Below are 137,832 nucleotides of genomic sequence, written 5' to 3' on the forward strand. Positions count from 1 at the left end.
CCCCCACCCACAGGGGAGAGCGAGTCCCCTCTGCCATCTGCAGCACCCGCTACCTGACCCGTGAGGCCCGTTAAAGGAGAGTGTGGCCCCGCTCAAAAGTCTGGGCAAAGTCCATGAGGTGTGAGAAAGCTTACGCCTCCTCCCTTTCTTCCATGGCCTCTCCACTTGTCACGGTGTTTTTATTTGCTATTTAATGTCATTCTATGTAAAAAAAATTAAATTATTAGCACGCATTTTACGTTCATCTTGATAATGTTCGATGCCCATCGGAGTCGTAGGCGGAATCTCTGAGATCACGCAGCCTGTGTTTTGTGGCTGGTGCGCCTCTTGGAGTTCGCTGTCACGTGGGGAGTACAGATGTGCCACGAAACTAACCCAGCTGTTTCCACGCCTGCTCTGCCCAAGTTCCCATCCAGCAAACTGATGGGAGACGTACCGGAAGAGGGGCTGTGCCCCCCCCACACTTTCCTTCCACATCATTTCCAACATGAGTGGTTGGCCAATAGGGACGTAGCACCAGAAAGAAAGAACGAGATGGGCTCTTGGTCGCTGGTCACACCCCTCCCCTTCCCAAAAGGCCTGGGAACGAGGCCCACCTCACCTGCCCGCCTCCTGCCAGACTCCGGGCACCTACTCTGTTCTCCAGCCTCCAGAACCGCCCACCTTAAATAAACCAGGCCTTTCCTGGCTTCTGCCCCGCAGGCCCTTCCTCCCTACCCATCTTGAAGCTTCACGGGCTCCTCCTCCTGGCAGCCTCGCTGGCCCCTCTCCGCCCCACAGCTGGGTTACACATGCCCTGCCCCTGTGCCCCAGAGCCCCCTGGATTTGCATGTGGTCTCTTGTAGCTGGGGCTGATGCAAGGTCTCGTGTACCGCTGTGGCCTTGGCACCTAGTGCCAGTCCTGGAACCCTGTCCATGTTCTACACAGGAAAGTGGGTTGCTGGAGGGGGTATTAGATAGATAAAGGATGGGTGAGCAGGTGAATGGACACATGGATGGGCGGGTGGGGAGATGAGCAGGTGAGTGAATGAGTAAGTGGATGATGGGTAGATGGGTGGGCCGGTGGATTGAAGGGGAGAGTTGGTGGATTGGTGGATGGGTGACAGGTGAAAAGATGTACATACGGATGGATGGATGGATGGACGGGTGGGTGGATGGATAGATGGACAGATGAGTGGGTGGGCTGGTGGGCATGACCTGGCCTACAGTCCTCTCCAAGTGGAACCCCAGGTCCCAGCCCTCTTGGTTTCATCTTGGCAGGCCTTACATGAGCCAAATGCTTTCAGTCTGTGTTTTGGAGACAAACCAGCACTGTTCTCTCCAGCAAACAAGACAAGGTTGGGACCTCACACTTGAAAGAGGTGGCTGGAAAGTGGGGCTGGGAAACAGGGCCTGCTGGGGAGTGGAAGCAGGGAGAGCGTTACCCATCGCTGGGCAGACACAGCAGGCCAGGACCCCTGGTCAGCCACACCAGGTCCCTTCTACCTGTCCCTTCACCTGGTGACTCAGTCAGGGGTCAACGTCCAGAGCCAGGGAGACTCTGCTGGCCAAGATCTGGGCCATACACTGTCCAGGGAGGTTGTGCCCAGTGTCTAGGGGGCAGAGACCACACAGCTGTGGGGGTTCTCCCTCAGCAAGAGTCACACACGGGCCCTGCTGGTCTCGGGGCAGAGCCCACTGCTCAGGCATGGGGTCTGCTGGGAGGCCGTCTGCCCTGTGTGGCCGCAGGATGCCACGTCTGATCTCCTCACCTTGGGGCGTCCTGGTGGTCAGGGCAGGACCCACCCTCTTCCTGAAGAGCCCCCCACAGCCCCTGGGTTGAGGATCTTGACACACTCACTTGTTTGATCACCAATCGAGTAGTCATCACGCCGTGGGCCCTGAGTGCCAGGCGGCCGTGCCGTGGGGACGAGCCCTGGGCACGAGTGGAGATGGCAGAGGATGGCATCCAATCTGTTGGCAGTAATCTCAGCTAGCACCCCGAGTATGTGGCAGAACCACACAGACCCCGCAGGCAGTGCAGAGGAAGAGCCCACAGTCCCAGGTCCCCTGAATCCTCTTCGGGAGGGGTGGGAGTGGCACCCGGCAGAGGTGGGTGGGGGCAGGCAGGAGCCATGTGCACTTGGAATGTCTGCTGACAGTTTTCTGATGTGCTCTGTGCTGCTTTACAAGAGACTGAAAGCTCGTCGATTATACACAAAAGGTTCTCACAATTTCAGGGGGCGGCTGCTAAAAACCTCCGGCTGCTGCCTCCGCAGAGGAGCCCAGGGGAGAGGCTCCGTCACCCCCTGTCCCCAGGTGTGCGACACCAGGGGAGAACTCAGGCTGAGCAACAAAAGCCAACTGAACGCGTAAAGGACACAGTTAACCCAGCTGTCCCTCCCTCCCCAGCCTCCTAGCCCTTCCCCTCCCGAGGGCCCTTGGCACGCATGCAGGTGGGAGGAGGATGTGGCCTGGCGGCCCCTCCACCAGGAAATTCAAACTGCCCCTAGACCACCCCCTTCCAGGAAACACGCTGCTTGGGACCCCCGGGCCTGTCAGAGGCAACCTGAGGCTCAGACACTGTAGGTCCCAGTCCCGGGAAGGAGCCGAGGGCAGGGCTGCCCTGGGGAGGACGCCCCGGCCTTGGTCTGGACGCTCGGACCAGGCCCAGCCGCAGCCCCGCGGAGGGCGGGGGGCCGAGCGGGGCTTGTGAACAAAGACCAGGTAAGGACATCAATCAGCCGCGGGATCGCATTTCCTGCTCTGAAAGGTCCTGTAAAACACGGGAGAAAATTGACCTGTCAGGGGGATAGATGGCCAGTGATGGTGGCTGCAGCCGGGGCCAGGCTCCCCTCCGCCTGCGGGGTCCCACCTGTGACGGCTGCCCCCACCCTCCCTGGGGGGGGTACCCGCGGCCTGGGCAGCCCCAGAGCAGAGGCCAGGCTGGGGGGGCGGGGTGCATCCACCAGGCTGCCTGGGTGGGGGGTCCGGCTCCTCACCGCCCACCCCACATACACCCCCTGACAGACGAGGCCCAGCTGCCTGAGCCGTCAGGCTATAAAACGGATGGAGACCAGAGATGGTGTCAGCAGACAGCTAGAGTACCTTTTAAAAAATGTAATCTCTTTTTATTTCGCCTCCCCCAGCCCCCTCCTCCCTCCACAGCGTAACCTCGCGGTCACCCCTCTCCCTTCCTGCGGCGCGGGCTGGCAGTGACCTTGCTGCCTGGACCTTGGCGCGGGGCGGCTGGAGGCCTCAAGGACGCCCTCTTCACCTTGGGGAGCTCTGTGCTGGGAAGAGCCAGCACGTGGGGGTGGGGGGAGCAGAGCCCCCTTGGCAGGCTCTGGCCTGTGGCCAGGCTCCAAGGACCCCACCACCTGCAAGGCCCACAGCCCTCGGCTGATGTGGGACCTGGGCCCCTGTGGCTGCCAGCTCAAGAGAAAGGGCTGGAGGGAGGCCATCTGCGTCTGCTTCTGGGGACCGCGTGGGGTCCCTCCTCCCACGGCCCCACCCCGCAGAACTGTCTCAGCACCACTTCTACAGCTCCTGGGGACTCCAGCGCTCGCCACCCCTGGGCCACTCATGTGGCCTGAGGGCCACCAGCTTGAGTTGTGTGCGGGGCGGCTAGCTGTTCTTTGAGGGGGAAAGCCGGGAGAAGTTAGGGAGGGGCCTTGCCCTGGGTCACCCTGAAGACTCCCGCAGGATGAGGGAGAGGACAGCAGGAGAACCACACAGGACAAGGGACCGAAAAAGGTGCAAACGTCCCCATCCTCGATGAGCAGAGGGTCCGAGTGGGCAGAGGCCTGCGAGGTTCTCTGGAAGGTGCCTGGGTGTGGGGGCAGGGCTGGGGGCACAGAGACCTGAAGGTTGGGGAGCAGGGCAGGGCGCAGGGGACGGGCACACCTGAGCCAAGTGGCCGCACAGACCGACAGTCAGGGGCCAGGCCTCCCGTGGGGACTGTCACCAAGGGAGCAGACCTCTGGCCAGTTCTTCCCTCTGTCCTCGCAGAGGACAGACTGCGCTGGAGGATGCGCTTCAGGGGCAGCGTGGGAAAGGGAGGCAGAGGTGAGGAGACACCTGGGACAGAGAGACGGGAGGACGAGGGCCGGGCAGAGCAGAGGGCAGAGGGGGCTGCCTCTCTGGGTTTTTGTCTGTATTGTGCCAGTCCTGGGGGGAGCTGTCTTGTGCCCTAGGGCCACCCCACCCCCACTGCTCAGCCTGAGTCTCCATCCATCCACCTGTCCACCACTGGCTGGTTTTATATTCTCTGGCCAGCGACCTGGCCCAGTGACCCTGGACACTGCCCAGAGACACTCTGCCTGATGGCCCCTCGGGCCCCAGCCCCAGTCGCTCCTCCCCCTCTTCCTTGTCTCCATCTGAAATCCGCCGTGTTCAGTGCTGGGTCCCGGGCGGCCCAGGCCCAGGCTTATGTAGGACAGGCCTCGGCTCCCCAGGGGCGGCAGACGAGGAAAAGCAGGTTACAGCCAGTGAGCCTCAGGGCCTTCATGTTCTTAGGAAGGTCAGGAACCACGGGCGGGCCTGGTCGGGCACTGTTGGGCCTCCAGGACCCGCGCCCATCCGGGGAGCTGAAAGGCGGTGGCTGATTGAGGAATTTCCGGCATCATGTAGGGTCCTGGGTCCGGGCCCTGGGCCTGCGAAGGCTGCGTGGAGAGCATACGGGGTACCCCTGCTAGGCCCCAGCGTTGGCGGTGCGGTTGCTTTTAATACATTTTATTTTTCCATTTCTTCAAAAAAGTACATTTCCTAACTCTAATGAGACAAAGAGAAAAGTCACGGAGCAGGGGGTTAGGTGCCCACATCTGGACTGGCATCTGTGGGGACACCCACTGAGGGGGGTCACGGAGCAGTGAATCATCTGGAATAAAATTTCGGGCAGCAGTGCATAGGCGGCCTTGGGTCTGGGGACCCCCAGGTCCAGAAGGGTCCATCGCCCCCTGATTGGTCCTGTTCCATGGACGCAGCCCAGGGTCCCTCTTCAGTATCTCTTAGGGCTGAGAGCTGGAGCCCCCTCCCCTGGACTCTACCGCCAGGGGTCCCCCCTACTGCCCCCTGCCTGCTCACACCTGACCCTGGGCCCCAGAGGAGCCGGACAGGCCCGCAGATCCCTCTTCCTAAACACACCTCTCTCTCCCACAAAATAATTTAATGCAACTTAATGGCTTGAAGTTGATGTAGAAATTACAGGCACGTGGGGGTGGGGTGGGCTGGGAACCCCCACCACCGGTAAGAAACCCTTTTGAAAATATAATTGAGTTAATGGAGCCGTAACTGTGTGTCATTTTGGGGGGTAATTGGCCTGCTTTTTGTCACTCTGTCCATTTACATGCTCCTGTTTTCTTTTAGCTATTGATTTTTTCTTTATAAAGTGGGCCACTTTACTGCAATTTTTAAAGCCCCAGCGATGAATAAAAACCTCATCTTCCCACTCATTAAGACACAGGAATTAACTGAGCTCAGGGCCTCACCAGTCAATCTGGGGAAGAATCCTGGGCTGCTGTGTTTTGGTTGAGGCCCAGGGGCTGCCTACTAGTGGCAGGGGTTCAAAGCACCAAGAGGGCCTTGAGTCCGTTTCCAGAAGGCGGGTCCTGGACAAGGGGCCCTTTTGGAGGGGTTCCGGAAGAAGCTGAGGACTGAAGGAGTCTCCTGAGCTGTGATCTCGAGATGCCCCTCCCCTCCAGGTCTTCCTGCCCTGCGGAAGGGGCCTCGGACCCCTCCCTCGCCCTCCACCTGCCCCCTTATGGCTGCAATTCAAAGGCCCCACCCACCTGCCTGACTGCGGACCAAGGTCACATGTGCTGATCAAGGTCGCACATCCTTTAGAATATATTTTTTGATTATAAAACCCATACACACACAAAATAAATGAATCCAGTCGCACAAAGGGATGCAAAGCAAGAGCGGAGCATCTCCCGGAGCCCCTGTCTCCAGAGGCGACGTCTGTGAACGGCTCCTCGCCACCTGCAACTTTGTCGTTTGCTTGATCTTGCTCACCTCCTCGGACACGCTGGCGCTTGCAGACCCACCGGTCACCTGCCATGGCCTCGTAGCACTCCGTTGCTTGTCTGTATCACGGTGTGTCCCGGTTTGAGGGGGCTCGGGATCTCCAGACATGGGATTGTCAAGGCTAACGGCAGGACAGCCCTGGGGACCCCGGGGCCATTGGTCAGGATGGTCGGCTTCCGTGAATTCCGCCGACCGCGACTGTTTGACATTTAGGTTGTTGTGACTTTCTCAACTCAACAAATGTTGCTGCAAAGGACATCTCTGGTCACACATCTTAGTGCCCTTACGCGCGTGTGTCCGGAAGATAAACCTCCCAGAAGAGAAACTGCCGGGTGAAAGGCGTGCATATTGCAAATGCCGATTGCTGTTGCCAAACTGCTCCGCCAAAGTGTGCCAGCCTACACCCCCACCAAGTGTGAGAGCTTCCGCCTCCCCGCGTCCTTGGCAAAACCGGAGATGGTCAAGTCATTTTGGCCTCTGTCATCTGAGAGGTGACCAATAGTGGCTTTTTATTTTAATCAGCTTTAATGTATGACTTAGATACAATAAAAGTGCCCATTTTTAGCATACAGTTGGGTAAGTTTTGACAAATGGGTACAGTTGTGTAACCAGCATCACGGTTGAGATGCAGAACATTCTAAGTAGCTCGGGGAAGTTCCTTCAGGCCCTCGGTCAGTCCCCTTCTCCTGCCTGATCTCAGTCCCCGGCCACCGCGAACTGCTTTCTGCCTCTGCAGAATACTTTCACCGTTTCTAGAATTTCACATAAATGGACCGTGCAGAACAAACATGCTCAGCAAACGGCTTTGAGACTCATCCAGGCCACTGTCATGTGTGTCCTCCTCACGGCCACGTGGTGTCCACAGCCCGGGTGCCCCATCCACACCATTCCCCTGTGCTTGGACTCCCGGGCCGGGCCAGCTTGGGGTTCTTAATGAACAAGGCTGTATGTGAGCTTGTGTCTCATCTCCTGGGCAAACACCTGCGGGTGGAATGGCCGGGTCACAGAGCAGGTGGAAGACAACGACCTTTCCCAAATCTGCTGCCTGCGTCCCCCCCGGGGCCGTCCTGTTTTCCGTTCCCTCCTGGAGTGAGAGGCCCAGCTCCTCCGCATCCTCGCAGCTTCTGATCCCGATGCCTGCGTCAGGCAGTCACCCAGGGGGGTGCGGCGGCATCTCCTTGCGCCTGTAACTTGCATTTGCCTGGTCAGTCCGCTGTCTTTGACATTTGTTAATGACGATGTTGTTATTGTGGAGAAATTTCAAACATTTTGTGTAATGGATTTCCCTTTCTGTTTGTGGTTTGGGGGTTTCATCACAGTTTCCTTTTATACCCCAGTCGTGATGGCTTCAGTGCCCAGAAATTGTCCCCTCAAGCTGACCCCACTTGTTTTTAGAGGTTTTCAAAGTGATGGAACCCACACCGGGGCTCGCAAAAGCCCCATCTCCCTCCTCTCCGGCCGCATGGCCAGTCTCCAGGGGCGTACTGGAAAGCGGTGTGGAGACCCTCATCCCTGCCGCCCGGGGCCGCCACCACCCGGGCCGAGGGTCCTGCCTGGCCGCCGCCCGGGCTGCAGCCCTCAGGGCCTCAGAGCAGCCGCTGGCTGGGCAGCTCTTCCTATCCGTTCCCTCCTCTGACCACAGGGCTCAGCCCCAGGCTGACGGGCCCAGAAGCGAGAAAGTAAGCTGCACGCACCCACAGGATCGACCCAGCGTGGGCGCCTGGGGCCCAGAGAGACGGAGCTGGATGTGGGGAGGGGCCCGGCGGGACATGCAGTGAGGTCCAGAGGGCGTCAGCCCGGACCAGTGTTCCAAAATGACCGTTCCACTGGGCACGAGGAGCCCCAACTCCATCCCCCACTTCCCAGCACACAGCTGCCTCTCCTAGCACCCCTTGCGGCTCCGTGCCTAGTTATGAACAAAGGATGATGAGCAGGAGAGGCTGGAACAGGGACAATGAGGGACGCAACCCCGCACCACCCTCCCGCCACCTGGACCCCTGGGTGAGACAGAGCCCACCTCAGGCTGCAGCCCGAGCGCTGTCTGGGCTACGCCCTTGGGCCCGTCAGCAGTCTGGGCTCCGAGGGCCTGCCCCTCCTCCCTGCAGGGGCCCGGCTCCCAGGCTCCCAAAGGAGGAGCCCTCCCCTTCACTCCCACGAGTCTCTTTGCTTCTCTGAGCCTTTCCCTCAAGCTCGGGTCAGCGGCTCCTGACACAGTTTCCAGAGCCACTCGCTGCAGTGGGTTGAGTGGTGTGTCCACCCAGAGCCTCAGAAGGTGACCTTACTTGGAGTAAGGGCCTTTGCAGATGTGATTGAGATAAGGGTCCCAAGAGGAGGGCACCCCACCCTAAAACAGTGTCGGGCAAACTTACAGGAAGAGGACAGGACACATGTCCTGCAGGGAGAGGCCAAGTGGAGATGGAGCCAGGGACTGGAGAGATGTGGCCACAAGCCAAGGGTGGCTGGAGCCCCAGGACCAGGGAGCGAGGCCAGGCAGGGACTCCTCTTGGGGACCCCAGAGGGAACCAGCCCTGCTGACACCTGGACTTTGGACTCCAGCCTCCAGACTGGGACAGAATAAGTGTCCGAGTTTGCGGTCCTTTGTTCGACGCTAGCACAGTCGCCCAGGGCCTCTCTCCACATCCCCCAAAGCAGGTCCCCAGGTAAGAGCCCATGGTCCCTGAGAGGTGACCCTGGACACAGACCTGAGACTGGGAGGCGGGGAAGCTGGATGCCGGCATGCTACCAGGTGTGGGCCCAGAGGGCCTCCACTCACCAGCCCTGAGCCTCAGAAATATTCCCCACCTTAGAAAGCTAAAAACTAAAAATGATGCAAATCTCATTTACAAACCAAAATTAGACTCACGGATGTAGAAGACAAACTATGATTACCAAAGGGGAAAGGGCAGGGGAGGGATAAACTAGGATCAGGGATTAACAGACACAATCACTATATATAAAACAGATAAATAACAAGGACCTACTACGTAGAACAGGGAACTATATTCAATTTCTTGTAGCAACACATAATGGAAAGGAATATGAAAAAATGTGTACGTATATATATACAACAGAATCACTCTGCTGCACGCCTGAAACTGACACTGTAAATCAACTGCACTTCGATAAAAAACAAAACGAAACAAAGAAATGTCCCTGGGATACCCATGGTTGGGGACAACAGCGGCACCTGTGTGCAGGGTGTCCTGCCCAGGGCAGAGACGTGCACTCAGAAGGATACACGTGGCCGGCGGAGCTCTGCCGTGGCCGCCCGTGGACGTGGGCCGACAGGCATCAGCAGCCCCTGCATCCCCAGGAACCCAGCAACTGCTCTGAGCCCCCAGGGTGCCCCGCCCCCCAGGATGCTGGGCTGGAGCCCCCAGTGGGCAGATGAAGGTGCGCAGGGGGACCCCAGGAGAGCCAGGGCACTCGAAAGGCCTCTTGGAAATAATCTGATATTCGATGCTTCCAAAGGGCATCGAAGTGTCCACACAGGGCCAGCTCGGACCTGTCTGGTGGGGTTGGGTAACTGACGCTCCCAGGACCTTGCCAGGACCTCTCCTGATGGCTTGTCTCCTGTGGGGCCCCCCTTCAGGAGGCCCCAATTCCTGCCTCCATTTCTGCACTTTTGTTCTCATGCAGCCTCACAACCGGGCCCCCATGAGCATCCCCCCGCCACTACTCACTTCTCTCACATATCAGGTATGTCTCAATTTTCCCAGCCCTGGGCTTCTCATTTTGCACAAATACAGATGCTTTCCAGGTGGAGCCATTTCAACCCTAGGGGTCCCCAGCCCGGTTCTGGAAGGTCTTTCCTGGCCGCCTCCTTCTGGGGTCCTGCCTTCCCCAGCTTAAGGAAGTGCCCTTGCATCCAGCCACTGGTTCTCCCACCTGAGCAAGTGTCTGACCACTGGCCCCACCTGAATTTCTAACTAGCGTCCAGGAGCTGCTGGTCCAGGCACGGCCCTGAGAACCACATATGCCTGTGGGTGCAGCCCTGCTCATGACCCCTCTTCACCTCTGCTGGAGGAGAGGGTCTCCTCTGGGCACAAGGGAGGTGCTCCACCCAAAGTAAGCCCACTGGCCACTGGTCCAAAGTCCCAGGGCTGAGGGACTTGGCTCCCAGAGAGCCCCCCACCCCACAGCTGAGGCTGGTTCCACCTGTAAAGGGGCTTCACCACCGCTCCTGCTTCCTCATCCCACATCGGGAAGTGTGGGATTGCCCGGAGACACCCAGGGTGCGTTCACACCCACAGACAGCGTGACAAACACGCAGTGATACCCTCTCTGGTCCAGGCCTGGGAGATGCAGAGTGAGCCTCAGGTGGGAGTGAGCACTCGCATGGGGTCAGGTGGCACCGGGTTCTGGACACCCTGGGATGCCTAACACGGCTGAAGGCCAGAGGGAGGGCGGCGGACCAGCGTCAGCCCTGAGCCACTGGGAGGGGGTCGCTGCCACCCAGGATCACAGGGGCCTGGGGACTCTCCCAGGCTGGGAGGGAGAGCACCACCCTCAGCCCCTCCTGCTTCCTGGCTGTGGGTGGACGGCTGGGTCCCCTGAGCTCAGAAGGTTTTCTCTGCACACACTTCCCACCCCAACTCTGTGAGCCCTGGGGTCACATTGGGCAGCAGGGCCTTTTTGAGGCTGCAGCCCAGGGGTAGGTCTGCCTCTGCCCTTGGGGATCCGGCAGCTTGTTCAGCCCCTCTCCCCTCCGCAATCCTGGGCCAGGATTGGCCCAGAGACCTGGCGGTGTCACTCTGAGAGACAAGCATGGGATCAGAGGCCCAGAGAGCAGCGTGCCAGTGCCCGGAGCGCACAGCTGCGCCCCCAGGGTGGAGCAAGGGGCTCTCAAAGGAGCGGGTGCTCGGGAGGAGGGCAGAGCTGGCTTCCCACGCTCTGTGCCCTGGCCTGAGACCCACAGGCCACTTGCCAACTCCCAGGGCGGCCAGACAGCCTCCTGAATATCGGGCACTCCTGAGGGTTCGGCCCTGGACCTGTGTTTTCATTTGTTTCGTGTCGTAGGATACCAGCCACTGGGACACAGCCACCCCCGGCCCAGCCTGGAGCCGAGGCCTAGCAGGGAGCCGCAGGCCCAGGGGAGGGACAGCGCGGGCTGATGTGGGCACACGAGCAGAGCCCCAGGAAAATCCCACTCGGAAAAGCTTCCCTTAAGCGCTCAGGAAGCATTAGAAACTTTGCAACCGCTGATGAGCATTATTAGAATTAAACTGGAAACCCAATAGACACCTGCGATCCTGCTGCAGAAAGCAAATCTTCCCCTTAATTCGGTTCTCCAGAGTGGGGGGCGCCTGCACCCCCATCTCAGCACAGGTCCCGGCAAAGACGCAGGCGGAGAGGGTGCAGGAGCAGCCCTGTCTGAGGGCTGGGGGTCTGGGGGCTGAGAAGTGGAGCCCCAGTGCCGGTCGCCCACCCGCCCGCCCATCTGGGGCGGCCCTGTCACCAGCCTGGCTCCGCCCCCACCCAGGGGCTGTCCCAGAATGCTTCGCCTGAAGTGTGCCCTGAGCTTCTCTAGAAGGGAGGGAGGTACCACACCTCTCCCCCGCCCCCCATTCCGCCAAGTCCCCAAACTCAAAAAGCTTAACACCTGAGTTTAAAATCCTCATCTGCAGACACCAGCCCTGTTACTCATTCAGGGGTGAGGGGGCAGGTCTGGGTCCCACTCTGCCCCCTGTGCTCAGACGATCCCCTTCCTGAGCCTGGCCCTGGCCCAAGGGGCCCCCTTGCAGCCCCTCGCCCCTCACAGGGTGGACCCAGAGCTCTCAGCATTTCCCAAGGTAGCCGGTAGGGAGTATGGTTCCCCCCAAAGTGGGAGGGATAACCTGGCATCCAGGCTCTCTGCCCATGGCATGGTGCTAGGGGGTGGGCAAGACAGAGACCCCCAACCCAGCAGCGGGGCCGACCCAGCTTCGGCCATCCCCTCCCACCAGGAGTCCCCGGGCTTGGGTCCTGCTCCTGGGACGTGGAGTCTAGGGGTGCTGCCGGCGGGGTGAGGGCGGAGGGTGCTTAGTGGACCCGTCTGCAGGGTAGAGACAGTGATGTGCTGAGATAATGCTGAGGGGAAAGGGGGTGGCTTCCAGCCTAGAAGTCCCACCCTGGGCCCCCCAGGCCCTCTCCCTTCCTGTCCTGGGATGTCCCCCAGCAGCTGTTTTCTGGAACGACTGGAGGCTGTGGTCAGCAGGAGGCCAGCTGGGAGAGCCCTGGCGGGAGCGAGGCTGGGAGGCCCCGCCCCCTGCCTTGCGCCCACCTGGGGCCCCAGGAAGGCTGGGGTAGCCTGGCCAGCCCGGGAGCCGCAAAGGGCACAGAGAGTGCAGCGCTGGGTGAGCTGCCAGCAGGGCCGAGACAATGTGGTTTCAATCTGATTGTCCCAAAATATTGTTACAACACAAACCACGTGCCATCCACTCACCTGCAACTCATCAGCGGCAAAGCTACCGAGTAAATCGGTTCCACACCCGTGGGGCAGGGCCCGGGCCAAGGCCTCCGCCCCCGGGGCCTGCTTCCTGCTGGGTGGTGAGAACCGCCAGGACAAGTGGGGGACACCGCAGGGGCTCCTCCTCTCTCGGCGACCCCCTACCCGACGCTGGAGGGCAGAGCTGGAAGGACCAGCCCCTTGTGCCCAGAGGGTCGGCCAGGGGACTGGGGCCACACCACAGCTAAAGGCCACTCAGCCAAGATCACCCCAGGGTCCGAGGGCCCGGGGGTCCCCAGCGTCCTCTCTCTGCCCTGACCATCCCACCCTGAGACCGGGGCCTTGGGGACTTCACCCCTCTGGGAAATCTTTGCCTGGTATCTTCGATAACAACACAACCACACCTGAAGGCACCGAGGCATTTTGCTAAATATGACTTCAGCGACTCCACCAACACTCAGTGAGCTAAGCCTACCCCCTGTTCAGCTGACGAGGGGACTGAAGCTCACAGAGGACCCCGGATGTGCCAGGGCCCATCGCTGGCTTCTGGGGCTTCCACCCCCAGTTCTTCCTGAGGTCTGCAGGCTGCTGGCCAGTTGGACCGACTGGGGGAAGGGGCTGGGTCCTGAGCTCCAGGGCAGGGGACAAAGCAACGTCCAAGTGCAGGAGTGGCAGGCAGCTCTGACCCCACCCTGGTGCCCGGAATGTCCCCACCGTGGCCCTTGAGCTCAGCCCTGAGGGAGACTGGTGTGTCCCTGGCCAGGAAAGACGGCACAACAGACAGCCCCACAGATCCGCCCTCAGTGGGGTGTTTGTGGGGGCCGGGGGGCTGGCAAAGACCTTTTTTCCAAATGAAGTGACAGTCACAGGTTCCAGGTGGACGTTGTATTTTCTTGGGGGGTTACCACTCAACCCACTACACAGTGACACCCACAACCACCTTGAGAGCACAGTCTGTATTAGGTTGTATGCCACTAAGCGGTTTCCCATGTTAATTTTCACAGCATTCCCGGGATGCGGATGTCATCATCCTACTTTATGGATGAGAAAATGAGGCTCAGAGATGTTAAGCAGCCTCCTGGAAGCAGCACAGCTTCAAAACAGTGGAGCTGATTCTAACAAGGCTTGTGCTCTTCCTACAGGACTACATCGTGCTCTGCTAGAGGAGAGAGCTTGAAAAATGGCCACAAGGCCTCATTACAGCACGTGCCGAATAGGCACCAAAATGCTCGGCGAGGTGCAGCATGGAGGCCGGCGCCGGCACGTCCTGAGCCCCCCGGCATGTCAGCGCTCACTGCCCGCGGCCTCTCTCCGGGGCACCCAGGCCAAGGAGAGCCGGCCCTAGCCCACCTGTACCTGGCCCCCTGTCTCAGGGCTCCATCAGCTTATTCCCTCCCTCCTAACCGCTCTCAAGGCCCCCAGGGCAGGGGCTGAGCTCACAGCCCCTTAGGAAGAGGATCTGGCAACCGCCTGGAGGAGGGACAAGGTGGGGACAGAGGTGGAGAGCAGAGAGAGGCCCTCCTCCAGCCCCCCAGGCCTGCATAGTCATCAAGGGCTTGGGGGGGCTGTGCTTTGTGGGGTTCTCTCCAGTAGGGGGCACCCTCTGCCTTTCGGCCTCACCCTTGCCTTTCCTGAAGGGCTGTAGTGACCCTTTCTCGGCCCAGTGATGGACAGTTGGAGGTCGCCTGGGGAAGGCCAGGGGTGGGGCCAGTACAGGGCTGGGCACCCTGCCTCGTGGGGCTCTCCCAGCTGTGGTGTTCTCACGTGAAGAGGCGCCTGCAGTGCAGGGCTTGCAGTTGAGGGGTGAGCCCAGGGGAAGTGTAGGCAGGCGTGGGGCCGACTGGGGTCCTGCCGGGGTGTCCTGAGCCTTGCACACCGTTCCCAGGGTCGCGGGGACCCCGGGCTGCCTGGAGAGGCTGCTTCTGGGAGTCCAGGCCTGCTGAAGGGGGGGCAGGGGCTCTGGACTGGACTCAGGGCCGGGCCTCCCTGCTCGGGGACTGTCCTGGGGAGGGCCCCTTTCCAGGGCAGCCCGGCTGCAGCCAGACCCCCTTTGGGCCCTACGTTTCCAAGGGAGGTGGCGGCCACCCCCCAGGACGGTTGTGCCTGACTTCATCCACAGATGGTCCCCACAAACTTTTTAAAACGCATGATTTCTCTCAGCGTCTGTTGGAAGAAACAAAACCAATAGATCAAGCTTGCGATTTCACAGATCTTAATGCTTGGGATGAGATCAGGTGAAAAAGGAGCCGTGAAATTTCAGAATTTGGTTGCGTCAGTGGTGGTGCGGAGTCTGGGGACGGTCAGGCCTGGACTGACTCCGGTTTGGGAAGCACCCCCTTTCCCACGACTCAGGAGCCTGGGCGGCCCGGGCCCCTGACCGGCTGGAGGAGGCAGGGAGGTGCTGGGCTGGGTGTGAGCTCCCCCGCCCCACCCCTGCCCCCTAGGCCCAGCAAGGATGCTCCCAGATTGGCCTCTTCCTGCAGGTTTTTCCCATCAGGTCTGCCGGGAGCCCTGGCAGGCAGGCCAGCAGGCTGGGTGGTGACTCACGGCTGGCCAGAGCCCATTTGCCCTGCACCCTGCCTCGGGGTGAAGTGAGAAATCTGACCGGGCTCCAGCACAGATGGGAAACCCCACCCCAGGGCCTGCAGCAGGACAGGTGTGGTTCCGTCCCACGCCCACACAGGCCCCAGGCCAGGGTGTCTGAGCCCGGCTTGGCAATGTCTGTCTGCACTGGTACAGCAGCTGCCTCTCCCCAGGCCTGGAACCCAGGATCCAGGCAGTCCTCCCAGCGCACAGCTCAGGGCCTCTGCCCTGGGCGGGAAGCTCCTGCTTGGGTGGCAGGCCTGAGGGACCGGGGTTCCCACCCGACTCAGCCTCCGCTGAGCTGTGAGGCCTCAAGCAAGTTGCTTCGGCTCTCCGTGTCTGTCCCTGGATGGGTCACCTGCTCAGCGAGAGTTTGCAGGTGACCTCTAAGGCTCCTGAGACCCAGAGGCTGGCCCCCTGACCCTTCCCCATGGTCGCTCTCACCTGGAGCCCAGGGGCAGGTGTTCCAGCCCCCGGGGCCGGATCAGTGTGGGCAGTCACCTCCTCCCTGGTGGAGCGGCCTCGAGAGCCCAGTGCAGTGCCAGGCCCGGCACCACTGAGACCCTTCTTCAATGCTTCCACCCTCCACTGGTCACGGGCACCACACTGGCCCTGGGGAGACACGGGGAGGCCCAGCGGCACAAGAACACCCCGCCTCTCTGGAGGGGCTGAGGCTTCACGAAAGAGACGCTATTAGAGAGCAAGGAACAAAGTCCTGGTAGAGCAAAGAGCAAAGGCTCCCAGGCAGGGCCGTGAAGACAGGGCAGGCGTGACTAAGAAATAGGACGGGGGGCCCCTGGCAGGGGGTTGGGGCAGGGTGGCCAGCACCTGCTAGTGCCAAACCCCCCGCCTGCCTCCCTCTCCGGCTGGGGGCCCCCGATACAATCCTTTAGGCTGAGGGTGACCTCATCAGGACAGAGGTGAGACCTGGATGGGGGGTGGACTTAGAGTCTCCCACATCCCCAGCCTGTTGCTGCCAGAAGCCTGCGAGGCCCACCTGGCAGGTGCAGGTGGGGACCCAAATTTATAGCAAGTTCCCTAGGTTCCAGGCCCACCCAGCACCTCCAGAGAATGTGGGTTCTCATCTTGAGCCCGCTGACCGCTGATCCAGACACACAGGTGCTGCGGTGCTTGTGGCCTGAGGGCACCAAGCGGAGCCTGGCACTGCGGGTGAGGGGTGCCCGGGAAAGGACGTCGAGGGAGGAGGGGACACGGTCCCCACCAGGGGTTAGGCTGGGGGGGTGGGCAGTGTGGCCAGCCACAGCCACGGCCACAGTGTGCCTGGCAGAATCGGGGCCTGGAGCTCGTCAGGGGCTGTGATGTGAGCTCTGGGGGCCAGGGACCCCCCTCCCCTGCCCAAGGAAGGGTACAGAGAAGGCATTCTGAGCTGTCCCCACAGCCCTGCCTGGAACAACTCGACCTCAGGCCGAGCAAGGGCTGCAGAGAGTGAAGGAGCCAGGCCCGGAGGCTGGACTCCAAGCCCCATCCCATCCCCTCTCTCGTCCCCTGCCCTGGCCCTCCCTAGGTTTCATCTATACACATGAAAGCAAATTAAAGGAGGGCCTGTGGCCTCCACGCAGCCTAGGGGAGACCCAGGGGGCCTCTGCAGGTTGACTAGGGTCTCAAAGAGGGAGAAGGGAGGCCCCCAGGCTCTAACAGGCAGAAGCGGTGAAGCGACCTGGCTTCACCGTCTGCCCTAGGAAAACACAGAAGGGCCGGGCTGCCCAGGGCCACAGCCAGCCGACTGCACCCCTCCCACGGGGACGGGACCCTGGTCCTCAGTGGCACTTGCCACCTGTGTCAGAGGGGCCTGCCCAGAGCCGCGGAGAGCAGTGTGTATGCATGCCTGGCAAGCCGCGTACCCCTGGAACTGGCTTCCTCTCCTGCAGTTTGCGCTTTGCCAGCATGAGATGTGTGTGCAGGTGGCAGGAACACACTCAGGCCAGCGCAGGGCCTACAGCACGCCCTCCCTGGGCAGGGCCCCCTCCAGCTCCTCCTGGAGATAAGGTGCCCCGTGTGGTGCCGAGTCTGTGGACACCGACCTGTGGGAATGTCCCTGAGTCTGTGTCTGTGCAGCTGGAGGCCCGGAGCTGGACTTTGTCCACGTCACTCCCTTTAGGGCTGCTGCCTGCAGGGCAGGGCCCAGTTCCCCCTGCCCTGGCTGGGACCTTGGGCTCTGTGTTTAAATTCCTCAAACCTCAACTTCCTCATCTGGGAAATGGGGTCATTATTCCGTACCTTTCTCTCAGCATTACCGTGAGGGTCGGACGGGGCAGCCGCCTCCCAGGGCCCTGTGCACAGTGCAGGCTGAATCGACGTGAGCCGCTGTGCCCCTTCCCCGGAGCATTGCTCTTTTTTAGCCTAAGTTTCCTCATTTAAAAATGGGCTAATGGGAGGAGGGTGTAGCTCAGTGGTAGAGCCTGTGCTTAGCATGCACAAGGTCTTGGGTTCATTCCCTGGTAGTTAAACATTTTTTACTGTTTGAAAAAAAGAGAAAAACAAAACAAAACAAAACAAAACGGGTTAATAAGTCCCAATGGCCATGGGGACACAGTGTGTTAAGTGTTTGGGACGGGACTTCATGAGGAGCCTCCTGTGTCTCAGGTGCAAGGACACGTGCCCAGGGAGATGCACGCGCTCTTCCAGGTGCATCCGGGCAACAGGACCCCGGCCCGCCGAGAACACTGCAAACGCCAGCACGGTGGCCGTTTCGGCAGCGGGGACACAAGCCAGACCTGGGCTGTGCGCGGCTCCCGCGCGTCCTCTCTGGCCGCTCCCCGAGGGCCAGAGGGACAGTGGGATGGGGTCACGGGGAAGCACCGGGGGACTGGCCCCTCCAGGCCTCAGAAGACATCTTTTTTGAAAGTACATATAAATAAAATTTATTTGTGTATATTGCCTCTGTAGCCAACAGCTCTTTTTAAAACAACACACTCGCGTTTGCTTTCTCTCCCTTTATATACAATTGCTGAACCACTGGGGTGAGTTGCAGACGCCGTGACATCTCACCCCTAAACACTTCAGCGTCTCTAGTCCAGGAAGGGCCTTTCGCCATCCCCATGCCCGGGAAATGCAGCCGGCACGACCTCTCTGGTCCCACACGGCCCCCGTGCACAAGGCCCCAGTTCTCTCTGAAATGCTTTAGAGCCGGCCCCAAGCCTACTGGGGTCCGGGGCCTCCCCGGGGTCTTGAGCTGTGATTAGTCGTCACAGCTCTTTAACCTCCTTTCCTCTTGAACAGAGACCCCTCTTTTTGTCTAACATTGACCATTTCGAAGCATCCGGAGTGACTGTCGACGTGGACTTGCTTTCTTCTTCCCTGTGGCTTGACTCGGGTAAAGCATCACATAGGTGACACTGTGAACCACCTGGAGGAAGCTGAGGCCCAGAGCGACGCCACTGGCACGCCTGGCCCCTGTCTGCTGTCGTGGGGCCTCCAGTGAGTGCTGCCCGCCAGCCCCAAGCCTGGATGGCAGGGCTCCCGCTTGCAGCGGTGGCCTTCCGCTCACGGGTCTGCCGCTTTTGTGGACTTGGGGCTCCTTGAGGGGATACCTGCCTTTTGTTCCACCTCTGAGCTGGCCCGGGGGACAGCAGGGAGCAGAGAGGACCCCGGACGGCTGGCAGTAAGGGGTGGGGTGCCCAAGGAGCTCGTCAAGGGCCCCCCCAGGGTGCCCGACCCTCAGACCAAGGCGTGTGGGGCTCAGGCTAGGCAGCGTCATGGAGGGCTGGGGACACAGCAGTGCCAGGAAAAGAGCAGACTGGAATCCATACATCGTTTTCCTGGGAAGAGTCAAGAGAGGGGCAAAGGGCAGGGGCTGAGGCCCTGGGGCGCAGGGTCGGCCCCCAGTCTGGCTGGACCCTCCCGCATTCCTCTTTCCACAGCCCCTGGTGCCCAGAAGGGAGGTGGGAGGGGAACGGTGTCACCCGTTTCCTAAGATCTCCTCCTACAAGGGCAGAACCCGAGGGTGATGGGCCGGAAGAGGAGGGAGCCCCGTCAGCTCAGCGTGGGGGGTCGGAGGGCCTCTGGGGGCCTCCACGTCACTGTCTCTGTAGCGCTGTCTCTGGGTCCCTGACCGTCAGGCTGCTGTGCGGTTTGGATCCGTCAGGGCCCCACAGGCCTACCAAAGGGAGGCGAGGGGTCGCATTTGCTGAAGGACTGAGTGCAGAGGGGTGGGCAGGGCCAGGAGCCATCACCTTCCTGGGACGAAGGGCAGGAGAGAGGTGCTGTTGGAACCAGCAGGACACGTGAGCGCTGCGGCCCAGAGCCCGGGTGGAGGGGGCACTGCCCTCTCCCTGCCCCACCACCCTCTGCTCTCCAGCCTGTGCCCGGAAGCCAGAGGGCGAGGTGGCCACGTCACGTGTGCAGGCCACAGCACCAGCCCCCAGGTCAGAGCAGGGCACAGAAGGGACCCCAGCGCCTAGTGGGTCCAGCGCCAGCAAGCCACGCCCATTGATTGACTCAAATCGATAAACAGGCATAGAACACATTCCATTTTGATGAAAACATCACCAAACAGCAGATTCCGAGAGCCGAGGGCCTCGCCTGGGGCCGCTCACGCCCCTCTGAGGACCTGCCCCGATGGGAAGGGGAGAAGCCCGCATCTCCCGTTGTCCGCCCTGGGCCTCAGGCCTCCCCACCAGGCCAGCACTGCCCTTCTGAGAGTGCTGTAGCGTAGCAACGGCCATCCTGGGGCCGGGATGGGGCAGGTAAGGCCAAGGGGTGGAGAGGACTGCTAGGTCAGGAGCTGGGGAGGGGTCTGTGGGTTGTCGAGGGTCTCTGGCTGAGTATGGACCAAGGATGGACAAGGACTAGTGGAGAGAAAGGCTGGGTGAGAGAAGCGGAGGCTGGGGGGAGGGGAGGGACCTAGTGACACATAAGGGAGCAGGCGGAGAGGGGACCTCGAGCTGGAGACGAGACAGCAGGAGCAGCACTGGGTGACACCAGAGGTTGGTGGGGGGAGGGCGGCCACCGCAGATCTGGAGGGGGCCAGTCCCCACTCCTGCTGTGCAAATGCCCCACACCCCCATGGTTCTGGAGTATCCTTAGGACCCAGGGACCACTCAAGGCCAGGACACCATCACCCGCAGTGACCAGAACAGGACGCAGCCCCGGTGCGCAGAGGTCTCTAGCTGTGGCGGGGGGTGGGGGCGGAGGTAGGGGCGAGGACCCAGATCAGAGCCAAACTGCTCCCGGCCAGAGGGTCAGTGCAAAACTTGGAAAGCAGACAACAGGTCAGATGTGACCTTAGCCAGGGCCGGGACCCCACAGCTGGAGCACGTCTGGGCTCCAAAGGGCCACATTCGCCGCTTAAGGGTGTAAAGGAAGCATCGGACCAGTGAGTCCAGTACTGATCCAACGCGGGCCCCCAGGAAGGCTCCGCCGGACCGAAGCAGTCAGTGCAAAGGGGACAGGTGCTCCTGAAGGGGAGCCACCCCCTTTCCTAGAGACGTTCTCAAAGTGGAGTCCCCCTGCACCCCATGGCCCTGGCTGGCTCCAGGCCCCAAGGCTGTGTGGTGAGGCGTGAGCCCCTCGCCCTCCGCCCTCCAAAGCTGCCTGGCCCAGCTTGCCCAGCCCGGGAAGCTGGGTCAGCTGTCTGGCTCAGGGCCATGAGCTCGGTCTTAGGCCAGGGGAGGGACTGTCAGGGGACCTGCTGGGATGACGACTTTAATTAATCTGCAATATGTTGTGTCTTGGACAAAGGCAGGCTGCCCAGCCAGACAGCCCTGGTTCAAATCCTGCTGTGTGGCCTTGGGCAAGTTAGTGAACCTCTCTGTGCCTCTTATCTTTAACTTGCTGAGGCTGGCTTCCTTCTCTTCCTTTGCCTCTCCTCCCCACCATGTCCCTGTGGCCTTGGGACTAAGCAGTTCGGCAGTCCTCATAGGGTGCCCAGGGCTGCCCGCTCGGGTCCACACAAGCCCACCGAGCCCAAGGAGGGGTCGACACCTGCCAGGTGGGCGGAAAGGCCCCGCCCAACTGTGGCAGTCTGCCAAGAACCAATTCCACCAGGGTGAGTGGGACCTGCCCCCTACTCCTCTCACTGCCCCCTACCTTCACCACCCTTCCCCGCTTAATCGCATCCCAGCTGCTCCATCTTCCTTGTGGTCACATTTCACTAGCATGGAGAGGCTGGGGTGGTGGTGGGGTAGATGGGGGGTGGACAGCATCCCACGTCTCCCTACATGTCCCTGCCTTCATCAAGGAGGGGGTCTTTTGGGGGGGAGAGTATAGCTCAGCGGTAGGGTGAATGATAACCGTGCATGAGGTCCTAGGCTCAATCTCCAGTACCTACATCAATAAAATATATACATATGTAATATATACATACATTTAAAAATAAATAAATAAATCTAATTACCCCACACACACCAAAAAAAAAAAAAAAGGAGGGGTTCTTTCTTGTGTTCCTTGTGAGCTTGGTCCTTGCAGGGAGGAGGCCAGAAAGCCCTCTCACCCCTCCCCCAACCTGTCTGCTCCTGGATTTGGGTTTGCTCGGATCGCCGATTCACTAAAGAAAATTTCCAGGTAGAGCGAGGTCAGCTCTGCCACCAACAGGCTGCGTGGACCCTAAAAGGGCCAAGGAAGTCACCTTTGTGTCTAGCAAAACATCATCATTCATCTGTCATCCAGCACTCGTCCTGCCTGAAGAGCCCCCACCCCACCTGCCTCCTATCATTGACCCGTGTCTCCTGCACAGCAGTTGGACCGCCTGAGTCAGAACCATCTGGGGTACTCACCGGTCGGGCCCACTCCCAGCCACTGTCCAGCACGGGATCTCACCTGGGGCCCCGAGAAGGCCCGCAGTGCAGTAACGCGCTGTTGGGGACCCGGCCATCGGGCGCCGTGCCCTCACTGCTCCCGCGGATGCAGAGGCCTGAGCAGCGGCATGCTTTGCCTGAGTGCTGATCCCCCACCGAGCCCCAAAGGACAAGGCTCAGAGCGCCAGAATTATGGGAATGGGGGCTGTGCCGCTTTACAGCACAGGAGTCCGGGGAGCAGGGTCCCCAAGCACGAGGCAACTTCTCCCTTTGGGGGACCAGCGAGATCCTGGCCACTTGTCTCAAGAACAGCTCCAAAGGTGGGGAGGTGGCCCCGATCCCCCACCCCCACGGCCATCCTCTCCTGCCTCTCCTTTCAGGCTCCCAAGGACCCCTTCTCCCAACAGGTCTCCAAGTCTGCACTCAGGACTCCCCCTTCCCTCACCTCTACTGTGTAAGAGACCCCAGCTGGAAGCACCCAAGAGACTCCTGCACCCAGGCCACACAGCAAGAGACCCTGATGGGGGTGCAGGGATGGCTGAAGCACCCTCATCCCTACTGTCGCTGCTCCTAGCACTGGGGCTGCCGAAGTCCTAAACTGCACAGCAGACAGCATTCATGCTAATGGTCTTTAGGGGCCCTCCTTCACCCAGGCCCCCTCCTCCCAGCCAGGAAAATTATTAATTCCCATCCGCCAAGTTTACTTCTGGTAAAGTTTGCCATTAACTCGGCCAGCCAGGGGCCCAGAATAAAACGGGGAGGCAGGCAGAGGTCTGGGGCAGTCCTAGCGGGGGGTGTGGGGGGCATCAGGTGGAGACTCCATGATCCTTAGGCGTCTGGAGGGCCGGGGGGATTAGGAGGCGGTTCCCCAGCCCCCACCCACCCATGGCAGCAGGTGGCAGGAGGGGACAAGGCTGCCTCAGCCCCCGTCTTCCTGCCAGCTTTGGGTGTGTGATGCTAAACTCTGTGTGTATGTGTGAGTGCGCTGTGCACGGAGGAGACGGGCTGGGCTGGGAGCCCCGGCCCTGACAGTGTCCACAAGTGGCCGACAAAGCTGACGGTCTGGACTCTAGGTCAGAATGGCAGGAGCTGGTGGCCGAAGATCGCAGGACCAGCAGGGCCAGAGTGTGTTTCAGCTTTTCCCGATACTCCGCCCCACAGTCCCCAGCCCTGGTCCTTCCTGCACTGTCTTTCCCTCTTTTGTAGGAAGCCAGGCCCCTCCACCTTCAAGGCTGGATTCCAGTCTCCCGCAGGCGTTCCCCCCTCTCAAGAGTCCGCTCTGGGCTGTGGCTGGGCCTGGAATGTTGCCGTCACGATCCTGGCTTCTCCAAGTGGCCTGAGGGCTGTCTGTGGGTTGAGGAGGGGGAGAGGGGTGCAGAAGGAAACCAGGGAGACACACCCGCAGAGACTGTCTGGGCCCTCAGGCCTCGGCAGTGCACGCGGTGCCCTGCTTAAGCACACAGCGCTGGGACTGGACAGGTGGGCCCTCTCGAGGCTGCAGAAACAGACATCTGATACACACACACACAGACACACACACACAGACACACACACACACACACACACACACACACAGCTACACGGCCAGAAGGGGGACAGCGGTGTGGCAGGGCTCCCGACGCGAGGGAGACCCCAGAGGCAACAGGCAGGCTGTTTCTGGACTCCCTGCCCGTTTGCCCGCGGGATGGAGTTGGGTGGTGGGGGAAGCCACTATGCCCAAGGTCCCAGGGTCTCAGGAGACAGTCCTGCCCAGCAGGCTTCCCCAGCCCACTGTGCAGCAGCCAGGGACAGAAGGGCAAGGCCTCGGAGTGACTTTTCACCGCTTTTTAAAAGGCAGCCCAGAATGTCACCTCCTGCCAGCCTAAGGCCTTGGCCGCAACTCGTTTCCTCTGCGTTTCCTGCTACCCCAGGTCCAGTTTCATCTCCGCCACTCCCTGTCCCTCCCAGTGGAGGGGCTGCAGCCCTAACCCCTTCAATGACACCCTCTCCACCCCCTCTCAAACCCCAGAAGTACTTAGAAACATAAATTAAAATAAATCGCATTTTTAAATCGCAAAATAGGGGCCATTTTATAGTTTTTATTGCATAAGAGCCATTAATGAAGTGTAGTCCCCGCCACCTTAATTGCCTGGGGACTAAAGTTCAATTCCCGTGTCCATGCAGGCCGGGGACCTGGGCGTCACATCCACGCACCTGGCGCAACAACAAGGGTAAATAAATTTATGGGCAGGATGAGGGGCTTCGGGGAGGTTCTGGAGGCTGCGTGGTGGAGCCCCTGCCTCCTGGGTGAGGGGTCAGGGGTTCCTGGGGACTAATGGACATGGAGAGGCCTCTCCGCCTGCCCCTCCCGCCTTCCTGACCATGGAGGGAGAATGGGGAGACGCCAACCCAGGCTGGACAGTGTGAGGGCCCCTGGCTGCCCCACTACACTCACCCCCACCCCCCAGTGACACAGGAGCAGAACAGGACCAACTGGGTGAGGCCGACGCAGGGAGGCCCTGACCAGCTGTCCCGCCTGGCTTTCCCCCAGCCCCTCCTGGGCACGGCCACGGCCACTTTCCTGGGCTTCCTGCCCCACTGGGGGAGGGGCCAGGATGGCCAGGGTCCCCTCCTCTTTCCACGGCATGCAGCAGGAGTCCAAGGGGTTGAAGCTGGAGGATCATATGTGTAGTGAGCCATCGGTGTCCCCCACCCAAACCTCCCTGGCCAGACAGGTGGACCCGCAACTGCTGGCCGCTTTGAAGCCACTGATCAGCCCTATGGGTGGGGGAGCAGCATTAGGGAACAGGACTACATGCCCAACAGAGTGCAGAGGCCAGCAGGGGCCTGACTGCCCACGGAGAGGGGCCAGACTCCCTCTCCAGACCACTCATCCCATCCCCCAGGGCCCAGGCCCATTAATCTTTAACTGCCTCTGGTCTAGAGCTGACCCCAAAAGCAAACAGGGGTAGGATTCCAGGAGAAGAGACACCCCAGTGAGGGGTCGCCCGGAGGGGCTGGGAGCGGGGATGCAGCTGGGGTGGGGATGCAGTGGCGGTGCGGTAAAACGCTCCCTCTTGCCCCCACCCCTACCGATGCTGGAGGAGACCACTACTCCCCAGTTCAGAGAGCTGCGACCTTTCCCAGGGGCGATGGGGGCTGGGGCAAGGCCCCAACCGGAGGCAGATTTGGGAGCCAGACAGAGGTTTTGAAGGCCGAGGTGGGGGGGCTGGGGCCAGAGCAGGGGAGGTGGTCCTCTGCCTGAGGGCAGAGGCGTCCCTGGAGAAAGCAGGGGAGGGGGCGCTTCCTCCAGAAATCCGCTGGGCTATTGTTATGCTTTCCGAGACCAGGGAATTTTTCCAGGAGGTTGTGACAACCCAAAATAATAATAATAACGCCCCTCCCCCAGCAGCAGGAATTCTGGAAAAAGCAGCTGCTGCCGCTCTCGGGCCGAGAGAAAAACAAGGTCAGGCGCTGCGAAGATTCAATTTAAGGCGCGCACCCGCAGCCCGCCAGCCACGCACCGGAACGCATGTCGCCCTCCCGGCGCGGGGCGCGGGGTTCGCGGCCGCCCGGGCGCCACGTGGAGCGCCTGGCGGGAGGACCCGGCGCTCGGGCCGGAGATCGGCCCGGGGAAGTGCGGCCCGCACTCGGAGCTGCCTTCCGCGCCCTTCCCCCTCCACTGGGGACGGCTAAATCTGGCTTCAGCAAACCACTCACTAAATGGGGGAGGGGGAGAGGAGAGGAGGACGTCGCGGTCGGGAGAATAGAGCCCGACCTTAATCAGAAGTGACGGCAGAATGGGCCGCGGGCGCTGGCGGGCCGGGCCCGGGCAGGGCTACTCAGGCCCCATCCCCCCTCGGTCCTCCGCTGGCCGGGAGGGGCTGTCGACAGCCGGGCGCGGAGAGGACGGCCTCTGGGGCCGGCTGGCCCCGGACAGTTCTGCCCGTGACGCCCGCTCCCCACGGGCTGCGGCGGGTCCCGGCGTCAGCTCCTGCGGCCGCCCTGGGCGCGCCCTCGCCGTCCAGGCGGGCGCGGGGCAGCCCCAGCGGGAGCGCAGCTGTTTTGCACGAAGTGGCGCGATGAGCCTGCTCCGTTCTCGCTGTCCTGCCGAGGCCCTGCCAGGGCAGAGCGCGCCGGGCTTTCCGAGGGGCGCCTTCTCCATCCCACCCGCGCCGCCTGGGGAAGTTGTCCGGAGCCGAGGCGGGCAGAGGCTTCAGCTCCCACGGGCGCCCCGAAGGCCCCGAGCCCCCAGAGCCAGGCTGGGCATTTCAACTTTTCCAAGGACCCCGAGGACTGGGGGCTCCAGGCCTTCGCTTGGGAAACGGCTCCGCGTGCACACGGCTGGCGAGGCCTGCGGGCGCGGAGGGGGGCTGCCGGGCGGCCGGAGCCGGGAAGGTTGGGCCCGCTGCTCCGTGGAGTCCCCCCGCCCGCCAGAGGGGCTCTTCCCTGACCACCCCCTCCCGGAGTGAGTTCCAGTCTCTCCCGCATTGGTCAACAAATAATCCTCGGTATTTCCCAAACTGAGGAAGGAGCCTGGACGAAGCGCAAGGGCAGAGAGAGGAGGGGACAGGGCCGAACCCTTTGTGTTTTTTTACTTTAAAAATTATATATTTAATGTCACAATCGCTTTTCGTTAAGACCACAAACATCCAATTTGGCTTGGCGTAATAAAATCAGCTGGAGCTCCCTTAAACGGAGCCATTCCGGTGAATTAAGTTGTGAAATCTAATCTATTATATCCATAAAGGAGAATGCTTTCATTGTAAATTCAGGTTATAAAGAAACTATACCTGGGCCGCCAGCCTCCCTTTCCGATCTGCTACTTGAAGCCTTATCAAATTACTTCAAAATGTTGGGCTACCCTCTCGTATCTCATGGCAACAGAAATTAAATGTGGCAACATTTCTTTTAACAGTAAGGAAAGGTCAGAAACAACCGCCACCACAAGGAGGTATAATTAAAAAAGACCCCCCCCACCTCTCCCTGCGTTGGGAAGCGAGTTTACTATTTTCCCAATTAATTCGAATTTATAAAACAATCTAAACGGGCCAAGCCTTCCTTCATCTTCTCTCCCGCTCCAGCTGGTGTTGGGCGAAGCTACTGGGTGGACCGAACGGGCCTCAAGAAGGGTGCAGAGACCTCGGGGCTCCGCCGGAATCTGCACTGGAGGTCCTCACCGGCAGCCTGCGCACCTGAGCAGGAGAAGGAGTCCTCGCAAGTCAGGCTGGCTCTCGGCTCTGTTGCCTGGCCCGAAGGCCAGGACACCACTTGTCTCAGCAGTGGCCAGGCCAGACAAAGGAGTCGCCAGCGAGGGGTTAACCCCCCCTTCCCACATACGCCCTTCTCCATCCTCCCCACCACACCCTCGTAAGGCAGCCTGGAATGGGGAAAGCACCAGTGCACGAGTATTTATTTAGCAAACCCCATTGCAAACAGGGTAGGGGTATTTGCTGCCCTTCCTCGGACAGGGGTCTTGGGCCCCCGTCACTCGCTGTCCAGACCACCCCTTTACCCTAGGACATCTCCATCCATTTCTGAGAACTAACTGACCCCAGGGTTGGGCCGGGAGCCTCGGCGCTGGCCAGAAGTCGAGGCCCAGAGCATTCTGTTCCTCGTTCCCGAAGAGGAGTGCTAGGGGGCGGCAAGGAGGCGATCGGTGAGTCTCCAAATTCCCAGGTAAGGGCAGGACACAGCAATTGTCAGGCCCGCCAAGATTTACGAGGCGCCGGTGGAGTGTCGGCCAGGCCTCGCAGCGCACCCCATCTAACCTTTGATTTCCGTCTAATTATCTTTTTCCTGCCACTTTCAACTCAGTGTCCGGAGAAGTGAACAAAGGGAAGAGGACGGGGATGGGGCCGCCAACCAGTGGCAAGGGGTTGGTCCAGGGTCTACCCCCAGGATAGTGGGGGTCCCTCAACACCCCAGGCTCAAGCCCTGCGTGGGCCCCCAGGAAGGCGAAGGATGAAGGGTGACCAGGCTGGGGCTAGGACCACGGCGGGACTCGCTCTCCAGCTCGGCTGGGCCAGGATGGGCGCTGAGACACCCAAAAGGAGTTCCGGGCCCCGAGCCGTTGGCATCGCACCTCGGGTGTCACAGGAGAGAAGAATCCTTGTTAACGCCCTTGGGCCACGGAAGGAAGCAAAAACACTTTCCCCTAAACTGCAATTTAGGGCAGCAGGGAGGCAGAGGGAAGCTGGGCTTTTCTCCTCGCACGGAAAAAGGCGCGCCCAAACGGGTAGAAAGAGCGAGGTTTGCATTTTTCATGTTAAAAAAAAATTCCAAAATGGAAAATGATTTTAGTGGTCACCACCCATAAGTCAACTAAAAACAGGGGTAATTAGAGTGTGGGGAATTCGGGGGACCATAAATCTTCGGTGCCTTTTCCACTGGAATCGGGAGCCTTTTATGGCTTACTGAGTTTTATTTCGACAGAAGTGAGGTCCGGGGCTTTGGTGGATGCGGGTCGGTGTCGGAAGCGCCAGCCACTCTGGGGAGAGCGGGGACGCGCACAGCGAGGACACCGGGGGCCTCTCGTCTTGTCCCGGGAAGGTGGAAACCGAAACTACGAGCTTCACCCCGAGGAGAGGCCTTTCCCGCCCTCGGGGCCCCGCACTCCCCAGCCGGGTTAACAGGGCTCGGGACGAGCTGGGGAAGCTCTCAAGGGCTGGGCACTGGTACAGATCCCAGCTCGGCAGTGGACTCCTTTTCTTCCCAGCCCAAACTCCAGTGAGAATACTCCGTTGTGGGCGGGAGGTGAGGCAGTTTTACAGACAGCTCCATCTGAGCCCCTAGCCCATTCTGTCCCTTTCACTTTGTCCCTTTGTTCTAACTTGGGGGGTGGGGAGAAAAGGTCACAAATCACCCCCTCCTCTTTAACCATCAAATCCCTAATTTTGAGTCTTCCCCAAACGGCAGGGAACACATTTCACTCCATGGGGGATTTTTCCCCACCGGGTGGAGACCAGATTACCAAGTTCCTACCTATCTAGGTCTCTTCCTTTCCTGAAAGTCTCCTAATAAAAACATCCAAATCCAAACATCACCTAAAGCCCCATTAACCAGGTAAGAAAATGAGGAGAAAAAGATCGCGTATTTTCTCTTTAAAAGCGCACCCTTTCCTTCAACTCTCTCCAGCCTTCCCCTCTGTTGTAAAGACTGTCCCACCCTAACAACGGGGGCGAGGGGAACTACAGGTTCACATTCAGAAACCATTCTCGGAGGACTTCTTTTGTTTGAAGTGGGCATGGGGGAGGGGAAGGAGCCCGCCCCAGGCCGGCTGCCTGGCCTCCCCAATCCACCCCCAAAAAACAAAGCCCATGGGCCTCCCCTAAACGGCAGGTCCGGGGCTCGGGGAACCAACTACAGGACAAGGGGAGCTGCCCGCCCAGCGTGAGACCAAGGTCAGGTCTCCCCATCGCGAGTTTCCTCCGAACCTCCCTCAGAACTGACCGTTCCCGCTGCAAAATCCCCAGGTGGTTCCAGGGGGGAAAGGGCGGGAAAGACTGCCCAGAACAAAGCCCCATCGCCCCAGCTCTGAGGCCGAGGAAGGGCACATGGTCTCCTCGGCGAACTAAATGGAACCTGGAGAAAGGGGACAAACTTTTCCAAAGGGGTAAAAGGGGTGCGTTCCGAGCCCCGAGGTGGAGTAAAGGACGGTCCTCTGGCCGAGGCTGCAGACACAGCCTGGGGAAGCGTCCGCTCCGCGTTCAGCGGCCCTCCCTGAGCCCCGCGGGAAGACACGCTTGCAGCGAAAGGCTCTTACATACCAGCCGGGTTTTTATTAGTTCCCTATCCGGAATGCGCTCTGGGCGCGCGGGAAAAAAGGAAAACGCACGTACCTGGCGGAGCTCCGAGGGCGGCCTCGCGGGCCCGCCGCTGGCAAGGGGGCCCCCAGAAGCCACTCCCCGCCCGGCCGGTCGCCCCACGGCCGGTCCCTCCCTCCCCGGCGACGCACCCCGCCGAGCCAACTCTCCAGGAAGCGCGAGGAGCTTCCTGTCCCGGCGCCGCATTCGTCTTCCAGCGCCAGGGCCTGCTCCTCCTCCTTGGAGGATCCCCACGGCCCGGCAGACCCGGAGAGGAGCTGCGCGTCCCGCCGCTGGACTGCGGCTCCGCCTGCAGGTCCAGACCGGGGCCCGGGCGCGTCCTCCTCCTCACCGGCTCCGACCTTCCCATGTTCCCGGCCAAGCTGCGGAGACGGACGCGGAACCCTCGGGGAAGACGAGGAGGCGGAGGCGGCCGCGATCCGGGCAGAAGCCCGGGGGCGGGAGGGGTGCTGGGCGGAGGGGCGAGCGGGATCCCTGCGCCCCGCGGCCGCCGCCCTCCAGGGGCGCCCGGCCCCGCCCCCGCGGAAGGGCCCCGCCCCCGCCGCCCCGCCTCCGCCGGGCACTGAGTCCTCCCCCTCAAACACCCCCGCTCCCGCTCTCCCTGCCTTAAACCCCTCGCCTCTCCGCCCCCACCTCCAGCCCCGCTGTTCCTACCCCGCCCGCGCCCCTCGGCGCCCCCAGCCCCTCCCTTGCCGCTCCCCGCCTCTCCGCTCTCTTCCCCTCTTCCTCCACTCGCTCTCCTCCCACCCCAACTCCGTGCGCCCCCCGCCCCTTCCTGTGAGGGTCTCTCCCACCAGCTCTCTTACTCCCCCCTCCACCCCGTCCCGCCCCACCCCACCCCTTCCGCGCCTTCCCGCCTCCCCCTGCCAGCCGGCGCCCGCCCTCCGCCGCCGCTCCCTTTGTCTAGGCCACGGGCGCGAACCAATGGGATAGCGCGGAGGCGCGGGCGGTGCGCGTCTGGGCCAATTGGCGGGCGGGGCGGGCCGTGAGGGGAGGTGCCGCGGCACGGGGATCCTGCGCTGCAGAGCGGTGTCTGGTGGGCCTGCGCCCGTGCCCCACAAGCGTGTGGCTCCCCGCCCCAGCCGCCTGAGCTCTTCGAATCTGCCCTCCGCTGTCCAGAAAAGCTTTCCGGAGTGGGGAGGGGGTGGGGTGACACCGCGTGGCGACCTCGGGGGCCCAGGGGATTTGGTTAAGAACCGCCCGTCGCATCTCTCTGGGACTTGCAGAGAAATGCAGCACCGGAAGAGAAAGGAGGGTTCTCTGAGAGCCTCCCGGAGCCCCGGAGGGAGGTGCTTGCTGCTCAGGGGCGCCCCCCGCCCCTAGCTAGTTCCCATGGGATGGCGTTGGGGCCCAGGGGCCAGTCCGGGCGGCAGTGCTTGCCTGGTGGCTACCTCAGGAGCACCTCGAATGAGAAGTGGCCCCTAGACCCCCTGGGCTAGGTCAGACTGAAGAGGAAAAGCCGGCGCCGAGGGACTCAGATCGGGAGCTTCCGCAGCCAGCCAGGGTTGCACCGCCTGCTACTCTTTGCACCCTGCCCAGAGGCGGGGTTCTTCCTAGCTTACCTGCAGGAGGGGATCAAGGCGAGAGGCTCTGCCAGTGCCCTCACTTGAACCCTGTGGGGATGAGAAGGATTCTGACTCTTGTATTGCTTCCCTGCTGCCTCTTGGGAGAGGGGGGAGGTGATAAACCGCCTTGGGGACGCCAAATTGTTAGTTCCCATCTTTTCCTTAATGGAAACACAGAAAGCAGGCTGCCTTGCTTCTGGAGGAGAATTTGTGCCGACTCCAGTCCTGCACCTTCCTTGAAAGCAGCAGACAGGGTCTGTCTTATTCCATGAGAGGGGGAGCCACATCATGTGGTCAGCTGCAGTCCTCAAGGGAGGGTGGCTTCCAAACTTTCCTTGGTTTCTAAACCTCAGCTCAAAATTTAATCACAGGTAGAGTAGAAACCAGAGCGGAACAACCAGCGATGGTTCTTTTTGAAAGCATGGGGCGTAGAGACCTTCCAGGAAGGGGCTTCCCTGCAGGGTCCTGTCCGTCCAGGGGCTCGCTGATCCTACGTGAGTCGGGTGCCATGTCACAAACGTCCTGAGACCTTCCGGTTTGGCCTGAGGATTCTCGGTCCCCACATCACGAGAGCTGCTGCTACCAAAGTCACAATCCAATTTCCCATTGCTAAAGCCACTAGACAGTGACCTCCAAGGCTCCACCTTGGAGTTCCCCCCTCCAAGAGTGACAGGGATCCTGAGCCAGGCCCCCAGGGGCCAGTAGGAACCAGGAGGCAGCAGGCAGTCCCCACCGACAGGTCCTAGGAAATTCTGCTCTCGGGGACTAAGCACCTAAGGACTGAGAACTGAAGGGCTTTAGGTGCCTCGAAGAGAGAGAATCGAGATGGTGGTCCAGACACTCCTAACAGCCTACGTACCCATCTTCCATGCCTGGAAATAACAGAAAAATTGAAAAACCCACTATAACCAGGAGAACACGAAGGGCACCCTTGTGGGCCAGGAATCCTGGGGGTCAGGGGCTGTTGCTCTGGCTGGAGAAGAGCAACTGCTGGCAGGTGACGGTGGCGTAGAGGCAGCAGCCGAGGGGTCTGGGGAACCATCGGGGTGACCCACAGGGGTATCTGTGGTAAGCCCCACCCCTGGCTGTGCGAAGCAGCAGGCAGTGGACAGAAAAGGATCCTGTTGGTAACACCTAGCAGAACAGGGAGTCTCATGTCCCCAGAGTGGTCACTGAGGCCCCTGGCAGCCAGCTGGACCCTCCACACAGTCTGGAGACCACTGACTACTGACAAACAGGGACCCTTGCGTACGAAGAGGAAGCAGCACCAGGCACCACACAAGAAGGACTTCACCCGAGGCAGGGCCAAGATTGCACTTCCACCCCCTTCTCCCAAATTCCCTAGCAAGTAGGTGTGGCTGTGTGAGCTGAACGTCAGTGGGTGTGACTGGCACCTCTCCTGTGCCTGGACAAAGCATTTGGGCCTGGACGGTGACAACCCTAGTGACTCAGGAATCTGTGTGTTGAGGATGGCCAGTCACCATCCTGCAGCCAGGACCCTTGAACAACTACAGGAGTTGAGACCATAGTCAAACTGGAGCCCTTGCCGTGTGCTGTACAGAGAGAAGTCCGCTGCCCTGTTGTTGGGGCTGTTCCACCTGAAACAAAGGGTCTGGACGTTGGAGCAATTTAACTGAACTGTGCTTGGTTGAGTCACTGATTCCAGTTCTCTCCCCTGCAGTAGAATTTCACATCTCCCTCCTTGCCATGGCCTCCAGGTGGGACATACTTCTCCACCCTGACTTCGGGCTTGGCAGTGTGACTCCCTTGGGCCAGTGGGTTGTTGGCAGAAGTGAGGTGAGAAGAGGCTCAGCATACGCCCACTTGGTCGGCCTCATCCATGGGAAGACAGTGTTCCTGGAGGAGTGGGGAGCAGACCACATACTCATGGGAAGCCATCCGTCCAAGGAGGGTGAAGGAGCCCCGGAGCAGACCAGACGTGCCCCACATCCACTCTCAGAGCAGTGATGGTGAGCGTCAGTGATGTTTAAGCCATGGAACCTTGGAGTGGTTTGTTATGCAGCATTGCTGTGGCAACAGCTGACTAATACGCCCAGCCTAACTAAAACAGAAATGGATGCCCAGGGAGCTGGTGTGACCAAACCCTAAAATATGTGGTGTTAGCTTTAGTGGTTGGCTTGTGGATGGCAGGGAAACGGATATGGCCAGCTGGAAATAACAACACGCTTCCCTTGTTATGCCCCAGCTAAACGCTTGGAAAAACTAGGGAGGTGACAGGGAAGAGCCAGAATGTGAGTGAAAAAAAATGAAAGTAAGTTTGAAGAGGTACTTTCCAAAAGTCAACTGAAGAATGCACCAAAACACAGTCAGAGACCAGAAGTTATAACGTAGGAAGGAAAAATTAAGAAACATGGGACTTGGGGGCGGGGTCTGGCTCAGTGGCTGAGCGCATGGTCCTGGGTTCAATCCCTAGTACCTCTATTAAAAAAAAAAGGGAGGGGGGAAGGAACATGCAACATAAGCCCACAGTTTTTTGCATTCAGTTGTGAAAAGGAATTGCAAAGGACAGAGGCAGAGGAAAGGAGGCTTCAGGAGAGAATACAGGGGAACAGCCCTGGGCGGGAAAGGACACTTTAGCACACAGAGTTGAAAGGGATCAAAGAAAAGCTCCCAGTGGGGAAAAAAATGTTACCTCAAAAAAAAAAAAAGAAAGAAAGGGCTAAGCCTGCCATCAGACGTCAGCAGTGTTGGGTCCAGACAGCGGAGGGGCACCCTCACAGTTCACAGGGAACATGACGTGAACCTGTGATTCTCCACCGGGCCGAACAGCCATTCGCCTGGAAGGGAAAACAAACACTTTTGGGGGGGCGTGCCAAGTGTGAGGAGAGTTTCTTTCCAACGAATACCATCCAAAATAATTACTAGCTTATACACTGTAGCAAAATGGAAAACGCATCCAAGAGGAAGACGTGGGCTACAGGGAGCCAGCGAAACTATTTTTATCAGGGGACGCAGGCTGGAAAATACTCTCAGCAGTCTGGGAGGAAAATCTGGGTGATCTCATCCCGGGCCGAGGAGGGGAGAGGAGGGAAGTAAAACTGGAAAGTGGTGTGTCTCGTTCGTAGGGACGACCGAGGTATTTGCTTAACTCTGGATGTGGGTGGGGAAAGCTAGGTTCAGACGCGCAGGTTAGAAAAATATAAGTAACTGCTGGATAAATAGAAATAGGAAGTAAAACTTCCAAACCGCTAGAAGAAAAAATTTGCACAAGGACATCTTGACTCTTCTGACAAAAGCAGGAAGCAGGGGCGGGCGGCGGGCGGGGAGACCAGCAGGAAACAGGTAAAGGGACTCTGCAGTCAGACCCCAGGACTAGGTTTAAGTACGACGGTCATCGCCGTCAGTGCTGATGAGTTACAGTCTTGCATTAAAAGATAGAGGCACTTGGGATAGGCGAAAATTCAACATCCGGACAGGTGCCGCCAACGAGGCTGAGCCCCGACCGCGGCCGGTTCGGCCAGAGGTCCCTAAGCTGGGCCCGTGGATGGGATTGGGGTCTGGAAGCTGAGATGACACCGTGTCATCACGCCTGTCTTCTCTCTGGTCTCTCACTGCGATTTGGCATTTCCTTCGGCTATGCCCTCACTGGTATTTTCCAGTCACTCTGCAGTTATTGCAGGTATCCTGAAATACTGTTTCTGTTCATCAGGACTTCAAAATTTGGGTCCTTATTTAACATGTTAATGAGGAAGCACAAACACCGCGGTTTTTGTGATGCGGTCGTACACATGTGCAGAACACACACAGGTCGTATACAGAGTTCGGCCATCATACTGTCATGTCACTGGTCTCCTTCATGACACTGTGTATCTAAGGAACCGTACTCTAAGAAGGGGTCCGCAATTAACAGACGCACACTACTGTATATAAAGTAAACAACAAGGACCTCCTGTAGAGCACCGGGGACTATATTCAGTGTCTTATAATAACATGTCATGGAAAAGAATCTGAAAAGAAAAAATATCTATCTATCTATGTGTATGGCTGAATCACTTTGCTGTACACCTGAAACTAACATTGTAAGTCAACTACATTTCAATTAAAATTTTTTAAAAAGGGGTCTAGGTGCCAAGAGGTACCCAGGCCCATCGTGATGATTCTGCTGCTGAAGCCAGAGCCGAGCTGGGTGGCACGGGGCCAGTTCTGCACGGCACCTGCAGCGGGACGGGTGGGGCTGTAGGACAAGATCCTGAATTTTATTCTGGTCTTGCCCAGATCCTGTTGGATCCTGTTGGGTCTGGGCAGGAAGCCGGCAACTCCAGGCACCTCGCCCAGCCTGAGGGCAGAGCCGCCCCCTCCCCAGCATCCTGAGGCCCTGAGCAGGACCCTGGCTCTGGGAGGCACTGCTGGATCTCTGTGTCCGCCAGCGCTGCCCTGCAAAACGTCCGACTTCATTAGCGTTGATGCCAGTTTGAGGCAGAGTTTCTGCTACCTGCACACCCCCCCAGCAGTAAACCCCGCAGAGTTTCTGCTACCTGCACACCCCCCCAGCAGTAAACCCCGCAGAAACACAGAAAAGGGGCGGGGAGGGGACACCAGGCGAACCTTCTGTTTCTTGATCTGGGTGCTGGTTGCACAAGTGTGTTCGTTATTTGAGAATCTGTTGGGCTGCTCATTGAACGTAGCTGCATTTTTCTGTGTGTTTTGCGCTTCAGTACAGAGCTTGCTTTATTTATTTATTTAGTCGGGGGAGATAATTAGCTTTACTTGTTTATTTATTCTTGGAGGAGGTGCTGGGGATTGAACCCAGGACCTCATGTGTACTAAGCATGAGCTCTACCACTGAGCTATGCCCTCCCGCACTAGAGTTTTTAAACGTTGTATCAGTGGTGATGGTTGCACAACACTGTGAACGTTCGGAATGTCACTGCATCCTTTACTTAAAAATGGCTACAACCCAAATTTCCTATGTATATTTTACCACAACAAAAGGCAAGCAAAATTTGTAGGATGACAAAAAACATACTATATCAGACAAATGCTAACAAAAAAAGAGCAGATGTAGTAGTATTAATGAAAGACAAAAAGACTTCAAGGCAGAAAGCATTGAAAGAGACCCCCCCCAAAAAACACCCCACTCTTTCATTTGCAGCCATCACAGAGATACGCTGGGTGTGGAAGCTGTTTCTGTAACTTCGGTTGCAAAGACCAGACAACACATTGTGGGCAGCCCAGGCAGAATTTGTGTGTCTCAAGCAGGAGGATCGGAGTCCAGGATAGATCCAGCTGTCGGAGGAGCTCATCAGAGATAACAGAATCTGGCATCAGGTGGCCTCTGGCTTTTGTCCTCATGGTTGCAAGATGGCTGCTGTGCCTCCAGGTATGTCCTGCCTCAAGAAATGAAGGGGGAAGGGCCAAGGGGTAAATCCTAAGCCCTATCTGCACACAGCTGCTCCTTCGTTTTTAGGAAGAGAATTCCTCAGAGGTTTCTGTCTGCGTCTCCCTGGCCAGGACTAGGTCACATCACACCCTTTGTCTTCCAGGGAAACCAGGAATCTGGGGGTGACTTAAAGAGCCTGGGGGCTGCAATCATCTGGAAACACTTCAGCTCCCACGTCTGGTGGTTGATGCCTGTGGACCTCAGCTGGGCTCGTGGTGACTACCTGTGGTCTCTCCGCGTGGCCTGGGCTTCCTCACAGTGTGGCGGCCTCAGGCCATCAGATTCCCTGCGTCGCAGCTGGGGGCTCCAGAGGCTGCCATCCCGAGAGACGCGGAGAGAAGCAGCGAGGCTCTGCTGGATGAGCCGAGGCTGTGGCCAGAGGCAGCCCTGATTCGAAGGGGCGTCAGAGAACTGGTAAGCGTGTCTGTTGTTTTCTTTCACACCACCACATGTCCAACCGTCAGTCACTGCACAAGAGTGGAAATTCCAGGAGGTGAGAGTCTGACTGCTGGGCTGGTGTCCACGTGCAGGAGGATCCTCAGGAGAGTTCATTCAAAATATGTTTAAAATTTGGTCTGTGAATCTGGGGTGAGGGCCAGAAAGCTCACACAGTGCGCTCCTTCTGTGCTTCTGATGTGGGTTCCCAGAGGAGCGACGCTTTCCAGCGCGGGCATGGTCGGCATGGCCACGTCAGCCCTCAGGCGGTGCTGGGCGGACGAGTGACCGAGGGGAGGACCCCCGAGCCTGGCGAGGTGGGGCGGGTTGCTGAGCGGGTGTGAAGAGCACAGAGCAGCCCTGGGGGTCCGTGGCGGGGGCACACGGAGGCGGGGACAGAGGGGCGTTGGTCCCTGGCTACAGGCCTTGCCTGTGAGCTGCGGGCTGGCTTTCTGTGCCCAGCTTTAGCCCAGTGCCTGCTCACAGCACTTTCTCAAGTAGCACGAGTGGACTGGAGTGGTGGCCTGTGGCCTGGGGGAGGGGGAGGACTTCAGAAGACATTTCTCTGCTGACCCTGGAGATCTTGTGCGTCTCAGTCTGAACGAGAATCAGAATCAACTTGGGAACTTGCTGATACACAGAGTCCAGACCATGGAAGACTCCAGTTTAGAGGCTCTGGAGGACAGGGGATCTGGCCTTTTTTCCTAAATATTTTAAATTTTGTTTAAGAGTATGCAAATGTATGGAATAAATACAGCAACATACATTTAGCAATTATACAAAATCACGTTATATATCATATTAAATTACATAGAAACGTTTTATATACAAACCAAAAAAAACAGAATGTTTTTGTTAAGCTTTTTATTTCAAAATAATTCTAGACTCATACGTAGTTGTCAGAAATAACAGAGAGGGCTAACGCACCCTTCACCCAGTTTCCTCCCATGGTTAACATCTTGCAAAATCACACTACAATATCACAACCAGGATTTTGGCATCGATACAGTCAAGATCCAGAACATTCCATCACCACAAGGATGCCCGCAGTTGCCTTTTTATGGCAACTCCCCCTGCCCGCTCCCCCCACCTTAGCCCCCTGCCCCCACCATCCTCTCCTCTGTTTCTGCAGTTTTGTCCTTTTCACGGATCCTATATAAATGGGCCCTACAGCATGTGACCTTTGGGACCGGCTTCTTTCACTGAGCACAATTTCCTGGAGGTTCATCGTGCTCACGGCAGCTCTTCCTCTTCCTCTTTGGTGTGGACGGATTCGTTTGTTCAACCATCAATCATCAATCAACCCCTGGAAGGTCATTTGGGTTGTTCCCCATCTTTAGCCTTACAAATAAAGCTGCTCAGCTGCAGGATTCTGTGTGTGAACCTGTCTTTATACATATTTTGTTTTCAAATTGAAGCACAGTCAGTTCACAGTGTTGTGCCAATTTCTGGTGCACAGCACTGTGCTTCGGTCATGCAGGAACACACATACGTTTGTCTGCATACTCTTTTTCACCGTAAGTTACTACAAGATGAACCGAAGTCTTTATTTCTCTGGGATAAAGGCCGAGGAAGTACAACTGCAGGGCTTGAGGTAGTTGCATGTTTAGTTTTTAAAGAAGCAGCCAGACCGTTTTCCAGGAGGGCTGAACGCATCACTTTCCTACTACCAGTAACGCACGTGTGACACGGTTTCCCCACAGCCTCACCAGCATTTACTTTTGTGGCTGTTTTTCATTTTAGTCATCCTGATAGGTGGGCTCCCACGTCTCCCTGGGGTTTTAATTTGCATCCCTGATGGACCCAACATGGATCTCCTCCTCCTGTGCGCAGCCCCGGCCGTCTGTGTGGCCTCTTCACGGGACGCCTGCTCATGTCTTCTACTCATTTTCTAATTTAATTGTTTGCTTTTTTTTTTTTTTTTTTTACTGTTGAGCTCTAAGAATTCTTTGCATAGTTTAGATCCTAGTCCTTGGTTGGATCTGCGGCCGACAGACCTCTCCCCCCCTTACCCTGTCTGCTGCTTATCTTTTCATCCTGTGAGCGGGGTGGGTTTGCGGTTTGTTTTCTTTAACTTTTTGCTTCTGAATAATTTCCAAGGTACAGACATTGTTAGAATAGGACAAAGAGCTCCTGGGTTCTGCTCGCCCAGATTCCCTAAGTAGTAACATGTTACTATGTTTTCTGATGCTACTTTTTGTTTTTAATTTTTGGAGCCATTTGAGAGCAAGTTACAGACAGAGTGCCCGTTATCCGTAAACCCTGGCCTGTGTATTTCCTGAAAGAAGCACCCATGTAACGATCAAAATCAGGATGTTGGTGTAGGGAGGCGATACCCTTCACTCACAGACCCAGCAGAGTTTCTCACAGATTGCCCCAACAATGCCTTGTCCAGGTCCAGAAGCCAATCCGGGATCACATAGTGGACTGTTGTCATGTTTCCTTAGTCTACTTAGTTTTGGAATCCAAGTCTTTCTTTGTGGCTTTCTTGCTTAGGCTCAAGAAAGCTTTCGTTCCATGCTTTGGTCTGATGGTCGCAGTCAGCACCTCAGAATTCAGGGAGGAAGGCAGAGCCAGCAAAACCTGTGTGGCAGGTGGGGAAACTGAGGCTGGAAAGTGGAGGGCTCCCTCAAGATGGTACAGCTAGCCAACAGTGGGGTTTCCAGGTCCCAAGACCACGTAGACCCTGAACTGGGACCCTGAATGTCACTGTCCACTAAGAAGGCAGTCCAGGTGGTAGGAAGACAAGAAGATCACTTTTGAAAAATCTAGTTTCAAGTGTGATCCAAAAAAAAAAAAAGTTTAAGATTGGTCTTTCTTTATATTTCATGACCATGATGTTTTGGAAGTGAGTTTGAACGACATCCCTTGGGTTGGGCTGGTTTCTAGATCCCGCGTCTGCACTTTTGGCAGGACCGTTTCAGAAGTGATGCTGTGCGCTTCTCCATGCGAGCTGCCTGGAGGTGCACGGCGTCTGCTTTCCCGTGCTGGTGGTAGCGATGTTCACCCCACAGGTAAGGTCACTTCTGCCAGGTGTCTCCACTGTAAAGCTGATTAACGAGCGCCTGGACCCACTGGTGAGTGAGGGATAATAGTGAGCGCTCGGCACGGAGGCATGTGGAGTCTGAGGAAATCTCCTGTTTCCCATCAGCCTTTCACCGGCAGTTTGAGCCTCTGTCGTTGATTCTCCCTAAATCAATTATTAACGTGCTGATTGGCAAATGGAAGTTTGCTAATTCCATTATTCCTTCCGCATTTAAGAGCCATCTTTCTCTCCCATTTATGGATTCATCCATTTATTTATATCATGACTTATTTATATCATAAAGAAAGATAACAGTCCATTACCATCTTTATTCTGTTGCAGAAGTTGCTCTGGATTTGGGCGGTGGGAGCCCCTTCACGCTGCTTCCTGCCGTTTGACACCCCCCCCCCCCCCCCCCCCCCCCCGTCAGTCTCTGCGTGCTTCCTCACCTCCTGCCGACCTGAGGCATTCCATTTGGAGCATTCCTGCTCCAGCCCTGGAATCAGCCATTTCTCCAAAAGCTCTCTTCCTCCCAGTGGAGAATGGAATTTAGATACCAAGATCTGGGCACTAGGTGTGCTCATTGCTGCAGTCACTTTGTTGTTTCTGGGCCCTTTTGGCAGACAGAGCTAAGAAACACACACACACACCTACATCTATTTCTAGATTAAAAAACATGAGTTCACAGGGGTGGGTGTAGCTCAAGTGGTAGAGCACATGCTTAGCATGCACAAGGTCCTGGGTTCAATCCCCAGTACCTCGTCTATAAATGAATAAATAAACTTAATAAAATATCAAAAAAAAAAAGAAATTAAAAAAAAATGAGTTCACTCCAATACCGCAATTGCAGCTCAGCTCCACAGAACTGATTCAAGGCTTCGTCCTTTCCATATTGGACACTCTCTTCCTCAAAGGTGAGAAGCCTGACCTCTGATCTTCAAGACACCAGCTGCTTGACTGCCCTGCCCAACCACATGCCTGACTAGCCTGTTTCCTTGGCCCCAAATAAAAGGAGTGGAGAAGAAAAAAGAAGACAAGAGCAAAGCAGAAGGGAGTGCATTGCTTTTTGACACCTGCTGTAACAAATTACTGCAAACTGGGTGGTTTAGGACCACAGGAATCTAGTCTCTCCCAGTCTGGAGGCCAGAAGTCCAGAATCGAGACATCAGCAGAGATGGTCCCTTCTGGAGGCTGCGAAGGAGAGGCTATTTCATGCCTTTTCCGGCCCTGGTGGCTGCTGACGCCCTTGGCCCCTCGGCTTGTGGCCGCCTCACTCCGGTCTCTGCTCCATCACCACGGGGCTTCTCCCCTCTGTGTGTCTGTCTGCAAAATTTCTTCTTCCCGTAAGGACACCAGTCATTGGATTAGGGCCCTGGTTTATAACGCTAACTTCCTGCTCTGGTTCAGTTGCCAGCGTAACCACAGGCGGGTTAATTAATCTTAACTCGATCACATCTGCAAAGTCTCTATTTCCAAACAAGTTCCTGTTCACAGGTGTGGGGCGTTAGGACCCGGACAAGGCAGCCCACAGCAGGGTGGAAGCTGCGTTTGTGACAAGCCCAGGGGCTCACTGCTGCACGGTCTCCCAGGACCCCTGGGCTTGGTGTCCCAAGTCAGTGGGAGGAGGCCCCGAAACCAGGGGACAGAGGGGGCGGCCTCGGGGCAGGGCTGTGTGAGGAGCAAGGGGACCACGGGCAGCGGCCACCCCGAGCGCTGGAGACAAGTGGGGTGGGCTGTGGGCACGGCGGGCAGGGCGTGGAGCCCCTTCCAGGACAACGTCCATCACTCTATCTATAGCTGAGGGTCAGTGCTGACTTGGGGACCCTCCACACCACAGCAGCCTTGAGCCCCAAACCCCAGGCGGGAAGCTCTGTCTTGGTTCTTCCAGCCTCAGCTTGCAGAGGCCTGAGGTCCGGGGTCTGGACAGGCTGGCACAGGCCAGAGAGGTTCTTCCTGGACTAGGGGAATGGTGGGCACCGTGCTGGCCCAGGGGACTGGCAGGTTCCCTCACACCTGGCTCTGCCCCCAGATGTGACAGCTGAGCATCGTGGGCCAAGAGCCAGACCCTCCCCAGCTCAGATCCCCACCTATACATGAGGACTGGACCTCAGGTCCCCCACTTGGATGGCTGACGTGTCCCCCTCCCTTTGCCATTCAGGCTCTGTCATGCCATCAGGGCCATGCTGAAGCCCATCCCGAGGTGTCCCTAAAACCCTAGAACTTACAAGACAGCCCAGCCCGATGAGCGCATTCTCCGAGCGGAAAGATGGCGGTTGCTCAGGCCTGTTAGGGGCCGCATATCTGGAGGTCAGGCAGGAGTGTTCCCCAAAGGGCCAGCCCCTGGCGAGAGTGTGGGTTCCGGAACTTGCTCTCACATGCGGGCTGGGCAGTGAATATGTCCAGGTGTTAGCAGCCTCTGGAGTTCAGGAAGGAGGTCAGATGACACTGAGGCACTGGGCGGGGCTTGGAGGCTCTCCCCAGAGAGATGGGGAAACGGAGGCCCAGAGAGCGAGAGCGATCACTGCCAGTAGGGGCACTGGGACCAGCCCCAGGCCCCGCCCCCTGCACGGTTGTCCGGGCCGGACTGGGAAGGGCTGGGGCTCTCCTCTCCTCACCCCTGGTGCTTCGAGACGCCTGCCCTCTGTGCTCACGGGTTCATTTGTTTGATGACTTCATCATAACTTGAAAGACCCTAGTTTGTAACACTAACTTCCTGTTCCAGTTCAGTTGCCAATGTAACCACAGGCAGGTTAATTGCATGTCCGTCCATCATCCTGCCTGGGGAGGTGGCAAGCGGGAGCGCCCGTCCCCACCACATGGCCCTGAGCTCTCGCGTGGGCCCCAGGCTTGGCGGTTCAGCTGGGTCCGATCCCTGGCCACGTCCACACACCAGAGACCCACAGCTCATACCCCCACCCCCACCCCCATGCTCAGAGACCCCCGGGCTCCAAACCTTCCTAGGAAATGGCCAGGTACCCTCCATGCTTGCTGGAGAGACTGAGAATTGGGACCACCTTCTGAGAGTCATTTAGCGATATTTGTCCCCAAAACCTGAGTGCTCTTAACTAGCGAATCTGCTTCCAGAGATTTTCCCACCGGGAGCCCCGAAGAGGACAGGACATTCACGGCCCCTAAGGCTGGACTGGGGCTGAGTGCCCGGCGGGGAGGGCAGGTTAACAGTGCGTGGGTGACGGCCCGCGGGGTGCTCCGATTCGTGAGCACAGGCCACTCTCCCTGCACACGCGCCGACGCCATCACGGGGGGACGGCCGAGTGCCGGGAGTATCCATTCACTTTATCATCTCTTCTGCCTTTTGAATTTTTTCTTAAAGTATCATATTATTTTCCCAGGACTTCCACTACAAACTTTCACAAACTTGGTGACTTTAAGCAACAGGAATTCATCTCCTCCCAGCGCTGGAGGCCGGAAGGCTGAGATCAAGGTGTCGGCCAGAAAATGCTCCCCCTGAAGTCCTCAGGGGAAGAATCTTTCCTGCCTCTTCCAGCTCCTGGTGGCCCAGGCACCCCTTGGCTTGTGGTCACATCACCCCAACTCTGCCTTCTCCTCACGTGGCCTCCCTGCATGTCTGGGTCTCAAATCTCCTTCTGCCTTTCTCTCATTAGAAGGATGATAACTGTCATGGGATTTGGAACCTAACCTAAGCCCAGGATGACCTCATGTGGTAATAGGATGCAAATGAGAACCAGAAGGGACCGACCAGGGGACTGGAGAATGTGGGTGCATAGCCACGGGAGGGGGACTGGCCCTTGGCACCCGGGCACCTGAACACCAGATACGTGGGCACCTGGGTGCCCTGGCTGCCCTTCCAGGGCCCCTTTCCTCCGGCCCAGGCCACCCTGGCTGGCCCGCAGGTCACATGAGGAGGTCACACAGCCTCGGGGCCAGAGGGTGCCTCGTTTGGGATCAGGCAGCCCCCGGGTCTGTCTGCCACACGGAGTGGGGGCCGGGTAACCTCTGCTTCTCGCCTGCAGGTGGGCAGAGGCCCTTTTCCACGAGGGCCCTGGTGGCTGCCCGCGAGGTGGAGTCAGTCCTGTGTCAGACTTTGCCCAAGACAGCCTGGGGAGGAACGAGCAGACAGCCTGTCCAGCCCTATGGGACCCCCAGCTCTGCCGGTGGCTGGCCCGTGGACCTGCCGCCTGACCTACAAAGGTGTGGAGCCTGAGGGGGCTGGGAGAGAGGGGCAACCCAGGGTCCCAGCCCTGACCCAGCTTCAGGCACAAAGCTCTGTCAGTGGGCTGGGGGCGATGGATCAAAGTGTGCTGGGGTGGGTGGAGAGGCCAGGGCTGTAGGCCCAGGGACAGCTCTCCACCCCCAGGCTGAGCAGGCAGCCTCAGGTAGGGTAAGATCCAAGGGTCTGAGCTCAGCCCTCCTCTTGGTTGACTCAGGGGATGATGCTGGCCTGGCGGGACCTCCCTTCTCCAGGCTTCCAGGACCCACTCTGGCCTGGCGGCTCTCCTGCCTCTCCGGTCCCCCCCGCACCCTTGCACTGACCTCATCCACGCCTCTGCTTTCTGTTCCAGTGACGCCTGGACTCCGGGGTCCAGGTCTGCAAGCCGGCAGGTGGCTCTTACGTGCCCCAGACTGACCCAGCTGCCTGACAAGCCCCACTATGCTGAGCAGACAGATACCCCGGCCCCTGAGCCTCCCTGGAGCCCGCTGGTACTTGGCGCCTCATCTCAGTAAAGGGCCCCCCCCATCGCCGCAGGCTGAGGCCCAAGACTGCTGTCATCCTTGACTCTGCTCCTCCCACCCACAGCAAATCCCCGCGGCTCTGAGCTTCAAAATTCATCCAAAGTCCAGCTCTGGCCCTCCCCCTGCTCTGTGCCTTCCCTGGGCCGAGCACCACATCTCTTCCCTCCTGCCCCCAGCTGCAGGCCCACTGGCCTCCTTTCCTTTCCAGAAGCTCCGGGGCCTTTGCACCGGTCAGCCCCTCAGCCTGAAATGCTCCTGTGCCCCCAGCCCAAACCTGCACGACCTACTCCCTCATCTCCTCCTTCGCTTTGCTCAGATGTCATCTTGGCCGCCCCGTCTACAATTGCAACATCCCTCCAGCCGCCCTTCGAGCATGCTCTATAATTGACCTATTTGTGTCATCCCTGCTCTGTCTGCCCATCCTGTCCCCCCGCCGTGTAAGCTCCAGTGTCCAGTTCCCTGTGTGCACATGCGAGGCCCTCGTGGGGTCCTGGATGACTACGTGGTGTCTGAACAAGAGTGTGGGCCGTGAGGACTCTAGAGGGGCAGGTGGGACTGACCTTGAGAACTGCCCCAACTCTCAGAGCTTCCCCCCTGTCCTGGGGGAGGCAGCCACTGGCCTGAGGTTGGGCCCCTGCCTGGGAGCTGCAGCTGGGTCTCAGGCCCGGGGCCCACCTGCTGGCCTGGGAACTCTGTCCTGCTGAGACTGCTGGCTGGGTGGCTCTGTTCAGGGCAGGAGAGGGAGGAAGCCAGCTGAATGGACACTCTCGGTCCTGGGAGTCCACGAGAAACCCTCCAGCCAGCCCTGCAGCCTCATCCCGGGGGCCTCTCTGCCCCAGCCAGTGGGTGGGCTCACCGAGGAGAGAGCAAAAGATTCCGGCTGAGTGGCACAAAAATAAGCAAACAGCCCAACGGAACAGGAGAGAGGGTCCGGAACGAGACCCCTCCCTCGAACCAACTGGTTTGCAACAGAAGCCACCACAGTGCAGGGGAAGTTGTGGGCCCGGCATCCACGGTGCCGCGTCGGTTGCATGTTGATGGGGGAAAATGACCCTCAGTTCCTATACCACACCACGGACAAAAACTAATTAAAAATGGGTCAGAGCCCACGACGGGAAAAGTGAAACCAAAAAAAGCTTCTAGAGTTAAACAGAAGAGAATCTCAAGGTATTGTCAAGATGCCGTCTGGAGAGTAAGACGGGAAGCCATGCTCACTCCCTACACCAGCGTGTCCTGATGGAGAGGGACTTAGCCAACCAAAGCCTTGTGTCCAGAAGAGATAAAGAACTCTACACATCTATCCAAAAAGAGACAAATCAATGTTTCCAATGGGCATGTATGTAGGTGAAAAATTGGTCAGCCTCACTAGTCATCAGGGAAATAAACACTTAAACCTCAATGAGATACCACTTCACTGCCACCGGAAAGGCTCACGGTGAAAAGTCTGACAGTGTTCAGCGCTGGGGAGTTTGTGGAAGCAACGGGCTCTCACACGCTACGTTCCTGACCAACACAGGGAGTAATGAGAATGGGCACGTGGGCAGCCCTCGTCCACAGACGCTTGCCCCCAGGCTTCTCCCAGTCACCTGGGGCCACCCGGCCATCCACCTTGCTCCTTTAATCCCCTCCTGGAGAGAGTCTTCCCTGTTATCGTCGGGGGACGCGCGGCCTCAGACAGGTTTGGGCTTGGGTCTGTCTGAGCCTGGGGCCCTGCTGTCTCCTGACACCAAAGAGATATTTGCCTGTCTAGGGGTGGGTGGCCCTGCAGGTCCTGCTGAGCACGCGCAGGTGCAGGTAGACCAAGAGCAGTTTGCTGGAAGTGAAGGGTCTCCTCCCAGATCATCAGAGGGCTCGGGGCCTGTGGACGCTGCGTGGCCCCGTAGAAACTGGAATAGGAGGGGCTTTGGGAGCATCCCAGCAGGAACGGGGTCCACTCCACATCAGGCCTGTGGAGCCAACCTCCTCTCTACACAGTGGAGGGCAGGATTGGCTGGGGCCTGATGCAGCCTCCTTCCTTGAGCCATGAAGGATGGATGGAGCAGACAAGGCCTTTCTCAGCCTTACCCTCATCTGGGTCCTCTCAGCCGGGGCCACTTTCTCATCTTCTCCAAAGGCTGCAGCCATTTAAATTGGAAACAAATTGGGTTTCACAACGCTGTCTTGAACCCTGGGATTTGACACCGATTTTCAACCCTTGTCTGCATGCCCCCTGGACCCCAGGCACAGAGCTGAGGAAAGACTGTGCATCCAACACCCACTCAAGGGTTAACAGAAGCCAAAAAGCAGCCACTCTTGTTCTGAAGCGCCCCCAGCCCCAGGCACTGATCCCTGGTCCCGTGGTCACCACGGGAGTGTGGGTGCGGACAAAGCTGTGTTCATCCAGCCCTGGGTTTGATGATAGTAGCACAAGGACCCCATTCTCTGCTGTCCCCAGCTGCATCCCCTCCCCCAGTGAGCCTGACATCCCCGGAGGGCCCCCGAGGGTGCAGGCTCAGCTGCTGGGGCTCCGGGAAATTCACAAGGGGCCTGCACTGGGGAGCCCGTTCTGCCTGAATGGTACAGACAGCTGCAAGCCGGCTCATCACGTCTTCAGTGGGAAGCTGCCTGCATTTTTACAACTGATTTTTGAACCTAAAAGTGGAGGTTCACATCCAGCCTATTAAACGTAATCTCTTTGGTTGGAGTCCAATGTGACCTTCTGGAATCTGGCTTCCAGATTCTTGCCATATATCAGCAGTTCTTCCCAGCTGCAGAGATTGTGACCTGCCTTGCTGTGTCTTTATCCCTGTGACTCAGAGAAACAGGCTGGGCCGGCAGAGCCTGGAGAGGGGTTTCCAGGGAGAATGGGGCCCTGGTGGCATCCCTCTGTGGGTACAGCAGCCCAAAGCACCCAACTGTGGTCACAGGGCCCACGTTTTTCTGGTCTCCAACCAAGGGTAAGGGGCTTGTGGAAGTTAGGACACAAGTCTGCCACGTGAGTTTTGGGGATATTAGGGACCAGAAACCAGCCAATCCATGTCCTGGTTTTGCAGAAGAACCTGGGGTCCAGGTCCATAGCCCTTGGGTGAGAACACAGGCAAGTTGCTCACTTTCTCGATTTCAGTTTGCCCATCTCTAAAATGGGCATGACCATCATGACATTTCTGTTCCAGTCTGTTAAGGACACCATCTGGCACCCAGATGCGTATCATCTAGGCCAGAGAGGTACACTAATGGAGTTGCTCAAAGTCTTGCCCTCTGGATCCCAGTCTGGGCCCCCAGTCAGGACTCTGTCCATCCCCTGGCGCTGCCCCTCACCAGATTCAGTCACAGCCCTGTGCGGCCGGCCAGGGCTGCCAGGCTGGTTGGTGAGGGTGTGTTGTCTCCTGCAAGCACTGGCCCTTCTTTCTCCCAGCCGCCCCACTGGAGCGCCTTCACCCCTTCTCTCTCTGAGAATCATCCCCACTTGTTCAAAGGTTGGTCCTTGGTGCCGCCGCTGGGTATCCCAGCGGGACAGTGCATCTTACCAAAGCCTGGAGATCTCAGGCAGCACAAGGCAGGGTGGCGAGGTGGCGCCTGGGGCCCGGCCCTCCGCCAGGCCAGCAGGCAGGGCAGGGAGGGCCAGTGGAGTAATTTTTGGAGAAGAAGGTGGAGGAAGGAGGGGGAGCGAGCGCTTCACGGGGCCATGAGGCTACCCGAAGTCCCTGGCGTGACCTTCCCAGCCGCGGGGACAAAGGCCGACAGGGCGGGCGGCGCCTTTAAGGACTTGGCGCGGCGGGGTCGGTGCCAGGAGGCGCCGGGCGCGCCCCGGGGGAGCCGCGCCGCAGGCGGAGGAGAGCGGGCGCTGCCGGCCAGAGGCCCCTGGCGCGCCCTGCGTGGTCACTTGCCCCCGTTTCCCACTTGCTCCGGGTGGGGGCTGGGCGGCCGGGGTCCTCCCCTCTTCCCCCGACGCTGGCTCCGCTTGGTGGGGGCGGAGAGCTCCGCGCTGGATGCGCGGGAGGCTGGGGGGAGCCCTGGAGGTGGGTAGCGCAGGGAAGGCCGGGGGGCGCGTCGGAACCCCTGTCCGGGGCCCGGGGCCTTCGGAGCAGGAGAGAGTGAGGTCCTGGGCTCCCCGCTCCGCCCGGCCGCCCCGGGCTCGTGGAAAGGAACGGAGATGCCGCCCGAACCCCGGCGGAGAGTCGGCGGGCGCGGGGGGTGCGGGCCGGGGCGAGGGTCGCGGTCCCTCCCCCCGGTCCGCGGGCCCGGAGCCCGAACTCGGGAGGAAGCGTGGGCGCGGGGCTCCAGAGCGCAGCAGCTCCCGGCGACCACTCTGCCTCCCGTCCCCAGCCCCTCCCCGAGGGCGCGGAGAGCCGGCGTGGGGGGAGAGAGATTAGATTTCGCTCCCCTCTCATCAATTTTCTGTTTAATGTCACCGGGCCCCATTGTGGGAGAGGGAAGCACGTCACCCAGGCCATAAATTTGCGATTATGGCGCCTCCGGCCGCCTCCCCGTTCTAGGGACCGGGCGGACTCGGGCGAGCAGGTCGGACACCGGCCGCCCGGACCGGAGCCGGAGCCGCCTTGGAGCCGCCGAGCGGTAGGTGCTTCGCGCCGTTTCTCCCGATGCGGGTCCGGGGCGCCCGGCTCCGCCCGGCCGCCGCCCGCCCTGCGGCGCAGTTTCCAAAGGGCTTTTGTTTCTGGCTGGGATGTAGGGACTTTGATTTTTCCCCACCCGCCCCGGGGGGCCTTTTGCATCGGAAATTACTGCTATTAAAAAATACAAATGCAAAGCAAACAAAATCAATTCCGGCAGAAAGAAAAACCCCCACTTGCGTCTGCCCTTCCACCCACCAGAGCAGATAGCAACCGGCCGGTTTGGGGGTTTGCTTATTAAAACGGACCTGGACCCAGAGCCTGCCAGAGACCCAGCCCTGGTGGAATGTGCTCGCAAAGGCCCCGCTCGCAGTGCCGCGGGAGCAGGCCGCAGCAGTGGAGGGCCTGGCAAAAATGACCCAGGACAGGCTTCTCTGGCCATCCTGGCTTGGGCTGTTGGAAGAGAGTTCTCTGGGGAGTCTCCCTTTGGGACACTTTCCTGTCCCCCCTCCACATTACCTCCTGTATGGGGTATTGGTGCGTCATGAATTGAGGTGGACCATGTATTTGTGCAGGTCAGAAGAAAACAGACCTATTGAATGATTTTTAATTAAATGAATCAGTTGTCCTGTTAACAAAGGAGGCGGAGGCCATGCTCAGGCCAGGCGGGACGGGGTCGTGTAGCGGAGCCCACCAGCCCCACTGCCTGCCTCTGAAGCCTGGGAGGAAAGAGCTTTGCTGCAGGCCTGGGGCTGTTCTGTGGGAATTTTGATGGGAATAATTTATTTCTGGTCTATATATGCCGCAAGTAACCAAGCCAAGGACTCAACACCCATTTGGCCCCAGCCCAATCCAGCCCGCCCCCAGAAATAAGAGAGGAGGACAAGGTGCTTGTCACCTTCCCAGCCCTGGGCAGTCTGGGGAGGGAGTCCTCAGCCTCAGGGAAAAGACCCAGGGCTACAGGACAGGCTGCGGGTGTGGTTCCAGGGGCAGGTGGTTAGTGCGGTGGTGCTGGGGATGAGAGCTGGGCCAGGGTGGGAGTAGGGAGCTTGGCCCAACAACTTCACGGTAGGAAGGGAACAGGAGGGTGGGTGTGTGGCTGGGCCTGGGTTTTGTGTGTCAGTAGCAAATCCCAGCGGACAGCCCCTTACCCTCGGGAGCCCTCTGCTGGGCCAGCTGCCGGAGGGGGAGCCGGGCAGTGGCTGGGGCTTTTCCAAGTCTGGGAAGGTGAAGAAACAGCAGGGAGGCTGGTGTCAAGGTTCCTGCCCACTCATGGGCAGGGGCGGCAAGGGGCAGTGCCGCTCCCGCTGCCTGAGCTCAGAAACTGGTTTTCCGAGGAACTTTGCTGGACAGATGTGGTGGGGCTGGGGGCAGATGAGCTGTCCCCTGCAGACTCGGGGTTGGCGGTCCCAGTCCCTGTCCTTTCGTTTCTACTCCTGGCCTGGCTGGCCTGCTCCGGCTCTGCCTGGGCCAGCTGGATTTTATCAGAGACCCTGACACCCTCAGCCCTCTCCCCTCTCCCAGGGCCCTCCCACCAGTGCGAGACCAGGCCCCGGGAAGTCCAGCCCTGGAGGCCCGTCCAGACGGACCCTGACAGTGACATGTGTAAACACACCCAAACATACAGCCTTAACCTAGCAGAGCAGCGCAGGCAGCAACTGCTTACTTGGCATTTCCCTTGGCTGGGCAGGGCCGCAAGGCTGGGTCTGGAGGGAGGCAGGTGTCCTTCCAGGGAGGGTGTGCAGCCAGGCTCTGGTTAGGGGGTGTTCCTAGAAGCACTGAGTAACCTGCCCCTCGTTAGGCCCTGCCAGAGCTTTTGTCCCCACGAGGGGCAGTTCCAGCCGCTAAGCCACCCACCCCGATCTCCACAGGCCAGCTCGGGGCACCAGTCATCAGTGGGGCCCTTCATTATGGCAAGAAGATGGAGGGCCCATTTTGAAACACCTAAGTGAATTCTTGCCCCTGGTTTCAGCTTTAGAGGGTGAGTTCAGATCCCCAGAGGACCTGCTTCCCTCTCTGTCCCACAGCCACCCTGAAGGGCCAGTCTTGGGGTGGGGGACAGCCTGGCACTGCTGATTCCTTTAGAGGCTCCTTGGGTCCCCTGCCTTCCTCCAGCCTAGATGACAAAGTGACCAGGAGGCTGGAGGGGCAGGACAGAGGGGAGTGGGGAGGCTCTCCTCTCCTCAGGCCCTCCTCCCCCAACCCTGAGGGGTCCCAGGCGTCCCCCCAACCCATCTCCCATTTAATAGTAATAACAATCACATGGTCATTAATAAAAGGTCAGGGAGGAGGCTGGCAATACGATGCTCCTTCCAGTTTGTGAAAATCATTTCAACTTAACCCAGGCGGGCCTCCTGTTTGATAACCTCACACAGCCAGCACCCTGAATTATTCTTTCCGTGTGAACACACCAGCTTATATTTAGCCACAAATTACAACTCTTGTGTTTAACAGCACCTCTTCTGGGCCGAGGGGGCTGAGCAGCCTCCTGACCTGGTTGGACAAACCAGCAACAGAATTAAGCACCCCTCAAGAGGGAGGGGGCCCGGGAAAGCTGTTGATCTGACTTCAAAGTCTGGCTCCCCTGCTGCTCTCCTTGCCTTTTAAAACTTCCAGCCACATCCCCAAGTCTGTCTTGGAGCCTGTCGGTGGCCCACAGAGACCAGCTGTGTCTCTCTGACCTTCCAGGGGGCTCCCACTGAGCAGGGCTCGGGCCTCAGCACACGGGCCCTTGACTCAGGCCTGAGCTGGGGCCTTTAAGAAGGGATTCAGCCCAGTGCACAGGGCTGGGAGATGCTGGAGGAAAGCCTCCTTCGGGAGGTGTGACTGGAGGGGCCTCCCGGCCTGGCCTGGCTCCTGATAACTCTTCACCCTCTGTCGGCTGCTCCCCCGCCCCTGGGCCTCAGAGCAGCCCCCGCCCCTGCCGCCCAGCCCGCTGGGCCCCTGCTGCCCGGCCCGCTGGGCCCCTGCAGGCCTGCTAGATAGTGAAGGGGCTGCAGCTGGACCGCTCGCTTTGTTGTCAGTGGGGTGGCCCTGCTCCCTTGGCCTTCCTCTCCCCTCCAAAATCAGCCTGCCCCAACAAAGCTTAAGTCCCCCCGAAACAAGGCAACGAAAGAAGGCCACCCCTAGTCTAGGCACAGATTCCCGTGCAGCACCTTGGGGAGGATCCTCAGGATCCCGGTGGGGGGCTTCGCAACCCCACTCAGCCAAAGCCAAGGGCACCTGGGAAGGCAGGGGTGCAGCTGCTCTGGTCACCTAGTGAGTGGCAGCCAGGGTGGAAGGCAGGGGCTTCTGGGTCCTGGGAGGGGAGCTGGTGCACTCTGACCTTCCCCTGCCCCTCCAGCGCACCAGCCAAAGGCCCAGCTGCAAAGAACCACCTCCTACATCTGCTGGCAGAAGACTTCCTTCAGGGGGATGGAGTGGGGGCCCACCTGGCTTCCTGGAGGCTCTGGAGGCTGAAGTGGTACTGAGGCTGAGCTCTAGCCAGGAAACTTCTGGGAATGCATCTGATTTTTTTTAACCCCACTTACTTGAGAGGAAGGCTGCAAACCCCTAATCCCATCCCTGTCCTTGAGAACTGAGCAGGCCATGTAACCAGCCAGATTCTGGGTGGGGTGAGGTGACACTACCCTCCAGTTGAGGGAGGGTAGGGGGTGCTGTGAACCGCTTCAGCCCCGACTGGGGCCCTAGTTCATCCCGCTCCCCCCACTGTATGAGGGGCAAGTGTAAGCCTTGATTCCAGCCCGTCTCCAGCCGGGCCTGCCTGCACTCTCGCCCAGCGAGAGCTGGCCCCCTGTGCCTCTGATGGGAAGAATTAAGAGTCAATTTTTGTCAAGAAATTGTTTCTAATTTGCCCTTTGACTAATGGCCCAGGGAACAATGGACAGACACCCGTCACAATTACCCACCGCAGGTCTGCTGCTCCCTCACCCAGGCAGGCATTTATTTGGAGCAGCGACTAATTCACAATTTTATGTAACTCCCCTAACACCTCCACCCCCTTGCGCAAAAAATGATGATTTATTTCATGGTTTCACACAGCGGGACGGTGGTCCTCCGGGAGTGAGGAGCCCTGGAGCCCTCTCAGGGGAGCAGTGCGTGGCACGAGTGCGGGGAGGGGCCCTAGGGCTGGGGAAAGGCTCGGGGTGACAGGCCCCTAGGCCATGTGAGGGAAGGCAGGTTCCTCCAGAGTACTGGTGCCAGTGTGTGCTGTGACGTGCTGGGGTATGATGTGGAAGCTTGTGCATGTATGTCTCATGTGCGTGTGGGAGTGTGACATGCTTTCTGATGCTCCAGTGTGTGCCTGGGTGATGTGTTTGTATGCATGTGCCTGTGTGGTGTGTGAGCACGTGAATGTGTGCGTGTAAATGTGTGCACACACGAGACTGCACATGAGTTTGGTATGTGTGCAGGAGCAGAGTGTGGGGGTGTGATGTGCCAGCCCAGAGTGGTACCTGCCTGGCCTGTGCTCCTGCTGCAGAGGAAGTGACCAGCGTTCCAGGACGCCCCTGGGTATTGTTCCAGGCTGGGGCAGGGCATGTGGTCTGGCCAGGCTGTGGGGGCCTCGCCTGACAGAGAGCCCACCCATTTGTGAAACTGTGGGCGACTGCAGAGACCTGGACACCCCAGCTCAACTCTGACCTCACATTTCTACCCCTCCCCTCTGTCCTCTGCCTGGTTCTCCCTCTCTCCCCAGTGGAAGGCCAGCCTGCAGATCTTGACACCATGTTCCTCTCGAATTAAAAACATTTGTTAGCTCTGGACAGCAGGGAGAGTAAAACAGGAAACCGGGAAGGTTTCCTCGGAGCTGATAGCGCGCCCAGCCAAACATGCCCAGGCCGGGGGAGCCTGGGGAGGCCGCGTCTTCCGAGGGGAACACGGGAGCTGCTGAGGGCCAGGCGCCTGCGCTGGGCAGCTGCCAGCCCCTGCCGCATCCAGCAGGCCCGTCTGCAGCTATTTGCCGTAACAACTGTTTTGAAACAGTATTGGGGGGGGCACTAGATTTGTTTTAAGTGATGCCGGGGGTAGAAGGAGGAGGGAAGCCAGGCGGTCAGGGAGCTGCCCACAGACCTCCCCAGGCAGGCTGTGTCTCTCTCTCTCTCTGGATGCGACAGGAGGGGCATGGGGGGACAGCACTGGGGGTTCTGAAAGCTGGTTTTCACCCCCTGAATGAGGACTGCAGTGATGGCAAGCTGTAAGGGTCTGAACCGGCCTTGGGAGGGTAGAGAGGCCCCGAACCCCGGGCTGTCCCCTGTGCTCCTACCTTGCTGGCAGCCTGCTGGTCTCGGACTGTGGCCCGGGGGCACCCCATCAGACAGGGTCCAGGACCTTTGGAAAATACTCTGCCCGCGGGGATGGGGGCAGGTTTTGGGGGCTCGGAGGGGCTTCCCAGACGGTGCCCCCAGCTCACACACTCTAAAGAAGAGTAGGGGCTTGGGGGCCTGGCGTCCCCACCCCTCCCCCAAAGGGCGGTCGGGGTCTGGAGCCCCTTCCCGACTCAAGGGCCTGCGGGGCCGCAGCGGCGCGCGTTCAGGGAGCTCGGAGCAATTCCTGGGACACTGCGGGCTGCCGAGGTGTTCTTTCTCTTGGACGGAGAATTTTTCTCGTATACATTTTTTTCCTCAAAAAACTTTTTATTTCAAATGGATCTTTAAAACATAAGCATAAAAAAAGTTTCTGGAGTCGAAAACAAGCTTATCGCAGGCAGGCAGTAAGGGGGAACTCCGCTTCCAAAGCAGAATGGGAAACGTGCCGTGGCGAAGGTTGCTCCTCTGGAGGCCGGGACTCCTAGGGCTGCGGGAAGCTGGCGGCGCCTCTGGGCGCGCAGACGGCACCCTCGCACGCCAAGGCCAGCGGAGCCTGGGAGGCGGTAGGAGCCCGGCGTGCTCGGGGATGGCACAGGCAGGCGCTCCCGGCCCTAGCTCTGGCCCCGCCTGGCTCTGCCCAGGGTCCTGGAGCCGAGGCCGCCCCCGCTCCCCCACCCCTCCGAGGGCGCGATTTCTCCGGAGCCGGGCCGGGCTCTGGTTGGCTTCCCTCGGTGTGCGTGAGAAGCGGGAGGTTTCCGCACGCACCCGCGAGGGCAGGACGCGGAGGAACCCCGCGCCCCCAACACGCTGGGGCCGAAGCTGTGACTTCATTCTCCTGAAGCCACGGCCCAAGCCCGGTGGTCCGCGCCAGAAACCCCCGCCCCGGCGGCCGCGCCCAGCCTGCGCCGGCCCCCCCGGGTCCGCACCCGAGACCTAATTCAATCGCTCTCGGCCTAATGAATAGCCGTGCGCTAATCGGATCTTCGGGCGCTTTATGGATTTATGCGTGCCGCCTCTCCTCCCGCGGCCGCCGCACGCCGCCTGGGGTCGCTTCCGAAAGCCTCGGCCTCGGGACTGACCAGAGGCTCCAGCCTTTGGGGGCGGGCATCCTCGCCATCCAATAGGGGCGTTGCGGGAGCCGGGACCTGGGGCCGCGCGCCCCGTCCTAGGCCCCCGGCCGGGGCTTGCGGAACCGGGCGCTTACCTGTCAGCCCCGGGCTCTCCCGAGCTGCCCCGCCAGCCGCGCCGCCCGAGGCGGGCTCCCAATCCCGGAGCTCCGCCCGCGGCCCGAGCCCCCACCCCAGGTCAGAGATGCCCGCAGGGGAAGGCCGGCCAGGGCCGTGCGCCTGCTTCCCCTTTCTCTTCGGATTCCTTTGATCCACGGGCTCTCGGCGGCACCTCGGCTCCGGGGCTGCCGGGGTCGGCCCGCGGGGGTCCTGGAAACCGTCCCTAGCTTATCTCCTTTCATCAAGCGGCCTCGGGCCGCCTTGAAACCGCGGAACCAGTAATTGCTTTTTTCAGGAGGCACTGTGCGGACTGGACAACAGCCAATCAGCGCCTTGTTTACACTCGGTGATTGACAGCCTGCTGGCGGAGTGCCAGCCAATCCCGGCGGCCCCGCGGGAGCGGGCGGGGGGGCGGGGAAAGGAAGGTGACAACAGAAGGCCTCTGGCTTAACCCATTCGTGTCCCCACCGGAATGAGCCGGCGAAGAATTTCTAACGTGTGCGGATGTGTTGATTGGCATCTAGTTTTTAAATACCGTTTTTTTTGTCCCCCAGAAGTGGAGGCAGCGTTCACCTGGAGATCGAGGAGTAAAAATAATGTATCCATCGCCACTAAGACATCACCTTGACTCCCGAGAATAAATAGTATTTTGTTGGGAAACCAAATTCTAACAAATATTTATTTGGAGAATATTTTAAAAAGTAGTTTGCATTTGGTTATCATGAAGGTATTTGTTCAGAGGCTGTCTTTAATTTGGGCGAGGATTTAGCGGAAATACAAGAGAGCAACATTGAAAAACACTGTGCACGATTTTCACACTGTGCCTATCAAGGTGAATATATTTTAAAAATCTGGTTGCAGATGAAGAAAGGACAATCTTTGTCTTGGCCATAAATCTTCTATTTTCATTTTGATCGTTGCTCCATTGCAAAACGTAGCCAAGGGAGATAAAACTGACGGTCCGCAGATACACGGCCAGAGACACAGGACCCTCCCTTCAGGGTCTGACCCCTGGGGTAGGGGAGGAGAAGACCAGGCGGGCGACTCTGGAGCCAGTGCCTGAGTTCGATGAGAGTGGGCGGAGGCCTCGGAGTGGAGGACGGGCCGGGCAACCCGAGGAGGCCTCGGTGCTTGGAGCTCTGGCCTACCTGTGCCGGGTTCAGCCACCTGCCAGACAGATCCCAAGTATTTAAAAAGCATCTGCTTCAGCGGGTGTTGCTGCTTCTTCTCCTGGCCTCTGTGCACCAGACGCCAAACGTTAGACCTGCTGGATTAAATTTAAAAAAAAAAAAGCAAACGCCTTCCCCTCCGCGTGGACATGCGTTCCCACTCGCCCTGCTCCCTCTCCCGCCCTGCGCCAACACATTCCCATTCAGCAGCAACGATCTGCGCAGAGGAGCTGCGCAGTCGCCGGGCTTGAATTAGGCGCCATCGGGCTTGGTAGTAGCCCTGCTGCTCCCTGATTGGCAGCTCCCTGGCCCGGCGCCAGCCTATTGGGAGGCCTGTTTACGCCGAATGAGTGGCACGAGCTCCCGGCCGCGGAGGGCCGCTCGGCCAATCAGGGCGCGGGCTGCTCGGGGCTGAGTGGCACGAGCTTATTAGTATGCAGGGCCCGTGGCTCGCCGCGCCGGGCTGCAGGTTTGAGAGCCGCTCTGGATGGGCTCGCTAGAGTCGTTGTTGTGGAAGCGGTGCATTTACAGTGCAACAGTCAGCACATTGAAAATACCAATAGGAATACAAAACAAAGTCACATTTACTGGTTTAATTGTATTGCATTCAATTGTATCCAGGAAACAGCCTCCAGTAAGTAACTGAAATTGCTTTCAATTTTTTTTTGTATTTTTATTATTTTATTTTTTATTTTGGCTTTGGGGATTTACATTTTTTTAAGCAAGAGAAATTCAGGGTTGCGATGTTAAGAAATATATATATTTTCCCTTTTAAGAAATCCGTTATAATGTCGAGCAAGCTTTTTTTAAAAAGATGGACTATATATAAGAACGATTTTTTTTCCTCTGAAAAATCGTATCGATCGGTTTAAAATTTCCCCCGTAATGCGTCCTTGCTTTGCTCTGAGCGCTTGTTCTCTCGATCGACACCCAGCATTAAAAATAAATAATCGCGATAGGACAGGGACCGCCAGGCTGCGTCCGGCGCGAGGCTCGCGGGCGGCTCTGGCGGACAGTCGGCGAGGTCCCCGACGCTGCCAATGTGCGCACGGCTTTGGCGGCACCACGAACGAACCCCAATTGTTTGCCTCCCCACCTTGCTCCCCTCCCCGAGCAGCCTCTGGTCAGCCCCGCCCGGTTGCGGCTCGGGGAACCGGCCGGCTCATGCTGGCCAAGGCGGCCCGGCCCCCTACCAGAGGAGCTTTCAGGCCGCTGGCCGCGTGCGGGGCGAGGAGCCAGGCGGAGAGGGATAATGGCTACGGTTTTGGGGGTTCGCTTTCCAGAGCCTAATTCACTTTAGAACATTTCAGAATTTTTTTTTCCAGGGCGGTGAGGGTGGAGGAGGGGGCCAGCGCAGCCGGGCTTTCTCACCGCGCGCGTTCCGGGTGGCGCGCGGGGCTCCTGCCACCATCGGCAGGGCGGGGTCTGCGGGTGGGTGCGCCCTGGGGCGTGGGGGTCCGGCGCGGCCCCGGGCCTCGGTCCTCTCGGGGGTGGGGGGTCGGGCACGACCGTTTCGTAGGGAGCGGGTTCTGCGGCGGCGCCCGAGCAGCTCGCGCCCCGAGTGCGCCGCGCCTCAGCCCAGCCTGCAGGCCCCACGGCGCCAGTGCGCCCGAGGCGGCGCCAGGGTAGTCGGGAGGCCGAAGCAAGGGCAGGCTTTCAGGTGCCTAAGTCAAAACCGAAGCAAACCTGAAGGAGTTCCACATGCTGGAGCGCGCGAGCCACGCGCAGACGGACGGGCAACTCCGGGGACCGGGCTGCGGGGTCCTGGGGGGAGCCCGGCGTTCCGGAATTCGGCTCTTTCCAAAATGCCCTTGCCAGCGATTTTCCTGCGGGCGCAGAGCCCGCCGCCCGCCGCCGCTTTCGCTCGTTTCCTCTTAGTACGGCCCGACCCGGGGCCATGGAGCTTTCCTCTGCTGCGGCCTCTCCTGGCGCTGGGAGGTGGCAGGGGGAGGGGGCTCGGGGCCCTGGGACTCGTTGGTGGCGGCGCCTGGGCTCCGGGACTCCCGGCCCAGGCCACGGCGGCCGCGCGTCCCCTCCCGGCTCCCTGCCTGGCTCGCCTTCCGCAGGCCCCGGGAGCCGCTCTCTGGCCGACAAGGAGGCGCAGTGCGGCCTTTCCCCGGGAGCAAAGAACACAAAGAAAACCCCCCTCTGACCGGGTAAGAATCGCCACAGCACAGACTGGCGACCATAACCCACCCCCTTCTGCGTACAGAGTCTAGCGGGCTGCTGGGAAAGGATCAATCCACCCCGCACAAGATGAAGATTAAAATTACTGGCGGGAGCCGAGCCCGCGTCCCGAGAATCGAGAGTAGCTCGCGCTTTCTCGACAATTTTCGAATTTCTTATTGGAAAAAAGAAACCCCACAAAACAAAAGCATAGCAGACACAGCTCCCCAGAGGCCACCTGGAAGCCCCACACCCCTCCGAGCGCAGACCCCGGCTCCCACGCCTTTGAAGCCACAGGTTCCCGACCACTCTGCCCTGCATCTTTCCCTTTGTCCAGCCCCGCGCCCCCAGGGCTCCCGCCTCGCTGCTGCCCGCCGGGCCCTAGCCTGGCCTGGGCAGCCCCTCCCTCCCGACCCCGGCTCCTGCAGCCCCGTCGCCCGGCGCTCCTCCTGCCCAGGCGGCCTGGCGCTCGCTCTGCAGGCCCGAGAGGCAGCGAGCCGAGTTATTTGTTAGACCGGGGGATAGAGCTGGCGATCCCCAGAGGGGAGGAAGCCCCAAACCCCTTTGTATGAAGTTGAGAGACAAAGAGAACTCTTTGTGTGGGTCCCGTTTGTTTACAGTGCAAAGGCTCTCCGAATAAATATTAAAAAGCTTATCAGCTGAGCAAATATGTGTTCACTTAATACATTATGTTTTCGGTTATAGATTAAATCAAACACAAAATAGTCTGCAAATAAGACGTGTAGAACCCGTAGCATTAAATATAGCAATTTAAAATAGTATTCACAAAATGGAAAACATCTTAATCGCTTTGTTGTCACGGTGGGACGAGTAAAAAAATTCGAGAGGCTTTCTGCAAAGTTCACAGTTAAGTATCTTGAGCCTACCCATCTCCCCTTTTGTTAGAGGTGATATCAGACATGAAAACAATGCAGATTTAGGAAATGAGGAGAAATGTGCAAAATGAAAGAAGGCCACTAAGGCGCACAGCCTTGCAGTTTATGTCGATCGCTCCCTCGCTCTGCACTCAGCGTCTGAAATTGTCCCCGATTTCGCTTCGGAGTGGACTCTCCGCGTTGCGTGGGGGTGGAAAAGAAGGGAGGTGGGGGGCATTTTTAAGTGGCCCAGCCGGGAGGTGGAGGTGGACAACGGAGGCCGGAGGTCAGCTGGGACCCGGGCAGCGGTGAAGGTTGCTTACGCGGGGCCCGGTCGACTGTTCGCCGCCCCAGGGCCGAGCCCGGCGCTGTAGACCCCGCGTCCCGCGGCCGCCTGGGCGCGCAGAGACCGGCCTTGGCTCGGCGACCCCAGCAGGCGATGAAGGGAGAAATCCCATGGCTAATTTGGGGCGTTGAGAGAACAATTTCTGACTCTCAAAGCCCCCCCCCCAAGCCCCCAATCCGCAGAGGAAGATCCTGGGCAAATTTGACTGGGGGGCGGGGTGATTGTTCGAGCCTCGCCAGAAAGCTCCCGGCTCCGGGACGGCAGGCCGGGCACTGCGGCGTGGCGGCCTAGGTGACGCCGGCGGTGGACGCAGACCCCCGGGGCTCTGGGGAGCTGGCCCAGGGTCCTGGCTCAGCGCTGCGGGGTGGGTGCCTGGTCCCGTTAGGGCTGGGGGGGCGGCGGGTTCAAAAGAATGGACCGAAAGACGCATAGGGGGATGGGAGAGGGGAGAAAAGGAAGGTTATAAAAAATACTCTTGAGTTACAATCAATAAAATTACTCGCTTAATTAGCATGGTTATTCGGTTAAGCGGAATGCAGTAAAAGCTGGACCTCGGAATAGGGGGAGAGGAAAAGAGCTAGCGTGGACCCCAGGCCTTTTCTCGGAGACACCTTTGGGCAGCGGGGGAGGGGAGAGGGTGTGCGTTTGAGTGAGCGTGTGTGTGTGTGTGTGCGTGTGCGTGATGGCTTCGCAGATTTGGGTTTTTATCACCCAGCGGAGCCAGCAGCCTTTCGCTGCGGCGCCCTCGCCGCAGGGACCCACGAAGGGGGAGCGGCGAGCAGTAAGGCCGGGTTCCCCCAGGCTGCTGCGGTCCGAGCGTGGCCGGGACGGTGCGTGTGCCCGCGGGGAACCAGGAGGCCCAGGTGGCCGGCGCGCGCGCGTGCATCGGGAGACGCGCCGGGCGCTCCGGATCGGCCGCCTGGCCTGGCCAAGGCTCGGGCCGGAGGGCGTGGAGGAGGGGGCGGCGGGGCGTGGAACCCCGGGCGAGCCGAGCCCCCGAGTCACCGAGTCTCCTCTGCTTGCCTCCGCAGACTATGGACCCGCACGGCGGCCGCCGGCTCGGCACGCGGCCGCCCGCCGAGGAGCCCAGCCCGCCGGCGTGCTGACCGGCCCATCCGCCGCCGCCGCCGCCGCCGGTGACCCCGGACGCCGCCTCCTCCGCGCCGCCCGCGCGCCGCCCGCGCGCCAAGCCTCCCCCGGGCCCCGGCCGCGCTGCTCCCGGGAGGCGGCGGCGGGCCGGGGCCGGGGCCCGGCATGGATGGCCGCGACTTCGCACCGCCGCCGCATCTGCTGCCGGAGCGCGGGAGCCTGGGCCATCGCAGCGCCGCCGCCGCCGCGCGCCTGGCCCCGGCCGGACCGGCCGCGCAGCCCCCGGCGCACTTCCAGCCCGGAAAGTACTTCCCGTCTCCTCTGCCCATGGCTTCGCACACAGGTCAGTGCCGGCCGGGCGGGCGCGGGAGAGGGGGCCCTGCCGTGAGGTGGGCACGGTCGAGGGTCGACTGGGCGCCCACCCCTCTTCTCCTTGGAGCATTTGGGGAGAAACCTTCAGTTTCATTTCCCTGCTCTGGCACCGGTGGCGGCTCGCGCGTCCTGCGGGGCGCCCCCCCCACCCAGTCGGATCATCGCGGTTTCGAGCGGCCTTCCCCGGGGTCCCCGGGGTCTCGGAGGGCAGCCCCGGAGCCGGCTAAAAATAAAGCCGTCCCCTCCTGCCACCCTCCCCCACCCCTTCCTGCAGAAGAACTAAATTCCGCGGAAACCTCATTTCTGCATTCTGCATTCACATCCTTAAGACATTCCGAGGCTGGGACAACGAGGCACTTTCTGCGGGAACAAAACGGCTGTTGTGACTGGGGGTGGGGGTGGGATGCCGCGGCCTCGCGGATTAGGGCGGTGTGTGCGCAGGGTGAGCGTTAATAGGGACTGCCGGTGTAAGACGGGCAAATCCTGTTTCTATATAAAGCCTTGAAGTGTCAGGGCGAGAATGGGTTTGCAGGGGATGCATTTGCTTTAACAAGTGCCTCTGGTATCCTGCTAAAGCCGGACAAAGCGTGGCCAGAGCGCGGCCCAGCCTGGGGGAGGACAGCGCCGGCGCCGGCTCGGCTGGGGGCGGCGCGGGGGCCGCCTCCGGATTTCGGTGCAGGCGAGTTCGCCGCAAATTTGCTCCAACCGGAGAGAGCCGGGCCGCCCTGCACTCCGGTCTTCTCCCATCCTCTCCGAGAGAATCGTTCTTTGGCAGAGCTGATCCAGGTCTCCAGAGTAGTCCCCCTTTCGGGTGGCTTCGATATTACTGTTGAGCAAGGTCAGAGGAGAAGCCGGGCCAGGCAGAGGGTGGCGAAGGGGCCGCTGCCTCGCGGAGACCCTGGAGGTCACTGGGCAGTGCCAACTGAGCTTGCAGGAGCTGGAGGGGCTGCGCGTGTGGGGACCCGCCGGTCACCCTGGAAGGTTGGCTTGCTTTTTGTTTACAGTTTGCTCTAAACATCAGAGATGTTGTTTGCCACTTTTGTTGTTGTTGTTAATTTGGCAGTAACAGTTATTATTGCTAGCTTGATGAACTGTGAATACTAATAAAATTATATCTGCTTTAATGGGATTACAATTAGTGCGTGGATTGAAACGGATGGCAGAGTCAGGCTAGAAGGAAAGGTGTCAGAAGGAAGGGCAGTCAGAGAGAAAAACTTAAATTTCCTAAAAAGAAAAAAATACAAGAAATTGCTTAGTCACGAATGGGCTTTTAGCATTCACAACGCGAGGAGATTCAAAAAGTTAGGGCGAGCTGGCAGCGATGGGGCCGGGCTCGGCGCTCTCGCGGAATCAGCCCTGTGGCCGCGCCTCCCGCTCCGCGGGAGCCTGTTCTGCTCTTCCTTCTAATCCGCTCCCTCTTCCTTTCTCTCCTCCAGATTTATAACCCAAAAGAGCAAAGGAACTTGCCTGGGCAATCGCTGATTCTAAAACCTCTGTCCTGGCTGTCCCTGTGGCTGCCTCTCCTGCCCCTGCAGTGGCGATGCTGCCTGCCCGGCTTGGCCCATACTGGGGGGCTGCGATCTGGGGCAGGTGGTGGCAGCAGGGACAGTGGCACAGTTGCTCTACCAGCCCCTTCCGGCTGCAGGCTGGTGCTGCCTGCAGAGCGTGGGGGGGTCGAGCCTGCAGGTTGCGGGGGGGGGGGGGGAGGGGGGAGCCATTGCATCCTACCCCACCCCCCATGCCATGCCCTCTAGCCTCTTAGCCAACGCAAGGGGTTCCCAGTAGTACACAGACAGGCTGGGGCCGTCCCCGCTGGCCAGGCCGGATTCCCCATCAGTTCAGGTCACTGCTGCCTCCCCCCATCCCCATTCAGCAGCCCACAGCTCTGGCCAGGCCCTGGTCAGCCGCCATTTCCCCTTTCTGCTGCTGTTTCCAGAAGCAGGCACCACCGAGTCAGGTGGGAACGTGGCCTTGGGGGCCCGAACCATTGTCTTGCTCATTCCAGCTTTGACCACGTGGTTCTTGGATGGTAGGCCACAGAGGGTTTGGAGAAATTGGGTGGGTGCTGGTTGGGTCTGTGTCCTTGACCCAGACCCTACCCCCCTCCTCCCCACATGCAGGGTGCTCTAGAGGGCGCTGGAGGTCCCCAGGGCACCCTCAGAGAGGGGACTGGAGGGCCACGTGTCGCCTGCTCCTGGAGCCTGTTTTCACCCCCCTGGGAGACCAGAGAGACCTATTGTGTTTGGAGATGTTCAGCCCATTTGCAATGAGAAGGCTGGCCTAGAGGGCATCCAGTTCGAAACATCTGCCGCTGAAAGCCTTTTGAAATTGCTGAAAGCCAGAATCTTGTATTGCTTTTTAAAATTTAGCTACATCAATTTTTTTTAAAAGGAATGATACCCCAGACCACTTTGCTTTGGTCTGTATCTATATATGATCTGGTTTAGAAAGAAAAAAGTATAATTAAGTTAAAAAAATTTTTTGCATCTTGTGTGTGGATTTCCAAATGGCCAGTTTGGCGGACTTTCTTCCCATTTCCGCGGATGGCTTCGGGTCCACAGGCCACGGCTGCAGCAACCCAGCCCGCCCCTCCCTGAACCGACGGCCCTGCTGAAAGGAAAATTACTCCGAGCTTCTTCCTATTTGTCCGGCTCCCACAGGGGAGCAGGATTCAGCCACCCGCGATGGAGTCTCTGGCGTCTGAGTATTGCTGGTCCCCGGCATGGCCACCTGGCCTGGGCCAAGGTTCTCCCTCCCTGCCTGCCGCCTGTTCCTCTCCTCCCTCGTCCCCACCCAGCACTTTCAGAATGTCAGCTTGAGGGACCCTGATGGGACGCTGGGCTCCAGGCTGCCTTCCATTGTTTTTCTAAAATGAAAGTGCTGGTGGCTTTATCACTGGGCTGTAGGGTTTTATGGTGAAGTGCTGCTCCAGTAACCTTGTCACCGAAAGGTGCAATTAAAATGTTTGGAATCATTATTTTTAGTGCAGTGTTAGATTTTGTCTCTAATACAGATGGTCTGGAGGCAAAGCTGTGAAATCTGGGGAGGGGGGGAATCAACAACGCACCAGCCCAAGATTTTTCACCAGCACTACTGCCGGGAGCAACTGGGGATGGCTCCTGTCCTCCGAGCGAGCTCCTTAGTAAGGAGGCAGCCAGGCCGGGAGGAGCCGGGTCCCCGCCCCCTCGTGCATCCCTCTCTATATGTACCCCCCCACCCCCGCCAGGGCGAGCCTTCAAGAATCACCTCCATCCAAGAGAGGCGGAGGACGCTTGGCTTCGGCACTCAGACCGCGGGTGGGTTCTCCTCTCCCCCCTTCTCCCGTCTTCTTTGGGGTGTAAACGCCCTGCCTGGAAGTCGGGTGCCCTGGGCCTGCTGTTCTTGGGAGTACAGGGCAGCAGTTTCCCTCTGGTGGGAGGACCAAAAGCGCTTCTGATCGCCAATCTCAAAAGGGAGGAAAAAAGAAAAAGAAAAAGAAAAGAAAAACGCAGTAGAGGAAAAAAGATAATTTCCTGGTGTGAAAAGACTCCATCAAAGGTTCCCCCTCCCTCCTCAAATGATATCTTTTTGTAAAGGGAAAAAAATACATTTTCGTAAATACCTCATTAACTCAATGACAGGATGGAGTGTTTCTGCAACAGTTACCAACATTAAGTAGGTGTGAAAAGAGTTACTTTCCGAAGACTACCCATCCTGCGCTGTACGTGACAGAAGCAGACATCAAAGCAGCAGCCGCCCTGCAGAGCCCGGAATCCAGGGCCTGGGGACCGGCTCGGCTGCGGCCGCCTCGCCTGCCCGGTGAAGCCATTTTTGGAATGTGGGTTTTTTCTCAGTGGGGCTTGTGCTGCCCCGTGTCTGATTATTCCTACCAGGATATTCCTATAGAAATATCCAGGTCACGTGAGCACTCAGGCAAATTAGCCAGTGAGGCAGGGAGCGGCCTTGCCCTCCCTCATCACCCCCAAACGCTCCCGTTTATTCTTAGAAATCTGCCTCCTCTGCCGCGAGACTGGGTTCAACAGCCCGCACAGACAGGACAAAGCGCATAGGAGGCTGTTAGAATAACTTGGAGGGAGCTAAAAATACCCCTCAGAAACACACATAAAAAAGCCAAATCCAACAACAGAACGAGCTAAAAATATTCCAGGCTTTGGCAAAGAGCACAGAGTTAAATAAATTATACAAGAGCCATTCATGGGAGCAAGTTGACTTTCTCTCTTACGGGAACTTGGTTCAAGCTAATAAAAATAATAATTTACTGGCCACTGAGCTTTGCTTGAGTTTAGATTTAATTGGTGGGGCTTCTGGCATTTGTCACTTCTTGGCGATTAGTGGGCTTGCCTTGGCCTGGGGCGGGGTGGGGAGGGGGTGCCAAGCCCTGGGTCCCTGGAAGCAGGGGCAGTGCTCCCCCACCGTCCCCCCTCCCCCAGGAGCAGGGCCTGGGGTGCCAGGCCGGGATGCCCAGGAGGCCAGGGGAGGAGAGAGGCCGCAGGGGAGTGGTCAGGGAAGGCAGAAAAGGGACAGGTAAGGCGCCACTATTTTAATTTGATAAATGATCGTACACCTTTAAGACTGTGTTTTAACAATCAAGATACACTCCAGCAAGTTGATAGGATGTTCGCTGTCAACTTACATATGTCATCAGCGCGGGCTGTGAGCATAAATAACATTGGAGAGCGTGCGGGATAGGCGGCAGCCTCTCTAGGAGCCCAGCAGGCAGCACCCCCGTCTCTCCTGGTGTCTGGGGGCAGCTGCCAGAGGAGGACAGCAGTGGGGGGGCACTTCGGGCAGGGTCTTTGCTCTCTGGGGAGTTCCCAGATCTCCCTACCATAATAAAAGCACCAGACGGGTTGCTCAGAAAAACCACCACAGTGTGATCTGAGGCTGGAATCGCACCATTGGCTGGTGTCTTTTCAGGGAGCAGATGTCTGAGTTCAGCCATTTCCCAGGAATGTCAAACTTCCACCCTGAAATGAGGGTCCTTTGCTCTCTCCTCTTCCTTGCTTGCTCTTGATGGAAAGCCCCCTCCCCCCCTTCCCCCTCTACCCGGAAATCCCAGCGGGCTCTCCTGACTCCCAGAGGACTACACTTCCCAGAATGCCCTGGTCTGGCTCCCCGGTCTGAGCCTGGGACTGGCCCTGAGCTGGAAATTCCCAAGCACAGCTAGAGTTCAGCCAGTGCCACTGGGAATGAGTGCTTTCTGGGGCGGAATGGGTCTTTGGTCGCCACCCCCAGTGCCCCCTTGCCCTTCCTCCTGAAGGAGGCCTCTGGGCCCCGCCTGGCTTCCTCCCTACCATAAATATCTGAATATAGGCCCCAACAGATGGGAGAGGCCCCTTGGCCCTGGGACCCTCTGCAGCGGGCAGCTGCCTTGACTGATGTGGCCAGAGCCCCAGGGGGATTCCCACCAGACGCCCTAATCACAGCCCATTGCATGTGGCCTTCTCATAGGGGCCCTGGTAACACTGGTCACGCGGGACTCCACTGGGGTGGCATCAGGGCTGTCTGCCTGGGGGTGGAGCCCAGGAGGAAATCCTGCACAGCCTTTGGGGTGGCGCCCCACTCCTCAGCCTCACATCTGACAGCAGCAGCCCTGTAGATGCCCTGTCAACCAGCAGCCACCCTGGGTGACTTCTGGTCAGTAGAGAACATCCCCCCAGAACAGAGGTGCTGCCTGAGGCCCCTCTGACAGCAGCCTGGCCCGTCATCACCCAGCCAGAGAAGTTCCCACACAGGCTGCTGCTGGCAGCCTCTTGGAGGGGTGGCCTCCCAGGACAGCCCTTGGAAAAGACCCTGCTCGGAGGTCTTCTTGAGGCCTCGAGCCACAGCTGGACTTCAGGGCTTCGGGATGCAGATCATGCGCCCTGTCTGGCCGTAGGTGACTTGCTAGGTGACTTGCAATGCGTGGATCCCACCTCCCTCATCCGCTGGGGATTGGCTCCCTGGGGTTCCCGGGTCCCCGTTAACCTCTGGGGCCTCCTGTCTCCCACCTAAGATGCAGGATTACAAGCAGCCAACAAAATCACAAGGAGCATGCACGGTCTAGCCGCCCCCCTCCGCCGCAGCCCCGGGCTGCACCGAGGAAGGTACGGGCTTGGAGCCCGCGCTCCACGGCCGCGGCTCGGCCTCGGCTTTGACTCCCTGCCCGCTGACGTTTTTATGGGATAATATACCGTTTAGATCACGCAGGCCTATTTGTCAGTGGGCTGCCCCTGTTTGTTGTAATATATAATATTACTGCCTCCTGTGGCCCTGCGAGCAGCTGCCACTGGAGGACGGGGACTAGTTGGTGGGAACTGGGCGTGGGCTTAGAGGGGGTGCCGGGTTGGGGATTGCCTGGGCCCCGCTTATGTGGTCGGCGTGGGTTTGCAGCAGTCGCGGGCCTGGGGGGGCGGTGTCCAGTGCCCAAGCCGGGAGCCAGCCGGGCTGGCATCTCAGGGCTGCTGCAGCTGTCTAGACGATTAGGTTCCAGATTGGATCAGCCAGGAAGCTTTTTTTTTTTCACATTCTGACCTCGGTTAGGGGAAGAGGAGGAGGAATGAACAGGTGGGTTGGGTTCCCTGCCCCCTCTCCCCTCCCCCAGCCCCCCCAACAAAGAGTTCAGTGTCTTTAGATCCAAAGACTTTTGAGGCTGATGGGGGCGGGATGGGGGTGACTGTGTGCCTGAAAGTGGAAGGAGAGTTGAAGCAGCCCCTCTCCAACCTCAGTGCAGGAACTTGGTTTTCACTAGAAATTACCAGAACTCAGAGGAGGGGCAGAGGTTGGGTGTGCCTTCTTGGGGCCCCCCGCCAGGTGGAAGCCGCAGCCACACTGAGTAAGGACTAGTAAGGACTTCTGCTGTCTTCTTGGGAAAAGGCGGTCTTGGCTGGATCCCTTTGCTCCTCCTTCCGGGAAGCCAGGGCCCTCCTTCCCTGGGACTTCCATGGGCATCTCTGGGGAGGGGACCACGGCCCCCAAATCCCAGAGCCAGGCCAGGCAGGGCACCCCTACCCTTGAGGCAGGCGTGCTGGGAGCACAGCTGGTTCGAGGTGAAAGGAAGGCAGATTGGGGACCGCTGGACAAAAGACCCACGGAGCAGAGCCCAGGGCTGCACTGTCAGGCTGGTACCCACCTGGCCCAGTCTGTGTCCCTGTTGTGGACAGAGGTTTAGGCCTACCCTGCAGACCCTGACGTCCCCACGGCCCAGCCCGCGCATTCACCGGCCTAGCTCATAGGAGCCCGCAGTGTGGGTCACACCCGGCTCACATGAGCTCGCACCCTGGTCAGGTCTTCATGCTCACCCCTGCTCCCACTCACGCACGCTCACAGCTGGCCTTCAAGGAATCACATCCCAGTTGGGCCCACTGATCGGAATGTGTGTTCTGGTCTGTCTCCATTTCCCGCCACCTGCTCCATCCTTCAGCTCCTGGCCACCTGCTGGGGTGGAGCCAGAGGGTCCCCAGCGACTCTCGACTCTTGGTGGCGGACTCGAGCACCGACGGGCGGGGCTAGGTGCCCTCCCCGGCTCCGGCCCCTTCCTTCCCTCTGTCCCTGTGGAACCTGTTGTCTGGCTCCTGCTTCGAATGAACCTGTCCCCACATCCAGTCCCTCCGTGAGAGACGGTCCTCCTCCAGGAGACGCTGGTCAGCTGCCCTGCCCAGCCCCCACCCGCAGGTCAGCCATGAGCCTCCAGCCCCGCTTTCCTTCCCCTCCAGGTCTGTCTAACCCAAGCCCCCCACCCCCCGCACTTGAGGTCGGCTCCCGCCCATCACCCTTGTCATTCCACTGTCCCTGAGGTTCCCGGTGCTCAGCACAGGCTCCAGCCACCGTGCTCCCCTCTTTACTGCCCCAGGTGCCTTCTCTGCTCCCTGCCCCTCCTGGAGCACCCCCCAGCCTGCTCCCCCCCCAGGCAGCCCAGACATCGGCCAGTGCCCAGGCCGTCCCCAACCCGGTTCTGATCCACAGCTGGCACTGGAGGGTCACGGCCTCATGTCCTTCAGACCCCCAGGTGATTCTGACGTGCAGCCTGGTGGAGAACGGCGGCTCCACCCAGGCCCACCATCCTGACCGTGTCCCCCAGTTCTTCTCACACACCACCACCCCTCTTCTTCCCAGGAGGCCCCCTGGGTCTCCAGCGCATCTCTGTCCCACACGGTCCATGACGTTTGGCCCTGACCAGCACAGCAGTCTGTCCCGCCAGTCCTTGCCGCAGCCCCCGCCTGCTCCACACAGGCCACCTTCCCAGTGGGACCCCAAGGTCCTGAGTCTGCATGTCCACCCCTCCATCCCTCTTCCCCCCAGAGCAGGGCCGGGCAGTCGCTGGCCCCCCGCGCAGGACAGCAGGGGCCAAGACAGGGTGCACGTGCCCATCCATGCTTGGGTAAAACGCGCACGTGCCTGTGGGTGGGGAGAGAAGCCCTGTGTGGCTTTTTCCCTGCAGTTTCACCCCCACACCGGAAAATCGGGATGGTAACCCTGACTCCGGGAGAACTTAGGAGGAGGAGGGTGGGGGACGCCGGGATCCGAACTGGCCCTAGTCTCTTCCCTAAAACCAAGGTGCCCTCCCCCACACCCGTCCACCATGGGGACATTGACGCTGGCAGCGCCCCCTACGTGTTCCCAGCCTGTGTGGCCAATCCCCTCAGCTTCCAGAAGCGTCTTCTGTTGTCTGCAGAGGCTCCCAGCCTGTGTGCACTATGTTTTGAAAAGGTGTCAGAGCAAAACAGATTGGCAGAGAGGACTGTCCCCTTCCTCTTAGTGTCAGGGGGTGAGGGGCAGCAGGGAAAAGGCCCCTGGGCAGTGCAGCCTGGCGTCACCTGCATGGCCTGGGAGCCGGCCCCTGGGTGCACACGTAAAGTTGTGTAGCAGACAGAGAGGGCCAGTGGGGATAGGACCTGGCGGAGCAGCGGCCGGCCGGGCTCCGGGTGGGGCCGCTTCCTGTCTGCCCCGTGCCTGGCCCCCACAGGCGGCTCCCTAGCTGCCGGCGTGGGGTTCTGTGTGTGGTGGAGCACCGATGATTGGAGGGCAGGCGCTGGCAGCTTCACCTGGGCCACAGGTGCTGGAGGGTGAGGAGGGACAGATGCTGGGGGGGAGCTGCCCACTCCCCCACCCCTCTTCCCTCCAAGGTGGCTGTGCAGGCAGGGGCTGGTGGGCAACCAGCAAAAGGGAAATGAGGGTGGGGGAGAGACAAGGGGCGGGGCTGTGGCCCCTCGCCTTGGGCGGCATCTCTGTCCCGGGCAGGCTTCTCTGCGCCTCCCACTTCTAAAGTGAGCTGGTGGGGAGGCTTTGCTGAAGGGCTGGGACAGGTACAATCCTGGAGGGGTGCCCCGCCCCCGCTGTCTGTGCCACCGGGCTTCCCCATCCCCAGCCAGCTGGTCCTGGGGGCCCACGTCCTCAGGATGTGCCCAGAGTGCCTGGACCTCGGGCCTCACAGGAGGGGCTCCTCTGGGAACAGGCAGGGCCCCCCTCATGGGTCGCAGTCCCTCCAGCCCCTCTCCGTGGTGCCTGCCTTGAGGTCCTGCTGTCTTGTGGCCTCAGTATGACCGCAGAGTTAGGAAATGGGGGCCCTTGCTCCTGCACCCGGGCGCTGGGGTCCAGCCGCACCCCTGCACGGCCTCCCTTTCCCTCTGCCTGTGTGGGCTTTGGCTGCTGGGGCCAGAGGCTGGAGGTGGCAGCTCGCAGCGCCGGGAGGTGAGCGCTGGGGCCCTCACGGAGTGTGACGTCATGGGGATGGGGTGCTCTGAGGCTCTGGGTCAAAGCGGGAGGATCATGGAGGCCCCCGCGGAAAAGAAAGTCCTGGACCCACACATGGAGCTGGGGGACCCCGGGCTGCTCGGCCTGGGGGGGAGTGGAGGCTCCTGGGTGCCCCCTCACTAGGGACACTGCATGAGCCAGGGGTGAGGCTGGCTGTACGCGAGCACTGCGGAGCTCCCGGGCCTGGTCTCAGGACCCCGGGGCGTTCCTCAGGAGGCTGCTTCTGCAGCTGCTCTTTCTTCTGTGACTTACCTGTCTGCACGTGAAGAGATGCCGGGGCCAGCCTGGCGGGTCAAGGTCCCAGCCTCTGGGGGAGGCCTGAGGGTTTCTCCTCTCACCACCCATCCGTCCCGGAGCCACCCTCCTGGTCCTCAGCCCCCAGCCCTCCCCAGCGTGGGTGTGCCCTGCAGGGCCTGAGCGGCTCCCCCTTTTGTGCACCCCAAACCCTGACCCCAGACAGGCACCAGTGCCCAGACCTGCGTTCAGTTCAGGCCGGGGAGGAGGGAGGAGGTCGGTGGGAAGCCAGTGACTAGAGGAGGAGAACGGGTCACCGATCCACTGCTGGCCAGCTCTGTCCTCTGCCGCTCAATCCTCCCTCCCTCAGATCACTCCTGCCTCTCTGTCCCCGCCGGCAGCTTCAGAGCTGTGCCGGCCCGTTGTCCTAACCCGTGCAGATCTGCCGGCCACTCTGGTGTGGGTGCAGAGGGACCCCAGGTGCGGCCCCCGCTGCGGCAGTTCGGACCTGTGTGTCCTCTGCCAGCACTCAGACTTCAGGCCCTTCCACTCTGCCTGCCTGCCTGCCCCAGTGTGAGCCTCACCGCTGTCCCCAGAGCATTGGCTGTTCTCTGAGGCCTTCACAGCCCTCTGCCTTGCAGACCCCCACCACAGCCTGCACACCCCCTCGGGGCCCTTCCCCATGAGCCGAACCTCTCCAGGGCCCGGGCATTCCCCTCCCCCAGGCAGGCAGCACTCACGTCCCTGTACCCTGGAAGGCGCCTTGCACTCAGCATGGCTCGGGCCCAGATGCCTCCTCCATCACTCCCCATAGGGCCCTGGCGGGCGGGCAGGCAGGGGATTCAGGACCGAGGCTTGGATGTGGCTGCGAGGAGGACAGGACCGGGGCTCCCGCCAGCCTCCTGGCCTCACGGCGCCGTGCAGAAGGGTGTGTGCACAGCCCTCATCGCCCTGCACGGGACAGAGGGGAAGGAGCCGGACTCCGTGCTCCCACAGGACACGCTGGTCTGCTTAGCAGGGCAGCTGCCCTGTCCAGCCTGCCTGCCACACTCCCGGCCAGCAGGTCACTCCAGGGCAGTTTGCCTGAGGCCAGCCCCCTTTTTGAGACTTTTTGCATCCCTTTGGGTCTCCTAAAAATAAGCTTTTAATTTGTTTTAAATTAATATTAAAATTAAATCTAAATTAAATTGTAACGCATCATTTGGGGGAACTCTTAAAAGGCCCTTAATGAGTGTGAATACATATAAAACCAAGAAAAGTTGGGAAGGTGCACATGAGGCCCTCCCGTCCTTTATAAAGCATTGCAGACTTGATGATAAATCCTTAGTAGAAATTCAAAATTATTGAGTCCGGAGGGCTCTTGTGTGGGAGGTGTGTAAATAGTCCGTAGGGTGTCGAACAAAGAGCGGGGGAGACAGGGTTAGCAGGGACCTCCACGCTGCTTGTCCGCACAGTAGTCAAGGGCTGAAGTGTCCCGGGCTTGGCTTGAAAGGGAAACTGGCTCCGTGACATGGGGGCTGAGGGTGCCTCTGCGTGTCTGGGTCTCGGGGGTTGGAGGGCTGCCTTCCAGGTTGGGAGAACTTCACACATAAACCTGGGTTTCTGACTTTCCTGCAGAAGCAGATCTGCTCCCTCTTGGTCCTTCCTTGACCTTCCTGAAGGTTCCTTCTCTGCTCTAGGCTCCACTGTAAATTCTCCCCCTGCACCACCCCCCATCCCATCCCATTGCTTCTCTATGTATTGGTTAGCTATTGCTGTGTAACAGATCGTCCCAAACTTAGCAGCTCAAAACAGCAAACTGTCATCACTTCACAGTTTCTGGGGAGTGGGAATCTGGGTAAGGGTGTCAATCCAGGCTGCAGCTGTGGGGGATCCCCTTCCAAGCTCCTCCATGTGACTTTTGCAAGCCTCAGGTCCTTGTTGGTGGCTGGCTGGAGACAGGGGTTCCTTCCCTGGGGACCTTCTGTTGGGCTACTGTAGTCATTTTATAACCTCATCTCCAAAGGGCTGTCCCCTTACTCTTGCGGTGTTCTATTCATAGAAGTGAGTCCAGTCCCACCCATGTTCAAGGGAAGGGGATTCAATAAAGGCATGAATACCAGGGTTCAGAGGTCATTGGGGGCCCAAGGTTGACCCCACTAGGGGCAGGGTCCATTTGGACCTGACCTGTGGCTATAGCTGCCCCTGTATGCTGACCTTGCCCAGGTCCCCTCCAAAGCCTGGCTCCTCCCTGTCCTCTGACTGCTGGCTGGCTGGGCACACTGGGGTGGTCCCTCTCCTCCCTGCTGACCCTTGCATGTGACCTGGCTGAACCACTGGAAGCACCTTCTCTCTCACCCAGCATCTGTCCCCTCATGTCCAGCTCCAGGACTGTCATCACTTCCTTGCTAGCGACTCCACTCTGGCCTGTCCTCTTTGAAAGGCTGGTCCCCACTCGGTGGAGGGCCCCCCGAGACAAATGCGACCTGCCCTCTGCTGGCGGGCATTGTTGTCCATGGCTGTCAGACGTCTGCTCCGAGACAGGCCATGAACAGGCCAGGGAGATGGCCCCAAGCAGCCACAGGGCCAGCATGGGTCACCAAGAGGTCTGAGGGCCACTGTCGGAGGCCAGGGTGCCCAGGCAGCCTGTGGCTTCCTCGGATTCCAGGGTGAGGGTGTGTGACCCTGCACGCTGCAGCCACTCAGTAGCTGTTTGTCTAACGGATGAGCCGGGTTAGAATTTCATTCTCTGGGTGGGGCTCTGGGCTCGGGCTGTGGCTTGGGTGACTGAGGTCTTTGTGCTCTCCGGTCTGGGCAGCACTCTCGTCCGGTCTCCCCACGCCAGTGGCCTGCCCTAATGAGGTCAGCAGGTGCCCCGGGTTTACCCGGGCACTCCCCCTGGATTGCCCAAAGCCGATGGAGACTCCCCATTGGGAGTGGGGACCAGGTGGCCAGAGGGTCATGGTGCATCCTGAGGTCTCCAGACCCTCCAAGACTGTGGTGGGGGGTGCCCCCTGGGGACCCCGGCTGCCCGGGAAGCCCAGCCCAGAGCCCTGTCCGCCAGCTGGCAGCAGAGCCTCTTCTGCACACGACACTTGCTCAGATCCTTGAGTGTGACTGGGGCGAGGGGGCCAGTCCTCAGGCTCTGGGCTGGGTCCCCTGCCGCCCCCTGCCAGGGGCAGGTAGGGTCCAGGTGGCAGAGGCTCAGCAAGGCCCCTTGCTTGTCCCATGTTCACATAAGGAGCCACTCGGGAGCACAGGCTGTCCTGTGGGGGGTCCAAGGCGGGTCTTCTGCCGGAGCACCCCCTCACCAACGGCAGCTGCCCCGGCTCGCCTTGAGCTGGGGGCTGGGGGCCCAGGCTGTGGGGGAGCTGTGGGGCGGGGGGTCTCCTCTCCATTGGGAGCTTCCACTGGGCCTCCCCGAGCCTGGCCCCCCTCTAGCTCTCCTGGACTGGCTGTCACTCATTCCCCATTCGGGGAGCTGTCCCATCCTGCCCCAGGGCCGCTTCTGTGTCCTGGGGGCCCCCAGATGAGTGGGGTGTACTTTTTCCACCCCAGAAACAGGTCCCCTCACCCTGGTCCCCTGGAGGATTCCCAGAAACACCGTGGTTTTACCTCGAAGCCTGGAGGCTTGCTTCCTGCACGTGCCGTGTGTCTTTAGAGGCTACAGTGTTATCTCTGTGCTTCAAAGGGGGCAGAGTTGCTTGTCACGGCAGCTCAGCTGTTAGGGAAACTGCGGGGCTACAGAGCCCCAGCTGCACCCCTGCCCCCCAATCTCCCACTCGCAGAGGGGTGGGAGGGTTGCCCCCAGCAGCGCAGCATGAGGGGATCCCCACCACCCAGCAGGCTTCCCCCTGCGTGCTCCTCCCACCAGGAGCGAAGGGCCGCCCCGGTGCCAGGCCTTTCCCGCTTCAGGTGAGGAGGCCAGGTCTGCTGAGAGCCTCAGAAGGCAGGGACGTCGTGCGGAGGGGTGGCCCGTCAGAAGGTGGGTTCCCGGGAGGTCTGTGCTGGGAGAGGCCCCCCACCCCGCTCTGCGGGGAGTGAGTTGGCAGCGCTGGCTCTGGGTGTTGTGCGGCCCGCGGTCTGGTCCCCCCAGGGCCCACCTCGGTGATTTGGCCTCCTCTGCATCTCTTGGACGCATCGCGCCTGCTCTCTCCGCAGCGCACCCGGGCCTCCTCACGGGCAGGCTGGGCAGGGGCTTGGCTGGCAGCCCCGGGCACCCGCAGCAGGGCCGGGCAGTCCTGCTGAGAAGCAAGCAGCGTGTTACATCAGTCAAGGCCCCGCACCCCGCGTCCTGTGTCCCTCTGCGCACAGAGCAGTTGTGCTGCGGCTCACCACGGGGGCTCTCCTCTCCGCGCCCCGGCTCCTCTCGGCCTGCACCTTTGCCCTGGGCTTCTCTCCACTTCCCTGCCCTTCCTGCTGGTCACTCCCATTCAAGGGGCCCCTGGGGCAAAGCCCTGAGGGTGGGAGGTCGGTCCTGAGCGAGCCCCTTGCCAGGGCCAAGGGTGGCCATGTGCCGACGAGGCTGGAGTGTTGGAGTCAGGGCTCAAGTCCTGGTGTCCCTCTGGCCGCCCCACCTTGCCTGTGACCCTGCTCTGTGCAGCGCCCCTAGCCAGCCTGCTCCTCCCTGTTTCTTTCCTGTCTCTCTCCTCCTACCCTGATTCCTCCACGGGGCTGGGTTCCCAGGACTGTGGGCTAGCCTGGGACCCCCCACGTGGCTGGAGGTGCACGGGTGCTTGGAGGCGTGGCCTGGGGCGGAATGGAGGGTCTCATAGCGGTGGAAAGCTGTAAGGTGAAGACCTGCACTGTGAAGAGGGGTGATCAGGCTGAGTTTTGTGGAGGAGGCTGGGTGTATACTGAGTCTTGAGAGATAGAGTTGGGGAGGGCTGTTCTCCTTAAAAGGGCAGCACTGGAGTGTGAGTCTCATTGTGGCTGGATCGAACTGTAACTGAAGCAGTTGGCTAGGAAATGAAGACAGCAGCAGGAACTCGGGAAGTTTCTTGAGAAAGGGAGGATAGTGGGCTGATCTGTGTGAATCTGTGGAGGTCCTGGGTGTCCCTCCTGCCCCCACTCCAGGATGGAGCCTGTACCATTCTGGGAGTCAGACCCTTGGTCCCTGGTCTTTCTCAGGCACGAAGGAGCAGGAGCTGGCCTGAGTCCTTGCAGTGGCCAGGTAGAGCTCTCCCAGCTCAGCGTGGCAGCTGGCCCTGCGGCTGGAGGTAGCGACTGCAATGTGCACAGCTGTCCCTGCGCATTCTCCCAGCCCCACAGCTCCACTGGGGCTGACTGACACAGACTGGTGTCTCTCCTGCCTGGGCGTGGGTGCAGGATGCCCGGGGCAGCCTGCAGCCTTGTTCGATGTCAGTGGGATGAGTCTTCAGATCCCCCATGCCCACCTAAGCCAGCCCAACCTCTGGGCCCTGTGGCTAGACCTGGGGCAGGATGTGGGGCTGCGACTACCCACGAAACTACTGTGGGTGCTCCAGGGATGGTGGGAGGGAGAGGGGATGGATAGGTGGGTGGAAGGAAGGATGGATGGATGGATGGATAATAAGTGGGGGGAGGGGAGGGACTCAAGGATAAATGGATGAATCCACAGGATGAGGGAGTGTACAGGATGGTGGCGAGCCCTCCCCCAGCCAGCACCTGCCTCTCCCTGCCTTAATGTCTCCTGCGCTCCTGGCCATGGAGTCTCTGCCCGGCGCAGCCAATGAAGAGAGGTCAGGGTCAGAGGAGGAAGGTCACCCCCACTGGACGGCGGTCTAGCATTATGCTGTCTGGGTCCACTTGGAGGATGGGGAAGGGCTGGCCTTCCTGGTTCCTTCAGGGATCCATTCCGTGCTAGTGTGGCCAGACCAGACCAAACCTTGTGAACAGACTGGCTTGGCACGGTGCAACCCCACACCTCCATCCCGGCTGCCCTCTTCCCTTCTGAGGCAGCTGAGGCAGGGGCGCGTCCCAGGCCAGCTCAAGGCGCTGGGTGCCTGGGTCCAGGGGACAGGCAGGGTGGGCACCTCTGACCCTGTCCAGATGGGCTGTCCCTCCGAGGGGACTGGGGTGTCTCTAGGTGTGTGTGTGCGCCCCGGTGTCCACTGGGGCACCCGTCCCCTTGCAGCTTATTTTCAGATGGCATGAAGGGAAGCCTTGCTTTGGTGAGGACGCTCCTCCCGCTGGCAGGGTTTGAAGAGGGCGGCGCTGGCCAGGTCTGGTCGCCTCCTTGGGCCTCCCTTCTGTTCACAGCCTTCAGAAGTGCTCTGCAGGGGGAGGTGCTGGCCGCCAGCCAGGGAGGGTGTGAGAGGGAGGGGAGGAGGAGACCCCAGAGGGTGTGAGGGACTGGAGTGTGGTGGGGTAGGGGGAGCGGCGAGTCCCAGGGCGGCCCCAGCGGGGAGTGCTGGCCGCTCCCCACTGCCCCCAGCCAAAGGGCTAAATTTACCCTTTTAATAAGAACCAGACTTGTATCCGGTTTTCCTCTTCTTTTATTAGTTCTGGGCTGTTGGTGGTTGGGCCTGTCCCCTGTCATCATTGCCTCTGCGTTTGTGGGCCTGGTGGCTCAGCGACCACAGAATTTTCCTATTATGGCCTGAGAGACGCTGCCTTTGGGCCAACCGGGTCTTCTGGAAGGTTCTCCCGGGCCAGCAGAGAGGGGCTTCCCATGTGCCGGGCTGATGGTTCCAGGCAGGTGCGCCTCACTGGGGCTGCCCCCCACCCCATGGCTGGCCTGGTGGGGGCTCGCCCACGGCCTGGCGCTCTGGCCCCTCTGCCCCCCTCCGCAGCCCTCGCGTCCTGCCTCCAGCCTCTTCCTTTTCTTCTGTTTTCCCTGCCTCCCTGTGCCCAGCCACCGTCTCAGAACCATGGATGGCAGCTGGGGTCATCGGGTAGCGCCCCGGGGACCTCGGGGCTGTGGTAGCAGAGGGGTGGCCTGAAGCAGGGCAGGCTCCGAGTCTGGTGAGGCCGTCCAGACAGGCCAACGTCTGGAGGCCACCAGTTCGTGGCCAGAGGGAACTGCCCCAGATCCAGACCGTTTGTGGGTCCTGGAGAGCCTGCCCGGTCGGGCTAGCCCTGCGGGGAGGGACTCCCAGATCGGAGGGGGATCGGGCTGCCTGTGCGGGGGTGGCCCCAGCCATGTGGGCTGCCGGCTGCTCCCAGAATCCACACGACTGCTGGACCCGCTTTCAGGTCCAGGTGGCTGGAGTTTGAGCATCTGGGCTGGGGCGGGCAGGAGCTCAGGGGTCAGAGGTCTTGGAGCAGCAGTTCGGTACAGACTTGAAAAGGAGGGAGTGGCCTGGTGGTCTGCTGCCCCTCCCTTGTCACCACGGGCATCAGACAGAGCCAAAGGCTGGGAGCCTTTTCTAGGGTCCAGGCCAGTCAGGGGGAGCATGACCCCAAAGCAGCGTCTTCGAGGGCCATGTGACCCCCTCGCAGGAGAATAAGTTTCCACCTTGTGCACATTCAGAGCCCACAGCCCAGACCTGCGTGCACAACTGTAGCTTGGGTGTACACTCAGCACCATGGTCCCCACCCAGACACACCCCCGAGCGCCCACACACAGCCCTCGGCCACCTCTGTGCCCACACGCACACGCACACATTATCTCATGCCTGGGCCACTGGTGGGTTCCAGCCCAGCGGCGCATGTCCCTGGGTGTCACCTGGGATTGAGCCCGCAAACCCATGTCCTCCCACAGTGGGTCTGGTGGGCGGCAGTGGGGCGTGGCCTCTGTGGCCCAGCTGCAGTTGGTCTGGGTTTCCTGTGGGCAGTCCCAGAGTGGGGCCCCTCCCACCAGGGCCTGGTATCCCCATCCCAGTCCCCCTCCCCAACATCCTTCTCCTGGGTGGTCAGATGGGTGGACGCCCACCGGCCTGCCAGCAGGCTGGACCGAGGCCTCTCCACCTTGGTCCACGCAGGACATCCGGGGTGGACATCCTCCCTCCCCCTCCCTCTCCCGGAATGAGAGGAATGTGGGCCAGTCCATGTGGTGGGCCGTCATCCTTCCTGTCTCCTCCTCCCCTCCACTCTCCCCCTCTGGGGTCTGGTTCAGCATGGGAGGGGTCTTTGGCCCCCTCCCCAGGCAGGCCACCCATCACTGCAGTGTCTCAGCTGCCCCAGGTGTCCTGGGGGAGACCCAGGGAGGGTCCCAGGGGAGCCGGGTGTCCCCAGCACCCAGGCAGGCTCTGCAGGAGGCTGGAGGAGGTGGGGAGCCTGAGCAGGTGTGAGAGGGAGGGTGGGAGCTGGTGCGGGCACCAGCCGCAGCGCCGGAGAGCCGGGTGCCAGCAGCCCGTCAGCTGGGCTTCCGGAAGCAGCAGGAGCGCCCGGAGCCTGGGAAGGGGCTGGCTTCTCAGGAGCGGCCTCCAGCCTCGCAATGAGGCCTTTTTTTTTTTTTTTTTTTACAACCCATGTGTCTGTTTCCAGAAAGGGAGGAGGCTGTCTTGGTGGCTCACTTAAGTCAAAACAAATGCTCTTTCTGCTGTGGCTCTGTGCTCTGGCTCACTCTCCCCCCGGTTCACCAAGGCCCTTCTCTCCTCCCGGCCCTCCCAGCCTGACTCCGTCCAGGCCCAGCCTCGGGCGTGCTGCCCCTCACCCTTGGGGTGCGAGGCAGGGGGCTGCCAGCCTTGCTGCCAGTCACACCCTCCCTGGACGGGAGGCTCCCCAGGGCAGCACCTGGGCTCCAAGACGGGAGCCCCCCAGCGCCCCTTGGGGCTGCCCAACATCTGTTATCCATCTCAGCTATAGCAGGTGGGCCTGGCAAACAGGTGGGCAGAGAACGGCCCCTCCCCTCATTTTGCCTGGCCACGTAACGTCGCCTCTGCTGTGGCCACAGCGGCCCTGGGAGCAAGGGCTGGGCTCTTGAGGCGTCGAGGCGTCCCAACCCGGCTCTGTCCTCTCGGGGTGTCAAGGCGTTCCGACCCGGCTTTGCCCAGCTGGGGCAGCTGGGAGGGAGGGAGCTGCCCAGCCAGGGTCCAGGTATGGCCCGTCTCCCGCCCCATGCTGTCTGGGCCTTGGGGCGTGGGAACGGGTGGGCCGTGGGGCTGTGCCTGAGGAGCTGGGCTGCAGCGGGATTGGGGGGTGTCAGCCAGCCCTCCCGGGCATTCTGGCTTCCGGAGCGATTTTCTCAGCCAGCTGGGCACCCGGGCCAGGCCTCCGTGGTGTCCTGGGCACAGCTGAGGCGGCCCTGGAGCTGGGGCTGGAGCCCTGTGTCTGGGGCCGCAAACCCTGGCCTGGGCCGGCCGGGCAGTGGGGATGACTGGCTGGGGGCTGGTGTCCCACACCGAGTGGCCTCCCTCGGTGGCCCTGCTGTCACCTCACCCAGCATTCACGTCCCTGTCCCAAGGTGGCACTAAACTTGTGCCAGGTGGCTGGGATGAGCGTCCGTAGATAATGCAGGGCACTGGCCACCACGGGCATGCTCACTGGAGAGCCCAGGGCAGCCTTGGATGGACAGGCCTCATCCGAACCCCAGCCTGGGCACCCGGGGCTGCGGGGCTGGCACTAATGGTGCCCATTTCTTTGTCAGCCCCGTGGTGGGCCCACCACCTGGGATGTGGTGACCTGGATTAGTACAAGGTCGGCAAAGTGCCTCCCGTGAGAAGGGCTAGCGCAGACGGTGCCAGGATCGGGGCTCCCAGCCCAGGGGCTCCAGGCAGAGAGCCCCTCTGGTCCTCCCTGCTGCTTGGGGCTCCCACTGTCCCCTCCCGGCCCGCTGACCGCAGCACTCCGTGGGCAAGGACCTTGCCAAGAGGAAAGAAGCCTCCAGCCCAGTTCCCGGCCAGACTTGGCTGCGCGGCTCCAGCCCTGGCCGGGGCCCAGGCCGCCTCTGCTCAGGCTCTGTCTGGGGCTGGCTACCGGGCGGCAGGCGGGGGCTGGAGAGGTGGCAACCAGGCCTGCCTGCGCCTCTGCTGGCTGGGCACAGCACCATTGCCGAACGGTTTGGAGGTGGAGGTGACATCAGAACCTGGACACTCTGTCCGAGGGTCAGGGGCTGGCTGGGCTCAGGGAGGCTCCAGGTGCCAGCAGCCCCCTCTCCATCCCCCGGCACAGCAGTGCCCACCTGGCAAGGCCTGTGGGACCGAACTTCTGGCTCAGGACAGCGGGGCAAGGATCACGGAGCTCCACTTGCCCGGTGTCTGTCCACCCGGGCTGTCCCGCTGCTCAGGGACTGTGAGAGTCCCAGGCAGGACTTGCTGCCGTGGGCCGTGGTTTCAGGAGGGAGAGGCCACCTGGGTACCTGCACAGGTCTCCCCCCAAGAGGCAGTGGCGCAACATCAGGGCAAATGCACCAGTGCCTGGAGGGTGGCCCCAGCACTCGGTGGCTGTGCCCCGGGGCAGTGGGCTCCCGTGAGCTCCGCTTCCTTCCTTGTGTGTTTTGTAGCGAAGGTGTAGATATGTAATATTTATGTGACCAGGTTCTTCTGTTTTTGATATGAAAGGAAAAACGAGGGAGAAGACCCCCGATGAAGGACCCTTGGGCCCTGCAGGCTGCCTGAGAGCCTGGGAGATGTGGAGTGTCAGGGGCAGCTGTGAAGGCCCTGAGCAAAGGGGGGCCTGGGGAGCCTGGGACCGAGACCAGGGGACGGGGCGGGGCAGGGCTGGAGCACCATCCCCCCGGCTCATTTCCCACACTCGGGGACAAGGGTGCCTTCCTCATGGACTCTGGAAGCACCCCAAGAGCCGCCCCCCGCGCTGAGAGACAGGCTGGCGCGTAGCAGGAAGCACAGCCTGCCACCGGTGTGCCCCTGCGGAGCCAGGACTGGGGCTGGCTGAACTGCAGTGCTGCTTTCCCACAGCTCCCGCGCTGTGGGACCCCCTTCTGGGATGGTGTCAAAACAGGCACTCCTGAGAGTCCCCACTCGAGGCCAGGATCCGCCTCCTGGGGCCAGGGGAAGGTGTCCCACGGCTTCCCCGCCCCCATCTGGATTCCAGCGTAGGGGACCAGGATCAGACATCCTGCTGGGCTTCGGCCTGCTTCCCCCCTGCCCCAGCCCCAGGTGGGTGGCCCTCAGGGGTGTGGGCAGTGGGTCTGCAGAGGTGGCCTGCCGCCCCTCCCTGCAGGGCCCTCAGGCATGGAGGCCCTGTGAGGGGCTGCCGGAGCCTGGGTTTTCCTGGCTCCTCTGGCCGGATGGCCCTTTGGGATGCCGTCTGTTTCTCCCGCCCGGCCTGGGGCCTGGCCCCCGCCCCCGCCCGCTGCGGTGTGGGAGAGCACAAGGTTCTCAGGCCCTGCTCCCAGAGAAATCCTTTATCCAGACCAACTGCTGGACTTGGTTGCTTCCCACTATCCCCCGGAGGAGCTGGGCGGAGGGACTTCCCTGGGAGGGTGCGGGGGTGGGAAGGCCTGGGGGACATGGAGTGGGCCTGGGCGAGGCAGGAAGAGGCCTCACTCATCCCACAGGCATGGCTCCCCCAGGGTCCCTGGAGCCCAGCAGAGGCTGCCCTCCGTCTCCCGCCTGCTCCACCCGCCGGCCCGAGAGGCCAGTACTTCCCTTCCCAGCCCAGAGTCCCCTCCCCTGGCTGGATGTGCCTGTGGTCTGGCCAGGACCCATGGCAGTCCCAGCCCTGCGGTCCGGGAAGTCCCTGGCTCCTGGGCACCTTCGCCCCCTGCCCCTCGGTCCTCTCGGTCTCCCTTTGGCCTGACCCCCGCCAGAGAGGTCAGCTGACACCCCAGTGCCCAGCCAGGGCTCACAGACCCTGCCTCTGAGGCCCGTGTCCGGGAGAGGCCCCCCTTATCCACAGGGCCCATTCACACACGGAGGGGTGGGGAGGGGAGCTGCCAGGGTCCCGGCCGGGACAGCCCCTCCCTCTCCCCTGCTCCAGGGCCTTGCCGCCTCTCTGCTGAGTCACCCCTTGTCTGGGAAGCTCTCAGGGCCAAGCCAGGCTGGGTGAGGCATCACAAATTCACAAATTCCCCCTGCCTCCTGGGCAGGGAACAGTGGCCCTGACTCACCTCGGGCTGGGCCTGCAGCCTCCTGGGACCATAGAAGCCCTGCAGACCCTGCCAGGCCCCGACATCGGGCCTGAGGGGATGGCAGGCCCCCAGGTCCCTGCTCCTCATCCCCCAGGAAGGTCCAAGCCAGGCTCGCTGCCCATGGAGTGGAGGTGACAAGGTGCCAGGGGGCCCTGCCAGGGTGGGGCTGAGCAGTGCAGCCCAGACCACCCACCAGGCGCTCTGCGTGTGCCTGTGTCCTTCCGGTGCAATCACCAGTCGCCATGGTAACTCTTGGCCACTGGACTTGGGCAGAGAAGGGACACAGCGTCTGAGGGTGCCAGTGGGCAGGCTGTGGAGGCTGGCTGCCCGTGTCTGGATGTCGCTGGTCAGGGCCCGACCCTGAGAATCCCTGGGGGCTTTAAAAGCAGATCCTTAGCTTCCTCAGGCTCCTCCTGTCCCTTCCTCTGCTCTGCCTCAGTTTCTCCTCCCACTCACCTGGGATAGGGTCCTCTAGTCTGCTGAGTCGGTTAACCACACTTGGGAGAAGGTTGAAGACCCTACTGTGGGGAAAGGCCACCCCCCAGTGCTATCCAGGGGGTGGGCAGAGACCACTGGGCCCACAGGGTGGGGCGGGGCCCCTGGCTGGGTCCTGCTGACCCCAGACTTTCTGGGGAGGTATGGGCAAATCTCTCTGGCAGGTCTGCCGCCGGCTAAGAGGTCTCAGAGTCTCCACAGCCTTGGCCTGGTGGGGTCAGGGGTCTGCCCCCGAGACACTCACCCACAGGGCTGCCTGTTCCCCGCACGCCCTGGGGCCCTGGATGTTTATTCCGGATGGCACCTGGCACCTGGCACCTGGTTGATGGGGGTGGGGGTGAAGGTGGGCCTCGTGGTAGCAGCGGAAGTGCCATTCTTGGGGGTTTTGCAGCAACAGGAGGGTGCCAGGACCTCTGGGCCCTGACCGCGACTGTCTGGGGTCTGAGAGGGCGGCTTTTCCCACCTTGGCTTCCTGCCTGTTTGAAGACAAACCCGGGGAGCTTGGGACCTGAGATTAGCCCTGGAGAGGGGCTGGCTCCTTGGTGGGAGCTGTCCCTGCGCAGACTCACTCTGGCCCCCTTGTCCACAGCCAGCAGCCGCCTGATGGGGAGCTCTCCGGCCTCGTCTTTCATGGGCAGTTTCCTCACCAGCAGCCTGGGCTCGGCGGCCTCCACGCACCCCAGCGGCCCCACCCCCTCTCCCTCGGAGCAGGCCTACCGCGGCTCCCACCCCGCCACCTCCCAGATCTGGTTCTCCCACTCCCACGAAGGTAAGTCCAGGGCCCGGGCTCCCAGCAGCGGCCTGCAACTGGAGTCACTGACCATTGTGCCCGCGGCCAGGGGTGAGGCCAAGGGCTCCCCCGCCATGGCACGCAAGAGCCAGCTGGCCGACCCTGCCAAGCACTCCGGCAAGGGGCTGCCTCCCCGTCAAGGAAGCCCCCAAGGGGGAGGTGGTAATTGGTTGGAAACAGTGGGCGGACCCTGTGAGGCAGTGATCCTGGCCAGACGTGCACCACAGATGGGCAGAGAGGGAAGAAGGGGGTGGGGCCGGGAGGGCTCTGGGGAGCCGAGGAAATGTGGAACACAGCTGGGCCGGCCGGACGGGGCTGTGCCCTCCGCTGTGGGCTGTACCCACCTCCCAGACTTGAGGAGGCACGGGCTCCAGATGTGCGAGCTGGGAGGGAGGGGTGGGGAGGAGAGAGCTGTCAGCACGCTTAGGCTGCCACCCTGGGGGCCTGGCCTGCACCAGTGTCCCTCCCAGGCCCCTGCCTCCCCGTGGGTCACAGTCTTGCGCACACAGTAGGTGCTTCATATGCGTCCCTCTCAGGCCTCATGGCTGGCCTAAGGGCCCTTGCAGGCACTGCTAGGACTCCAGGGCTCCCCTTGGCTTTCCCAGGGAGAGGCACCCCGCAGCTCCCCACTGTCCGCTCAGCCCCCTCGGCACTGTGATGTGGGCTGCGCCCCCGGCCCGCGGTTGCCGGTATCCACTCGGCTGCCCAGCGCCCCAGTGTGGAAAGGGTTAAGCCCGGCGGCGGCTGGCACGCGGAGAGGTAATTGCAGTTGGCAGCAGGCACAGAGGGCTCTCTGCTCCTGGCACCGGCACCGCACCGCCGTAACTCAATGACTGCTGGGCGGCGGGCGTTGTGTTTGCAGAGCACGCGGACCCACACACCGTGCCCGCTGCCGCCTGAGTTCCAGGCCGGAGATTAGCGCCCAGCGCTGCTGGAGAGCGAGAGAAACCTCTTTGTGCGACAAGAAAGGGGCTGTTTTCCAAACAGGACAGGTGACGAGTGAGGGACAGTTGTTAAAATAATCTGGGCTTTAAGCGCCGTGCAGAGCACACATGTTGGGCCGGTGATAAGGAGCAGCTCTCTTCCCCGGTGGAGGAGAGGCCGGGCGGCCCCGAGGACCCAGGCGGGCAGAGCAGGGTCCCTGGCCCAGTGTCACTTCTGCTGCCTGCTTCCCGCCGGCACTCTCGGCACCCTCCCCGAGGGGAGACGGTGCCTCAGTGCTGAGCGCCAGTTCAAGGCTTCCTGGGCGGCCGTGGGTGGGCCCCGCCGAGCTCCTGGCACGCCCGCCCCCAGCTCCTTCCAGCCCTCCCGCCTTCTGTGTCTGCCGGGCAAACTCCTGGCTCTGGCAGGAGCATCTGGCTCCCAGGATGTCTGCGGGGGAAGGAGGGAGCCGTGTTGTGGGGCGGGCAGGGGAGGCCCTCAGCAGCCGAGTGGGACCACCTCGACCGAACTAACGCCGCTGCTGCCCCGGCCCCGCCGCAGGTGCGTGGGCCCGCCGGGCTGTATTCCCGGTCGGGCCGGGAGTGGCGGCAGCTCTGCGTCAGGAGGCTCATAGCCCCTTGCCCCTCTGGCCCACCCCTGGGGACCTTGCCTGCAGGGAGGGCAGTTTGTGGGCAGCACCACCTGCCCTGGGGCGCAGGGAGAAGGTCCTGCCCCTCTGGGAGCTGCTGGGAGGGTTGGTTGGGAGGCAGCCTGCAGATAACGCCCTCAACGGCCCGCAGACACGCACCTCCCCTGAGCCAATGCTACCTCTGCCTCGGCGGGGGTGCTCACGGCCTGCGGCCTTCGGGGCGCCTTGCCGCTGTCGGCCCCAGCCCCGGCCCCAGCCCCATCCCCAGCCCCAGGGCCGCCGATGGGGTGGGGGGCCAAGGTGGGGGCGACACCCTGGCCTGTGCCAGTCCCGCCAGCCCCTGCCCCATCCTGCCAGCAAGGGCAGCCTGAGCAGAAAGAGGGGCCTCCCTCTGAGGCCTGCTCTGAGGGCCAGGGGTCAGCTGTTCGCCCGCCTAGCCCTGAAGTGCCCCCGGCACTTCCTCAGGCTGGACGTGCCCACAGTCTCCTGGGGGAGGGCACACGTGGCAGGGCTGTGGGCGTGGCAGGCAAACACAGGTGGTTGCAGGACATGGGGAAAGAAGCCGCCCTCCCAGGCTTCTGCGCACGGGGCTGGGGAGAGCGGGGCCTACCCGCAACTGAAGATGAGTGTGGGGTGCAGCGGCCCCGGGGGGAGCACCCCAACCTGCCAGATCCCAGCTGGGGGCCATCCACTTCCAGGCCGTGCCTCTGTCTCCCCCTTGCTCTCTCTCCTTCTCTATCTCCAGTTCAGCTGCCCCGCCTTGGGATCCCCTTCCGATGGGGTTCCCCTGCCCTCCGCCCTTTGCAGCCTCTCTCCCCGACAGGACAGGCCACGTGGTGCGGCTGCCTTGCTGCTGTGAGCTCTGAGCTGAGCGTAAAGGCCGGTGGGTGGGCGGGGCTGGGCGAGTGGCAGCGTTTGCTGGCTGGCTGCCCTGGCAGCGTGCCTGGCTGCTAGTTTGACTGGGTGCCAGCTGGCTCCCCGCGTGCCGGGGCCTGTTCTCTGCCGTGTGTGCTGGGGAAGGGGGGTGAGGCGAGCGGGGGGCACGCGACATGGCCGGAGAGTGGGGGCCGGCAGGCATGGTGGGCTGCCTGGGCGGGCTGCTCAGAGGTCTGGCCCTCACTCTCATCCTGCTGCCTTCCACCGCCCCTGGGGTGGGTGGGGAGGCAGGTGTCTGGCCAAGTCCGCTTGCCACCCTCTCCCCAGCCCAGGGCTGGTCGGAGCTGGGCCCCTAAAGGGGTTCTTAGTTTAAGGGCAAGGAGGCCAGGACAGGGTGGGATGCCAGTGGGGGCCAGGAGGGAGGATGGGCCCAGGTGCCCCTCCACTCCAGGCAGGGCCCCCACCCCTCCGTGGGTGGACCCAGCCCACCATATGGGGGACAGCCGCCAGAGCAGGGAGCAGGGCTTCCTGGGTCCCTGGTGGAGCAGCTGCGGTGCAGAGGAGGCACCCCTCAGCTGGAGGATCCGCCCCAGAACATCTGGCCTGGGGCAGAGCTTGTCTGTCCAGCCCCTCGGCCTCTTGGCCCCCCAGGCTCGCCCCAGTGAGGGGGCCCACCGGAGGCCGGACCTTCCCTTCTGAGGCCTCGGGTGAGGGTGGGCGGCGGAGCTGGCCTGAGGCAGGGGTGAGCCAGTGTCCAGCGAGCCCGCCTGCCCTGGGTGGGTCCTAGCGGGAGGGGGCGCAGCACAGCTGGCCCTATTGTCAGCAAGCCTGGCCACCTCCCTCCCCACCCCGCCCCCCAGCTGCCTGGTGGGACCACCCACAGGGCCATGAAAGGACACTCTGTTCCTGGGGGCTCAGCTGGGGGAGGGTGGGGGCCAGAGCCGCTGTGGGCTACTGGGCTACTCACGGTCTCTTGTGCCACCTGGAGGGGGAGCCTCGGGCAGCAGCGGGCACACGTGCTGGCTGTCAGCATGGCCAACCTCGGTCGTGGCCACACCGCCTGGGGCAGGCTCGCCCTCCAGTGGGGGCAGGGGTGCACCAAAGAGCCATTGGGTACTCCTTGCTATTCCTGGCCCCCTGGCTTCCCCACGCCCTGTCAGCTGTCCCTCTGTCCCCCTCTGTCCCTCTGAGACGTCAGGGCTCACCAGGGCTTCTGGGAGCATGTCTGTGCAAGACAATGTCCCAGCCAGTGTCCACCATCCTTGCCTGACCTCACAGGCCTCCTGGCTCCTGTCCAGAGGAGACTTCCACCCACCCTTCTCTGAAACAGGCCCCCGTCCTGGACCTGGTCCTTTTCCCCAGGACCCTGGCAGCACCAGCCCCAGCTCCTGGCCTGTTTTTTGGTGGCCCAAGTGGCCTCTGAATCTGCCCCAACAGGACCCCTGATGATCACGCCTCGTCCCCTCCCCTCTGAGTCTGGTGAAGATGCCCCCATGTCCAGGCAGCACCCCTCACCCTGCCCACCTGTCCCTGCTCATGCTGGAGGGAAGGAGCTGGGTCAGCGGGGACAGCTGGCTGCTCAGAGACCTGGGGACAGTGTTGGGGAAGGCCCAAAGTGGGGATCAGGGCTGCCCTCCCAGACAGGTCTCTCCAGCCTCATAGCCAGACAGTGGCCTGTCCTGTCTGGAGCCCTGCTCCCTCAGAGCCTTCTCTGGGCTTTGTGTGGCCAGCCCTCCCTGCCCCCTGCCCATGACCTTGGCCCCTCTCTGTGCCTTGTATCAGCCCAACTCCTCCTTGTCAGGGTCCTGGCCTCCAGGGACTCCTCTGTCCTTGCGTGTCCCCTGTAGCAACTGTCCACTGCTGGGCTGAGGGCCTCGGTGCCTTCCTGGGCTGACAGGTGCAGCGGGGGCAGTGTGGGTAGCCCTGAGTCTCACAGGGTGGGAGAGAGGCCTGGTGCCACCGCCTGGGCAGACGCCCCTGCCGGCTGCACAGCCGGGTGTGGGGCTGGTTTGAGTCGTTCCCATGGCCCAAGTCCCCAGGATCTTCCAAGCGTGATTACCTGCACGTGTTCCAGATGCCCCACCTGTTGGGGGGGGCGGTGCCTGGAGCTCACAGGAAGGTAGGGGCGCAGCCAGAGGCAGGCGGTCTGGGCAGGGGCAGCGCCATGCTCCCTCTAGCTGAGCTCCCAGGCAGTCAGAGCTCTGTGTGGGGGTCAGGCCAGCTTGTTCTCAGCTCCAGGCTCTGACACGCTGTTTCTTTTCCCAGCTTTAGGCCTGCAGGGAGCCCCGGGCCCCCGCCGTCCCCAGCCCACAGTTCCCGCCCCCTCGGAGGGGCCTCTGCCGAGCCCTGCATTTCTGCTCGGTGAGGCCTGAGCCGGCTCCTCCCTGCCGAGCGCGTGCCAGGGGCCTGGGACTGTCTGCAGTCCACCTGGCTCCTGGGCTGGCTGCCTGCTGCTTTTGTTCCAGAGGTGCCCGCAGGAGCCTGGCACCTTTCCGCAGCTCTGAGCCTCTCCTCTCGGCTTGCGAACAGACCAAGGTGGCCAGGCCCCAAACCTTGGGCGGCCAGGGGCATCCGCATTTGTGCGCAGTAGGCTGACTCTGATGAGGTGGAGCGAAATGGGAAGCCACGTGTAACACTTTCGAGCCCCAACCCCAAGCTGCGAAAGGCTGAGGCTCCCTGAGGGGTTCCAAAGCAGCCCCCAGCCTGAGGAGGGGTCTCACTCGGCTCCTGCCAGCAAAGCCCAGGGCGGTCGATCCTGGGAGCTGCGCCTTGAAGCATGGCCTGGACTTCCAAGGGTCCTGACCACCGCACGTATGACAGGCTCGTGGACAGAAGCAGGGGCGTTCGGCTAGGAGCAGGGAGGACATGGGGAAGGGCTGCTGCAAGGTTACTTGCTGCAGACACTAGAGCAGCCGTGGCGGCGAGCGCCCTCCCAGCTCGCGGACAGTGCCCCCCAGTACCCAGAGTGGACATCGTCGGCTGTCTGCAGCGCTTCCCACGCTGCGTGGGGACGCGGCCTCAGAGCCCTCCTCTCCCAGCATTCTGGATGGTCACTATCCTGTGGCAGACATACACGGTGCAGTCGAAACCCCGTGGCACCCTGAGTGAGTGGGGTTTCACGTGGGAGAGAGCCAGCACCCAGTTAGCGCTGGGCGCTGGGTCAGGGCCCCCGGCTGGCCCGTGGGGCAGAATCCGGCAGGATAGGCGTTTGCCTGGGTGTGTGCGAAGATCGCCGCAGATGGATCAGGCTGGGATCTGTCAGGGCCGGCGGGAGATGGGGTGGTCTGCTGGGCCTTCATCCAGGGGGCTCTGCTGAGTCCTGGAGGGTGGGCCTGACCCAGAGGAGGTGGGCAGTTGAGACGGTCCAACCCGGGCTCCTCGGAGCCCACCCAGGACGGCTGGCTGTGGAAGAGCACGACTCCTGGCCCTTGGGACCTGATGCTGGGACCCTGCTGGCGGCCCCTGCAGCTCAAGGCTCAGTCATGGGGGGAACTTTCTCGCAGTTTGAGCCTCCAGGGAGGGGGCAAGGCCTTTGTCAAGGTGGCATGGGGGCAAGGGGCCTCCACTGCAGAAGGCCTTGCCATCGTGGGTCTGGGGCAGGACCCTGGTGGTGGCGGGCACTGGGGGCCTAGGGGTGAGGGTCCCTAGGGGCCTTGCAGTGGGAGGTTCCCTGACCCCCACCCAGGGGATCCTGGCCCTCTGGTTGGCTGGCCAAGCACCCCTCCCCAGACTGGCCAGGACTATTCCCCCACGTCCAGCTCTCTGAGCGGCACAAGAGCAGCGTCTTCCCCCAGGAGGGTGGACCCTGCAGGCGGGCAGGTGGCAGGGAGCTGCTGCCTCCCCAGCCAGGGTGAGAGGAGCAGGTTCTGGGTCTGATCTGGGGCGAGTGGGGTGTTGGGCACCTTGGGCCTCTGGGAAAGTTCTGCAGTGAAACCCTGGAGAGGTGGGCAGATGTGGGGGTGTCAGGGCCACCCCTCCTTCCTCTCCAGCTGAGATGCTCACAGCAGGCCTTGGGTCCCCCCAGGCATCCACCTCTTTTCTCGGGGACAGGAGGCCCCCCACGCTCTCACCCACTTCATGTGTCAGTTGTCCCCACTGCCCTCTGGCCCCTTCTGCCTTCAAACCCTGCCCTCTAGGCAGCCCCCACCGGGGACGGGCTGCCCCCGATCCCTCTCCTGCCCACTCAGCACACTTCCCACCAACATTCCCGACCTCCCTGGACGCGGCCAGCAAAGGCCCTGGGGGTGCTGGGAGGGGTGGGGGCAGGTGGTCACCTCGCATCCTGGCAGCCCAGGGGTCTGGTCTGCGCTGCCCCTGCCCAGCCGAAAACCGCTTCCACTTCATTGCGTCCCATCAGGTGCTGATGGTGTCGAAACTTTGTCCCGTGTTGCCACCTATGTCTCAAGATTGAGTCGTCTCCTGGTAACTCAGAGCGCGGGGGGAGGATGAGGGGGGCGTCCTCAGTGGGTCATCCACTGAGACCCAGGGTCCCTCTCCGTACTCTCAGGGGCCTCCTGGGCTCTGAGGGTGGCAGGGGACCAGGGACAGAGGCTGGAGCCACCTGTCACTTGGGGTGAACGTAGTAGCCAACCTCAGTGGGGCGAGGGCGTCCTGGACAACACCGCTCCTGGGGGAGTGTGGGCTCAAGGGACGCTGGCTCTGGGTGCCAGGATACCCAGCACCGCCCCTGCACCAGCCACACTGCCGCACTGCCCGGGCTCTGGCCTGGGGTGTCTGCAGCTGGCCCTGCCCGCCGCCCCGTGCCCACCCCACTCCCCGAGCCCTCATCAGACCCCCCACCACCACCACATTCTCCTCTGCCGAAGCCCCTTCAGGGACCAGGCGTCTCCCATGCCGGCCACAGCAGCCCTGGCTTCTGGCTTCTGGCTTCTAATCTCAGAACAGCTGCTCTGATTCATAAAAAGCATTTTTTATTTCCTTTTTCAATTCAGAGAATACAGTCTTCTTGGGAAGAAGAAAGGGTCCTTCCTGCGGCTGGGCTGGGAGGACTGCTCCCCTTCCTCCCTCCCGGCCCCCTGCCCCAGTGCCCACCCATCTGGGCCTTGCCTCACCCTGGCCCGGCCGCCTCACCCAGCCCCTGCACACGCCCATCCGTTTCTTCTTCCATCTTCCCCATCTGACCCCCTTCCTCCCTCCAGCCCTCATTCCCCTCCTGGGGTCCCAGAGGGTGGGGCTTCAGGCAGACCGGAGATGAGGGAGGGGCCCCGGGTAGGGCTCTGTCCCCTGAGCCCTGGCCACCAGCCCTGGGTCAGATGCGGAGGGACATGCGTGCCCATCGCCCTGCGCTGCCCCCAGAGGGTGCGGGAGGAAGGAGCCCAGCACCCGGCCGGCTGAGTGCCTGCTCCCCCGGAGGGCGGGTGGCGGGAGGCCCAGACCTCCCGAGGGGTCACGGGGGGTCCGTGCCTGGGAAACGGCGTCTGGGAAGGAGGAATTTACAGACTTCTGTTTACCCGAACGAGGCCCCGTAAAACATTTAACAGCAGCCAATTAAAGGGGGGCAGCTGCGGCGGTTTCCCGCCCCCCCCATACTACACACGGGGGCTCTGCCCCCGCCCGCCCCAGCCCCGTCCCTGCCCGGCTCTCGGCTCTCGTCAAGTCTTCCAGGAGCTGAGCTGAATCTGGGAAACATCTGCTCCAGATGTGTCTCCTCACACAAACCAGGCCAGTTGGCCAGGCTCTCTGGACTCAACTGTGCCCCCCACGGGAGGCGGGGCGCCAGGGACAGGCCAGGGTGGCCGAGGGTGCCTTCCCATGTCCTCAGGCAGGCCTGGGGGGTGATCCCTAGGCGGCGAGACATCTAGGGGCTACTCGGAGCTTTCACGGAACCCATGCAGGTGGGGAGCCCCCGACAGGGCTGGTGTGGGCAGCGTTCTTTGAGCTTCTTGGGTGGGACTGTGTTCTGCGTGGAGCACCTGTTGGGGCTGGCGTTCCGTGGCGTCGCCTCAGACCCCCTGGGCCAGAGAGCATCACACTGAGTCGTGAGGGGCTGGCAGAGTGGTGGCCGCTGCGGAGGGACCTGCCGGGATCAGGGTGCAGGGAGTGTGGACTTGATCCTGGGAATCGCGAGTGTCCCTGTTTGCCGCCTGACCGTCTTCCACTCTGAACCCTGCCCCTGCAGCTTCTCCTCCGTCCCTACATTTGCACTGGCCAGTTGCACAGCTCCTCCCACACTGGCCAGGCCTCAGGCCTGCCAAGGGGCCTCCTGAACCCCCGATACTCCCAGAGAGCTCCAGGGCTGCCCCCCATGCACCCACGGACCCCCGGCACTGAGACAGAGCTTCCTCCACCCTCATCCCTTCTGCATCTAGGCCAGCCTCGGGCTGGGCGATGCCCCACGCCCTCTGAGGGCCTGGGGGCCTGGAGGTCCGCCCTGGGGCTCTGAGCCTCTCCTTCTGAAAGGGAGTTTGGAAAACAGTCGTTGAGCAAGATCCCACGGAGCTCCCTGCTTCTTACACATCCTGACGTGGTTGTGACCACTCGGGGGTCCTGACACCCCTGCTCCCCAGGCCCGGGGTCACGGCTCCCTCGCATCGAGGCTTGGCTATATGACTGTTGCTCACACACTCGCCCTGGGACCCCTGCCTCCCCTCCAGGACTGCTGCCTCGAGCCGCACCAGCTCCCCCTTCCCTGGCCCTGCACAGCTGCTCCCCGGGGAAACCCCGGAGTTCCTGCTCCCTGGTCACAGCCCAGACGACCTACAGTCGGGTAGGAAGGTGCTCCCAGTAGCCAGGTGCTCCTGTGATAACCATGGGATCCCCAAGAGAAACTGCTCCGGGACCCATTTTCCCTGGGTAAATGTGCAGAGCATTAGATCAAAGCCTGTGTTTTGGAGTAAGAGCGTCCTGCCCACCCCAGCCCAGCGTGCGACCTCAGCCTTCCTGGCTGCAGGCCCTCTGGCCACCCCCACCGCCTCGCTGCCAGGCCTGGGGGGGAAGGACCGGCCATGGTGAGCCGCATTCTCAGTGGCAGGAAGCTCTGGGCGTCCGGCAGATCCGCCTCCCCCTGCTCCTCCTGGCCAGGGTGCCAGCACCTGGATGGGCTTCCCCAGCCAAGCATTCGTTCTGTCTGTCTTCATCCCTTCTGGGGGGCCGGGTGGGATGTGTGTTCCAGGTGGCCGGAGGTCCCCAGAGTCTGAGTCCTGTGGGTAGAACTGGGTCCAAGGTGTGGCTGGTGTTCCCACGCTGGGCAGGGAGACAGTCCAGGCCCCTCAGAGGGACAGAGAGAGGCCTGCTTGACATGACTTGGAAGCTCCAGGGAAGGTCTCAGGGCTGGGGACCAATGCAGGGAACTCCTCTGGGGACGATGCTGCCACCGCTGGGGACCAGCTCCTTTTGCTGGTCTCAGAGCACAGAGGAGCCCGGTGCCTGTGGCCTCCAGCAAGGTGGAGGCCTGTCTCACCAGCTAAGTCAGCCCCAGGGTGTGGGCCACTCACCTCAGAGCTGCCTGCTGGCCTGGGGGCCTGCGGATGGAGGCCGAGGAGGGCCAGGCACAGGCTCTTCTGGCCCCGAGCCATGCTGTCTCCCTCCTCCCAAGACGCCTCTCCAGAGCCCCTTTTGTTGCCCAGCCTCGCAGCTCCCGCACTGCTAAGTGCTGCTGGGAGAGAAATCAAAGGCTCCCTCCTCCTTCCTCCCCGCTCGCCCCAGCCCATCAGCAATTCAATTTGTGCCACACCGGAGGGATGGTATTAGTCGAGTCAGAGTTAATATGATGTATTGATGGGTTGATTTCCCACCGGTGGGCCGCGCGCGGGCTCCACGCGGCGTTGCTCCTGGGCCACCCGCCGGTTCTCGCCTCCCTGGGGTCAGGGCGGGTACAAGCCCAGGGCCTGGAGGCGCCTCTGCAGCTGGTCTCCTTGCTTCTCTAGCTCCAGGGTACCCCAGATTTTCGGGGAGTCTGGCATCCACCTTCCTACCCATGAGCCACTTGGATCACCATGGAAACAGCAATGTTCTCTATGGGCAACATCGTTTCTATGGAACCCAAAAAGGCAAGTGCTGGCGTGGGGCCGTGAGGGACCGCGTGGGGCCTGGGGCGCAGGGAGTCCTGGAGGCGTGGGGGGCAGGGCTGGGGGCTTCTGGGGCACGAGGTAAAGGCAACCAGCTGGGGTGAACCCTCCCTCCAGGTCTTGGACCACAGCAGGGGAAGGAAGGGGCTGGAGGGAGGTGGGCCTGCTTCTCAGGCCCCAGGGAGAATTTAAACTGCGGGGCCCAGGATCACAGCCAAGCTGCGTGCTGGGGCCAGGTGAGCACTCTGAAAACACAGCCAGGCTGTCTGAGCTCTGATGGCCGGGTAGAGGCATCTCCAGTAAGCACGGCCCCGAGGGGGTGGCACCCAGCTCCCTCAAGCGCCTGCCTTGCCCTGTACCCCACCCTCAGCAGCTCAGGGGTCCCAGGGGCAGCTCGGGGGAAGGATGCCATTGGGTGGAGGAGGCCCCCAGATGCCTGCACTTCCTGCCTCACTGAGCTAGGGAGCTCGCGGCCCAGGCCGCCACCCCACACCAGGGCCTGAGGTTGCAGAGCAGGTGGGACAGTGACAGGGAATGGGGGCAACAGTGTGCCCCAGCGGACAGAGGAGGTACTTCTACCCCGTGGACAGGAGGGGAGGGGACCTCCAGGAGGTGTTACTGGAGGGGGGCACTGAGGGTGGGGCTTTGCTAATGAGAAGGCAGGGCTGCTGGGGCCGTGGGGAGAGCATTCCGGGAGGAGGGCGTGCTGCTTCACACGTACGCTCACAGACGCGTGTGCAGAGGCCCAGCCTCAAGGGCACAGACCTCATCAGGCAGCCTGTGGGAGATGTGGCCACCTGGACATGGGACAGGTGTGGGGAGTGGCCTGAGGCCTTGGTGCCCTGTCTCCAGGATTTTTCTTGGGTAGAGGGACATCTCATTTGCATTTTAGAAAGATCTCCCTGGGGTGGTGCCCAGGAGGCTGGGGCAGAGGGACTTTTGAGTCCATGACTATGTTTAGATGACAGGTGACACAGACATGAAACAGCACGTGGGATCCCGTGGGGGGCCTGGAAGGGGCACGAGGGTCGGGGTCCTAGATGACCCCTGTTGATGCCCTGGCTGTAGGCGGGGGCGCACCTGTGGAGGAGCTGTTTGGAGGGGAGAGGGGACTTCCCTGGGGTATCCAGGAGGTGGCTGGACACTCCTGGTGGGGGTCAGACCCAGCCCAAGGAGAGGGACCACCCAGGGCGGGGAGGATGGATAAGGACAGGCGTAGGTCCGGGGAGCCCCAGGAGCCCCAGGGCAGAGGAAGGGCCCACAGAGCACCCAGCAGGCTTTAGGTGGTAGCGGCCAGGCTGGAGAGTGTCCTAAAGGAGCCTCAGGGAAGTGCGGGGCCCCCAGCGAGGTGACCCTGTGAAGGGTCACCTGCCCTCCTGCCTTCCCAGCCCTTCCCCCTCACAGCCTACCCCTCCATGATGTCGGCCTGTGCCCTGAGGTCCGTCTTGTGTCTTTGTCCAGGCAGGGCGGCGGAGGCTGTGGAAGGCCTTGGCCTCGGCCTTGGCCCTGGCCCAACGCAGGGCTGGCCAGCTGGGGTGGGTGCACATAAGACCCTGCCTGCAGGCAGGTCCAGGAAAGTTCCCCAGCCCCACCCAGGGGATGGACAGATACCGGACGCTTTCAGGGAACCAACCTTGGGGTGGAGGCCAGATGGCCTGCTGCCCAGAGGACAGCCCCCCACGGGCCTTGGGCTGGGTCCCCCAGGCTCCCACGTCAGCCCTGCATGTGCTGCTGTTTTGACAGCATTTGTCAGGGGCAGGCAGGTGGTCCCAGCCCCAGAAACCTGACCTGGAGCGAGGGGCCCCCTCCAGGCCAGCCCGCCCTCAGCCTTTCACCGTGTGGTGGTGAAGCTCCACCCAGGAGCCCTTTGGTTTTGGAAACTGAGCTAATTGGGTTTAGCCAGGCTACTCTCTTCCCTTTGCTTTAATTAGCAGGAAATTGACAAGGAATTTACACAGCTGAGGACAGTTTTACAAGTTCCAAATGTTTCTCTTGTTCCTTCTCGTCTGCTCGCTCTCTGGGCTCCAGGCCATCAGGCTGCCTGTCCACCACCCCAGCTGGGTGTAGAGGAAGCAACCCCCAGCATCCCCAGAAGCGGAAACCCAGCCCCAGCGTAGGGAGCACTGGGTGTCCCCCGGGCCGGCCGGGGACTCGGGTGGAGAGCAAGGCACCCCAGGTTGAGGGCCCGGGCTGGACAGCAGACTGCGGCCCAGCACAGGGAGCAGGGGCTGCAGCCACCACCCGCCAGGCTGGATGGGCCCAGAGCGGCAGACACCTTGGGAGCCCACGTGGACTGGGGTGGGAACGGCCACCTGCGACCATTTTCCTTTCTTCCTTCGCCAAACAGTCACCCTGCCCCTCCTCCCCAGCCTGAGAAGACCACAGATATGGTGCAGAAGGGCTGGGGGCCTCCCAGGGTATTCAGGAAGTAGGTGGTCTGGTCCCTCACACCCGGCCTGCCCTCAGACGCACATCTCCCCTGGGGTCACTTCCTTCTGAGGGTCTCGGCACTTACGGGGGCTACTAAGAGCTGGGCACTTTGCCTTCCACAGTGCACGGCGCCCTTGCCGGGACCTCTCTCCAGCAGCTCTTCACGTGGCTGGGCATCCAGGCACAGGAGCTGTGTGGTGGCCACATCACGTCATGTGCTGTCCACTTAGCCATCCCCCAACTATGAGCCCACAGCCTCCTTAGCTTTTAAGGTTCTGACGGCTACTTGCAAGGACCCAGCCAGTTTACACTCCCCCAGCATTGTGTGGGGTGCAGGGGGGTGCCTGTGGCCCCAGACCTCATCCCCCCTCAACTTGCTCAGGGCACATTGCTGCCCACGCCCGTCCACCCGCCCTCCCTTTGCTAATCCCCCTGGGTGCTAGGCTGGGCACGGGGGCTGGGCAGTTGACAGCTCCCATCCCTGGGGGCTGAACATAAATCAGAACTTCTGGGGCATGGGAAGTCAGCGTTTCACGGGGACAGAATTCCAGCTTGGGACGATGGAAAAAGGTCCGGAGCCGGGCAGGGATGAAGGCTGCAGATGAATGTCTTTAATGTCATTGAACAGCATGTTTGAAAAAGGTTACAGTGGCCAAGCTTACGTTACGGATGCTTTACAGCTTTAAACCTTCCTCAGACATTGACCCTTAAGTCCGTGCCAGCCGGGTGGTGGCGGGGATGGGGTAGGGGGGAACCTGGAGCACTCTCCTGGGGGCACTGCGCCCTCCAGCCCTGGCCCCGGGTGTCCCTTTGACTTCAGTTCTCTCCGCATGCAGATAACTTCTACCTGCGCAACCTGCCCCCTCAGCCCACACTCCTGCCCGCCAACCACAATTTCCCCAGCGTGGCCCGGGCCGCCCCCAGCCACCCCATCGGCTCCTGCAGCCGCGACCGGAGCGAGGCCGGCCACCTGCAGAAGGGCAGCAAGGAGTTTGACCGCTTCCTCGTGGGCAAAGAGAAAGCCAGCAAGGCGGCTGAGGGCAAGGAGCGGCCGGCGGCGGAGGAGGACGGTGGCAGGATGCGGCACAAGCTGGTGCTGCCTGTGCCTGGGGACACGCACTGCAAGGAGGGCAGCGTGGCCCGCGGCGCCTGTGAGGGCCGCCCCAAGCACCTGGCCTCCTGTCTCCTCAACACCAAGGTGCTGGACGGTGAGCTGGGCCGGGCTGCGCTGGCCAGCTGTGCGGGGAGCGTGCTGGGGCGACCCGGCATGGGTGCGCCGGCCTCCGGACGCTGCGCCAAGGAGGCGGTGGGCCCCGCAGAGCCCGGGCCCGCCTTCAGCGAGTGCCTGGAGCGGAGACAGATGCTGCATCACGCCGCATCCTACACGGTGCCGTCCGGCCTGCCCGCTGGGCCGCCCCCGCCCCTCAGCACGGCTGCTGGCTCCTTCCCCTGCCTGCAGCTGCGTGGGGGCCCAGACGGGCTCTGTCCCCTGCAGGAAAAAGTCCCCCGGGACCTGAAGGCCAGCGGGCCCACCTTCGTGCCTTCTGTGGGACACCTGGCTGAAAAGAGCCGCCCCTTCCAGGCGGCTGAGGCCTGTGCCGTGGCGGGTGAAGGCAAAGACCGGCACCTGGAGGGGGCTGCAGCACCTGACCACTCTGCGCCCTACGGGGTCTCCTATGCCCACCTGAAGGCCGAGGGCAAGGGCGAGCGGAGGCCTGGGAGCTTTGAGGTGGCCCTCAATCCCCGGCTGAAGGGCCTGGAGTACCTGGACAGCGCCGGCCCCGAGGCCTCCTTCCCTGGGCTCCCCAAAGGGGGCCTGGACAAAAGCAGCTACTTTGAGTTGCCTGCTCCCTCGCAGGACTGTGCCCGGCCAAGTCACCAGGACCCGATGGGCGGGAAGGTCACCCAGGCCTGCTGCACTTTAGACAAGACGGCCAACAAGGAGGCCCTTGGGGGTCCCCCTGGGGCCCAGAAGGTGGCTCGGATCCGGCATCAGCAGCACTCGGTAGCCCCCGAGGCGGAGCCGGGAGGCAGCGGGGCTGAGGCCAAGCGCAGGTCTCTGGAGCTGGCATCCCTGGGCTATGGCGGGCCGCCCCCGCCCCCGTGGAGCGTCCAGTCCGGCCAGGGTGCCGCCATGGCCATCAGTGAGGAGCGCAAGGCCGGCGCCTACCTGGACCCCTTTGGCAGCCCCTTGCAGCAGGCCGCGCTCCTGCCGCAGGACCTGCCCGCCCCGCCCGACGAGGTCTCGGCCATGAAGAATCTGCTCAAGTACAGCAACCAAGCGCTGGTAGTCGGCCAGAAGGCCCCCTTCATGGGCCGTGGGGGCCTGAAGGCCAGCTGTGCCCAGCAGGACGCGAAGCTCCCGGCCTCCAAGGGCCCGGGCCAGGCCCCCGGCGACGTGGAAAGGCCCGACTGTGCCCGAAGCCGGGAGCACGACGCTCCACATGGTGACGGGGAGGTGCGGCAGCCGCCTGTGGGCATAGCAGTGGCCTTGGCCCGGCAGAAGGACACGGTGAGCCGGTCGGAGGCGGCCTACGGTGCCAACACGGGGAGGCAGGGCCGGGCAGCCCCTGCCTTCAAAGGTATGGCCCCTCCACAGAGAGGGAGGCGAGGGTGGGGTATCCCTGACCTGCCCCACCCACCCACCCAAGGCTCCCCGGGTGGGGCCCTGGGCCTTCTCACCCACCACCTCCCCACATCCGCAGCTCCTCCCGGGGCTGCCCTGCTCTGCCCCTTCCCTGTGAGGCCCTCCAGTTCCTTAGCCCCACGGCTTGAAATGAGGTCCATGCTGGCTTTAGCTGCTGGTCCCCAGCTGCCCCAACCCTCACCCCTTCTACTGTCCCAAACCGTGCAGCTGGCAGTGGGCCCCGCTCCACCCACGCGCTGGACCTGGAGGCCGAAGAGGAAAGGGTGCGCCTGTGCGAGGACCGCCTGGGGCTCGCTGGCCGAGAGCTGCTGCTGCAGTAAGAACCAGGCTGTGGCCTTCGGGGTGGGGCCCAGACCACACCTCTGGCTCCCCAGCTGGTGCTGCGTGGGGTTAATGGCCGGGCTGTCGGGGTCTGTGGCCCGTCTCCAGCATGGCTGAGCGCGGCCCCGGCATTGCCGGGCTTTCCGCCCATGTTGGGGGGGCTCTGCCAACTCCCCCTCCACCAATGGGAATGCCACTGGCCCACCTGAGTGTGACCCCCACGGGCTGGGGTGGAGGAGCTGGGTGGGGATGGTGGCTGTGCTGAGCCCCGCCCCACCCCTGTGATGTACAGGGACAACAAAGACCTCGTGGAGTTCGCCCGGATCCACACATCGGGCGGCTGCCCGGGAGACCTGGCCCCCCACCTCATGATCGCTGGGGGCTCCTCCCTGCAGAGCAGCCAGCTGAGCGGTGACCCGGCCCCCCATCCCCACCCTGCGCACCCACCCTGGCTGCCGCGCACCCGCAGCCCCTCCCTATGGATGGGGGGACATTCTTATGGTCAGCAGTGCTCTGAGGGCAGGGGTCCTGGCTGGGCATGGTGGTGGCACTGGCCGGGGGCTGACAGCCCGTAGCCTGGGGCTCTGCTCCCGGCCCTGCACTGCCTGACCTCTGTGCCCTGTCTCCCCAGGCCTTGGTCACCCCGCCCTGCACCAGAACCTGCCCCCCGGCTTCCCCGCCTCCGTGCCCGGCTCCATGCCCCCCGTCTTCCCCCTCTCCCAGGATACCCCCGCACAGCTAGTCATCCTGCCCTCTGAGCCCACGCCCCACACCACCCCCCATGCGCTTGGTAAGGGCCTCCCCAGCTGGGCTGTCTGCATGTGGGGCTGTCACCAGCGGGCCTGAGCAGCCCCCGTGGGGGTTGGGGAAGGGGCAGCGAGGCAGGCACCTGGCCGGGGACGAAGAGACGGGTGTGAGGTGGATGGGCAGGAGGCGAGGGCTGGGAGAGGCCAGCTCGGTGGCTGGGATGCAGCCTGGTGCCCCATTGTCCCCACTGGGGCTGATGGCCGCTCTGGCTCTGCCCGCAGCTGACGTCATGGACCAGGCTTCGCTGTGGCCCCCCATGTACGGGGGCCGGGGCCCCGCCTCCCACGTGCAGCACCCAGGCCAGCTCCCTGTCTACTCACGGCCCCAGTTCCTGCGGCAGCAGGAGCTCTACGCCCTGCAGCAGCAGCGGGCCGCCCAGTTCCAGGTACCCGCCCCTCGGCCACACCCAGGGCACCACTGGCTCCCTCTACTGCCACCTGGCCTGGCCCAGGCGTTCCCGGCTGCACACTCCCCCCCTCTCCCCGCTCTTGCCGCCCTGAGCAGGGGGCCCAGCCCGGCTGAGCCTCTCCCCACCCCAGCAGCAGAAGCCCGAGGACCACCACCTGGAGCTGGAGGAGCCCGCCCAGGAGAAGGCCTTGAAGTCCACCCACAAGCCAGTTGCCTTAACCCCCACGGCCAAGGGCGCCCCCACGCCCGCCACCGCAGGCCCTGCCAAGCTGTCACCCTGCTGCCACTCTCCCGCCCTGAAGCCCCTCGCCAGCTGCCCTACACCACCGCCGAATCCCGGCGCCCCGTGCACTTTATCCGTCTGCCCCACCGGCAGCCCCAGGCCTGGCTCCAAGCTGTCCAGCACCGAGGACAAGAGTGGGGAGGGCCAGCGGCCCAGAGCCGACCTCAGCACATTGGAGCCAGGTGAGAGTAGGCAGCACTGGGCTGGCCTCGGCCCTCCCCCCTCCACTCTAAGGCCTGTCACCTGCCAATGGGCACAGCTGAATGGGGGTAGGGCTGCCTGGCTTGGCACCTGCAGGGGTTCCCTCACCTCCCCAGTCCCTGTGGTAGGGCCCATGGCGAGGTCACCTGTCCACACCTGCTCTTCCTCTTCCTCTCTCTCCACAATCCTGGGTGACCCTTGGGAGAAGCATTCAGGGTCCCCATCCCTGGCTGATGGGACAGGATGGCCAGGCCCAGTTGGCCGGCACTGGGGCCCCGTGGTTGAGAGCGTGCCTGGCTGCCAGGGACAGTGGCAGGACCGCGGGGCAGCAGCCATGTCTCTGGGCCAGGGAGCTCATCCCCGCTGTCGGGGCCTGCGCTGGAGGGTCCAGGCCCAGCCGAGGCCTCTGAAGCCGCCTGCCCGCCCGCACGCTCCCCCACAGCAATTTGATTCTCTCCGAATTAGGCCGAGAGTTTACACTGGAAGCCGTGTGGAGAACATAAAATCCGCCCCAATTCCACAATAAGGAGACTGAGCCAGCCGAGGTGGCGGGGTTTTTTTTTTTTTTTTTTTTAGACTTTTTTCTTGCCTTAGTTATTTTTTTTTTTATTGTAGTTAATGGGGCGTAATGCCTCCAACAGGCTGCCAACTCGTTCTGGTTCAGGGAAAGCCCTGATTCAAGTATCTTATTTTAAAACCCCCCTTTTCTGGTTAGCCACACCACATGTGCTGGAGACAGCCCCCCAGGACCCCCGAGGCTGTGGCAGGAGCTGTCCTGGCCAGAGAGGGGGCCCTGGGAGCCCTGGCTCCGGGGGCCTCCCCTCCAGTCCCCCCGCGGCCTCCTGTGTCCCTGCTTGGCCTCACACGTTCCGCAGGCGGAGGGCTGGCTGGGGACCCTCCCTCCCCATTGTGGGTCTGAGGTATCTGAGGCTGTCCTCTCCCCTGTGACGGGCCCACCCTCACCCCTAGCTGCTCTCTCTTTTGCAGACCTGCCTCCCGGATACACGTGCCCCGTGGCCGGCTCGGGCTTCTCCCAGCCCCCCAGTGTGCACTCATCTGACCTCTCGGACCCCAAAACTATGCAAACCGCTCCCCCAGGGGCCCAGCCTGAGCTGGCAAGGACGTTGCCACCCGGGGAGCTGCGCCTACACGGCCCTCAGAGCCCAGAGGAGACCGGGCTGCCCTCAGGGGCCAGGGAGGCCACCCAGGACCTTGCCGCCACCCCCCACCCTGCCGAGCGGGGAGCCCCGGGGAAGGCAGAGGGCCCCAGCCCACTGGAGGGGCTGCGAGAACTGCAGTGTGGGTCCCTCCTCGAGGGAGGGGGCCCTGAGGCCACTGGCCAGGCTGATTTCACTCAGGGAGGGGCCCGAGAGGAGAGGACCACGGAGGAGGGCAGGGAGGAGGGAGAGCAAGGGCCGTCTTTGGGGGCCGGCCCCCAAGCTGTGGAGCAGCAGGGGACCCTGGGTGCCCTGGATGAGGCCGAGCACGGCAAGCAGCAGGCCCCCATGGAGGCTGAGGCCAGGGATGAGGCCCAGTTCGAGGAGGAAGAGCTGGAGGAGGAGGAAGAGGAGGGCTGGGGGCCGACTCCCAACAACAGCCAGCGGCCCAGGGAGCTGCCTGGTCTGGATGCCCTGGTGGCAGCCACCATCGACCTGGGGGATCTGCCCAGCGAAGGCCCACTGGACCCTCAGCCCCCTGCTGTCCCCGGGCCACCCAGCACAGCTCCCCTGCCCCGTAGCTCAGGGATTTATGGAATTGCCCTGCTCAGTGAGCTGGCCGAGCTGGAGATCCAGCAGCAGAGGACTGAGACCGGCTTGCAAGGTGAGCCCCACCCCTCTGGGGCCCTGGGAGCTGGGACCCTTGGAGCTGGGACCCTTGGCACAGGCTCAGGGTTAGCCGGCCAGGCGGTGGCCTTCAGCCCTGCTGGGTTGTCCCCATGGCGTGGCCCCTTGTCGGGAAACCATAGGCAGGTGTGTGCACGCTGTACCACCCCCAGCCCTGGGTGCTGGCTGGGCCGTGAGGGCAGGGCCTCAGGACCAGGACTGTGCCCTGACGGAGGAATCAGGGAGGCCTCCAGGCAGCACTCCCGTTGCTGTGGGCACCCCTGAGGGGGGTCTCAAGGTTGTCCCCATTTTACACTCGGGGACGCCAAGGCCCACAGAAGGGCAAGGTCACTAAACCTTGACCTCACAGCCCGGAAGCCAGGAGGAAAGATGGCGCGCGCTCTGCAAGCTTCCAGCCCCGAGCTCCACAGCTCCCGATTCTGGGCCTGCCCGGGGTCCAGCTCAGGACACGTCTGAGAGGCTCCCGGGCTCCCTGCGTGCCCCCCCACCCCGGGTCTTCGGGTGCAGGCGTAGGGCTGGTGCTGCCCTGTGGCTAGACCTGGACCAGCGCCCAAGGGCTGGCCCCTGCTGGGCCTCTCCAGCCCTCCGCTGTGCCCCGCGGGGACCCCCAGGCCCTCCCTGCTGGAGCCCCGTTCTGGGGTGGGGGGAGCGCCCTACCCAGCATTGTGCTGCGTCGATATTTATAGAAAAGACCCAACAAGGTCCCGCTGGTTTTCCCAACACGGGAAGCGCCCCACTGCCCACGGCCAGCCTCCAGCGCCTCTTGTCTGCGTGGAGATGAGAAAAGGTTCTCGTAAAGTTAATTTCCCCGAAGGCCCCGTATCACTCCTCCCCTGTCTGAAGAGGGGCCGCCGCTGTGCTGGGGGAGTAAGGTGCGGAGCCTGTGCGGGTCCGGCCCCTCGGGAGGGCCTCGGGAGTGCAGCGTGGCTGTTGTGAGAGTGTCCCGAGCCAAGCCGGTGCCGAGTGCCATGTGTGTGGCCACCCAGGCTGTGCGTGTGAACGCCTGCTGGACCAGTGCCCGTTCACTGAGTGAGCATTCACGTGTAGACCACGTGTGTCCCACTGCTGCCTCCGCTGGCACTCCACCCCACCCTCCCCTCTTGCAGCCCCCAGGCGTTCACCCCGCCTCCCGTCACCCCCGGGCCCTCGCCCTCCCTCTGTCCCAGTTACTTGGCGCAGCCCCTTCAGCTCCAGAGCTGCTCCCCGCGAGCTCAGTGGCCACTCTGCCTGACGTGAACTAGGAGACCAGCTCGTTCTCTGAGCAAACAGCAGGACTCACAGGGCGACAGGCAAGAGGGGAATGTCCTGGGACCAGGCCGGAGCTGAGAGGGAGGGGTGAGGAGCCCAGAGGGGCAGCAGGGCCTCCTGCCCTGCTCCCCAGAGGAGGTCCCATGAAGCACCCCCAGGCCTGGCAGAGTGGCTGGTCTAAGGCCGGGGGAGGGAAGTGGGGGTAAGGAGGCAGCCAGGTTCAGGAAGGCGACGTGGCCCCCACTCCCACCAGCCGGACTCGGCTGCAGGACCCTGGCTTATCTCCTGCCTGGGCCTAAGTCCTGCACCCAGACCTCCGTGCCAGGGGGCGGGAGGGAGCTGGATACTTCCTGTCTGGTGATGGATAGGAGGGCCTACAGGGTCCCATCCCCGAGGCACCCAGAACACCCCTCTCTGCACCTGGGGGGCCGTCAAGAGCATGGTCCCTCCTCAGCCTCCCACCCACCTTGAAACTTGGGGGGGGGCCAGGCCCTGTCCCTTGCAGGGTGTGGTTGCCCCTTCTGTCCTGTGTGAGCCTGAAACCAGGTGATGAGCTGAGTCAAGGTCCTCCCTGCCCCCAGAACTCCCCTTGGACCTGCACTGCTGACCTGCACCCCCGCCTCCCACCTTCTCCTGCCCGGATAGCCTCTACGGGCCTGGCTGGTGGGGGGAAGCCCAAACCTGGGTCCTCTTCTCTGCCTGGGGAGCCCTCAGCTGGCCTGCACAGCCCAGTCCCATGCCTCTCCGGAAACAGGCCCGGGGCTGGGGCTGTCACTGTCTGCCCCCACGACTCCCTGAGCCAGAGAACAAGGCAGGGTGTCTTATTAGAGCCCAGAGAAGAGCCCAGCATCCCCCGAGGCTCCCCTGCAGGACCTCAGCCTCAGCAGGCTTAGCCTGAGGAGGGGGCGGGGGCTCAGGGAGGACTGAGCAAGGGGCAGGGAGGAACAGAGGGGCTTCCTAGTGCTCAGTGACCCCCAGGGATGGGGAGACCCTGTGGAACTCTTAGCTGAAGCGGGGCTTGCAGACAGCCCTGCCCCGGCTCGGGGTGGGAGGAGAGAGCCCCTCCCCCTCACTCCCAGGGCACCGTTGACCCTGCGCCCACCTCTGGCTGAGGGTCTTGGTGGCCTTGACCTGGCACTGCATCCAGAGGGTTGAGCTTCAGTGTCCACCTGTGCTTTGTCCCGCGGCCCAGGGTAGGTCACACCACCAGCTCCATCAAGGCGGCGGCCGGGCACATCCCCCTGTGCAGTTGCTCAGTATTTCACGGCGAGGGACTTGGAAATGGTGTTGCTAGCCCATGAGTTCATGTCAGTGTGACTCGTGGGCTTCTGCTCACTTCAGTCAGTCACAGTCTGACACTGTCGCCATTTGGTGATGGAATTGTCTTGGATTTGGCCTCTCCAGCTGGCTCATAGGCTGGCTCACGGGGGAGCTGACTGTCCTGTCATGCTCTGAGCACTTGGCGTGTTCCCAGCTCACCCCAGGCCTCCCCTGCCCCTGGAATCAGCCATTTCTCCAACGAGCCGGGTTCTTTTCCTCAGAGGACGTTAGATGCCAAGTTCAGGGTGCTAGGTGTGCTCATTGCTGCTGGGGTGCTGCTGTCCCAGGCCATCTTGGAGGGCAGAGCTGGCTGTGTGTTCTGAAAATCACGACTGCCCACTGACACCTCTCGCTCTAGGCATCCTGGCTGGCTCCCCCACCCACAGCTGTAGCTCCTCGTGGGACCAGCCCACCTGTGTGTGCCAGACCCCCATCTCTGCCACTACTCCCTCCCTGTGGCTGCCCTAGGTCCCGAGTCTCCGTTCCAGGCCTGTCCCCTGAATGGATGCTGCCCTCTGACGGCTTGGCTCTGTCGCCTTGCTGGGCCACCCCTCCCCACCTACTAGAGCTGTGACGCTCTGGGTTTTCATGAATTTGGAAGAGAGCGAAAACAGAGCCAGGCAGCCTCCGGTGCAGGGAGGCGTCCAGGCTGTGCTGAGATGCAGGCTGACATCGAGCCTCTGTCTGAGGGGCAGTGTGGGGCCCGCCGCCCACACACACGCTGACCCTCTTGTCCTCCGCAGAGGAGGAGCATGTGCTGGCCTTCAACCTGCAGCGCCTGGCCACGCTGGCCTCAGCCTGGTCCCTGGTGGAGGCCGCTGGCCTGGACAGCCCTGCTGTCTCAGCCCCGCCCCTCCCCGCTGGCCCCTGCAGGGCTCCCACGCTCACCCCCCGCATGCAGATCCTGCAGCGCAAGGACACCTGGATCCCCAAGACCAAGCCTGTGAGTGGGGGGCTTTGGTCACCCCCATTGCCTGTTGCCATCCTGGGGGGCCTCCCCCATCATGCCCCCACTGGGCTCACAGGCCCCTGTGCCCCTGCCTGCTAGGTGTGCCCACTGAAGGCAGCCATCGACCGGCTGGACACGCAGGAGGTGGAGATGCGAGTGCAGCTGGCGGAGCTGCAGAGGCGCTTCAAGGAGAAGCAGCGGGAGCTGGCCCGGCTGCAGCGCAGGCACGACCGCGAGTACGGCCCCAGCTGGCGGCAGGGCTGGGGTTCGGGGCAGGTGCCAGTCCGGCCCAGCCCGAGGCCATGGAATTGACCCGTGTGTGCTGGGCTGAGCTGGGCCAAAGGCGCAGATCTGGGAGGGTCCCCAGAGGCAGTGGAAGGATGAGGTGTTCGCCCAGCAGGAGAAGCAAACTGACAGGGAGGGGAGCGTGGGGGATGTGGTGGGGAAGAGGCTGGGAAGCCAGGGCAGGAGTTGGGGCTTTGGCGGGGCAGAGGGAACCTCTGAAGTTGCCTTAGCTGCAGTGCGAGCTTCCCTGACTGGCGTGTGCAGGACTGCTGCAGGGATGGAGGGGGCAGGGGGGACCATGGCTCAGCCTTGCCCTCCATTTAGGGGCCAGGCTCCCCATGCCAAGTCTTGGGAGGGCCTGGACCCCTGTCAGGGAGCCAGGGCAGGCGTCAGCCTCTGACCACCCCTCCTGCGGCCCCCAGGAGAGATGACAGCTCTCGGAGCCCTGCCAGGCGTGGGCCCGGCCGGCCACGGAAGCGCAAATACTCCAGCTTGCTGCCTGCCCTGCGCCCTGGTGATGGCAAGAGAGTCAAGTGAGTCCTGAGTGCATGGGCCCCACGGGGTGCCTGGGGCTGGAGGTCACGCGGTGGGGCCGGGCTGGCCCAGGTGCTCTCCAGGCCAGGACTGCGGAGGCTGGGCTCCTCTCTGGCTCCCAGAGCTGCTGGGCCCCCTTCACACCTTCTCCTGAAGACCCAGCACCCCTGCCCAGAACCCCAGGCCAGCCATGGTGAGTGACCGGGGCCAGAGTCCCAGTGCAGACGAGCCCTTCTGCGGTCCTGGAGCGTGGCCACACCAGCTCCACGTGCCGGGCTGTGGCCAGAGCCGTGGCATCGGCCCCGCCCGGCCCCGGCCCAGCCCCTTGAGTGCGAGGTGGCGTTGCGTAAAGGCCTCTTTATCTGCACCATGTAGAGTCGTTGGTCACGCTGCGGTGCTGCGCGCCGCTGCCGGCACGCGGTTATTATCCATTACCCGCCCGGCGCAGTCGTTGGCGCACTCCCAGGCCTGGTATAATTGTCCTTCTCGGCTACAAATTGCCTCTCCCGGCAGGCCCATTTGCATAAATCCTCGAGCTCCTCCAAACACGATTGGCGCGGCGTGTGCGCACTGCATCAAGCCTGATGATTTGGTAATAATAGTTAAATCGGCACTAAATGGTTCCTTCAATTAAGACAGAGGCAAAAAATTAATCTCAGGGCTTTATGTCACAAAACATTAGCAAATGCGGAGAAGGTTACAAGGAGGGGAGAGCCCGGCTGGCTGCGGGCGGGGGAAGGGACGCGCCATGTGGCTGGGGGGCTTCCCCGGGCAGTCCCTCCGCCCTGCCCAGGTGTCACCCGACAGGGGCTCCCCACTTTGAGGACCAGCCAGCACACGGGGAGGGGCTGACGGCTAAAGCCAGGGCCGGGCAGGGTCCTGCGGGAGGGCCCAGGTGAGGCTGCCCTTCTCCCCTCGAGCCCACCTCCCACCAAGCCCCGTCCTGGTGCTTGCGTGGTGGCCACTTCCTCCACTGACCTGAGAACCCAGGCCCTGGCTAGACTGGGAAGGAGGCCGAGTCCAGGGCCCTCCTTTCCTAAGGGTCAGGGCTCCCTCCCACCACCTCCCCATCCCGGGCTCCCACCCTCTCTCCACCCCTCCGTGAGGCCCCTACCCTGCGGTGGCTGCCCTGCCGACAGTTGGACCCAGGCAGGAAGTGGGAGGCCCGGGGGGCCCAGCGTGGCCATGGGACGGCTTCCTGCCTGGCCTCTCTGGGCAGGAAGGTGAAAGTTCTGGCCGCAAAGGCCAGGGCCCAGGGCCCTCAGCCTCCATCTGTGACTCATTTTCATTAATACTACGCCAGTAGGGGAGGGGGCAGGTGAGAGGCCCAGCCCCCAGCCCCAGTTTGGCAAACGCCAGGCAGCCAAGCTCACAGCCTCACACTTGTGGGCCTCATGGGCCCAGGGACACTGAGTCAGCAGTTCCCCTGGCCCCATGTGGGAGCTGGGTGGCGGGGCACAGCAGAATCCCCCATCTGAGACCCAGAACTGAGGGCAGAGGACGAAGCTCTGAGGGGTCTGAGCCCAGCAGTTGGGGTCCCTGGGGGCCCAGAGGCAGAACCTGGCCAGGTCCCTCTGGCCACTGACCCGTCAGCCTCTTGCTGGCAGCGGCAGAGATGCTGGGAGTGGGCCCCGTGCTCAGGAGCCCCTGTTCCCAACGGCAGCAACCACTGGCCTTCGTACTCACGAAGGGCCAGGCCTGGGGCCTGCGTGTTCCCGCCCCGGCCCTGCAGAGGCACAGTTACCTTCCCCGCTTTCCAGGTAGACGGGGGCACACAGTGGCCCAGCCGGCCGCAGGGCCCTGGCCTGGCCCTCTCTCCCCCAGTCAGTGGGCCCAGGGTGCTCAGCGCTGGCTTGGCCTCCACGCCCCCAGCAGCTCTCATGTGCTCCGAGGAGCCTGGCAGGGCCCTTGCAGGATAAGGGGGTCTCCCAGACACTCAGCCACACCTCATGACCCAGGGACTGTTGGGGGGCGAGGCCCAGGTGCCCATGTGTGCCTGCACCTGGCCTGTGCCCACCTGCACCCCGTGCCCCAGGGCGGTGCGCTCCAGCCTTGGCCTGCTGTGCGCCGAGCTGCGGGGTGCCGCTGACGAGCCCGCGAAGAAGCGAGGCCGGCTGGAGAAGGGCGCCTACGTGGGCCTGCAGCCCGCCTCTGCGGTGAGTCCCATGGCAGCCTCGCCCTCGGGCACCGGTAGTGGGGAGGCCACGGGCCTCAGGCCCTGGCTCTGGCTGAGGGTCCCGTGAGTGCAGCCGCCACCTGCCCATTCACAGGAGAAGGTTCGGAGCAAGAAGAGCAGCGGCCGGGGTGACGTGGCATCCGTGGTGGCCCACAAGGTGGCCCGGCTGACACCAGAGGGCGAGAGCAAGGCGCTGCCGGCCAGCCTCAGCCCCTTCCGGCGGAAGGAGGCCACCCCTGGGGGGCGCCTCCGGAAGAAGCTGTCTCGAGCCAAGAGCACCAGGGTGTCGGGGGCCGCCCGGCACCCACAGCCCGACGGCAGCAGGGAGACCCCGACGTTCCCGGCCCCGCAGGCAGGGGCCACGGCACATGACGCAGGCAAGCGGTTGCTCCGGGCAGCACAGCCAGGACCCCTGTGGTCACTGGGGCTCACCTGGGCAGGGCTCAGGGAGGGCCCTGACCCGGGAGGCCACAGGGAGGAAAGAGGCCGCTGGATAAGTCCTGGGAAAGGGGGAAAAAATAGCCCTTCTGTGTGCGCCAGCCCGTCTTCCTGCAGCTTCCGGCCGGGCTGGCCCGGAGGGGTTATCTGGCCCCCAGCAAACAGCACATCCAGAAAAAGGAGCCTGGAAATAGATGCTTCCTCCCTGCCAGACCCTGCCCCTCCCCCAGGCCTGGGCTGGCCTGAGGAGGAACAAAGGAAGGGAAGAGGAAGCAGAGGGCAGGAGGGCGCCTGGCAGGAGCACGAGGAGGGGAGGGGGACCCCCCAGCCCTGCGAAGTGTGCGCCCCCCTGCCCAGAGCAGCAGAAAGGAAAATGGGCTGAATGAGGGAGGTTCAGGAGGGGTGCCCCTTCCCCATTCTGCTCATTCTGGTCCAAACACCCTCACCTGGCCCAGGTGTCTGCCCTTGAATCAGCCCCCAGAAGACAGTGGTTAGGCTCTATTCTGCCCCCAGGAAATCCGCATATGCAGTCAGCTTCCTGCCCCCACCCCAAAATGCTGCTCCAACGACACCGAGTCACCTGGACCCTCGGCTCCCCCCAGGCAGCGGCTCTGACAGTGACAACTGTGAGGGTCTGTTGGAGACAGAGGCTCCCCTCAAGGAGCCGGGCCTGGCGCTGCACGCTGGGGCCCGCGTGGCTGTGCTGGGGCCCTCACCTTCCTCCGTGGTCAAGATGGAGGCCAACCAGAAGGCCAAGAAGAAGAAGGAGAGGCAGGGCTTGCTAGGTACGCAGGGGGCGAGTGCGGGCTGGGGTAGGCCTGGCCGGTGAGGACCCCGGCAGGCAGCGGGGGGCCCCTGCAATGGCCTCCCACCCTCCCTCCCTCCCACAGGTGCCTGCCGCCTGTCCAGCCCCGAGAGTGAGGTCAAGGTCAAGCGGCGGACGGTGAAGGCCAAGGTGGGCAGCAAGCTGGAGCGGGCCCCGGGGCGCAGGCCCCCAGGAGGGCCCAGCCGGAAGAAAGCCGCAGGCAAGGCCACGGGCGGCCTGCGGGCAGAGCCGGGGGCCACACCCTGCAGGGAAGCCCTCTGCGGCCCTGCCCGGGCCTTCGCCTGCCACGAGGAGGGCAGCAGGCTGGCCAGCGAGCGCCTCAAGAGAGCCACACGCAAGAGCACAGCGCTCCCGCCCGCGCTGCGGGTGAGGGCTGGAGGGCACCTGCGGCACCCGAGAGCACTGGGCCGGGGCGGGGGGGTGCAGATGCACAAGGACTCGGGGGACCCTCATTCCACCTCTGCTACACCGAGCCACACCTGGGACTCACATTCGGGGACACACTCAGGGTCAGCTGTGGGCAGGGAGGCTGGTGCCACCCTCACCTCAGTTCCTCCCATCCCACAGCGGAAGAACGGGGCCCTGTCCATCGCCCTGTCACCCCGCAACGCCAAGGCCATCCTGGGGAGGGGCAGGAAGGCGGGCAAGGTGAAAACCAAGGCCGTCGGCAAGCAGGTAGCACCCCCCCACGTTGGGCCCAGGGGGCCCTGACCCCTCCCACCCCGTCCTGAGGGAGCTGACCCCTCTGGCCACCTCCCCCACCCCTCCAGGGCAAGGGCCGGGCGGTGAGCCGGCTGCTGGAGAGCTTCGCGGTGGAGGATGACTTTGAGTTCGAGGACAGCAGCAGCCTCTCGGAGGACGAGGAGGAGGGGGAGGCCAGAGGGCCCCTGAGTGCTGAGCAGAGCGCAGCGCTGGGTGAGCAGCTAGGAGGGGGCGCCGAGCGTCCAGGGACAGCGGTGGGCGGGCAGGCAGGCAGGGGCGAGATGCTGACCCCCCGTCCCCCCAGCACGCTCCTGCACCATCCACAAGGAAGACCTGCAGGACGGGCTGCCCGTGCTCATCCCCAAGGAGGACAGCCTGCTGTACGCGGGCAGCGTCAGGACCCTGCAGCCCCCTGACATGTGAGGCCCGGGCGTGGGCAGGGAGGTGCGGGCGGTGGTGGACCTGCAGGCCCAGCTCACGTTGCCCCCCGCCCCACACCCTACAGCTACAGCATCGTCATCGAGGGCGAGAGAGGCAACCGGCAGAGGATATACTCGCTGGAGCAGCTGCTGCAGGAGGCGGTGAGGGGACACCCCGCTCGGCTCACCACCCGGGGAGGTGGGCCTGGCCGCACCCAGCCCTTCCCGGGCACCCCTGGGCCAGCCCTGCCCACTCACAGCCCGCCACGCCGGCTCTTCCTGCAGGTTCTCGACGTCCGGCCGCAGTCCAGCCGGTACCTCCCGCCCGGCACGAGGGTCTGCGCCTACTGGAGCCAGAAGTCCCGCTGCCTGTACCCCGGCAACGTGGTGCGAGGTGAGCCCCACTCAAGGCCCCCCAGGGAGGCCAGCCAGCCCCTCCCCTCAGGCAAAGCCGCAGACACGAGGCCCCCTGCGAGACTCCGAGTGCCATGCAAGGGACCCTGCCTTTCCAGGCCAGAGCTGGCCAGACAGAGCAGACAGTAGGATCAGCGCTCTAGTCACCAGGAAAAGGTGTGAGGACAGGGTGGAGCCTTCGGCTGCCCAGAAGTCCTAGCAGAGAGGGGGACCAAGAGGCCCGGACCTGGGGCTGGTCACCTGGGCACCAGCTCTCCTGGGTGAATCCTTCAGACCACTCAGGCACGAGATGTGGGGACTCAGGGGTCTGACAGGTGGGCAGGTGGGCAGGTGGGAGGCCCATGAGTTTGCACACATGCCTGTGAGCGTAGGGAGAGGTCAGGGCCCCGCATCCCTGTGTGTGTGCCCCAGGATGGGGGTAGTGGATGACGGTCACATTGTCACTCCAGCCGCACTGCACATGGCGGAGGGGAGGTGGGGGGAAGGCGGGCTGTTCCCAGCGGCCACGGCCGCTCCAAGGTCAAATGTGATCAGGGAGCAAAATGTCCCAGCATCATTTGTCAGGCACTCGGGAGCCCATCCTGTCATCCTCCTATCCCGGCCACCCAGCCACCAGGGAGAATCTGTGGGCCCCCAGCAGAGGGCTGCGTGCTTAGGTGGGCCCTGTCCCCAGGCACCTCCAGTGACGAGGAGGAGGACCTGGACTCCGTGGTGGTGGAGTTTGACGATGGGGACACTGGCCACATCGCCGTCTCCAACATCAGGCTGCTGCCTCCAGACTTCAAGATCCAATGTGAGCCCCAGGGCCCCCAGGGTGGGGTCCTTCTCTTCCCGGGTCAGCCCTGATGGCCGGAGTCAGGCTGAGCCCTCCCTGGAAGGGAGTGAGGGGAGGCCGTCACCCCAGCGACACAGCGCCAAGGCCACTGGTCCACTCTGCAGGCACGGAGCCCTCACCAGCCCTGCTGGTGTCCAGCAGCTGCCGGAGGACCAAGAAAGCTTCCTGCGAGGCACCCCCACCCAGTGAGGCCCCCGCCCCAAGCCTGTCTCCCAAGGCCCATGATGGCCCCGAAGCCTCGAAGGCCCCTGGCAAGAAATCCATCGTCAAAGACAAAGCTGGTATGCACGGGACCACCCGGGCCTCTGGTGGGAAGGCACCCTCTGGGATGGTGGGGGGTCAGGCGGGCAGTTCCTCTGACTCCACTGGGCTCCTCCCCAGGCAAGGCAGAGCTCCTGCCCCCCGGCGCCAAGCCCCCTGCGGGGGCCTCAGACCACTTCCTGGGCCGTCGGGGCAGCCCGCTGCTGAGCTGGTCGGCCGTGGCGCAGACCAAGCGGAAGGCGGCGGCGGTGGCGGGCGGCAAGGGGCCGGGCGTGCTGCAGAACCTCTTCCAGCTCAACGGCAGCGCCAAGAAGCTGCGGGCCCGCGAGGCGCTGTTCCCCGTGCACAGCGTGGCCGCGCCCGTGTTCGGCAACGGCTTCCGCGCGGACTCCTTCAGCAGCCTGGCCAGCTCCTACTCGCCCTTCGTGGGCGGGGCCGGGCCTGGCTTGCCTGGGGGCACCCACAAGCTGCTGCGGGCCAAGAAGGCCGAGCGGGCGGAGGCTGAGAAGGGCGGGCGGCGGCGGGGGGCGGGCGGCGAGTTCCTGGTTAAGCTGGACCACGAGGGCGTGACCTCTCCCAAGAGCAAGAACTGCAAGGCGCTGCACGCGGGCGACAAGGATGTTGGGCCCCGGTCCGGGCGGGCCCTGCCCAGCCCCAGCTACGGGCACCCCGCCCTCACGGGCAAGGACAGAAAGGGCCGGTCGCCTGTCCACCCGCTGCCCGTAGGACTGGCGCTGCGCAAGTTCGCGGGCCAGGCCGAGTACCCGCTGCCCTGTGACAGTGACTGCCACAGCTCCTACTCAGACGAGGAGGAGGATGGGCCCAGCCTGGCGCCCGGCGTGCCATCCCGCTTCCTCGCCCGCCTGTCCGTGTCCTCCTCCTCCTCGGGCTCGTCCACCTCCTCCTCCTCGGGCTCCCTGTCCACCTCCAGCCTCTGCTCCTCGGACGACGAGGCCTCCTCCTACAGCTCGGACGAGGAGGACCCGGCCCTGCTGCTGCAGACCTGTCTCACCCACCCCGTGCCCGCGCTCCTGGCCCAGCCCGAGGCCCTGCGCGCCAAGGGGGGCGGCCCGCATGCGCACGCCCAGCGCTGCTTCCTGTCCAGGGCCGCAGTGGCCGGCGGGGGCGCAGGCGCCGGCCCCAGTGGTGGCAGACCCAGGCTCAAGCGCAAGGAGGCCCTGAGCTTCTCCAAAGCCAAAGAGCTGTCCCGGAGGCAGCGGCTGCCCTCCGTGGAGAACCGGCCAAAGATCTCAGCCTTCCTGCCCGCCCGGCAGCTCTGGAAGTGGTCAGGGAACCCCACGCAGGTAGGTGGGCCCGGCTCCCGGGTGTCGGGTCCCCCCGACTCCGCCCTGTGCCGCGTGCTTGGTTCTACTTGGCGGTGTTGTACTGAGCGTCTTTCCTGGTCTGTAAACGACACCGCGGGCTTGCGCGGGGCTCGCTGCGCAGACACAGGCGTTTTCTTTGCCGACACTCTGTGGCTGGACACAGCGTCGTTCACGGTTTTCGTCCTCCCTGCCTTCAGATCCAAGGTTCTTTAGAGTCAGTTATGGCCTTGCTGTCAGGACCTGCGGTGCAGGGCAGTCCCGGAGTGGCTGACCCCGTGCTGATCTGTGGCTGTCGTGAGCAGCAGCTGCCCTGCCCTGCGCTGCCCTCGCAGGTGCCCGAGCACGCACGCTTGCACACAAGACACGCTCTCCTGTGCCCTCTCTCTGCTGTTCTGTCCTGCGTCGCCCGACCCTTTCCCCGGCCTGTCCTGAGGCTCCTGGGCCCTCACTGCCCGCTGCCCCGTGTCTCCCACAGAGGCGGGGCGTGAAGGGTAAGGCCAGGAAGCTGTTCTACAAGGCCATCGTCCGCGGCAAGGAGACGCTTCGCGTTGGGGACTGTGCCGTCTTCCTGTCAGCCGGGCGGCCCAACCTGCCCTACATTGGCCGCATCGAGAGCATGTGGGAGTCGTGGGGCAGCAACATGGTGGTGAAGGTCAAGTGGTTTTACCACCCGGAGGAGACCAAGCTGGGGAAGCGGCAGAGCGACGGGAAGGTAGGGGCCTGGCGGGGCTGGGGCCGGGGCCGGGGCCGGGGCTGGCTCAGAGGGGTCGGACGAGGGGAGTGGTCCTCTGCGAGCACCCCGGTGCCCACACCTCCAGGCCTGGGTGGAAGCAACATGGCTGAGGGCTGAGGCCCCAGAGCCAGGCCACCTGGGTCCCTCCCTGGCTGTGCCTCCAGTGATGGTTTCACCTTTGGTGGGGGGTGGGGGGTACTGTGACCCACAGCACCTCGTAGCACCAAGCAGTTCCTGTCCTCGGGAATCTGCCCCACCCCCCGACCCCACGGGCCCTCTGGTCCCTGCCTCCCGATGTCCCCCTAGAACAGAAGACATCCCAGTGCACCCTCTGATCTTCCCTGGAAGAACCATGTTTGCAGGCGGTGCAGAAACGAGCACTTCTCCAACTCTGCCAGCCCGAAGTGGCCCTTGGCGCCGGCCCCCCGCCAGTTATAAGCTGATCCAAGTGGCCCTCCCGAAAGCGAGGGCCCAATCGGGTGGGGTGCACAGGCAGAGCCAGGCCGGACTCTGAGCAGCCCTCGCCCCCACCCCGCAGAACGCGCTGTACCAGTCCTGCCATGAGGACGAGAACGACGTGCAGACCATCTCTCACAAGTGCCAGGTGGTGGGGCGGGAGCAGTACGAGCAGATGACGCGCAGCCCCGGGCACCAGGGCCGGAGGGACCTGTACTACCTGGCGGGCACCTACGACCCCGCCACGGGGCGCCTGGTGACGGCCGACGGCGTGCCCGTCCTGTGCTGAGCCCCAGCCCGGCCGGCCTGCGGGCGGCCCGCCGCCCAGACACGAGGACACCGGACGGACAGCCGCGCCCAGCCCCATGCAGCCCGGCAGGAGGCGGCCGCACCTCGGAGGGCAGGTCTAAGCAAATATGCAAACCCACCAAGGCAGGACCCGGGCTTTTTTATTATTTCCCCTGGAAAGCGAGAGCTCCTGGCCGGAACCCAGTCCCATCCGGCCACCGCGGAGGGCGAGCTGTGCCCCCCGGGGCCCGCCAGCCCTCTGTTTTCCCACGTTGGCAGTTCACGAGAGATTAGAATCCAAGCCATATCTCCCCTAGTACCTCCGACTGCCCCCCGGCAGGGAGGGCAGAGATCAGGTGTGTGTCTTATTTATTGCTCTGTGTAAATAGTGTATTTCTGGGGGAAGTTTTATGGGAAAAAAGTGGAAACGGATTTTTTTTTTCCCCACACGCGTGGCAAGGGGGTGTGTGTGTGTGTGTGTGTACGTGTGTGTCTGTGTGTGTGCAGGAACTTTGTTCTGGGGGGTTTTCTTTGAAAATGCACTGTTTTCCTCAGCCTAGCTGAGTTCCCACTGGGGCATCTGGACACAGAAGCGGCTGGGAGCAGGGGCGGGCGGGCACAGGGGTCAGGTGGGACAGGACCCCGGTTCACCCGCTGGTCTCTTGGGGGGACTGTGTCAGATGGAAGTCACGCTCGTTTCCTTCCCTTTAATCCATCTCCTGGGGAAGAAAGGATGGGGGGCTGGGTTTGGGGAGGAGGGCCCCTCGGGGGCAGGAGGGGTCCAGAAGCAGGCTCCCCAGCCTGAGAGTGGGACAGCGGCCCCATGTACCTTACCTCCGTTTAAAACAAAACACAAATGAGCAAGTATTTTAAACTGTCGATGTGAAAATGTGATGTTATTATTTTATATCCTGAATATTCCAGGAATTTCTGATTCCTGTTTCAACGGCCAGCTTGTCTGGCCTCTGCTCAGAGCAGGGAAGGAACTTGCCCCTCCAGCTCACGTGGAGGTTTCTGGGCCTTTTCTGCAGCCACTTGGCAGGGCCGATGGCCTGGCAGGCTAATGCCTGGGGCCCCTAGCAGGGTTCCTCCTGCTCCCCACCAGCCTCACTGCAGGGAGCACCCCTCGGGTGGGGGTGCTGTTCACCCCTTTGCCCAGCGCCCCAGCTGCCAAGGTGTCAGGTGGGTACCCTAGACCAACCCAGCAGCCCTGCTGATCTCATCAGCCCTTCGCTCCTCCTGAGGTCAGGAGGGACAGGTGGGGCGAACCAGACCCATGGCCCAGCAGCCCTTGTCCCCAAAACGCACCGAGGGCCACACGCTCCCATGTCCCACCGCACTGAGACTCCTGCGGCCCCACCAAAAGCCCCCCAAGTTAGCCACTTCTCCTTAGGACGAGCTCTTGTGTGACCCACAGACACAGCCCAGGGACCCGGGAAACAAGGGATGTGGGTGGGTACCTGGGCCCCCTTTTCTTTCCAACCAGGAAACCACCCCGGCCCCGCCTGAAGGGTCCCTCTGCAGCTCCTGGTGGCCACAGGAAGGGCCAGAGCAGGGAGGGGGTCCCCTGCACCCCAGCTTACCTCTCCCACCCAGATTCTCCCCTTTGTCTCGGCACGAGTGCAATATTTCATTCCTGGTGGTCGTCCTGGAGACGGCAGCCGAGGTCCTGCTGGCAGCTGGGGAAACAGAAAGATGCTGTGGGCCAGGGCGTGCGCTGGGCCCGCCAGCCTCGGACACTAGAACCAGAGGCTACTTTCAGCCCCAAGCGGTGAGGCAGCAGCAAGCAAACAGCAGCCTTTTCTTGGCCTCCCGGGCCCGCCCCCCACCACTGGTTCTTCTCCCCCTTCTGTGGATTTGTCTGTCCTTCGCTTTTCTCTTCCCGTCCCACCCTGTCCGTGTGCGTGCAGACGACGCGGCGCCCCCCCAACCGTGGTTAAACCTGGCAAAAGCACGACTTGTAAATGTGTAAAGTAAGAGGATGGTTGAATTTTTTTTTCAATGTAAACACTAAAAACAAAAAACACAAAGGTTTTATGAACAGCAAACTCTATGTAAAGGCATTTTAGTATTAAATTTTTTATCGATAACTTGCTTAAGAATAAATATACGACCTATTGTACAGGTTTTCGGTGGTCCGGAACCCTCCCTCCACCCCAGCATCTGTGCGCGCACCACGGCCACTCCCCGGAGACCCCGGAGGCCGGGGGTCTCAGCAGCCGTGTCCTGGGCAGCTGAGTGCAGTCCCTCAGGTCTCAGGGAGGCATGAGCAGCCCGCACGGCTTTGGGGTGGCCTTTGCCTCTGAGATCCCAGGACAAGGGGCCCTTTCTTTGTAGATCTGCCCGAAGTAGGTCAGCAGTCCATGTGGCTAAGCCGGGCGCCCCTGGAGGGAAGCCGGGGAGGGTCAGCCCCCACAGGGCACAGGCACAGAGGAAGGGTGGTCCCCAAAGTGCCCGGGAGGGCCCTCCTTGAGTGCGTGGATTTACTCATTGGACATTTCCTTGACTGACGGCCGTGCAGGGGTGATTGTGAAACGGAGGGCTGGCCCTTAGGGCCTGAGGGCTGCTGGGGGGTACATCTCAGTGCACACCCCCAGCCAGAAGGAGCCCCGCGCAGTGAGGCTGCAGCCCCGAGGGCTTTCCAGGAACCCTACCACTTGGGGGAGCTGTTTTCCCTCCACCTCTAGGGCCCCCTGGGGAGGGAGCACTCAGCTGGGACTGGGGACCCCAATGAGGGGACCCCGGGTCAGGGCAGGTTAAGTGCGGGAGTAGCGCTGTGACCCCCCACACACAGGTGTCAGGAGCTGCAGGCCATTTGCACACGTGCACACGCAGGCTGCCAGACCACACATGCACTCTGGGGCTACCCCCCAGCCCTGACCATGCCCGTTCCCCTTTCTCACTTCCTCCGCTGGAAGACTTGATCAGAGACAGCGGAGGGGAGAGACCCCCCACCCTGGGACACAGGAGGTCCACGGCCATGTGACCCGCCAGAGCACTGAGCACAGAGATCAAGGCCAGGCAAGCCCTTCCCTTGGCCCCTTCGGAGCCCAGCAAACAAGGTGGTTAGAAAAGGGCTCCTGAGCAGGAGGCCTGGGGCTGTAAGGTGTCAGGACAGTCTGAGCGCCTGGGTTCAGCTGTGACTGAAGGCAAACTGGCCCTCAGATTTGCTGAATCCGTGAGTCAGCAGCCCCCGCTTTGTGCAGGTGAGGCAGGGTTTCCGACAACTAGGAAGGAAGCCCAGTTCCAAGGGCTACAACGGGAGAGGGCGATCGTGGGCCTGGAGGCAGCCTTGGGGACAGGACGAGCGGCAGAGGGGGTCTGAACAAGGGAGTGCCTGCTGACTGGGGTTTTTGGCTCAGAGACCCTCTGGGGGCAGGAGAGGAGGAAGGACCAGGGCACGGTGGGGCAGAGACCCCTGTGGGCTTGGAAGACCCGACTTACGTACCTTCAGTTACTTGCGGAGGCAGAGTCCAGGCAAGACCTGGACCAGGGCATGGTGGGGGAAGGCGAGGAACACTGCTGGCGGCCAGGAGGTACCAAGGGCCAGAGGCTGGAACTGGACCACGGAACACGCCGAAGGCTCTAGGCAGAGAGTCCAAAGTCAGACTGAGATCACTCCCTGTGTGAACCCTGGGATGGAACTAGAGGCGCCCAGCAGCACCTGGGGTGGGGAGCTGGCACCAGAGAAAGACTCAAGGGCCTGTGGTGAGGGGGCACTGAGGGCCGCAAGCCGGGAGGGGTGCCAACGGGCCCAGGAGTGTGGGCAGATGGGGTGAGCTAGGAGGGAGGTGACTACTGGGACGTGGTGTGTGGGGACCCCAGCAGGACTAGGTGAGCCCCCAAGGGTCCATCCTCGCAGCCCCCTCCTCCTCCCTCCCCTCCCCCCTTAATACAAACAGGGTGGCCCTTTTCGTCCAGAGTCTCCTGCCTCCTAGAACAGGGCCTGGGCAAGGGCGGGGGGTGGGCATGAGGCTGCCGAGCCCCAAGGGTTAAACATGGGGACTGCACTTGGATCAAGACAAACGAGCCATTATGTGAGATGCTGAAGCAAGATAAATGATGGCGCTGGGTGAGCGAGATCAATAAAAGTGATGTTTTATCAGGTAGAAATGACAACCCGGCTGATCGCAATTCGTTTTTAATACCACAAACCGACTGGGGACAGGGGCTTTAATTGCTCATGCCCAGCCGGGCCAAGGTGGCTGGGGGCTGGGCGGGGAGTGGGGCTCAGATCCAGGCCGGGGACAGGGGAGCTCAGCTCTGTGGCCCAGACGTCCAGCAGCCATCTGAGCACTCAGCCGACTAAATGCGGATGGCCAGCAGGGAGCCTGGGCCCCAGGGTCCGCATAGCTGCCAGAGGCGGTGCTGGGTGTAGAGGGGACAACCTCTGGGCCCCCCTGGTGCCGGCTGAGGACATGGGCCCAGGAGGCGCCCAGCAGGGTGACCTTCAGGGCTCCTTGCCTCCCAGTGGGAAGCTGGGGCCTTGACCCCCATCCTCCATGCCCCTGCTGCCACCTGCCACGCCCCCCAGGGCTCCCCATGACAAGCCAGCATCCTCCAAAGGCATTGCTTCTCTAAAAGCCAGGCCACCTGCTGAGACTCAGGACACTGTCGCTGTCGAGGGCAGGGCTGCTCCGTGCAAGACCTCCAGGCAAACAGGCTGGGGGTCATTAAAGGCGAGCCCCCAACTCGGTGCCGGCCCCAGGGCCAGAGTGCCACTGGCAGGAACAGCAAGAGGCTGGAGTGACTCAGGCCTCCGGAGAGAAGAGCGGGGTGGGGAGCACAGCCTGAGGCCACAGAGTCCTCCTCTGTGAACTGGGATCCCTGACTCCTGCCCACTGATGAGAATGGGGTGGGGTTCAGGGGAGGCAGCAAAAGGGACCTCTGGCCCTCCGTGCAGGCAGGACCCTTTCCCCGGGCCACCACGGCCCCAGGGAGGAAGGGGGTGACTATCACCAGCACACCACCACCTCTACACACTCCTGACTGACAGCGACAGGGCTCAGGGTCACATGCAGGCCCCAGGCTGGACACGATGGAGCCAGATTCCACCCCCATGTCCAGCTCAGCGTCCTGGCTCTCCATGATCTGGAGCTGCCGCTGCAACTCCACCCAGGGTCCCCGTGGTCTCCCCAGGGTTCAGCCGGGGATGGATGGGGCTTCCTTCTGAGCGCACTGGGGGCACTGCCCACCCTCATTCAACAAACATTCACGGAGAAACCCAGATGGCGGGGATGCAGCGGCCCGCTGCCCCGAGTAACAGGGGACACCTGGTGGGTCCCCAAAGCCATGGGACACACCCCCCCTTCACACTAGCCTAGGACTCCCCAGGCCCCCTTGCAGCCCCCGGCTCTGCTCTGAAGATGGCAGGGACGTGGGGGCTGCTGGGGCAAGCGCTCTGGGATAGAGGATCAGAGGAAGAGAAAGCGGGTGGGCAGGGGGCCACGGGGGAGGGGGGCCCTGAGCAGCGACCCGGGTCGGGGGGTTGGTGCTCCTCCTTCCCTTCTTCCCTCTACTGGCTGCCCCTCCACACGCCCCAGCTCCCAGAACTCGGGCTGGCAGGTGCGCTGATACACGCTGCTCATCTGTCAGGCTGGGTCCTCCCGAGGCCCCAGGGAGAGTTTCCACCAGACCTACCAGGGACCAGACCCCAGGAGGTATCAGAGCGGATGGGGTGGCTGGGCCGCAATGGATGGCGCTGGGGCCCCTTCCTTCACCCCCCTCACCAGGAGCTCAGACCAGCTCTGGTGGGGACAGAAAGCAGGTCAGTTACTTGGCAATGGCGGATTCGGTCACACTTGGCCACCCGGCCAGGACGACAAGAGGCCACTGCAGGACATGGGATCAGGGCCGTAGACCAGACAGTCTGGGAGGGATGGGGCCCCTGAGCTGTTTGGATCCCAAGACGTTCTGCCATCTTGACACAGCCTCCCCAGAGACTCACGTCCCCGCCACACACACCCTCGCGAGCCCTGCGAGGGCCCAGTGCAGGCAGAGAGGACAGACCAGCCTCCAGACCACCCTGTGTCTGGTGCCATACTGAAGGGATAGTGGCTGGGGCCAGAGGTCTCCAGGCATTCACATCAATTCTGAGATTCAGACACGATTCGACTTCTATTCAGCCCACTGAAACCTTGACGGCTGGGGAAAGGCCCTCCCCAGGAGGAAGCAGCAGCATTTCGAAGCAGCCGTCTCCACCTCGGAAAGGCAGCCAAAGGACATCCCTGCTCTGCAGACCAGGAGTGAGCCCCTCAGAGCCTGGAGGAGGGCTTGGCACCAGCCAGCCCCACAGCCATGGGCGCCGACGCCACCGTGGAACTGGGAAAATCCTTTGTTTCCTTAGGTGCCCAGTTCCCTGACAGCGTCCTTTGCCCACTTCCTCCGCTCAGACTGCACCTGCGGGCACTCTCCATCACAAGCCGTCCCAACCTCAAAGTCGGTGGGACCTACTCACGTGGGTGTTTCCTGCCTGACTTCGCGGGACCTCCGAGGCAGAGTGCATCCATAGTCTGAAAGAAAAGGCAGGAGACTGACCCAGCTCCCTAGGTTTGCTGGGCCAACGCCCATTGCTCAGGGGAAACTCCACCAGTCCTGTCTCCCACGATGGAGGACAGTGGGCCCCTGATAATACCCTGGGCTGGCAGGGAAGCAGCCAGTGCCTCCCGCCCCCTCCAAACAACCTGGAATCAGCCGTCCTGCCCATCAGAAAAGGACACGCCACTCATCTTTTCACAACCCCTGCAGCTGTGGGAACACAACTTGTTCCCATCCATCCACTCACCCAGCCATCGTCTGTTATTTCAGTAAGTATGTACCGAAGACCTACTGTGTGCTGGGCCAGGCACCAGGATGCAGCGCTGAGGGGATTACACAAGGTCCCCGCCCCCCAAGAGCTCCGGTCCAGCAGGGAAGAAGGCTGGCACAGAGCCACGGGGTCCAGCGAACCCAGAACCCCAATGAAGCTGTGCTGCAGTGCACCAGGCAGGGTCCCTCCCTAGACCCAGCTGCTGCAGGCCAAGAAATCCAGGTCAAGGACCCGGGGTGTGGTGGGGTGGGGGGGGAGGGGAGGGGAGCGGAGTTCCTCTCCTAGGAAATTCAGCCCCTGACAGAAGCACTTCTGGGCCATCCACAGCTGCTTCCTGTAAGTGGCTTAATCTGAAGAAAAAAGTTACAGCTGAAGCAGCTTTCAGAGGCAGCCCAGACAAGCGGTTCCCTGGGTAGGAACCGTCTTCCACTGGCATCGCCTCAGAAAATGGTGACACAGAGAACAAGTCTCGGCCGGAGTCCTCAGTCCCGGGCAGGTGGGCCCCACGGCCAGCAGCAGCCCTGCTCCCCCGAGCCTGGGGGCGGCGTCTGGCGCTCCGACTAGGAGGGCTTCCGCGTGGCGGGCCGGTGGCCCGGCTGGCCTGGAGGCCCCCTCCAGCCCCTCCGCCCCGAGGGTCCCAGCAGCCAGGAGCCTCAGCCCCCCAGCTCTTCCCGCAGCGGTGGAACGGCTTAGAGGCCGCCTCACAGTTGGTTTGCTCAGAGGGGAAAGTTAAAACCGCCCTTTTTATTTGGGAGCTTTTGAACAAGTTTAAGATCTTGCCCCTTGTCAGGAAATCCGTTTTCACTTATAAGAAACAGACTCCTGCTGGCGGTGAGCAGGCGAGCGTCAGGAGACTCCGCACCGACAGGGTAATTATATTTTTTCTCCTCCAGGCCCTCAGCCAACCCCTCTGATCCTGGGCCAAGCTCCCCGGGGGCTCTCCTCTCGGGGTGCCCGTTGGACACAGGCTGGAAGCGGGTGTGGATGGACCCTGCAGAAAGCGGACAGAAGCCCACCGCCACGGACAAGCCAGCACCGGGTCAGCCTCTGCCCAGGGACCCAAGAATTCTGTGGGGACAGCAGGGAAACCAGGCGGCCGCATCCCATGGGACGCCCTCCTACGGCCACCAGCGCCTGCGGAAAGCCAAAGCGCTCGCAGGCTGCCCGAGCCGCCGTCCTGGTGCCCGAAGCCCCTGACGCAGCAGGAGGAGCCCCTCTGCAGCGAACGCCCTGCCCGGGGCCACCGAGCCCGGGAGACCCGTACCACTCACAGACGCCACGCCGCTCTCAGCCACGTGACCCTGGCCAATCAGGCTGCCTTCGCCACGGTGACTGGGTTTGCGGTGGGCACGTGACCCAAGCTGGGCCGAGCAGGGCCCACCCCTGGGATTCTCAGGAGCGCTGGAGATTGAGCCCAGCCTTGCTTGGGATGCATGAGCGCCGGGTAATGCGGGTGGAGTCTGCACCTACTGGCTTGGTACTGGATTCCCACAGGACCAACACCTGATTTGATCTGGTCGCCAGATAAAATACAGGATGCCCAGTTTAATTAGACTTTCAGATAAACAGCAAATGACTTTTAGTGTAAGTATGGCCCACGTGAATCCCGGCTGTGGTACTGCGCCTCGAGGGAGCCAGGCAAGTTGATGACATGATCATTCTGTCACGGCACGGCCGACAGCGGGTCCAGACCAAGAAGAGGCTCTACTCTGGGTCTGGATGTGCCACGGGCCTAGGGAGCCCCCAGACCCGCTCAGACAGCCCCACGCGGCCCCTGCAGCCAGGGTGTGACCCCCACCGCGCCCCACCTGCCCCGGTGTCCACGGCTCAGGAGCGGCACAGCCTGGTCAGGCTGAAGCTGGGCGGCCCACAGATGCACCTAAGGGCCGTTTCTCGCTCAGCCCAGCCACCGGTCCAGGAGCCAGGAGCTGGGGAGCAGGCGGAGCCTCTCACGGCACACCAGTGCCCCTGGGCTCTGCCTTCTGTCCTGACTCAGGTGGGACAGGTGGCCTGGCCCTGTCTGGGTCCCGTCCCATCCCCCTGCCCCACCCCCCTGCCATGCGAGGGAAACACGTGAGGAGAGAGAGGCCAGCACGCAGAGAAGCAAAGCCAGGTGAGTCCTCCGGGGCCCGCAGGCCATGCCTCGGCCATGCTGGTGGCAACACTGGGTGAGCATATCTGAGCTGCGATTCCGCCAGCTGTGAGTGGGAGGATGTGAGTGTGCCAGCCCCGGTGGCCGCATGCCCTGGCGCCCCGTCTCAAGAGCAGTGACAGGTCCACCGCACCCTTCTGATGTCCACACCCCACCTCCTCCAGCTCTGGAGTCCCGCAAACACTCTGGATGAGGGAGAAAGAACAATGGAATTTCTGGGGACCCACACCCCCAAAGCCCTGCACAAGTACTCCAATGCCAAGACTTCCAGGGAAAAGCCAGAGGGGCCTGGCCACCCAGGAGCGGCAGCCTAACCAGACAGCTGGCGGCCAGCCACGCAGCAGCCACTGCTCGGAGCCGGCCGCGGAGACGGGGTGGCACTGAGCAGGACGGGTCTGACTGTGTGTTCACACCCCACTCTGCACACCTGTGCGTGCATACTTACACATGTATACTAACAGTCTGGAAACAGCCACCCCAGCTGGGCTCAGGGCCCCAGCATGGCACTGGTGCACGGGGGAGCAGGACCTGACGTTCAGCCTTACACATCTAGGAAATACCTGCTTTTATTTTCACAAACCCCTTTGTAAGTTTTAATGCAAATGGGAAGACAGAAAAGAAGAAAGCAGGGGGTTAGCATCAGTGACTCAGGTCTGAGGCCCAGTTCCCGTGGGGGGACGTCGCTGCCCTCCAGCCAAATGAGGGGTTGATAGCAGGGTCAGGGGGTGCACTGGGACTGAGAGGGGCAGTTCCCAGTCCTCTCCTCTCAGCCTGTGCTCCTGCCCAACTCCTGCCCACACACCAGTCATCCAGAGCTTGGCTACCTGCCACGGGTCCCTGCCTTGCCTCCCATGCGCTAGGAAGATGGGAGGGGAGTTGGCCGCTTAAAGAGGTAGGGAGACAGCCTTGGGCATCTCAGGGAAGGGAGCGATGGGGGCCTCGTGGTCTTAAGCACCCTCTCACCAGATGCGTGGAAGTTCTTAGCAAGGTCTGCTTCTCTTGGCCTTTCTCCCAGCTATGGGCCCCTGGACAGGTCACTTGCCTCCCTGAGACCTCGTTTCCACTTCTGTGAAAATGAGATGAAATGTGAGGCCCGCAGGACGGCGCATCAATGGAGGCTGCAGCATGCTCTGTGAGCCCCATGGGCTCTGAGCTGCTAGGCCCCCAGCGAGGATGCTACCCGCAGGGAGGGACAGGGGTGCAACCCACTGGTCATTTCTTGCTTTCAGTATCATCCACTCGCTTCCAGTTACCGGGAGGGGCAGAGACCGTGTTGCCCCAATGTCTGTCTTCTCCTTCCTCCTCAGTAGGAGAAACCCAGTTGTAACTGGGCACCTGGCTCCTCGGGGTCAAGATCATATTTCCCAGCGGCCCTTGCAGCTAGACCAGTTCTGGCCAAAGAGCATGCACAGGCAGCATCCCTAACATGGGGGGGCTGTGCTCCCCTCTGTCCCTTCTCCTTTCCTGCTTGTTAGAATGCACTTACGATGGCTGGGGCTTGAGCAGCTGGCTTGGATCGGGAAGAAGACGCCACATTCGAGAACAGCAGCGCTACAAGAGAGGAGAAGCAGCCCGGACTCCTGACGGCGGCGCAACCCCCAAAGCTGACCTGGAGGCTTCAAGTGAAAGAGAAGGAGCTTTCCCTTATTTAAGTCACTGTTACTTTGGAGTTTCTGTGGAGACTAGGTCTGATCCTCAGTGTGCTGGATACGGTTCAGTCCACTGCCAGCCTCTCAGCCTCTCCTTTTCTTGCCACTTGCCTGTCCGAGCCGAGGCCCGCCCCTTCCACGTCCCACCGCCCCTCCCAGACGCCCCGCCCCACGCCCACTCTGCTAGGACCCCTCTTTAGAGAGCCCCTGGGAGCAGCGTGATCTCTGATGTGGTCCGCTGTCAGTCCCGAGGCCGCCGCCAGGTCAGGCCCTTGCGCAGCGCAGGGCACTGAGCCCGGCCTGTGATTACCTGTTAACTGTGGATTTCCTTGATTGCCTGCTTCCCCACCTGTCATTAACGTGAGGGCAGGGCCCCTGCCCCTGTGGGTCCACCAGTGTGTCCCTGCACCCAGCTCAGGGCCTGGCACAGACTGCACCCCGTGAACCCCCACCAGCTGGGTGCTGGCCCTGCTGCTCCCCACTGTCTTCCCTCGCCCTCCCCCAGTGCCCAGGGCCCCCTCCCCAGCTCTCCTTTTCTGCACCAGTGCTGAGCTCCCACACTGGGGCTCCCAGCCCCGGGGTCTTCCGGCTATCCACAACAGCCACATTTCAGTCTCTGGGCTCTGGTTTCAGACATGAGGGAAAGATTGACACTAGAATTCCCGAAGCAGCTCCAGCGTTCGCTGGAAGTGTGGCTTCACTGCTCAGACCCTCCCCCTCCTTCTGTCCTGCAAATGGGATCACACTGCCCCCAGTCCAGGTGAGCACCCTGCTCGCAGAGGCACTGGGAAGACCAGGAGGCAGAACACCCCCTCCACCGATGGCTAACAGTAAAGGACAGATGGTCCCAAGCACCGCCACAGGCGCGGGGCCACCAGGACCCACCCACACCGCTGGTAGGCGGGGCGGTCAGGACTGCCACCTGGAGGGCGGGTGGCATCTACCAACAGCTCCCTTAACCGGCTGAACGTTGCTCCCCAGCAGCCCCGCTGCCAGGCAAAAACTCAGAGACACGCACTAGAATGTTCAGAGTGGCATCCTTTGTAAACTTCGGAGATAACTCACACGTCCACTAACGGGAGATGGGGCGGGTAAACTGGCATGCCCGTGCGACAGAACAGAACACAGCGGCGCACCAGAACACACGCGCGCGCGCCACGCGCGGGGTGAACCGCTTGGCTGGTGTCGAGGAAAGAGGCCAGCCTCGGGACAGGCAGTGTGGCTCCTTAACACGGATATAAAGATCAGGCAAAACGAGTCTCTAGGGACAGATGTTGGGGTATTTCTGGCGTTTGGGGTGGGAGGGGCACCAGGGAGCCTCTGGGGGGCAGTTATTATCTGGTTGGGGTGAAGGCTGCATGGTAAACACAGAGGTAAACTCCATCCATCTGTAAACCCAAGAGTGGTTCCCTCGCCTCAGGATTTTTAGATGAATTTTAAAAACGAGGCGGTGTGGGCTGGGAATACAGAACGTGGCTCCACAGGACAGTCTTGTCACTGTAACCCCCAGACCAGCCTTTGCTGCTTCTCTTCTGTCCCCTTTTCTAATCAGGACTTGCTGGATCCCCCGCCCCGAGACTGGGCTCTGCAAGGACCTGCAGCCCAGCCCCACGCTCCCAGCAGCCACGTGCTGCCGTTTGACCTTGACAGCCACCACCACACTGGCCTCCCTGGCCTTGGGTCGGGGCATTTCTGACAGCACCAAGGGCACCTGCACATGCCGCCCCGCACGCCAGATGGTGTTCCTAAGGACACGCCCTCCCCGCTCCCGAGTGCCATCCCGCCCCCTGCCCCAGCTTCCTTCCACGTGGGGCACAGTCTCCGGGAGAGCCTAGGCTCGGAGAAGCCAGGTCTGGAGTGGGACCTTCTGACTTCAGGCCATCAAATCCCCACCTCTGATGTTGGTCGAGTCAGGAATGGCAAAGTGGGTCATCTTACGTGCCAGCTGCGACTGATTAGGGCAGCCTGGAGAATGTGCTGGGAAGGACGCTGAAGCCACCTCTGGGCCCTGCGGGAAAGAGTGGCTGATGGATTAGTGACATCTGCCACATGAGACAGAGGAATGAGAGGCAACCTTGCTGTCCCCAAGGGCCATCCTCAAGCCACACCCCCTGCTCCCACCACACAGCCTCTTCAAATCCCACCAAACCCACCCCACCTCCCTGACTGCAACCAATGCTTATAACAACAGCTCGCGAGCATTTATTGAGCCCGTAATTACCAAGTGCACGATTGTGCTAAGCACAGCACATATATTCTTTCAACCTGCCTGATAATCCTCTTATTACCACCATATGACAGGTGGGGTGCCTGGCCCAGGCCCCTGTCTCCCCAGTGCTGGGGTGTGCACACAGCCAGACTTCCTGAAGCCTCATCCTCGGACCCCGAGTTTCACCTCTGTGCCCTTGGCCTTTCCCACCTTCTCCAGTGCTCCACCCCCCTACCTGCCCCTCAGAGTCACTCAGGCACCACGTCCTTCCCTCGCCTCCATTCTGCAAGGAGCCCCCTCCTCCTGAACCTCACAGGGGCCTGGGCTGCCTCATCCTGAACTTGCTCTGGTTGCACTTACTGGACCATGAACTTCACGCCTGGAACTTCAAGCCTTTCCTTCCTCCTTGGAGCCTCATGGCGCTGAGCCCAGGCCAGGCAGAGAAAGGCCCCCTGAAAAGATGTGTTGAGTGAATAAAGGCCCCCTGCCTCAGAAGGCAGCCCCGTCTCTGACCTCAACAAGGCAAAACGCGCGGTGCGTTCACCCTCTGGATGCAGGCACCATGAAGAGACAGTGAACAAGACCAGTCCCTGCCCCTGGGACTTAAGGTCCCAAAAGTGCCCTGTGACATCTGCTTAATGAAAATGGAGCATCAGGGAGGGCCTTCTGGAGGAGGAGGCACTTGAACTGTGTGGCCCATGTGCACTGACAGGTGTGCTCCACGTCGACTGCTCTGATCCGTGTTCAGCTCACCATTTGTGTGTTGTCCTCCCACTCCTGGGGAGGCCTGGAATGGTTCTGTTACAGGGAGGGAGGGGAGGCGCAGCTGAGCCCTGCCCCATCCATTTTGAGGCTACCTGTGCATTGAGACACATGGGTTTCACTTACATCCTATGTCACTGCCTACAAAACAAAACAGCAGTATTTCCAAGATACTTTTGTTCGAACTCCAGAATAGGTGCTGGACACCTCCCCACCTCCCTGCCCCAGCTGCCCGACCCTGTGACCCAAGGCTGACCTGTGGGGGCAGTGTCAATAGGGACTCAGCCAAGAAGCAGCCTGCAGATGAGAGAAGCAGTCAGGAGGAACGTGGGGTCCATGAACAGATCACCAGGCTCCTCCCTGACAGGCCGCTGAGTCCTTCTCCCCAAGGTCGGAGCTCCAGTGGACAGGCCTCTTCCATGAGTCCTTCAGGTCAGCGTGGTAACAGCTCCCCTTTGTTGCTGGCCCTGGACTGCACTCTCTCTCCTTTAATTCATTCATTTCCTATTTACTCAACTCCCCTCATATACCCTGTCCTAGGATACCATAGAAACGTTAAGACCGTGGCAATTGCCCATATCAAAGAGCATTCTTGTGTGTTTCACTTGGAGTAGCGTGGAGGGGAGACTAATGGGAACTAGGGGGGGCTGGCCTCCACGCCTCCCCTGGGGCCACCGCTGTTTGTGTCCCCAGGATAATAGTAGCAGACGTCAATAACTGAGTCAGTGAATGGACCGATCCCGCCTGGCCTCTCCACCACCCAACTGCAGACTGCCTCTTCCTTCCTTCCACCCGACCTGCTTCAGGCTTCCCGGCCAAGCGCAGGTGGCACGCTCCTTCCTTCCTCCTTCCCTGAGTGCAGCCCTCTGGGGTTACAGCGGTGGGCGGGCGGAGAAGCCAGCCCTGAGCCCAAGCCCCCAGAGGAGGCAAGGACCCGCGACTGAGCAGCGGGATCAGGAAGCCGGGTCCCCAGCGGCCTCCACACTCAGAGGCTGGGTGTGGCTCAGAGGCTGTCACTTCACTCCACGTGGGCAACGGCAGCAGCCACGACCCCGGCCCCGCACGCAGATGACCCCGAAGATGGCAGAGCGCTTTGCGTGCAGAGGGTGCTGGGGGGCCCTCGGGAACGGCTGGGGGGTCCTCGGGACGGGGCTCCCGGGGGCGGCGTGGGAGCGCAGCTCGCCGTCCCTTCTCCAGGGCGCACCGGGACCTACGCGCCCCGCCCGGCCGCTCGCTTGCCGCGGCTGGAGAACCGCCGCGCCCGCCGCCCCACGTGGGGCCGCACCCGCTCGCGGACCCAGCGTCCGATTGGCCGTCGGTCAGCCAATCAGAAGGCGTTGTTGGCAGCGGCCTCGCCAATTGGCCGCGGGGAGCCGGCCAGGGAGGGGCGGGGCTTCCTTTTGTTCTTTCCTCCGCGGCACCGCGGGCCCCGCCTCCCAGGCCACGCCTCGGGGTCCCCCGCAGCCCCGGCTCCGCCGCTGCGGGTGCCCCCCACCCCAGAGCCCGGGTCAGGGCCGCCGGGAGCCGCCGGGAGCCGCTGAGGGACTGCGGGCCGCGGCCGAGGCCCCCTCTCGCTGGCTGCTCCGGGGGCGGCCCCCTCCCGCCCCCTTCCCAGCCACGCACCCGCCGGCTTGCTCACACGCTGGAGAAAGAACCAGCCGCCTGAAACGCGGCCTGCGCAGGGCCTGACCTTGGACAAGCCCTTTCAGCTCTATCCCTCAGTTCCCTTACCCTTGCTTCCTCCCTGTCTCCTAGGACTTGCGGACGAGAAGAGCCATTGAAAAATGAGCTCAGGCTCTTTCTAAAATGTACCCTATCAGTGATAGAAAGGCTCCGATATCTCCCGGGGGGAGCACGTGGGAGACCGCCGAGGAGGGGGGCTGAGCGTCCGGATGTTGCTAACCTGAGACCCGAGGCGGTATTCAGAGTGACAGTCCTTTCCTAATCAGACTGGGCTGGGTGGGGGTTGGGGCAGAAGCCCTGCCTCAGCCTGGCCAGCTGTGCAAACTCTCCCTAAATCACCCTCCCTCTCCCATCACTCTTCACAGTGGCCTCCCTCTGGGGTGGAAAGTGGTGGCCCCAGGAGCCAGGGCCCTCGCAGGGAGAGAGGGCGCTGGGCTGGGCTAGGGGGTCAAGGGTTCAGGTCTGGTCTTTCTTCCTCCCAGCCCACTACCTTCCCCTAGAAACTGCCTGGAGGCATTTCCCAGTGAGATGGTGTCCACACGTATATCCTGGGAGGCTGCCAGGCTGTGGGCACAGGGCTCCCAACCTCTAGGCTGAGGCTTGAGGTCTCCTCCCCTGGGGAGCCTTTCCTTCCCCCACCCACCACCTCCCAGGCCAGCTCCTTTCCTTCCGTGAAATGGCAACCAAGGAGACCACCACGGCAGGGCAGGACCCCTGGAGGGGAGGAGGTCAGGCCTCAAGGATTCCTCAGTGCCCCTCCAACTCCCTTGACCTGGAAAAGCCCAAAAGCCAGTGTTGATGGAGAAGATGGAGCCCTGACAGTGGCTCAGGGATGGCAGCTTGATCAAAATGAGAGTCACCAGCAAGGTCAACAGGCAGACTTGAGAGTAAAATGTAATTCCCTGAGAAAGACAGGTCGGAATCTGATCAGTGTTCAGAATGGCTCTTCACGCCATTGATGGCCCAGTCCCTCAGCCATAGGTGACTTCTTGGCTCTGGCATGCTAGGCCACCCACTCCAGCTCCCGGCAAGCAGCGTGGGGGTAGAGGCCTACCCTGCAGCCTGGCTGTAGTGGCCCCTGGAAGGACTCCCAGCATCAGGGCCTTGGCAGGTGTCTGCTGGCCCCCTGGTGGGGGGGTGCTGAGAGGCTGACATCTGCAGAGTGTTTTTACTGTTGGACAAATTGAATCAATTAAACAGGCCCCATTGGGGTGGCTGGGAGCCCAGGGAAGGGGAAGGAGGGGGAGCAGAGCCAAGGGGGCAACACAGCCTGTCTGGGACATCTCGCCAGTGAGGATTCAGGCTGAAGAGGCAAGTTGGATGCACCCTCTTCTTAGCTGTTTGGGGACAGGAACCCTCTGTGCTGACCACAGTGAGGGAGGGAGGGTCCTGGGGCAAGTTAGGGGTGACATGCAGGAAGCTCAGCAGGGACTGGCGCCGGCACCCCCCTGCCCGGCCGACACCCCTTCTCCACCCGGGATGTGGGCCCTCGGGCTCCCCGGCCAGCCGGCTGCCCTACAGGCTCTCGGGCGCCAGACCTCTCCCTGCACCGCAGGCTCCTGTCAGTGGTGTTTTGTTGCTCTCACATGGAGGCCTCCGGAAGATGCAGGCTCCGCCAGAGAGAGGAGGCTGCCCCAGGAGGCTGGAGGAGCCAGCAGAGGGGAGAGGAAACAGACTGTGGAGGTGATAGCAAGGGCTGCCGGTCACCCACCTGGAGCGGAAGCCTCTGGCTTGGGCAGGCCTAGAATGACTTAGGGGCCGGCTGCTCTGTGACCCCACTGACCAGGGGCTGGCTACGGCCCTGGGAGCTCAAGCAGCTGCTAGAGCAGCCCCTACCAGAGCTGCACCCGGTTGCCTGACTCTAGCAAGGGCAACAGGGCCACTTCCTCAAATGCCCTTCCTCAAAGACCTAGGGGGCCGAGGGGCATCTCCTTGGGCTGCAGCTGCGGGGGCAGGGTTTCTGTGAGCCAGGCCAGGACTCCCACCCAGCTGCCACCCTGGCACAGGCCCTCTCCAGGTACCTTTGCTCTGTTCATGTGCCATGATGGTGATGACCTCACTGTCACCCTGGACAGCCAGACAGTATCTGTCCCTTAATGTCAAGCGACTGTTACTCAGCCACCTGAGGCAGACGGCGTCTCATCAGAAACTACCATGGAGGAAAGAGCAGTCAGGGGGAGACCTTCATCCGCCAGCACTCAGGAGCCATGGGACAGAGGCTGAGAATGGGCACTGCCCAGCATCAGGGCTGGGGACTGGCTGAGGGTGCCAGAAATTAGCCTGGGGCCAGCTAATTCACTGGGAGGCGAGGGGGAGAGCTCTGCAGCTGCCACAGCCTCTGGCCAAGGCCATCAGTTTGGGCGCTGCCCTTTCCTGGCCAGGCCGCCGTGCGACGCAGCCTGAATCCCAGGCCCGGCTGCCATAGCCCGGGGTCCTGCCGCCCGAGGAGAGGCAGGGAGGGGTGGGGAGAGGGTGATGGTCCATCTGCTGGTTCTGGGTTGCGTGTCACCTGCTGAGGACACCCCAACTCGGACCCCCACCTCACCCATGGGCCGTTTGGATGGACCAGAGGGACGCGAGACGGATGCCAGATCTTGGCCCTCCAGTGCCTTATCTTAAGGGAAGTGAGAGCTCAGGCCTCGTGGCAGGCGCCCCCAGGAGGGGGGATCATTCCAGGTTGGCCTGCAGAGGAGCAGTTAATGGGGAGGCGCGGGGCCCCGCAAGGAAGGAACCGCGACCGCTGCGGCCGCTGAGCGTTTGCTGTGTACTGGCCCTGACCTCGCGAGCTGCGGTGCAGCTGCGGAGCCGGACGTCGCCGCCCTCCCGCTCCCTTCCTCCGTCTGCCATCCTGGTGTGAACCAGGAGATCAACCTTTGGCGCCGCCAAGGGCTCTCTCCGCGGGAGCCCGCCGGCCGGCAGGAGCGGTGCGGGGGCGCCCTCCAGCGGCCGCGGCCGGGACGGCGCCCGACCTGAGGACCCGCGGCTCAGCGAGCGGAGCGCATGGGTTGTGGGGAAAGCTGGCCGCCCTTCCACTGCCAACCTCGCGACGCCTCCGCACCCTGCCGCCTCCGCACAGCGCCCCAACCCCTCTCGGCGCCCCGTATTCTTCACGGGGGTAACTGGGGAACTAAAAGGGGAGCTGCCCCGTGAGGCAGTGCCCCTCACAGCTCACCACGTGGGATGGAGAAGCGTAGCACACAGAGCTAGTAAAGCAGGGGCTCCAGCCCACCTGAAAGTAATCGACACCCCCGAACTCAATCAAGTCCTGCCACACCCAGGCCAAGAGCACTGTCGGAGCAAAGAGGTGGCAAACGCTGCTTCCAGTATCATTCACATACCCCGCACAATTCATCCGTTTCAAGTGTACAATTCCATGGTTTTGGTGTCATTACATTATTAACTTTAAAATTGTGGTAAATACATATATATAACAAAAATATGTCATCTAAAAACCATTTTTAAGTGTACAGGTCAGTGGCATTAAGGACATTCACAGTGTTCTGCAACCACCACCACTATCCTTTCCCGAAACTTTTCATCATCGCAAGGAAAAACCGTACCAGTTAAGCAGTGACTCCCGACCCCTCCCTCCCCCCAGCCCGCATAACCGCTAGTCTGCTGTCTCTAGGCATGTGCCTATTGTAGATGTTTCATATAATTGAAGTCATACGGTATTTGTCCTTTTGTGTCTGGCTTGTCACTCAGCAGAGTGTGATCCAGATTCACCCATGTTGCACCGTGTGTCAGAACTTCATCCCTTCTCACTGATGGGTAGTATTCCTTTGTATGGATAGACCACAGTTTGTTTATCCATTCTTCTGCTGACGGACCTTTTCCCTACTGTGCATAATGTTACAACTCTGGCTCACAAGTATCTCTGTTCGAGCCGTGCTTTGGAGGAGTGTGTACCTAGGAGTGAAAGGAAAGTCGGTCTTCAGCACTTTCAGACTGGGGAACTCTTCCAGAAGGCTGCACCAGGATTGCACAGGGTTCGAATTTCTCTACAGCCTCACCAACACTTGTTACTTCCATCAACATCATACAGCATGAATTTTTTTCAAAGTAGTATTTTCATTACAAGTTATGTATTTGTTGAAAATAACCTACACACTACGGAGAAGAAAAACTTGGTATTCACCTCCAACCCCACCACCTGGAGATGACCACAGCTAACTTTTTGTGATACTGTTGGTTTTTACAAGTGTAGGCTCGTTTGCTTTCTAAGGCCCAGGGCAACCCCCTCGCCGGCCGGCGTGGTTGGGGGGGCCGCCGAAGGGGCTTCACGTCGGGCAGACTGCGGTTCTGTGCGCAGGTCCATTATTTGGGGGGCGACTAGGATCGCGGGCTTGCGCGCAGCCTCAGTTCCTTAACTGAAGGGAGGAGAAAGGAGCGTTAGGACAGACGCCAGGACCCGTGCAGGTCGCCCCGGGGAGACTCGCCGCCCGAGGCCCGCGCCATCAACCCCGCGCTCGGGCTCCCCGGGAGCCGCGCGCCGGTTGGCAGAGAGTGCAGCCGCCCGGGCCAATCACGGGGCGGCGGCTCAGCGCCCAATGGGGGCGCGGCGGGCCCGGCGGGCGCGTGCGCCCTGGGCCCTGCGCGCGGCCCCGCCCCTGCCGCTCGGGAGTTTAGCCCCGCCCCCTGCGGCCTCAGGTTCTCTTGGGGTCCTGGGGGCGGGGGTGGGCGAGTCTTGTCTCCCGGCTGTAGTCCCGGCGGGCGCGGGCAGGGAGTCTTGTAGGTGCGCCGCTCCTCCCCGGCCGTGCGGAGACCCTCGCCCTGACCGAGGGTCGGTGCTCGCCCGCCACCCCCGCGGCCTCGCATCCCGCGCCTCCCGGTCCCCCCCCAGGTCCGGGAGGCGGAAGCCTGTTCCGCCGCAGAACTGTCATTGCGAGAGAATAAACGATTCAGCACAAAAGGGAGACGCCGAATTTACGGGATGGCCCCCTCGG

At 61.8% G+C, this 137,832-nt stretch overlaps 1 protein-coding gene and 2 long non-coding RNA genes across 6 annotated transcripts; 2 read left to right on the forward strand and 1 right to left on the reverse strand.

The window, feature by feature from the left end:
• Positions 1–30,457: 30,457 nt before the first annotated feature.
• Positions 30,458–38,338, forward strand: LOC140686365 (uncharacterized). The gene is made up of 4 exons (XR_012060117.1): positions 30,458–33,111; positions 36,255–36,482; positions 36,646–36,956; positions 38,110–38,338. It is a non-coding gene; the product is annotated as an uncharacterized lncRNA (long non-coding RNA).
• Positions 38,339–57,431: 19,093 nt separating this feature from the next.
• Positions 57,432–117,997, forward strand: BAHCC1 (BAH domain and coiled-coil containing 1). 4 transcript variants are annotated; one of them, XM_072939823.1, is made up of 28 exons: positions 57,432–57,600; positions 61,385–61,785; positions 84,800–84,979; positions 95,333–95,455; positions 98,740–100,485; positions 100,758–100,866; positions 101,164–101,372; positions 101,503–101,661; positions 101,900–102,063; positions 102,218–102,551; positions 103,558–104,391; positions 107,726–107,925; positions 108,031–108,167; positions 108,639–108,749; positions 110,786–110,906; positions 111,021–111,303; positions 111,967–112,149; positions 112,255–112,556; positions 112,758–112,865; positions 112,961–113,105; positions 113,197–113,311; positions 113,398–113,473; positions 113,597–113,705; positions 114,399–114,518; positions 114,665–114,841; positions 114,942–116,125; positions 116,622–116,858; positions 117,418–117,997. In XM_072939823.1, the coding sequence occupies exons 2-28, from the start codon at positions 61,608–61,610 to the stop codon at positions 117,622–117,624; spliced, it is 7,851 nt and encodes a 2,616-aa protein (XP_072795924.1). In that variant the 5' UTR covers positions 57,432–57,600; positions 61,385–61,607; the 3' UTR covers positions 117,625–117,997. The 4 variants fall into 4 exon arrangements, with proteins under 4 accessions (XP_072795924.1, XP_072795927.1, XP_072795925.1 ...); XM_072939826.1 differs by having other exon boundaries at positions 102,221–102,551; XM_072939824.1 differs by lacking the exon at positions 57,432–57,600 and adding an exon at positions 60,601–60,717.
• A 15,765-nt stretch (positions 117,998–133,762) lies between these two features.
• On the reverse strand, positions 133,763–135,645 carry LOC140686366 (uncharacterized). The gene is made up of 3 exons (XR_012060118.1): positions 135,432–135,645; positions 134,908–135,035; positions 133,763–134,057 (listed from the first exon to the last, which is right to left on the reverse strand). It is a non-coding gene; the product is annotated as an uncharacterized lncRNA (long non-coding RNA).
• Positions 135,646–137,832: the final 2,187 nt, after the last annotated feature.

This window comes from Vicugna pacos, chromosome 16, assembly GCF_048564905.1.
Source record: "Vicugna pacos chromosome 16, VicPac4, whole genome shotgun sequence".
Lineage (NCBI taxonomy): Eukaryota > Metazoa > Chordata > Mammalia > Artiodactyla > Camelidae > Vicugna > Vicugna pacos.

Excerpts from the sequence above, each read along its gene's own strand:
- BAHCC1 (XM_072939823.1), top strand. The coding sequence starts at position 61,608 with ATGGATGGCCGCGACTTCGCACCGCCGCCGCATCTGCTGCCGGAGCGC. Across the intron at positions 110,907-111,020 it reads GCCTGCAGCCCGCCTCTGCG|GAGAAGGTTCGGAGCAAGAA; the intron begins GTGAGTCCCATG and ends GCCCATTCACAG. Across the intron at positions 116,126-116,621 it reads GGTCAGGGAACCCCACGCAG|AGGCGGGGCGTGAAGGGTAA; the intron begins GTAGGTGGGCCC and ends TGTCTCCCACAG.